The following is a 140,265-nucleotide window of genomic DNA, read 5'->3' on the forward strand; positions in this document are numbered from 1 at the left end:
TGTTTTCATGGGCGATTTTCTGATCAAGCAAATTGCCGCCTGATATAAGTATCTTCATGAACAAAAACAGGATCTTGAGAGCTCTGGGGCGGGAACTGAGGTTGTCCCATGGCTATGCCACCTTGATTAGGAACAGGTGCATTGCCCCAAGGACCAGTACTGTCCTTTGCCACGTTTAAAGTGAGATAATAGAAGATTCCAAGAGTGACACTTGCAAGAGCTAAGACAGCACCCCCAGCGAAGACCCCAGGTCTCACAACATAGCAATAGTAGTTGCCAAAGTACACACTCTCTTCACCATGTTGATCATTGAGTGCGGAACCAGTTAGTAAGAGAAGGAAAGCTATAACAAATGTGAACCTGCAAGAATAAGGAATCAATGCATACACCATTGACCAATATAAATATATAAATATTAAGAAATGTTGAAAAGAAATTTTATGTCAAGAAACTAGTTTTTATGTCAAGAGACAAGTTTTTTACTCCTGGATGAATAAGCATTTGAATTAAGTTTTAAAAAGGAAAGTTGGCACGCTGGAAGCAACAACCAATCTATAAACAAAACAGAAGCAAAGCCTACATCACTATTGAGCGTAAAACAAGGAATAACACAAGAAAAAACAGAAATGCAATTGTACAAAGTATTCTCTACTCTTTCACCACTAACCCTACATTGGACTACTAACATGGTATCATAAAGTTAAACGAGTCTGCTCTCTTTAATGTTCACATGAACATTCAGGCATTTCTTTTCAATCATAAGCTATAGATCATAGCTTCAGAGGCCAATTTAAGCAACAACAGGTGAAAACTCTTTCCCCTCAAGCTATTCACTAACCATTCTCTAACTAAAATAACCTGAAGCTTTTATAACAGTCTTGATATACCATATCCATCCTCTCACCATATCCCTGTAGATAGCCCATAATGAACTATCAATCAAAAGAAAAAATTAAGAAAGTCATAATTTTGGATCTCGAGAAGATTATACCAATTCAGTCCTTGAAGTTTATTTCTCAATGAATTCTCGGTTTGCGATAGCAAGAAAAAGACTCTAGAACATAAGTCACAATATCACAAACTTCAATAAACTACTTCAAGAAGTGCAATCTATATGCCTACATATCCCTCCCATTCAAAGTTCTTTCTCCAGCCAGATTGACAGTTCAAAAGCTGCTCATTCTCAGCATATGAACCTTCGCCCAAGAAACTGCAAGCAGGAAGAAACATGCTGGGCTGAAAAGCAACCAAAATACCCCTATAACTTTAGTTTTTTAGTCCTATGCTTCTCAAACTAAATCCTCCTCTTTCACCGTTGCATTCAACAACCAACTGAAGCATACACTGGTAGCTTGTTAAACATCCATCGTAAAACCAATAGACAATAGATGCCAAAACCCAATTTGAATCCAAGGACACAACAAAACTAAAACCAAACTCGTCTGAATATACCACTTAACAATACTCCTAATATGTAGGCCAAATTCCAACTGAAACTAATGGGCCTAACATGCAGACTACAAAGATAGAGCAGGATAGAACATGCAGGGAAACATATACCTCAGGCTTTGATATCATGTTAAGCACCTATAACCAATTGGCAATGGATGGAGAAGCCCAACCAGAGTTTAAGGTCACTATAAACTCCTAACCCATCTAATGTGAAAGCACCATTTGACATGGTGTCTTGATAGATATGAATCTATAGCTATGCATGAAATTTTGGTTCAATTTTCTGGGAATAAGTGTTGAGGTAAAGCAAAAATGCCACAGCCCATCATGCATATGAAAATGCCCAGCATTTCATCAATTAATTTCTTCCCAATACCTTATCAAGTACATTATTACCTAGTAAACGTTGTCTACATTATATGAACTTAGGCACAAGTTGCCAGAACAAATGTGTCTGAATTTCGAACTAACAAAGTCAGCTAATATATGCCCAAAAGCATGACATGTATATATGTGTACATCTTGAAATCATAGGCAATATGAACTCATTTATAAAAGCAATGAAATCTATTCAAATCCAAAAGTGATTTTTCATATAAATCAATATTAACTGCTATCCATCTCTATGTATACGTATGTGCATATGTGCATGCATTTAGCAATTAGAAATATATATATACGACGTATGGTAACCTAGGATAGCATAGAAATGCAAAAGTTTAAAACTCAGGCCATTCCAATTTTTGGTTCTTGAGCTATTGTGATATTAATAATGATTATTACAAATATGCCTGATTCCAGGCCAGCAACAGGCAACTGGAGGAAGCTTCTTTTGATTTAGAAAAGTAGACCTGTCTATCATCAAATCCTGATTTATTCTTTTCTCTCAGATTTAAAAACGAAAAACATCAAACTGAGCCACTTTGGTTTAATTCACATGATATGGGTGATTGAGTCATGGTGTGTCCTCTTATCTAAAATAATAATAAAAAAATCAAACTGATCTAAAATGGCCATTGCAGTCTAGTGCAGTGATAAACACTAAATATCCTAGGAAGGAAGGGCAAGATCAAGGGGCCATATTTTAGTCCCTACCAGAACAAAAAAAAAAAAGGAAAAAAAAATATGAATCAAAAAATCAGGAATAAAGTTTTGCTACAAGCTGTGTTTGAGAATTACCAAGAAACAACATAGAAGACAAGAGCTTTTGTCCAGTTAGAGTTCCAAGATTGACGGGTTCTTTTGCAACAAATACACCCAGTTGAACTATTTATAATTATTTGAGCTATCAGAAGCGCCACTGCTGCAGTTAAGCCAAGGCCAAGTGCAGGACTCCGGGGGTATTGACATTGTGTAGAGGAAACAAACTTAACTTGCGAAGCCTATAAGAGAGAAAAAGGAACAGTTGGAAGTCTAAAGAATTTCAAAAAACCATATTCAAGTAAGCTTACCCAATGCACAGAACAGTATTTGACAACATATCAAAATAAGTATTAGCATGTCATTCACATTTTCAGTTTCAATACTCCAATTGGAAATTGATTTAAGAGAATTTATCATGGCAGGCATTTTGGATTAAATAGATAAACCAAGTATATATTCACTACTTATACTTCTCTGAAGAAATTAAACCCTGCATTTAAAAATCCAAATTCTTTGATCTGTACTTATCTTTAGTAACATAATGGTGTCAACACGTTGGATGTCAGGCTTTTAACAGTTTAACTCAGATCTTAAAAATAGCATGGAAGCATGAGAGTAAGAAGCAGCACAAAAATTTTGGTGCAACAGGCATTTATGTGAATAAATTGTGATCCCAATGCAAATGGCAGAACACAGCAAGTCAGTGCCAATGGAGTCCAATAAATTGATTCTCAGGTGCAACAAGAAGGACCAAAGTCAACTAATCAAATGAACACTTGTTGTAAAATCAACTGAAAAGCAAAGCACAGAACCAAACTTACACCACTATTATATGAAATTGATTTGAACCAATACTCATTCTATTAGCTGGCATGACAAAAACTGATGAATTAAGAAAGAGAAACCTGGCAGAACATTGTTGGAAAATTTCCTTAATTGATGAGTCCAATGACTTCACATTCTAGACATCAAATCACACTAGTAGCCCAACCAATGAGGCACCAAATATTCCATATGCCACTCTGGTGTATAATAATTTGTCTCTCCCACAATACCTTTTAATAATGACTAACTCTTAAATACATTGAATTTCTACTTTATTGTGGTTAAGACTTAGATTTTTTTTTTTTTTTTTTTGGTTCTTTTCTTATACCTTCATCCATTTAGAAGAATTCTAGAGGAAAAACAGTAGCAAAAATATACTTAGAGCCAAACAAAATGTTGTATAAGTTGGAATCAATTAAATTGAAGCCCCTGCTTCCTTTAGGGTTCCAAAGCAGTAAAATCATTATATTTTTCAGTTTCCACAAAAAATACATAGAACAAAACAGAACAACAAAGTTAAGGAACTTGCCATAAGAACTTACAACTAAATTCTATCCAAAAGACTTAAGCTTTTCTACTTCAAAAAGACGATTAAACCAACTAAACCTATCTTTCTTGAGCTTAAATTTCCATTTTTCGACCCTACTACATACACTTGATGAATAAAACCAACAACAGCAATAGGAAAAGAAATTCAAAGTAACACGTTTTGTTCTTTTGCACAGTTTTTTAAACACCCAAAACACAGGGTAATTGTAAAGCAAAGCAAGAAACTGATAGGGAAAAAGAAAAGGAAAAAAAGACAAGAATCTAAAAGAAACGCAGTACAGAAGATCTAATTAAAAGCCCATAGTATTATTTTTACCTGAATCCTAGTAGCTTCAGCAGCAAAGCCAGTTACGGCCGATAATATCCCCAAAAAACCCACAACACTGCATAAAACTATAGCCTTCCTCTCCATCTCTTCTTCTCTTACTCTTCTTTTTCTCTTAGCTTTCGAAACTGAGACTGAGAGAGAAGTTACTTAGGATTATGGAAGCCTTTTGTTTCAAGGGGAAAACGTAAAGTTGGCACCAGAGTTGGTGTCCTCTTGTCTGGGCCTTGGGGAGGTCTTTTATATATTAATAATTATATTTTGGTCAAAATAACTACAAGTTTTTATATCACACATTTTATTTAATTTAATTCATATATTTAAAATTAAAATAATTTAATTTTTAATTTTAAAAATTATTTCAATTTAAAATCTCCCTAATAACATCCAATTTAATCATTAAAAATAATAATAATAATATTAACATAACATTAACATAACACACCATGCTAATGTGATAAGTGAAAGTGACTCAAATTGCTAACAAGGTAATTTACGTGTAAATTGTTGACATGGTATTATCATGTTAACATGTTATGAGTGATGTGACACTATTATATTATTATTTTTAACAATCCAATTAAGGAAAAAAATTAAATTAAAATAATTTTTAAAATAAAAAAATTAAATTATTTTGATTTTGAGTGTATGAATTAAATTAAAAAAAATACATAAATATAAAAACTTGATGAGAATTTTAACCATTATATTTTTCTTAGTGAAGGAATATGTTTTCTCTTTATACTGTTTTCTATTTTTTTAATAAAAACTCTTTAGTAATTTCTTAACTTATTAAATGAAGGAAAATTAGAAAAATATGAAAAAATAAACAATTATATTGAATTATAAAATAAATAATTTTTTTAAAATTTATATTATTTACACGTTGTCATATTTATTTTCCTGTTTTCTTTTTCTTTTTGGATTTTCAATCATTTAATACAGTCCAAAATCTTAAAGACAACTCAATAATAATTCCAAGTTGAAACTTTTAATTTTAAAATCTCAAGTTCAAATTTTTATTAAAAAGTAAAATTTTATAAGATAATTACATAATGAACCTTTAAAAGTTAAAAAAAAAAAAGAAGGGGGGGGGGGGGGGGAATATTTATAATATAGTCATCTGAAAAATGTTACATTATAATTGACTTTATGTTATGCTGACCCTGAAATTGTGATTAGTGGCAGCTCTACTATTATTATTATTATTTTCTAAACCCCTTGTATTGTATTATACACAGTCAAACTAGCATTATTAATAATAACATTACTAGTACATTATGTTAAATTTTAAACTTTATTTAAATATTCTTAAATAAAAGAATCACTTTTCTTTATTTTAAACTTTCGGTAAATTAAATTTTGATTTAATAATGAAAGAGAGAAAAAACTCTAAGACATCTAAGACTAGGTATTTTCCTAAAAAAAAATGATACTTGAAATTTAAATCTTAAAGTGACGTTAGTTATCTTATATATGTAAGGTGATTATTGAAAATGTAATTATTAACAAGATAACATTATAATTTTTGATATTTTGCAACATTTAATTAACAGTGAAAATGAAAAAAAAAACAAAAAAAATAATCTAAACATTTAATTATTAAATAGGAATGTGGTTATGATAATCAATCATTAAATTTCAAAAAAATTAATCATTAAATTTAAGAGTTTTTTTGTCATCTTTCTCTCTTTCTATTGTCTCAGTCATTGGATTAGAAATGGACTATTCAATTGATAATTCATTTTCAGTATAATTAGATTAAGCAATTTAAGCATTGCTTCATTGATAGAGACATTATTAAATAGACATAAACCCTTGTTACTAGGTTAATCATGCAAATTTATGTAAGGTCAATTTATTAAAGTTGTAATAGTGACAATTAATATATAAATAATAAAAAAAGTAATATCTAAATGTTAAAATAAAATCACTTTATTTTTCTCGATGAATTAGAGCTAAGGGTTTTAAAATATTTTTCCATAATTAAATTTAAAAGAAATGAACATTTCAGCCTTGGCAATCTACTCATGCAACATGGTTTCAATTCTCTCTGGTGGTTCAACGAACATATATTTTCTTGGGTAGACCTTGTTAATTTCTCCTTATAAAATATATAAATTATTTATATATTTTAAAAATATTTACTTAAATATACTAATTTTTGCGTTAAATAAAAGCAGAAGCGAGTAGTCAAACCTGTAATCTCTCGCCAATATTCTGACAATGACGCTAAAACCTTGTGATGAAGAGGAATATCTCTAATCTTGTTTAGCAACATTTGAAAACCTTGTTGACATCGATACTAAAAAACCATAGCCAACATACTCCAGCTTGTATGTGGCGGAGCGTACCTTTGTGATGGGGGGCCAAAATTTTTAAAATTTTTTATATATTATTATATTTTTAATAATTTTTAAAATAATTTTTTATTAAATAATTAATATAATTAAAAAATAATAAAATAATTTTACAAATTTTATCTAATTTTATTTAAATTTTTAAATTTCTCCACTCATCTTTCTCTCTTTGCTTCTTTATTTTTATATTGTGAAATTATAAAAAGGTAAAATTTTTATTTAATTTTTTTATTTATATTATTATTTTTTATATTTTTTAATTATATTCTATTTGTTCATATATTTTAAGTTTTTATACATTTTTTTTAAATTTATACGAATCATTAACTATATTTTTTTTGTTATATAGATTATATCTCCAATTTGTCATGATTTTTTTCTGTTATGTGGATTTTATTTTTAGTGATTTTAATTTTTAAAATTTAAAAAATTATTATATATTAATTCTCAAATATAAGTTCTAGTATTACATTATTGATTGTTATTTAAAATTTCACTAATATGTTATTTTTTATTAATCTTAATTATATAAGAAAAAATTATCTTGAGTATATATTTTTAATGCGTTTTATATTTTATACTTAATTAAAAAGAAATTATCTTGAATATAAGAAAAAATTATTAATTGCTGTATATCATATTTAACTATTTCTATTTTATGCATTATAGTTTAAAATTTAATATTATAAACTTAAATACAATAAATAAAAATATTGATGTTGACTACATTAATTTTTAGTTAATTATATTGAAAAAGACGATTTCGAAACAAAATAAATGATAAGTTTTTTACAAATAATTTAATTATTTATATTAAAAAAAATATTATCATCATCAAACAAAACTTTTCTAAAACACTATTGTCTTTTTGCTTCTTTTATTTACATGTTATATAAAATTATTGTTTATTATAAATTTTTTAATTATTAATGATTAAGTTTAATATATTAATTTTAAAAATTTTTAATTTTTAATTTTTTTAACTTTTGATTCCCTAATAAAAATTAGTTAGCTCCGTCGTCCCTGTACGTAGGGCAAGCTTCATCCAGAGGGAATCATTTTCATGAAAAGATACTCGGGTATTACCATGATTTTCGCCTGCGAAAGAGTCAACCTTAAACTGAAACAATAGAGTAGTTTCAAGTCAACATATATGCAGATGTTCTGTAGCAGTAGCAATTTATATGCATATACATATGTATGCAACTGTGTACAGAAAAGGTCAACACTCAACCCTGCATTTGATAACTCTGTTGGCTATGAAAGAAAAGGAGGAATGTTGAACAAACATCTGTGAACATGTTCTCCTTTTGATGATTTGATAGAGTTGACTTCTAAAAAGGAGCCCAAATTGATGGACAACAACTATATTCAATTGGTTTCTTCACCAACAGCAACATTAACAAGAAGCTTTCTGATATATTGATAGGTCTATTTCAGTTAATTGATTTAAGGTATGCACGTTCTATTAAGAATCAATCAATGGAATTTCCCGCTTTAATCTCACACTCTTCCATGTTAGTTTTGTTTTTAGTATTAATTAGAGAGCTGCAAAAGGATCAAAAATTATATATTGAGCCCAAAGGAATGGGAAGCAGTGTTGAAGGATCAAGGGCCCTCAAGGAATATACTCCGTGAAATGCTATCTTCCCTGAAGGGGAGCTGAAACCCAGGGTTGAAAAGACCGGATTACTGATGATTTTGAATGGCATTTTCCTCTTTGGATTGAACAAGAAAGGTTTCAATTTGAGATTGACAAGGACAAAACATCACTACATATATGTATCTAATTTATCCTGTTCTTAGTTGATTTATGTGTTTCCTATGCCATAGGAGTGATCCTCTCCCAATTATGAATTAAGAATTTGAGAGAGGATCACCCCTATGGCAAACCACTTTACATGCATTTTGCAGATAATAACCTTGTTCCTGGACATCCTTATATCCTTTTCTTCTGCTTAGGGCTGTTCATATTGATCACTACTTACGAGGCAACAGCTACTTAGAAAACCTATGCAACAAAATGATTTAACTTAAAATATGTAGGCTGCAAAAGAAGAAGAAAATAGACTGTGAAAATTGCATTGGTCAGTGTACTGTTGTTTATGAAGCAGCTTTAGGCAGATTTCACTTATCAACTCCTTACATTTGATATTGAAACCAAATATGAGTTACAAAACCATACTTGTACCACCAGTTCTTTGAATACAGGATTTCACTGAAGGCCATAAACAAGTAAAGCTCCAACAGCTCCAACACCAGCTACCAGCCCAATAATGACACCAATTGGGGGTAACCCTGCACCAATAGCTTTGCCAGTATTCACATCATATTTTGCAAATCTCTTCTTCGGTGCTCGACATTGAGGGCATGCATAAGTATCAGGCTGCAGCAAATTAAAGAAGACAAAATTTAAAAATCTCTTATTCACAAAATGGATCGTGAGAGGATGATTAATCTCCTAGAGCAGTTTTTGGCACAATATACATTACCCATACTTTGGACATTAATAAAAGTGGATGATATGAGGTGAAAAGCATGCATAACCCATTGCTTATGTAATTGGTTTCATCAAATTCTTTGGACATAAATATACATGGCATGATTGAAAGATTGCTTATTGCACATGAGTTCAGATGAATTAACCATATAAGACGTGTGATTATTGCTGAGAACCTGGATACAGACTTGCCTGCTCATCAAAAGGTTTCTGTGCAGTGTATATGTATCCACAATCAAGACAAATATGAGTTGCTCTTGCCTGCAAAATTCTGTATACCATTAGTTTTTGCATTTGCAAAGTGATCTCATTCAATACACATGCAGTTGGATCTGAGCATGTATATATTTATCAAAAAGTGAAGTAGAATCTTAGTTGGCCAAATCTATGTTTGCCTTCTGAGCCTCAGTCAATTTCCTTCCAAAGCGAGGTGGTGCTGGCCGCTTTATTAGTCGTCTAACATCTACTTCTGCACCTCTGCATCAAATGGATAGGAGAGCTATCAGATACAGATCAGAAGAAAGTGAATTGGCAGAATTTTTTTCTTTTCCATTACTTTCATACTAGTAAAGAAAAATAGTAAACACATTACAAAAAGGAGTTTGATTATAGATAAATTAATGTGAAAATGGGACCTTTAACTAAATGGCAACTGCATTAACTCATATTAACTGATGCATGATATTTTTCCATTTCAAATTCACTCCCCTCTTGATCTTTCCTCATTGTAGAGTTAGTATATAAAATTCTTAAGCAGGAAAAGACCAAGGGTAGCACACTGGAGCTTCTGTCAGAAGATTTAGATGACATAAACTTCAAAAGATAAATATGAGAAGATGCTGGAAAAACCTACATTTCGTCTTGCTGGCCTTTAAAAAAAGATCTATGTTTTTCTACATCATATCTGCAAAACTTTTTAGTTTTATTTATTTTTCTATATTACATCTTTGAAATGACATAGTTTTTGCTATCTCAAAACATAGCAGAAGCAACAATGATCAAACACCAGACAGAAGAAGTTGCAGACTTGCAGCTCAATTTAGTGAAACCATAACCTATTCACAGGGGTAGCACATGCAGTTTGGCATGTAACCATGCATAACCAGATAGATTTGTATATATAATTATGCAAATACATTTTACTAAAATAATTAGAGTTCAAATATACATAGAACTGAAACTATGGGTAAGAGGTTTTCAAATGGTACACTTATGGAAGAGAACATTAAGCGAAATACTGAATCTTTGATGCTAATTCTTAATGCAGACTTGACAAGCATCATAATAGGATATGTTATGAAAACTATTGCATTGCAATAGATCCATAGTTCTCAAATTGTTTTAAAATAATTTAGGGTGTTTTATTAACTTTTTGATAGAACAGCAGAAACATCATGTTCACTGCCTAAACTTGTTATGTTACACTGTTAACATCAATTTATTTCTTTTAATGCTCCGCAACGGTTTGGGCAATACAAGCTGGTTATAAAACATATTTTCAAAGGGTGGATGGCCATAGTAGAGTCATGGAGAATCACTACATACAAATTTAAGTATACAATATTTACATAATGTTCATCTGAGGCAGTCATGAAATCCACCAAAAAGACATCAGTACCATCAAGTTGAAGCCATTGCCAATATTAATGCTAATACATTATATCATTGTGTTCCAGTAACTAGATATAACCAGATGGCATATTTGTTGGCAAATCGTTACAGAAGTTCTTCTTTTATAATAAAAAAATGTTTGAAGTATAAGTTCAAACTTAAAAAATAAGCACAGGTTACTGATAAGCCAACATGTAATGAATATGAGCAATGTGACACATCTATCTGGAAAGGAGAAACATGTTCTATCACTCTAATATAAAGAAGGAAAAAAGCACAAAACTTCAAATTTGTTTCCTTTGATAGGCAAATGACTGGTCATTGTTTATCTTCTAGTTGCCAAACATTCATATTCTTCAAGGAAAAACAATGACAGAGCAGGTTTAGCAGTAATATTGCCACTGGGGAAAGGAAAGAAGAAACAGAAGAAAAGGACCCTTGTTTGTCTTAGCCGTTTGACAAGCTCCCCTCTTTTTCTTGATTATTAAGGAATTAATTGAATGGTCAAAAACTCAAAGTGCCACAATAAACTAATTCTCCTGCTATGTTCCTCCAGTCGGCATTTGAAATAACTGGTTCTAAAGCGGGAGCACAATTGTCTAAACTCCTTGTCCACAAATATGAGCTTTTGTTTTTGGTCCATGAACCCACAAGAAAGAAGAAATCTTGCAGTTTGCGTGCTATACCATGAATTTATAGAAAGTATCAATAACTTTTCTTCCTCCACCATACTAATCATCAAAATTTTGCAACTAATACAATAAAAGGAAAGTGAAAAATAAAAGCAAGGAAATTAGATTTAGATCAGAAGGCAAACCTGTTAACAACAAAATAGACAGAATCTGGCTTTGCTTGGATGGCAGTTTTAGTGAATCCAAGCTTATCCGCAGGCCAAAGTTCATCTCCAAAGAAACTACTGGTGTAAAGTACCTGGTCCCCTGCCTTAAGCCCTGCTTTTGCTGCATTCCCACCCCCATCTACAGCCTACATCAATTCCATTTCAAAAATTACTGTGAATCAATATCTATCAGCAAATTGAATTGACAAATAAATCTCCGATACATTCTCACATCGATGATAGAAGGAGAATCGAAACTTACAGTGATAACTACACCACCTCCTTGTTTTTGACCCAACGTCAGGCCAAGAGGCTTGTCAACCTCAACCTCTATAGCTCTTGAAGCACCAGCAGTTCTTGCAGTGATCTCAAGTCCTCTTCTCGCATGACTGGAACTGGAGCTGCTCTTTCTCTCAGCTAGGAAGAAGCCTGAGACACCCTTTTTGGCCTCTTGAAGAGACAGGCCTTGCAATGCGGTTTTCTATACATGCATGAACGAAAAGAGAGGTTTCTGTTAATTGGGGCCTTGAAATGAAAGTATTTCGAGAGAATCTGATTCTGTCACGTATTCCATTCATTACCTGACAAGTATAAGGTGTGAATGCCTTTGAAGATGGGGTTGGGGTAGCTTTGCTGGAGTGGTTCCTGCTGGTGAGGGCGGCAGAGCAAGAAGAAGAGGCACCTGCAACCACAGCTGATGACATGGTTGAACTTGGTGTAAGAACAAGTGGCAGGGAAAGAAAGATAGTGAAATAAAAGGGGAGGACTTACTGGGTTTCAGTCCGTTGCAGTTGAGTTGAGTGAGGTGGCGTGGCTTCCTCGGTGTTGTTCAAGTTGTGTGGATAGGAATGCATGACTAGATAAACTTTTAGTGGCAGTAGAAGGCTGGTACACGTTGAGAGCCACACGCCCCCGCCAGGCTACTGCCCGTCTGTCTCAAGTCCACCAATTAATCAGCTACATTGTTTTCTTTTCATCTTTTTTCCTCAAAGAAGTCTGTTAATTTGTGTGCGTCAAGACCATCCTCCAAGGTTCTTTGATCTTCCTTTCTATAAAAAGAGGCTTCAGACATCTCTCTTGAAGAGATTCAACACTATACACTAACAACAAAAACTTCAATGATCTAATAACTATTCACACTCCAATATGGATGCATAGTGAATCCAGATGGGATACTGTTAATAGTAACGGACAAGTGTTCCTTCGGTTTTTGTATTTAGGCTTAAGGCCCACTCATTCTATATCCAAGAGGCCCATCACAGATCTGGCAACTCAATGGCTAATCACCCATCTGGTTTTACAAATGAGGAACAGAACGCATGGAAGGTTCTTCCATGATGACCTGCCATGGGGGACGCTCCCAATATAAAAGGGAGGAACACGAGATATAAGGTAACCTCTCTCTCATTCTCTTCTTTCTTTACACTCAAGACTAACTTGACCTTCAAATAGAGATTCATAAAAAACTTTTTTATACTTTTTTATTTCGTAAATTTCTTATTTAATTTTACATAATTAATTATCTACGCGTTTCATCTTCAATACTTTCATATCTGACGAAAGAAGGAGGTTCACAATCACACTCTACTCATGCAGTTACTTAGAAACATGCTACCACTTTAATACTATTAGACAACGTCATCAAAATTGTTAGTAGGTACCATACTTTGAATGATCACATCAATATGAAACATATTTTTACAAACAAGCTGGTACCTGACTTAAACCTTGAAGATATAATGAACCAATGTTTATGAAACTAGATGTTGCTAACCAACGGACATTGGCATGTCCCTTTTCCAATTTTAACATTTCTTAGCTACATTTTCTCCGGCCTTTAATATGATTAAAGCAACATCACCATGCAATGTTACAAGGGGTTTTGCCATGGGCACCAGACTCATATTGTTGTAATAAGCTCTTTAATCTACTTTCTTACTTCTATATATTATTATTTCTCAAAGGTAAATGTTCATTGCGTTTTGGCCTAATATATATTGTTCAATTTTATTATCTTTCTTTGGTTCGGTTCAATTTTATCCTCACTTTTATTCAGTGGTTATCATCTTATTATTTGTGTTGTTATTATTTTATTATCAAAATAATAAAATATTATATTGTTTTAATATTTTAAAATTAAAAATCTAATATTTATTAATAAAAAATAACTTTTAAAAAATAGATATAGAGACAAGAGAGCTGTAGGTTGTAAGTAAAAGTAGAAAAATTAGAAAGAGGAGTTCCATTGTTTCAGCAACACGAAAGCTTGGAAAAGAAAGAGAAAAGAGAAATGGATCCACAGTTAACCGAAGTGTCGCAGCTATTCGAGCGATTCAAAGCTGCATTTATCAGAAATGATTACGACTCCTGCGCCAATCTCCTTTCTCAACTCAAGGTAGTTTAACCTGTTCAAAACCTAATATCTCTGTTCTTTTTTTTAAGAAAAATTATAGGTTTTCCTCTTTATTTCCTGTCGAAAAGATCGAGCCTGTGTCGTAAATCTTCAGTTTCTTTGGAGGTTTGATTATTTTAGGGTTTGGGAATTTAGGGTTTTATGTTGGATGTTTCAATTGTGAATTAGCTATCTTTGAGCTTGAAAATGGGATTGATGAAATTCATTGCGTTGCATCTAGAGGAAGTACAAAAAAAAATATTGTTTCTTTCGTTTTTTGCTCGGCAGTATTTTTCGTTAATTCGTAAAAGTTTTGATATTGAAGTGCTGCTCAGAGTGATTTGGGTTTTATTATTGCAGGTGTTGCTGACAAAGTTTAGGAGCCTTCCTCCGTTGTTCGAAAATACACCTAACGCGGTTAATGAATTGCTGTTAGCAAGTAATTCTTTTGACTCAACTGAATGGGTTTTTTTTTTTTTTTTTCATTTTGTATGTTGGTTCATCTTTAATTGAAGCACTAGCTTTCACATACTTCAAAGGATGCTATATATATTGTAACTTGTTAGTGGAAGCGTCATGCACAATAACTAAATGTAACCTGGTTTTAGAAAAAGGGCATTGGAGAACTTTGTGAGTGGTGAGAACTACTATGAAACCTTTACTAAATCTCAGATATGATGTGGAACATGCAAGTTTATTTGTTTATTTGAAGGGAGCATTAAGCCTCCTTTTTGGAGTATAGATGTGGAAAATAAAGTTTCTTTCAACTGCTACATGAAAGTTGTTTTAACTAATTGGAGTAGGCATGAGAATTTAAGTCTCTACATGTTTGAAGATTATAAATTTATCCATTGTTTACTTCTCTCTTTTTCCCTGACATTTTCAGGGGAAATTTATGAGCATGCTGTTGTCCTTAGTGTGAAGATTGAGGATCAAGATGCCTTTGAAAGGGATTTCTTCCAGTTGAAGCCCTATTATACTGATGCTGGGTTAGTTGCTTGTCTTTCAGAGCTATGATGAAAGTTTAGCTCTCTTTTTTGGGAATTTTGTCATGTCACCTTAGTATAGCTATTGTCCTGTATGTATAATTTTATATCTATGTTTAGTTTTCTTCTTCTTCTTGTTGATGTAATTTCCTCCCCTTTCTCTCTAGGTGTGTAGGATAGATGGATATATAAGAGATTACATTCTATAAAGCCCTGCATAACGATTTATAAAAGATGGATAACAATTTGTCTAAGTAGAAACATCGAGTTAGAAGGTTTAATAATTCAAAAGGACTTGTAGGTCTAAATTGTGGGATGATATCGATGACAGAAAAAATTGGAAAATTATTTTCCATATGTATGTCCAATGCTTTTTGAGTGAAATTTACCATAATGGCCTAAAAGTGTATATATTATAAAAGATATTGCTAATGGCTGGCGTCTTCTTTAATAGAAATAAGAATCTGTTGATTAAAATGTTAATATTAAGGTAGTATCTATGGATCAGATCTACATTGACTACCATGAGCATGGCCATTTTGGGTGGTCAATGAATCTGCATAGCAAAAGCTGCCAATAATGGTGCCAAGTGTCATGAAGAATAATAGTGTAACTTATCCTCTATTTTCTGAACTCGTCTGCGTGACCCTGATTAAGTTTGCTGTCCACTTGCCAAATTCTATGCTTCCAACTCTTGCACATTTATTAAAGTATGGGGAAACATGTGTAAAAGATGTCTTTCTACACTTCAGATCATCTACAATGTGCTGTAGAGGAATTCCATTTTGTACCCACTCCTAAACATTTCTCGGTTGTTGTATTTCCTTCATTAATTTTATCTTGTGCCACTTCTCTATATAATTAGTTATATCTCCTTTTTTCAGTTTTGTAAGAATTTAAATGGTTACAGAAATTAAATAGGTTGTTGTAGGATTATGTTGCTACATTGGATTTGTTAAACTTGTCCCATTTAAACAAATTTTCTGTATTTATATATTTTGTAATCAAGGTTGTAAGTACACTTCCACTTCTTACGATGTGCGTACTCGTATGTGCTTATTACGTTTTTATCTCGAAGACTATCCTTTAGTTTATGGAAGTGATGCTAATTATTATACTTTTCTTTTGATTGAGCAGTAGCCGCCTTCCGCCATCCCCTCAAGAGTACCCGATTTTAGGTCTTAATCTCTTGAGACTTCTTGTCCAGAATAGGATTGCTGAGTTCCATACTGAATTGGAGCTGCTTTCAGCCACTGCTTTAGAAAATCCTTGCATCAAGCATGCTGTGGAGCTGGAGCAATCGTTTATGGAAGGGGCTTACAACCGTGTGTTGAGTGCCAGACAGACTGCACCACATGAAACTTATGTTTATTTCATGGATCTCTTGGCAAAAACAGTGAGGTAAGCGATTATCTTTGATGGATGGTGATAGTTTTGGGGGACAAGAAAGTTGAAACATGACAAAGGGGGACAAGAAAATTGAAACGTGACAAAACTTTATTTAAATTTGGTTGTATCCACAATTTTTTTTTTTGAATAGCGGTTGTATCCACGATTATTTTGAACCTAAGTTCATTTAATGACTTTATAACATCAGTGCTGATGGTGCTGCCTGTTTTGACCACCTGAGAGTTTCTTGCTGGTGGCACTTCCATGTTCATATGCTACTTTTAAGTAGTAGAGTCTTCTCTACAATTTCTTCTAGTGCATTGCTCAATACTTGTTAGAATAACTATTCATAATTTGTCGTTTTCAGAGATGAAATAGCTGGATGCAGTGAGAAGGCATATGATTATCTTTCAATTGATGATGCCCGACAGATGTTGCTGTTCTCATCTGATCAAGAACTTTTGGAGTACATCAAAGAGGTTAGCATTTGTGTAAAGAGTAATTAAAAAATTATTGTCAAAGGCTTTGGCATACAAGCTTAGTTGGACCTGTCCCCTTAAGTTGCAGGAGCATCCTGACTGGGAGGTGAAGAATGGATTTGTCTTTTTCCAGAAGGCCAAAGAATCTGCGCCATGCAAGGAGATTCCATCCCTGCAACTGATCAACCAGACTCTTAGTTATGCAAGGGAGTTGGAGCGGATTGTCTAGGGAAGTTGCTGTAATGATTGCTTTCCCTCCTGCTTATGGCACTCAATATCACTTGACATCAATTCTGTGATTGTGGATTTTACTTTCTACATCCATTATGAAACTTAAAGTTGTTGAGATTTCATTTTTCAAATTCTTTACATTAGTGGCACCAAATTGCTAGGATTACAACAGGGAATGGACCTCCCCTTTCGTTTTCCTGCCTGGCAGGTTGTTTTGTGTAAACTTTTTAATCATCTTGTGATTTAAAGAGCAGTCTGATGATTGATATGTTAAAATGAATTAAACTTAGGGAAGAAATAATGAATCAGTCAATTTCAATAGGTGAAGAGGGAAAACACAGTGGCCATTAGATGTCAGTGATCAGTCAGTGTATGGAAATTCTAATCATGTGCTTAACGTGTGTGTGTGCATTTGATAATGATATATGTGTTTTGCAAAGCACTTGATGGCGATTGCTGCTTTGTTATTGGACTCAAGCATAGTGTAACGGACATTAGCGTCCCATGTCTTATTTGATTATGTTTTTGAAAAGGTTTGGTGGTTAACCATTATCCAAGTGGGAGCGGTTAATTGAAAGGTGATCCACTCCAATGGGTGTAATTGTGAATTATTATCAGTATTGAAGGGGAGTGTGAAGGTTTGAGTATTATATTTTACTTGGAAAAAAAGAAGGGCATGGTCAAGTGATTGTTGGGTGTGGTCATGAGATGTTATTGTTCCTCCTCAGATAATTGGTTATTAGCTTCTTGATAATGAGTACTAACAATAGCAATTCCACAGATTTGACACAATCTTCTTCTGCTCTGTCGAAAGCATTGTCCAATGGCCTTATCCCTTTGTAAGGCATGAAACAATGAAAACATTAGCAAACTAGATATTAGTAACACCTAGGCTAGGCTAGGATCTTATCAATCGTGATTTGTGAAGCTGTGGGTTGTATCATTAAGCTTGCGTGTACATGACAATGCATTTAGTAGCAAGTGGAGGAGGATATACCATGGTACCCCAAAAAATGAAAAACAATGTGGTGGTTGTCTAGAGTAGAGAGGAGTATTTGTATTTGAAGACAAATTAGAATAATTTAACAAGTAAAGCAAAAAAAATTCTCAAGGCTAATTTTAGACAAATCAATGAAAAAGTCTCAAACTATTAGGAAAGTGAGAAAGATGTGCTAGGCTTTGTAGGGACGTAAAGGGGACTGAAAGATTAAAAAGGAACACCACTCTACACAGGAGTGTAGATGCTTAAGTCCCAACTTTTGTCCTCAATTCAGTAGTCACCTTTTATCACTACATTAATTATCAGAGAAGTCACCGACGAAATTCAAGCAGAAGGTTCACGAGTTTTTTGATGTTTTAAATGGTATGTTAAATTTCGTTTATAATATATATATATATATATTTTTAAGGTAATGGTCAAAATATAATTCGTGATAATCATGTAAAATAAAGTAATTGTTTTCTAAATGTACGTAAATGGGGACTTGGTTCGGATAGTTGAACAAGGAGGTTAAAAATACATCAATATACAAGTCAACTGCATTTAAGTGGTGGACAAAGGCGGATGAATATATTGTTAGGATATCCAAGCATACGCGGTTGGAACGCGTTTCTCATTTTTCCTAAACCCCAAAATAATAATAATAATAATAATAAACAACCCATTTGGAGGAACATTGTTATTTTCAAAGGCTACAAACCTAATATTCCTATTACTCCCTCCTCTTTTAAATCTCTACATTCCATTCAACCTTTTTTTTTTTTTTTTTTACTTTACGTCTTTTTCACTCGACCGTGCTTTCTTTCTTTTTCTAATATCAAACCTAATATTCCCATTCCCATGCCCAGGTAAGAGGTTAAGGCCTTGAAGCATGCTTCTTTGCTCCACCTTTATCTTCTTTTTTTTTTATTTCATAACCGACGAGACTTCGTTCTCATGTAAGGTATCGGCTTTATTACATTCTTATAAAATAAACAAGAATAGAATATTGTTTAAATGAACTACCTCATACATAATATTTTTATTTCCCCTTTTTTTTTATCACCGGTAACTCTTACGTTTTTTTTGTTTTGTATTTTCAATATTTATTTTATTCTAATTTTAAAAATATTATAATATTAATATATATATATAATCATCTTATTATTAAATTAAATCTTGAATATTCAATTTAAGATAAAAAAAATCTAATTTCTTTTTTTAGGGAAAAAAAAAGAAGAATAATTACTGCAGCTTTATAATAAAACTTAAAAGCGCAAAAGTAAAGGTAATTGGGAGATGGAAATTCCTTTATCCAAATCTATACGGAATCGGTCCTTTGCTTTCACGATATTTTCACTAATATTTGAACGACGCCCAATTTCCAGTTTGGGCCGCAAAGTCGTAAGACCGTACCCGTCCAAGTACAAAAAACTCTCACCCGATTAAGGACAAAACCGTCATTTAGTAACAACCGTTTCGCTTCAACCAATGACTAACACCGTCACTTAACACCACGTTACCCCACAACTAACGGTCTACCAGAATATTCCATCCTCAATCCGTATAGAAAGGATAATTATTAAAACTAAAAAGGCATTTAAACTCCGTCCAATTACATCTACCTCCCCTATGTTCCTTTACAAAATAATAATAAATTGATATAATTATATTTAGATGAAGTGCACAATTTTCAAGTTATTATCAAAATTCGAAAGTGAAAATTCTCCAATTATTTTAAAAATTATTATTCATGAATTGAAAATAAATTTTTTAAATTTTATAAATAAATTTAAATATATGCCACATTCAACCGGTAATATAATTATAGCTAAGGAAATTATAATCTTGATGTAATTGATCTATAAACGTGTAAAACATTTTAGGGTCGATTTATAACATAAAATTTTCTAGAAAAAAACAAAGAACCGAAAGTCAGCGCTAGAGTTCCGTCATAACGGTTGCGAAAAAGAAAACGGTTCGTTGGCCTAAGGGGTGTTAGCGGTTAGGTGCGGTGTTAGGCGGGCAAAGAAGGAAAGAGAGAGAATGCGGTGAGTCTCGCATCGGCATGATTCTTCCACTTAACTCTTTTTTCTTTTTCTTATATAAAGACCACTTATCGGGGGGAAATAAATCTATCCATCATCACAGTTGTTTCTTTCCTTTCGTTTCTCCTCTCTTTATATATTTTCTCTGCGTTTTTGTAGTTCTTTGGTTTTTCGGTATATGGCAGCCAATTGGAAGAGTGGTGGAGGGATCGCCAGCTTGGGGAAGCGACTTCTTGACCACACCTCTACTCGACACCCAACTCACTTCAACGCCACCACCACTCCCTCTCAGCCTGCTGCTGCTGCTGCTGCTTTCACTACCAGGTTCTCTCTAGCTTGCCCTTTTTTCCCATCATTTCCTTAACACTTTTTTTGAATGTTTTTCTCGATAAGGCTATGGTTTGCGTTTGATTTGACTGTGCTTGCTGAATTCCTGACACACTACTACTTCTTTCCCCTCATTTTTCTTGCTTCTACTATGTTGTTTTCTATTTTTTTAAGAAAATTGTTAAAAAAAAACTGTTTTTCCTCAGTACCATGATTTCTATAGTATTTTTTCTTTTGGGAAAATTGTTCCCAATGATATTTTTTTTCATATGATTTTCTTATATATATTTGTTATGAAGATTGCATTCAAATCGAGTATCATTTTGGTTTGGTTAGATGAATTACTAAATTTGATGGATCTCCTTTGAGTATTTTGTCCCATCATTTTACTAGTTCTTAATTCTTAATTAATCTAAGTTATACTAATTATATAATTAATTTTGATTTTTTCCTCTTTTAATCCCAATTATTAACTTAATCGAAATTTGTTATTTTTTAATTTTGTTACTGTATATAGTATAACAGTTTTTTTCCAGAAAAATAAAAATAGGAAAAAAAAATTAAAAGCTACTTAATTAAAATAATAGCGGTGGACAGGTTATTGCAATAATCGATAATCTCGTACAGGATGGGAAAATGCCGTACTTGGTGCGGGTGGGTCTAAGGAAAGGATAACCGGATAAGGACACACTGCTCTTTTGTCTCCTATTGGACACCTGTCCTTTCCCGGGGCACTTAACCCTTTTTTTTTTTTGGACTTTAGTGAAAATTACGTTTCTTTTTTCCTTCTTTTTTTAATAAATAAAATTATTATTTTCGTTTTATTAAACTTATTGTATTCACATTTATGTCATCGAATTCATATTTATTATTTTTTTGAGGAATATAATAATTATATAAAATTAAATAGTACTACGTAATATCAATCATATTCTCTATAGTCAATATTGGCTATAATTGAGAATTTGTATATGAATAATTACATTAATTATTTTTGGCTACATAAGTTTTATGTTTAATGTAATAAGTTTTCTTAAAGTGAATTTTTAATCCTTCTTTGTTACGTGTTACTTTTAATTAATGATAATAAATTGTTTAAATAAAATTTAAGAAATATTGACTTCTTGTGTGGTTGGCGTGCAAATTACGTCGGGTGGATCTTTTATAAAACCAGACCTGGACTGGCCACAGCCGACATTGTAATTATTTATAATAATGTTAAAGATTTTCAAGGGAAATGTTTTTTAATTAATAAAACTTAATGCAAGAAAAAGAAGGAACAAGGAAAAAAAAAAAGAAGGTTTGGTCGGTTGGAGGTTGTTTTCTGATGGGAGTCATAAGCGCGTCACGTGTCTTGTCAAACACTATTTTTTGGTTGTTGGAATCGAATGGAATGGTATTATCTTGACTCTCTTGACTCTTGATGCTGTTACTAACCCTTCCACATGATACATCTACACCTAACCTCACACTCTTTTCTACTAGTATAATTTGGTCAAATTGTAATTATCAATTACATAATTTACTGTTCAAGTTAATCTAGAAGGCTAGTCTGGTTGCCCATGTTTCATGTAAATGATGATTATCCTATGCGCAGGAGTGCACACGCATCGGCATATGACAAGAACCTGGATGATCAGGTCCGTCCAACTGTGGTACCTGATGATCTGATTAAGCCTCAATCAGACAAGTACTGGGCTCCACACCCGCAGACTGGGGTGTTTGGCCCTGCTACCGACCTCAACGCATCCGCCGACGGGGACCGTGCCAACGTTGCCGTGAACTCGGTCCTGGAGGAGAAGGCCTGGTTCCGCCCCACAAGCATTGAGGACTTGGAGAAGCCACACCATACATAAAGAAAAGGCGTGCTTTTAGCAGTCTTGCTTCCGGTCTAATAAAGTGCAGTTGAAAAACCCTGGTTTAATGTTTTTATGGTTTGGCTGGTAGGAACATACATTTATATCTATATATATAGTTGGGGTATCTAGCTTTAATAGTAGTGTTATATGGGAATTTGAATATCTAGTTACTATCACCTTTGTAACAAACGAACGTGTGTTTGTAATGCCTGCTGCCTGGTATCTTACTACAATAAAAGGTTTGGTTATGATGTGTATGGTGTCAGCTGTTAATTGCTGCGACTTTGTTGCCTTAGCTGTTGAATTCCCAGCCAACCAGACAAATGGTGGTCAACTGGGTGATGCGGATGGTCAGACCTGGCAATGTTATGGCTTTGCTGTTCCTATTGGAACAAGTGCCATCAGATAGCATGTGCAAATTGTCTTTAAAAAGGAGTGGCGTCGGACCCAACTGGGGTAGGAGCGAGTTACTGACGGAGTATGAATTTTGTGTTTAGAGAGGAGAATAGTTGAAGATAATATAAAATAATTTAGATAAAAAAGATTTATATAAAAATATATAAATAGATTTTAAGACTTATTCAAAAAATCAATTTTAATAATTTATTTAAAAATTTAATTGATATAATCATAAATAATTATAATAATCTCAATTTTTAAATAAAATTAACAATAAATAAAAATTAACAAATAGAATAACAAAAATTTCAATGGAATTCATTCAAAAAAATTAAAAGTTATCAATAAACAATTCAATGAGAAATAATTTTTTAAAATTAATCACAATAATTAAATACAATATCAATAAACAATTTAAATAAAAAAGTAATCCAGAATAAAAAACTTAATTTTTCACGATAATATAACTAAATAAAAAGAACACAAATAATTTGTAGGAAAGCAATCAAATAATCCCTAGATAAATAAGTAATAACAAACATTAAGTGCTTAATCAAATTCTTGTTTTATTATTTTCAACAAAAAATGACTAAATCGGTAAATCTTAAATCAAAATCACTAAGTAAAAATTATTAAATAAAAAAATTTAAAATTTAAAATATCAAAAATAAAATAAGTAAATAAATCAAACTTACCAATTATGATGACATAAAAATTGGGTTATCGACTAAAAGTTTTTTGTACAAGAATGCTGGAAAGAAAAAAGGTGTAATTTTTTTTTGTTTCTTTAGTATTTGGCCAAAGGAAAAAAGAACAATAGAGGGTTGTCGTGAGATTTAGAGAAGTAGGGTTTAGAAATAATTCTATTGTAATAGGTTTTATTTTAATCATATTATAAATTTGTTGTTAACTAATTATTATGGGACATCTCACCAAATAAAAAATTATTGCATGCATAAAATTATAAAAAAAATAAAATATGTTAATTTTTTTTAAAATTTTGATAAAGATGAAATTATTAAATTTTAAAAAATAAAAATAAATTAGAAAAACTTTGAAATTTTTTGAAGGGTGGGGCCCTCGCTAACCCCACCTCCCCCCTTCACCTCTAGGGCGAGCAAAATCAAATCAGACTAATTATTTATCTAAATCAAATGCAATTTTGGTAAAACAATTCGATTTAATTGGTTCATTGGATCAATTGATCCAAAATATTTAATTTAATTAGTTTTTTTATCGGTTTTTCGTTTTAAAATTTTTAGACTAATTTATCCAAAAAACCAAACTCATTATATATATTAATATATATAATATTTTTTATATATATTAAGAAGAATTAATATTAAACTTAATTAATAATATACTTAAAATATATTTCTTTATTATATGTACATATACAAATCATAATCATAGTAATTTAATTATATATATATATATAAATCTATATTAATATGAAATTACAAGTTATATAGTTTAAACGATATAACTTATATGTTAATTTTATAATATATGATAACAAATATCATATATATTAAAGTAAAATACTTTTATTCCCTAAGTTTTGATCGTAATTATATAGAAGTCTATTAATTTTCAAAATAAATATTCCATCTAAAATTTTTTTTTACTATACACTTAAATTTAACCGTTAGTCAATTATTAATGTTTTCATCAATTTGATAACGTGATAAAAATAAAAAAATAATTTTATTCTTAATTACTTCTTAAAATTATTATTATATAATTTTATTAATTAAAAAAAATCCCTAAAGAGCACCGGAGCTTCTTTAGGGAGCCATGATCAAGCTCCCTAAATGAGCATTGGTGCTCCCTTGGCGAGCACTAAATCTAAGGGTGCACGGGCTCCCCGAGAGGAGCATTGGTGCTCCCCTTCTTTTGGGGAGGACTAGTCGATGCTCCCCTTTCTTAGGGAGTTTGGGAGCACCCATTTGTATTTTTTATTTATTTTTTAAAAATATAATAATAATTTTCAAAATTAATAAAGAAAGAAATAGTATTTTAATTTTTTCTTAATTTTTGTTAATAGTGTTTACATTTTTGAGATGGAGTATTTATTTTGAAAAATAATGGACTTATTTGAAATTTCAACTAAAATTTAAAAAGAGAGGGTATTTTACCCTATATATTAATATGTTAGAGTTATTACACCTTAGTAATGTTTCTTAATATATAATGTTATGAATATATATAATTGTATAAATATTATATATATAATTTATACATAAGCATCACTATAACTTATAATATTTATTTATATGATTACACTTAATAACCTTATTAATTATCACTCAAGTTTTTATAATATATTATTTATAATTAGTTATTATTTATACAAACTTTTATATAAAATATTATAACATATAAGTTATGTTATTAATTTCATATATACACAATAAAACAATATATTATATATATATTTAATTTATATATAAGCATTACCGTAATTCATAATAGACTTTATTTATATGATTATACTTAATAATTTTATTAGTTATCATTTTCATTTTTACAACATATTGTTACAATTAGTTATTATTTACACAAATTTTGTTATAAAAATTAAATATTATAACATATAAGTTGTGTCATTAATTTCATATATATAATGAAGTAATATTATATACATATACGTATATTTAATTTATAAATAATTTGTATATATGTTTTATAATTATAGATTAAATTTATAAATTTTAATATAATAATTTGTAAAAAAAGTGATAAAGTTTTGATTTATTGATCCAAAACTAAACCGATCAAACCAATTCTATATTTGATCGGTTTAATTTTTTTTTTATATGATCGATTTTGATCAATTTTCTACAAATGCTTGATCTATTTAGTTTTTAGGTATCATAGATCAAAACACCTAATTTATCCATTTACTCATTCCTAGGGTAGGGCTCTGGACAAATATGTGGTTTTTGAGTAGCGTAGGGAAGACGTGTCGGACCAAACTTTTGTGATTGCTTTCTCTAATTAATTTCGATGCTTTAATTAGATCACGTAATTTCATTCAACTTGTCTAGATAATGGATACGATTCAGCCTTTAACACCCATCTCAGAGAGAAATGCTATGATGCTTTTGTTCTAGTTGGGTAAACCTATGAGGGTACAATTTGCTGGATTCTGTTATTCATTTGAGGAAGATAATGTCACCTGAAATTATTTATAGATTTTCAAGTACCAAATAAGAGGATAATGTCACAACCAAATACAAAATTAAAATTAATACTATCTTTTAATTAAAAATTTATTTTCTTTTCCTAAGACAAGAAATCAGCCTAGCTGACAGCTTTGTCATCAGAAAGGACTATCTGTGGTTAGGGATTAACAGGGCATGTTGCCTAAATATCTCATACCTAGGAAAATTTTTGGAGGAAATTGACAAAGAGGACAAACAAAATTGAGATCAGGGTTTAGCCATGTTGCTTATTGCCTGCTACTGCTAGGGTCTGTTGTCCTGCTTCTACCCAACGGTGAAAGGAAGAAATGGGAGCCCATTTGGCTGTGGAAGGTTTAGACAATCAGCAATACAAGCAACATGCTAACATCTGGCCCCCTCTGCTTCCCTTTGTTGGGTAGAAGTCACTTTTCAACCCTTCTGGAAGATAGCCCTTCAATTAGGGTAGAAATATGACTTATGTAAGATATAGAAATAAACTATCCTTGAAGACATCCTTCAGTTAGGAAAGACCTGGACAAAAACTAAGAAGATATGCTGGAAGTTGCTATCCCTGATAAATGTAAGATAAGATCGACCATCCAAGTTGGCATAACACTTGTGATGAGGGACCATGTTTGATACAATTACTATTTTATAATTATGAAAATTTAACCCTCCATGAAGTAAGACATGACGTCCGATCTGCAAGAATTGACAGATGACAGCCATGAACGATCAACATAGAAATCCAGGTAATGCCTTATCTTAGAGGTATCATCTAAACAGAAGTGCAAAAAAGCATGTCAACAGGAATGTCATTATCACTAGCAATATCAGTAACAGCTGAGGCATAACATATAAAACTCACTTCTCAGGTTTAAATATCAGTAGTAGTTGGACAGTTGAATGTCTATCAACTATAAACACAACTCTCAAAGATCATATTCTTTGACAAAACATCATTTAATTTTCAATCTGGAGGTGTTTCCATTGTAGTACTATCTGTGGCAATCTTCACACTAAATGCTGATTCTTATACAAATTAATCGATTTAATAATAATAAAATTAATACTATACCATTTATAATTTTACCAGAGTGCCAAGTGCAACAAGCACCATCAACCTAGTACATTTGGTGAAGTGAAGCAAGTTTTTGAGGAGTCACATTGGTTGACATTGACAGGTATCCTAAGGAGGCTTCACTGCTCATAGCATCTCCTAATATAAAGATTTTTTTTAATATTATCCCCACACCCTGGTGAGAAAACAAAATTGAACTATCAAGAGTGAAGATATAAGAAATTAAGTGATGAAAACAAGGATGTTAAACAAAAAATAAGAAAAAAGAAGGGAGCAGTTAAGCAGCCCTACAGGTCTTTCCATTCTGCTGCCTTATTACTCTGATAATATTTGAGCGAAAGCAGTTGAATTAAGAACATCTGCTACAATCCAGGATGGGATAATTTCCCATAGTGACCATAAAGCAATGGCCCAGTTCTTGTCTCCACATACCAAGTAGACTTTGGCTCTAGTACAAAAATTAGTTCAGCATTCTTCAAAATTTCTTCCAGTCATTTTACAATACCTTCAACACCAACAAAGATGGGCTAATCTATTTTTTCATTCCTACTATGATCCTCTACCAACCAAAGTAATTTTGAAAGCCATTTATTCATCATACATTCTAAAGTACAGCATGTGCCAATAACCATTAAGCAGACTAAAAAAGGTTTTCCACACAGCCTGAAACTCGTATATCCCTCTCTGTCCAACAAGCAACAGAGAGTGATCTCAACTAACAAATAATCGCAACCTCATTACAGTATCACATAGTAACCCCCTGATGTTTTAGATGCAGAATCCATTATAATTGTCAGAGAACTCCTGATTTCTATTGAAGAAGAAGGAATCAATCTTAACAATTGCTCTTACAGGGATGAAGTGTAAAAATGCCCACAGTTCTCCAATAATCTAGATTGCTTCAACAAAAGCTTTCTTTTCATTTAAATCGGGTGAAACTCACTGATAAAATTAGTAAAGCCCAGTGGCATTACATGATAGCAGTTATATTAGCATAGGCTTTCTCTCCTCATCTGCAATAAAAAACCAGGGACCAAACAGTAGATCAACTCTTCACTATTTACAGTTAATTTTGTATCCTATGTAAGTGAATATATTATCCTACTGAACACCTTCATGTCACATTTCTACCTGCTTCCAACCAAAATTTTCTTCAGGAGTTTATAAAGTCTGCCATTAAACACTCTTTTCCCCATGTTTGTCCATTTCATCTTCTTTCTGTCACAGTTTCCAACTTTTTGTCAAGAATACCATCTTAATTTGTGCTAGGATTAATTTTGATGAAATCTCAACCTTGAAGACAAGGCAATGAATGGGGCATTCAGGAAATAGCTTTCAGAACCTTAATTTTCGCTGTCAGGCAGTAACTCCTGCAGGTTATGAACATACTGTTAGAAGAAAAAAAAGACCACTCCAACTAAGATGCCTACTTCCCAATGCATCATTACCTACTTAATCAATTTCCGATAGTTAATATATTTTAAGTCCATGTTTGAGCAAGGTGTTCCAATTCCCAAAGACAAATCTATATAGTTTACCTAATTAGACATCTTTGTTCTGAAATATTATGAAAGGACAAGTGTAGCTTAGCTAAAGCTGCAGCAATGCGAAATGAAAATAACATGAGCAGACAATATATCTTTAACATCAAACAGAGTCACCAAACACCAAGCTAGAATACTACAACAATAAAAAATTTAGAGAACTATTGGGTTCTGATCTGGGTTATTAGTTATTAGCTATTACCAGCTTCAAAATCATTTATGTACCTAAGATCAGTTTAATACTTACAATGCCTCCGTTCAAGTACCATCAAGGCAGTTTGTAACATTTGCCTAGCCTTCCTATCAGGAGTGCATCCAGAGGATTCCATTTCCCTATATATTTCAGGAACCTAGCCAGCAAAAGGCAACCATGCATTAGCAAAATGTCAGATGTGATATATTTGCAGCTAATTAAGTAACTTCAGAGAATTCAATTACAGTTACCACCTTATCAAATTTCTTCACTCGAATAAAAGCTTTCATGAGAGTACTATAAGTAATCACATCGGGACTAATACCCTTCAAAACAATAAGAAAATCAGAATAAAGATTAATTAATGGAGGAAATTAAGAGTCCTGCACTACGAATTATTATGCCTACCCTAAAAAAACACAGACAAAATTTATCAAATTCACCCATATCCATGCATAACATAAAGGGCTCACACTGTCTCTTATATGGTAGTAAATGGATAATGCCTCCTCATGTCTCCCAGCAATACCAAAGGCATTGATCAACACATTCAGCATCACAATGTTGGGTTCAATGCCTTCAGCCTCCATGATTTGAAGAACTTTAACTGTCTGTTCACAAAACCCCTGCAAAACAAAAAAGTTTATAGACCATTCATGGAAAACAAATTTCATCCTTTTGTCAAATAAATTTTACATTCACCAACTTAAACTTGAAAGTGGTGACCGACAAAGATGCCATCCAATGTATATTATTTCATCAGAAAGATATCATCAGTTATCCTTTAGCAAAGAAATAAAGAAATGGAAGGCTAGTTCTGTTAGCCTCTGAAGCCAAAAATCCTCTTAAGATTAGGACAACTTTACAGCCAGTAAAGTCTCTCAAGGTTCATTTTTTATCTAAAATTACACTTAATCCTCATCAGCAACTATAGAAAAAGAGCTATATTCTGATTGTAGGCTTCACATGAAAGCAGGATATTGTTTTGGGAGGTGTTGAAGCAGGTATATATCATGGGGAAAATTAAATTTGGTGTTCAGCGTAAGAACTGTTGCATATAATTCAAAATCATGCACGATGAAGAATTTAAAATAAAAAACCAATAAAGCATCATCTCTTGCAAAAGTGTATGAACATAAAAGACAAAGCCAGCAGCATGAAAAAAAATGAAAATGAATAAAGATTAAAAGATTGAAAATTCTGAAAAGACAGAAAGGGGACAGTGGACCTGCTGTGCATAAGCATTAGCCAAGACACAAAACATGCTAGCGGAAGGCAGGAGACCTTCTGATTTTAGAGCAGATATGCAAACCTCAGCATCTTGAAATCTCCCATATTGTCCATAAATATCAACTAAGATCGCATAAATGGCACCAACATCTTGATGTCCCCTAGATTTCATGTTCTCAAAGTTTTTCTTTATTATACCCCACTTCCCCAGCTCTCCCAATCTACTAATAAGACTCATGAAGATCTTTGGGTCAGGGTATAATCCTTGTTCCTGCATCTCAGTAAACAACTCAAGAGCCTTGGTGAGATCTCCAGCCTTACAGTGCCACAGAATCAAAGAATTCCATGTTGTAATGTCAGGCCTTATACTTTCTTGTTTCATTTTCTCAAAGACTTCTAAAGCTTCACTTAACTCTCCATATTTTCCAAAAGTATCAATAATGCTGTTATAGATCTGCCTGTCTAAAGATATACCTTTCTCCCTAATCTCCTCCACGATGCCTATTGCCTTCCTCCACATCCCGTTGTCTCTATAAAGACAAATAATCTTACTATACACAAACGAATTCAGATGAATCCCTTTTTCCTTCATTACATTAACTACCATCCATGTATCTTCCAACCGTCCGGCATTAACATAATAATCTAAAAGAATCTCATACGTTTCCTGATTTTTACAAACACCCATTTCATCCATTACCATCAGAACCTTAACTGCTAACCCCAACAACCCTTTCCTCAAAAACCCTTTAAGCAAAACATTAAACAACCTTATCCTTGGCTTAAGTCCAAGACATATCATTTCTTGAAACAAAGCATCAGCTTCCAATGTCCTACCAACACTTCCCAAACTCTCAATCAGAAAACCATAAGAAATAGAATTTGGATGAAAACCCATAGCCTCCATATGAGCGACGAGTTTCATAGCATTATCTACATCCCCTAATTTGCAATACCCCTGAATTGCGTGGTTGTGTAACCCAGAGGTAAGCTCTTGTCCACTATTAGACAGAAATGGGTACTTAAAAATGGGGTTTTTCTTGTTGAATTCTGTTAAAGCACCTTGCTTGAGTCTTTTATAATTGTCCATTCTGGAACAACATATAAATTTTAAGTGTCTGTGGTTTAGACAAAGTCTGAAACAGCTACCGTGAGTTAAAAGAGGAACTGATGAAGTAAGATGCATCTTACATGGCCATGTAAACTTCATATATCTTCAACGGCCACGTTCAAACTATGTAACCGAAAATAAAAAGGAAAAAAGGATAAGGAATAGTTGAAGAAATAAACAAGAAGAAAATAAAATAAAATTAAGTTAAAGTTCTTACCTTAAGTTTACCATTCCTTGTTCTTTCTTATGTTAGTCAAGAGAAGTAAGCGGAACCAGAAGCTGTCGTACTTCTTGTTTTTATTTTCCTCATATTTCCTTTTTATGTGGGTTGTGATGGAATTTACCCGGGTCGGGAGTCAAATAGACTCTTGATGGGCCACTGAACCCAAAAGCAAACTCAAAGCCATTTGCCACCCTACTTTTAAAAAAAAAAAGAGAAAGAAACCGAAAACAACTTGTTGATAAACGAGGAGTCAGTACACATCCACGGTCTACACCCCGCCAAAAGCAATGGAGAATTATCTTTTATCTTAGTCTTCCCCGGTGTTCCACTTAAATGTTTAGAAGACAAGAAGACATCGGCTATGGCCACGTCCTGCACTGGAGGACTTCTACCCTTTGCTTCTCCCTCTTCAAAGGTTTGCAAAAACACCTCTGTCTCTTGCTCTTCTTCCCGTCACTCAACTCCTCTACCAACTGAACAAGCAAATGATAGTAATAGTAATAACAGTAGTTCTAGCAACAAATTTAGCTACGGTAGAGCCTCCCCATCTGAGAGATGGCCTCACCTTCAACTTCAACTAGCTGAAACTTACCCTTTAAGCCAAACCCATTTTTCAGCTACCCCTCCTCAACTGACCCATGCAGTTAAAGAAGTTGAATTGTCTTTAGAATCCTCAACGTCTGAATCCATGGAAGTGAATGATGAGACCCAGGAAAAGTTGGGGAGAGTTAGTAAGACTAGAGTTAAGAAAATGACTAAATTGGCCTTGAAAAGGGCCAAAGATTGGAGAGAAAGAGTGAAGTTTTTGACCGACAGGATTTTGGATTTGGAACAAGACCAGTTTGTTGCTGATGTTTTGGATGATAGGAAAGTTCAGATGACACCAACTGATTTTTGCTTTGTAGTGAAATGGGTGGGTCAGGAGAACTGGCAACGTGCCCTGGAAGTTTATGAGTGGTTAAATTTGAGACATTGGTATTCTCCTAATGCCAGGATGCTAGCTACTATCTTGGCTGTGTTGGGGAAGGGCAATCAGGAGGTTTTAGCTGTTGAAATCTTTACCAGGGCTGAGCCTGCTGTTGGGAATACAGTCCAGGTTTATAATGCTATGATGGGTGTTTATGCGCGAAATGGGAGGTTTCAAAAGGTGCAGGAACTGCTTGACTTAATGCGCGAGAGAGGGTGTGAACCTGACCTCGTGAGTTTCAATACCTTAATAAATGCTAGATTGAAAGCAGGAGCTATGTTGCCTGATTTAGGGGTTGAGCTTTTGAATGAGGTGAGGAGGTCTGGTCTTAGGCCAGATATAATAACATATAATACTCTTATTAGTGCTTGTTCTAGGGAATTGAATTTGGAGGAGGCAATGAAGGTTTTTGATGATATGGACAGTCATAATTGTCAACCAGATATATGGACGTATAATGCTATGATTTCGGTTTATGGGAGATGTGGGATGGCATATAAAGCTGAGCAGCTTTTTAGAGATTTGGAGTCTAAAGGATTTTTCCCAGATGCAGTCACGTATAATTCATTGTTGTATGCTTTCGCAAGAGAAGGAAATGTGGACAAGGTGAAAGAGATTTGTGAAGAAATGGTTGAAATAGGGTTGGGTAAAGATGAGATGACCTATAATACAATTATACACATGTATGGGAAGCAGGGCCAGCATGATTTGGCATTGCAGCTTTACAGGGACATGAAATTGTCAGGGCGGAATCCAGATGTTGTTACATATACTCTCTTGATTGATTCCCTAGGGAAAGCAAATAAGATAAAAGAGGCTTCTAATGTGATGTCAGAGATGTTGGATGTAGGTGTTAAACCTACTGTGCGGACTTATAGTGCTTTGATTTGTGGGTATGCCAAGGTTGGAATGGCAGTGGAGGCTGAAGAGACATTCAATTGCATGCGGAGGTCTGGGATTAGACCTGATTTCCTGGCATACTCTGTCACGTTAAATATCCTTTTGAGATGTAATAAGACAACAAAGGCATTGTTGTTGTATCGGGAAATGGTCCGTGATGGCTTCACACCAGATCATACCCTTTATGAGGTAATGCTTCAGGCACTAAGAAAGGAAAACAAAGTGGAAGATATTGAAAAGATGGTTAGAGACATGGAAGAACTATGTGGTATGAATCGCCAGGCTATTTCTTCTTTTCTTGTCAAGGGTGAATGCTATGATCTTGCTGTGCAGATGCTGAGATTGGGCATCAGTAATGGCGATGAACTAGATGGCGAGAATTTGTTGTCTGTTTTGAGTTCATACAGTTCATCTGGCAGGCACAAAGAAGCATGTGAACTGCTTGAGTTCTTGAAAGAACATGCTGAAGGATACAATCAACTAATTACGGAAGCTCTAGTTGTCATGCTTTGTGAGGCTTGCCAGTTAGATGCTGCCTTGAAAGAGTACAGTAATGCTAAAGATTCTGTTTTTTTTAGTAGTTCTACCATGTTTGCATCCCTTATTCGGTGCTGTGAAGAAAATGAACTTCTAACTGAGGCTTCTCAGATATTTTCTGACTTGAGATTCTATGGTGTTGAACCTTCTGAATGTATCTTCAAAAGTATGGTAAAGGTATATTGCAAAATGGGCTTCCCTGAGACAGCACATTGTTTGATTAATCAGGCTGAAATGAAAGATATTCTGCTTGAAAATTCCTTTATTTATTTGGATGTTATTGAAGCTTATGGGATTCTGAAGCTATGGCAGAAAGCTGAAAGTGTGGTAGGCAATGTTAGACAAAAATATGTGACTGTGGATCGGAAGGTCTGGAATGCCTTGATACAAGCTTATGCTGCAAGTGGTTGCTATGAACGAGCAAGAGCTGTTTTTAATACTATGATGAGAGATGGTCCTTCACCAACAGTAGATTCCATTAATGGTCTCTTGGAAGCACTGATTGTCGATGGAAGATTGAATGAGCTTTATGTGGTAATTCAGGAGTTGCAAGATATGGGTTTTAAAATAAGCAAGAGTTCTATTCTTCTGATGCTTGATGCATTTGCACAAGCTGGAAACATCTTTGAGGTGAAGAAGATATACAATGGAATGAAAGCTGCAGGGTATTATCCTACAATGCATCTTTACAGGATTATGATTAGGCTGTTCTGCAAGGGAAAACGAGTGAAGGATGTTGAAGCAATGGTCTCTGAAATGGAAGAAGCAGGATTTAAGCCTGATCTTTCAATATGGAATTCTATGCTGAAGTTATACTCAGGAATTGAGGATTATAAAAGGACAGCTCGAATATATCAGCAGATTAAGGAAGCCGGACTTGAACCTGATGAGGACACTTACAACACTTTGATAACAATGTACTGCAGAGATCGTAGACCTGAAGAGGGGTTATCTCTGATGTATGAAATGAGGAAGGTGGGTTTAGAACCGAAATTGGACACCTATAAAAGCCTGATTTCAGCATTTGGCAAGCAGCAGCTCTTGGAACAGGCTGAGGAATTATTCAACGAGTTGCATTCAAAAGGCTACAAATTGGACCGCTCTTTCTATCATACAATGATGAAAATATTTAGAAATTCTGGAAACCATTCCAAAGCTGAAAGTCTGTTAAGCATGATGAAAGAAGCTGGAGTGGAACCCACTATTGCTACAATGCACTTGCTTATGGTTTCTTATGGAAGCTCTGGACAGCCACAGGAAGCAGAAAAAGTCCTTACTAGTTTGAAAGAATCAGGATTAAATCTTACTACACTACCATATAGTTCAGTCATTAACGCTTATCTTAGGAATGGAGATTATAATGTTGGAATTCAAAAGCTCATGGAGATGAAGAAAGAGGGTTTAGAAGTAGACCACAGAATATGGACATGCTTTATCAGGGCTGCAAGTTTGTCCAAGCACACAAGTGAAGCCATTATCCTCTTAAATGCACTTGGAGATGCTGGATTTGATCTTCCTATCAGGTAACTTTTTTCACTTTAGGAGTGAGACCGTGGTCTTGAAGACAGATTTTCTTAGTTTTTCCTTCTATATAATTATTAATAACTGTTGTTGTTATCTAGGCTTATGACAGAAAAATCTGAGTTACTACTTTCAGAGGTAGAAAGTTGTCTTGAGAAACTTGAACCAATAGGGGATGATGCAGCCTTCAACTTTGTCAATGCCTTGGAGGATCTGTTGTGGGCATTTGAACTTCGAGCCACCGCCTCATGGGTTTTCCAATTGGCAGTCAAGAAGAGCATTTATCACCATCATGTTTTCAGGTAGGTTCTGAGTAGTGGTAGGTTGAGCTTCTCATCACCTCTTTACCTAACTGTTTTGGAACTCTGTTCCCATGTCAAGGAAGTTCTTAAATCTAGTCCTAGAAAAAGAAGTTTTTGCGAACAATTCAGGTTTTAGTTTTGAGCCTGTTTTTACATTACTATGTCTACTTACTGCTATTTATTTTGTCTAGGTTTTCCTAAGTTTCTTTACTCAAGCATAGCTTGATGGTGTCAGATTAAGCTGGAAATGTGATGTAGTATCAAAATTTTTCTTATGCTATAACATATAGTTTTAATTTGTTTCCAGCTGTTTTAGTCAAATGAAGTTCTCTTTCTTGCCTAATTTGGAGATCTATTCTTTTACATGTTAGGATATGCTTGCACCTAGCATAAAATTTTGCTCGCAGTTAAGCTGTGATTGCCCTCTCCTTATGAGTTGAGTTGCTTGGGAAACCCTATAAGTGATTTCTAGGCTGCTCTATACTACAGTAGTGCTTCTTTGATTCCAGCAACCAAATACCCCTATACTCAGTATTTTGTGTTTACCAATATAGATTGTGAGCATAATTCAATCCTGAAAATTCAAAATCTCCAATTTATCTCAACGATAGTGCTGATCTGAAAGATCGTGCATCAAGCAAAAGTTGCCTTTGTGCATCAAAGCAATACCAGCCATAGGAAAGACTGAAACTGCAAGGAGCTTTGATGCATGTGTAGAACTCTGCAGTTTTTCATTGCTTTAAAGAGGACTATTTTATGCATTCATAATCATAGATAGGAACTGAATGCAAATCAGACTATGATTGTTTTTATACCGTATTTCTTTCCCTTATACCTGGTAGATCTCTGATTCAGGGTAGCTGATAAAGATTGGAGTGCTGATTTTAGAAAGTTATCAGCTGGTTCTGCTCTTGTTGCTCTTACTTTGTGGCTTGATCATATGCAGGCAAGTTCTCTTTCCCTTCTTTTGTTTCTTTTGAATTGTTCTGATGTTGGAAATGGCTAGGTGTAATCTTAATAAAATATAAACCACACCCATTTACAAAATAAAATAAAATAAAATGTAATACCTAACTTGTTCTTCCTAGTGGCATAATTGTTATTGCTGCTTCCAGGTTTTTCTGACAGATGCCAATGTATCTGTTGTAAATATATGATTTTCTAACTTCTGGGTATCACAAATATTTGTTAATATTTCACAATTTCTCTGGACTTGAAAATTTTATTGATTGCTGAAATTGAAGGCCTTTATGTACCTTACTATTTTTCTTATTGTGACTTTTAATTTCTGTAAACCTTTTACTTTGTATTTGCACCTGAATCTTGGTCTTTATTCTCCATCAAGTTCCAATTACCAGTTCTATCTCTCTTACCAGCTACTGTAACCCTGGTTTATATATAGCCTGTTAACTCAGGTAGTACTTATAAATCATTGGGTAGATAGATATACACCCATGACAGGAGGCAGACTGGGTTTCCGCCAAAATTAATGGAAAATCAGAAGCTATTGTACTGACTACAGAGGCAAGTAATTAGGGTTTGAAGATTTTATATTTGGTTGCTTTTAGAGCAAATGGAATGGAGAATCATGAGAAATAAGGCTTTATAAGTGCATCTAGTATGGTATCAAGTTGGGATAAGCACCCGGGCATTTGGCTCATTGGTTGGTGTATTATCTCCTGCTTAAAAAGCAGGGTTCGAATCCCTTCTCTCCCAATTATATAAAAAAATAAAAAAAATTAAAAAAAAGTGGGGATAAGAATCAAGAGTTTGTTGATTGATTTATGAGCTGGTCTATGTTTCTGAACACAACCAATGAACAGAAATTTAGTGCTAAGTTTGAAACTTGAGGTTTGTTCTGGTGCAAGTTTATAGAAGATGGATGGCATGTTTAGGCTTTAAGTAGATTGAGTTAGGACTGACGTTTCAATGTGAAACAAAGCTGGAAATTAAAGAAGAAGAACCACGTTTTAATGCATTTTGTTTTGTTTAGTTTCTTATGATTGCCTTTCAAAAACGTTTCTTATGATTCATATTTGGTTTGGGTGTGGTGTTTTGGGGGATAACCGGATAAGGATCTAAACTTGGAACTTTCTTGATCCCACTTATAATATGCATCCCTGTTGTTAACCAAGCTTTTGGGCTATGATTATTTTATCTCTAACGTAGCGATGCTTTTCGTTTCAAAGGATGCTGCACTGCAAGGGTATCCAGAATCGCCAAAATCAGTTGTTCTGATAACTGGGACCGCAGAGTACAACATGGTTTCACTTAACTACACATTGAAGGCATGCCTTTGGGAGATGGGCTCTCCTTTTCTTCCTTGCAAGACACGGAGTGGCCTCCTCGTTGCCAAGGCGCACTCCCTTAGGATGTGGTTGAAGGACTCACCGTTCTGCTTGGACCTTGAACTAAAGGATGCGCCGTGTCTCCCAGAACTAAACTCTATGCAACTAGTTGAAGGATGTTTCATGAGACGTGGTCTCGTTCCTGCATTCAAGGACATAACGGAGAGACTTGGATTGGTGAGGCCAAAGAAATTTGCAAGACTGGCATTGCTATCCCATGACAGACGAGAGAAAGCAATTCAGGCTGATATACAGGGAGGTAGAGAAAAGTTGGAAAAGTTGAAGACAAAAGTTGGGTACAAAGGGGCCAGGAACATCAAGAAACTAAGCAAGAGAAAGTTTATACGGAGACCCTTGTGAGATCCATAAGAGAATAGAGAAGAAAACCTGGTGTGAATTGGAGCTGCCTTACACAGAAGATGGCATAGCCATACTGTATGTTAGCAAATGTTACCTCTCCTCTATCTTGGGTCATATTCAATCAACATAATACTTCATGTTTCAACCACTTCCATGTCATTAATTGCTGCCTACGCAAATCCAAAGCCCTTACCCACCAACCTAGCCATTTGTCTGTCGCTCTTTTTTATTAATTCACTCTAAAATCACTAAATAGAATTATCTACATTTATGTTGCTCTTGTTATTTCCCTTAAAAAAAACAAATTAAAAATGAATAAAAAAAAAGCATAGAGTAAAAATATCAATGAAGCGAATTTGTTTTTTCAAAGGTTGCATTATGTTAGTAAGCCAGATGAATTTATTAAATAAGATGTTCATGTTATTAATTGAATCATAATAATTTTTAATTTTGAGGTTTATTAATCTAATTTTGTTTAATTTAATTTGAAATTCTCACAATGCCACACTTTATTTTTTACTTTTAATTTAATAAATATTTCAATCGCAATCAAACAACATTCAATATATATAAAAAGATATTATAATCAATAAAAAAATAATAATTAACCTAGCCAATACAATTTATTATAATATTTTAATATATTTGCGTTTTAATTTATTTTTTATAGACGTATTTAAGTTTTACATCATATCTTTTTTGAAAAAAAAACATTGCATAATATTTCATAAATACTTTCAAACATTCAATAAAAAAATTATGTCTTATTTATTTTAAAATATAACATTAATATTGTTTTAACATTTTTGTCAAAAAATAACTTTTACATTTTTTTCTACTACAACTACTAATAATAATAATAATAATAAAGGAACTGGAGATGGTTAGCTTAGCGGCAAACGGCCAGTGTTAAAAGAGGAAAAAGGAAAATAAAGAGGAAGGTGCGTAAAACAAAAGAAATATCACCTTTTGGGATTCTGGGTTATGGCCACAGCTCTGCCATCAACGGCATGGCATAAATTAAAGCTTCAGCCGCAATCTCCGATTCCTCAGCGGCGGCGTCCCTTATTAATCCAGTCCTTTAGGCGGAGCGACTTCGACACCTTTGCTCGCCGCATGGCTTCCGGTGAGGCCTGGAAGGACGCCTGGCGAACAGCCAACGACGGCTTCGAGCTACTCGTCTTCGAAGCTAAAAAGACGGCCGAACGCTTAGACCGTCGGTACTCCGTTTCCCGCCGAGTCTCCTCCGTCGTCCGATCCGCCACTGACCGTGCTCGTGAGATCGATCGGGAGCTCGAGATTGGACTCCGTTGGCGGACTTTTACTATGGATTTTAGTAGAAATTGGCCTACGGTTCGTCTTGTGTTTCATTTCTTACTCCAGTTTTAAGTTTTTTTTTTTTTTTTTTTAATTTGGACTTTTTATGCTAACTATTTAAGTTATTGGGTTTTATTGATATGGTTGCAGTACAGGAAGCAGCTAAATGATTTCTTGGATACTCCATTAGGAAGAAGTTTTGCTGTAAGTAATATCATGCTTAGTATCAGCTTTACTTCCTATCCTTCATAAATTTATAGGCTTTGCTTTTAAAAAGGAAAAATTGTCATAAAGCAAATGAAAGTAATAAAGTGCAAAACTATGTTTGATTTAAAATGCGTAATTGATATAAGATGCAACAGTAATTCAAAGGTTGTTTCATTTGAAAGTAAACTCTTGCATTTTACTATCTATGTATTTAAATTTTTTATTTTGTAACCAATTAGGTAGAGCATGCATCTCCCCCTTCTCTCTCTTGTTTTTAATGATTTCATGTCAAAGAAGGGAATTGTGAACATGGGTTGTTACAGGGTGGGAACGTGGGTTTTTGCAGGGTAGGGGTTGCCAAGTGATTGGTCAAGTCCAAAACTCCTTAAAATTAAAACCCTTGTGACCTGTACTTAATTTGCAATATGCGAAATCATGTTTTCATTGTCTGTAACTAATTAAAGAGGATGAACTACTTACTCTGTGCAGTAGCGTGTTGTTTTTGGGGTTTATAATTGCCTTGTCTACAAGTTGAGCTTCAACACCTATTGCCAAGTGGCTTTAGGTTGAAGATTTCAGATGCCCAATTGTTTGTTGCCTTCATTTTGGGAGTCCATGTGATAGGACTATTATTCTCAATTGTTCTATTAGGCCTACATGTAAGGGAGAGCATTAAGTGGTCTTACTTGTCATGTCAGTTGTATAGGGTTTTGTATAGCGGCCATATATTCAAGTTGGGTCACTTAACTTATTAATTGGTTACAGGTTGGATGCTTATGACTCTCATTCTTCAATATCTTTTGCCTAGAAATTTAGTCTTTTCAAGGTTTTTCTTCAATGCAGAGTAAATGAGTCCATGAATTTCTTTTGGAAGGGCTAGGATCCAGAAGCTTCTTCAAAGATTTCTTATGCATACACTGTGCGCTTAAAGAATTTCTTTTATCTGTTTGCAGACAATTTTCTTCCTTTGGTTTGCATTATCTGGATGGCTGTTTCGATTTTTAATATTTGCCACATGGATACTGCCATTTGCCGGACCTCTTCTCATTGGGGCTGTTGCCAATAATCTTGTTATTAAGGTATAACTTATTGCTCTAACATGGCACATATAATGTAGGGAAAAAGTGATGACTTGCACAACTTACGTGTTTATCTTTCTTCATAACATTTTGTTTAATTTTTATTCCTTTTTTTACCCTGTAAAAGGTGACACTAGGTAAGTTCTGTCCATAATATATGGAACCACAGGATAGAAATCAAAGTCTAGTCATGCATGTGATTCTTTAGTTCTACTTTATTAGTATCTGAACAAATAATACTTTCCATTCTGATGACTACAGTTTAAGTTGCCTTTACATGGTTGTTTAGGTGCAGAATGGTGACAATAAATGTTCATAACTTCTAACATCTCTTTTCCTTCTTGCTGTTGCATCTTTACGACATTGAGTATGTGGGAAGATCTTCCTTCTAATAACTTATATTATTAACTTGGTTTCACTGTAAGGAGTAAAATGAAAATAAAATGTAGAAACTAGAATTAGCCATACATTTGTGCTTGATTTCAATTAGAAAAATTATTTATTAATCAGGTTTTCTTCATAAAACTTTGTTTCCTGTCATCCTCTCTTTATCTTTCTGGTTTCTTGTCAGTGGATTAGATTGAAAAGTTCTTGAAAGTTATGCTGGTGAGTTTGTCAGTGATCAGATTTATTTAAGTAGAAATGTAGAGCTTTTGGGGCATATAATTGTTTCTGAGGAACTCTTCTGACCTTGTATATGGTTTGAGAAGGGATTAAAAAATATGGTTGCAGAAGCAAACTAGGGTCCATTTATTCACAACTTCATTCCAAATACATTTTAAAACTTCTTCATTGTGCTTGTGGCTTGGTGTATTACACTGTGCTCTGAGGGTTTATGTTCAGAAATCCACGTATCAGCTTCTATCAGTTTTTGTTTTAGTGGTAAAACATTGTGAAAATGGCTTATGCCTTTCTATGTTAAAATTGGTCAGGGTGCTTGTCCAGCTTGTAAGAGACAGTTTGTTGGTTACAAGAACCAAAAAATACGCTGTGCAAGCTGTGGAAACATTGTATGGCAACCAGAAGGGGACTTCTTCACTAGAGATAGTGGGGGCACGAATTCAAGAAAGTCAGAACCTGAAATTATCGATGTTGAGTTTGAGGAGAAATGACAAGATGTTGTCAAAATAGACAAATGATCTTTCGCTTTCTATGGAGTCAAACGAGACTAAAAAGGCATTTTTGCTCATTTCTTCTGATATTTAGTTGCTTTGAAACTCTCCTGTTGTCATTTGTGTCTGTACTGTATAGTATCATTCTCAGTTGTAGTCACTTATGTACAATGAAACTTAAAAGAAAGAAAATGCTAATCTTTTGTTTATAGAAAATGTTTCATTTCAGAGGGTCTAGCTTGTAAGTTTGAACTTTGATGTCTGAAGCCGTTGTTGACAAATGCTTTATATTTGTGTAAGAACTTTGCTTATACTGCTTGAAGGTGGCAAGAACAAGGAGGAATGGTCTATCAGTGACAGAAGGACTTAATGCCTGAATGAACTTCAATTGAAATTTTTTATTATACTGTTTTGTCTTATGAAAATAAATGTTCTCGTGCGTTTATTAAATTATTATAAATTTTTTTTTATTTTCACGAACATTATTAATAAAACACTGTTAAATTGGAGTGTGTATACCATTGTTCTTAAAGATACGTTCCAGTATCATTTCCTTCCCCTTTCAGAACGGAACTCTTCCTGTTACACTGAAGAAGGGAAGGATGTGCAAGAACCCAAAACAAAGACAAATACTACCCAAGCCATAGTCTGTGTCTGTGGAGAAGTGCCTCCTAATCCAATTATCAACTCCAACAGCGTCAAAAGTTTCATTCCATCTTTGCTTTATATTAATGTCAATCAGTTTCAGCATCACCCAAAATCATCAACTTTGGTTCTCAAATGTTCCCTGAGTGGAGCTGCAGGAAACAGCCAGCCTTCAGAATCAGAGGTAAAAGATACATAACTATGCACTTATTATCTTATTATTGCCTTGATTTCCTGAAATATGATATATGCATTCAATTTTGTTTAATGTGTAGATTCAGCAAAGAAGGGGTTATGGAGTAGATGGAAGATCAGCTTCTTGTCCTGAAGAAGAAAGGAACAAAAATGGCTTCTGAGATTTTAGGGAAGAAGAAGAAGAAGAAGAAGAGGTGGCCCAGTGAGATAGAATGCACTTTACCAGGCTTAAGAAGTAGACTACTAGTGAGCTTACGTCCGGTGGCTTGGATGGTTGGGTTTATCCTAGCTTAGCTTATCAAAGGGTATTTAACCTATACAATACTTATCTAATAACAAGTCTGTCACCAAAAATTTAACGTTGATTGTGTATATTTTGTCTGAAGCACAAAATGTGATTATCATTAATGTATCATCTCCAGAATAATTATCTCTTAACAGCTGTTCTTTCATTGACCATATAAATTTATCTTTAAACATGTATATTTAATTAGCTTTGATCCTAGTTCCAAGTCAATAAAAATATACACCTGCTTTAACCCAAATATGGGGAAACGAAGGGGTTCAACAATTATCAAAACCTTGCTATTGGATCTTGGGTCATTATCTGCTTTAATGTATAGCATTGCCGTCTTATCTTTGATATTGACACATAAGGCCACATTGTGCAAAATCAGCTCCCATGGTGATAACATATGCGTACACATCTCAGAAAGACAGATAGATACAAGTAAATACTAGATTCCCAACAGCTACAGGGTCTCTGTCCTGTAATAGGTAAGGCCCATAAAATGTCCACACTTGTACCGAAAATCTATTTACATTCATAAAACTAGACATCCATTTCCTAACTCCTACAAGAGTACAAAATCCAAAACTTTACTGTAGTATTCCAAATAATGGAGTAGGTTGGCCTGATAAACATATCTATGCAAATTCCAAACTGCCTACTTCTGGTATAATTTCTCATTACCTGTTTGCGACCTGAAAATACTTTTCTTCAATCGAGTACTCAGAAACAGGTGTCCTGTAAACGTGAAAGCCTAAAAAGCTACAAGCAATGAACATGCTGATTACCTGATTGATCTAAATTATTGGAAAGAATGCAGCCTACTCACCTTGACAATGCTGACAACGTAATGTTGGTGGGAATGCTTTTTGTCAAAAAGATGAAATTAGCAATGCTTATTTTGCTGACAATATTTAATGTTTCGTTGTATCAATGTACAATGTAATCTATGATGGATCTCTTACTACATCACTAGTGGAGAGAATCGCTTTACTAGCTGCCTTTGATGGTGGCCTATTGATCTTTTCAAGTAACCTACTGAATACTAGTTTGACAGGTATGCACGCCACTGTTGTGGGCCCAGATGACTCTGGTTTGATTAATCCATCCATTTCACAGTTACCGCTATCATGTGTAGCCTTCGAACTGACATTTTGTTCTATACCAATTGATGACAGAGTTCTTGTCTTCTGGCTAGAAGATAAGCTTACTTTCTTCGGGAACTTTCTTTGAAACTTCCTGTCTGTGGGAGAGCGGGGAACATGAGAGATGCTCTTTTTAACCAGACCTGCCTTATACTCTGAACTTCCCACATTGTATCTCTTGAAAGATGGTTTTCCTCCATGATCCAAGGAATGATATTCAGCTGCTTCATAACTACCCAATGCTAATGGTGGGTGAGGACGTGGGACCCTAAAATTGGTCCTCTTGGCGGTCCTCCATGCCGGTGGAAGTGAAGTATTTCCATCATGGTTAATTATTCCATTACTGAAATAACCATTAGTGGGGAGGAGGGTCTCAGTTGAACTGTCCTGTAGGGCTTCAATTTGAATGGGATGCCCTATAATTGCCTTCCCATCCAACTTGCTCATCAATGAAACAATAGGTACAGGTTCTTTTTGATAGCCTGCTTGGACTCTCAAATCTACATCTATCAACATAGATCTTTTCCTCGCACCAAAATTACGATGGCCAGCAAATACAGGATCAAAGTGCCACACTTTGTCCTCCCACTCTCTTTTCACAGCAGCATGGTTCTCCCAAGGCATGCCTTCCCAATCAATGACATTACGGTTAAAAGTATTTCTACTTCTGGATGAGTCCCTTGCTGTACGAGAATAACCTCTCCCATCAAACCCAACCATTTGGGTCCCGAAATCTTTTGCACTCAGACCAGCAACATCAACATCATCATCGAAGTCATGATTTCTACGAGAACTCTGACCTAACAACCTTTGTCTGAAAGTTCCCCTTTCTTCGTGATATATCCCATGAGCAGGTCCATCATAACCTCTTATCTCTGCTGCATCCATGGATCTTTTTGCCAGATTCCGTATGTTCCTTTTCCCTTTTAGCTGCCACTTGGACACAGCTTCGTGCACAGAGAGATGATCATGAGAATAAAAGTGAGGCATCTCACCAGAAAGAGATGACTCATCAGACTCCTCCAGGCCCACGCTTCCACTGCCTAACGTATCAGGTCTTTGAAAGGCACCCAATCGAGTATCCATTCGTACAGTAGCACCTGAATAGAGAGAATCAGAAAATAATAAGAAAAAATGATAAATCCATTACCACCAATTGTTCAACAGGTCATGATGCTTTCCTGACTAAACATCATATTATTATATTAGCCCCCCAAAATTGTAATCTTCTCTTAAAATACTGCGGTTTATATTATTTTCATTCATATTATTATATTAGCCCCCCACTTAATTAACCTTAGCTCAACCACTGCAAAAGGATATTTAAAACCTAAAAAGAAAGGAGAGATTATAATTCCATATATAGCCAATAAACCAACATTCAAAATTCATTCTAGATCTCCACTATTACTTAAGTCTCACGTTAGTTTTCAACTATGAAATTTGACTACTTTACACCATAACCCCTTGAGCAAATTTTGTAATAGTAAGTAAATTATTAATATAAAAGAGAATTTCAAATAGTTCTTAACAATCAACGATTACCAGTACCTAGTTTCTCTCCGTTATCTCTCTTTTCTGTCTTTCCCACTTTCATTAGTTTATTCACCTTTTTGTCATTCTTTTTTCACCCACGTGTGGGTGGCACTAAGCTAGTAGAACCCTTCCCAAAACAGTCACCCTGATATTACGAACATACTTCCTGAAGCAGATAACATAAGCATGTCAAAGTAAACAAGAACTCATATACACCTTCAAAGTAATTGACCAGAAAACAGAATTGCAGAGCATCTCTAATCCAGGTTGTTTATTTAAGAACATATAAATTCCCTTCCCCCAACCACAACCTACGACTCGAAGAACATAGCTGTAGTACTGCAAACAAGTCCAAAGTTGCCGCAGAATCAATAATTTCAGAGAGGGGGAAATCAAAGTTAAGGCAAGTATGTTTAGAACTAAATACCATTAATGGTGTTCAGAGAACAGTATGTGAAACATAAGGTTTTCAAGATAGATCGAAAGACAGCAAAAGCTGGATTGCATGGCTGCAGGATATGCTCTATCCTAAAGGAAACAAAACATTTAGCCAGGATGCAAGATAATCTTCCCAACACAATGCATGAAAATAGAGTTAAGACTAAAAAAGGTAAACCTGAGAGTGAAGTGATATCCTCATCCATATCTGGTTCAGTCTCAGAAGAATCAGACTCTGACTCAGATTCAGAGGAAGCTGATTCAGAAGAACCAGATTCAATATCTTCCAAGAACTCTCTAGTATTATCTTCAATCAAGTGACTAGGAAAAGGATAAGAATCACATTCCACAAAACGGGAAGGGGACATCTCAATCTGGTTTGCAGGAACTTCTTTATAATCTAGAGCATCAAAAGACTCAGCTGGCAAGTACATGCATCTGCTCCTTTTTGCTCGGGAAGCACCTCCCATCTGCTCTCCTCCTGAAATAGAAGAAGAAACAGCACCAAAGTCAGGTTGCAAAAAGTAAGGGAATCCTAATTTTGCACTAATCTGCAATACTTGAAGAAAAAAGGCTGCCTCCCGTCACATCTCTTGACCAAAAGCTCCTCAGCAAATCCCTCATGTAACCTTTTCCTTTCATCTAAAAAAGATTTACCATTAATGTGTGTGGTTCTTCCCATGCTAGAAACTCTGCTGGAAGGAGATAGAGTATCGTCAACATCCAAAGCACCAAAAGATGTAGGCTTTTGTTTCGCACATGCAGTCTTGAGCCCCAAGTCCTGCAATCCTCTCATCCGGGGTATGTTTTCAGAATGATCATTTTCCCAAATAGGATTTCCAACTTGGTCTTTTCTCAAATGTCTGGGGCTGCTCACTATTTCACCCTTGATGGAAGTATCTTGACTCCTGGATTGATTGGATTTTGAGTTCCCAGGTTTTCCATTACTAATATCTGAACCTCCAGAATCCTTTTTAGCAGAGCCAGATGATTTACTTCTTGCATCAGAAGGTCTATCCAATTTTCCTTGCTTTCTCAACAATTCCTTTTCAAGTTCAAGTGCATGAAGGATAGCATCTTCCCGTCGAGCATATTTCTCTCTTTTCTTGGGTGGCATACCTTGTGAGGATTCTGCCCTCTCAATGCAATCATCAAACTCCCCACATCGAAATGCCTTCACACGCTTAGACTTTTCTAAATTGTACCAATCACTGAGAAGACCAAAAAATGAAAGCATTCTTACAAGAATAAATAAATTGAAAAAGGAACAGCAGATTATACTTAATAAAAGAAAATGCTAATAAAAAATGGCTTTGGAACCAAAATTCAGCCATGACATCATAAAGACTATATCTTTAAAAATATGCACAAAATGAAGGCAATAAAGCAAAAGGAAGTCATATGAATTCTCACAATAGAATTACCACAGAAAAATAGTTGCACACCAACGGAAACAATGCAAGTTGATAAAGTTATCTGCCTACAAATCATTTGCACATTTTCCACATCAGTTTACCAGAATAAGATAACTTTAAAAAATTTGCAGACTAATGGGGAGAGTACTTGACTGGATAGGGAAGGTATCCGCATAAAAGAGAACAGGGGAAGGAAAGTTAGCAGTATTTCCATACAACAGAAGGATTTTCCAGGAAAAAGTGACGGGAATTGATTTACTAAACCAAACAGCATCTATTCTAAGATCACAAACAGACTAAGATTGCAACAAAGTACAGAAAACATTAATGAAACAAATGCGTGGCAGTCAATAGACTCTAAGTAAATTGACAATCAAATTAGTATACTAGAGGTCAAAGATGCATCACATATGCTATACTACCTTCTTATAAACTTAAATGCTAGTGGAAAGCAAAGCTGGTTTTGCTGGCCTAAAACTTGGAAAGAGCACCTGCTAACTTATTATCACGTAGAATATGATTCTAATGACAACATAAATACCATTTCTCCTAACTTCTAAAATCAGGTTTAATTTGTATCTTTAACAGAAATGTATGATATATTAATCTAGCATATCCTACCTAACATCGATAGTAAAGAAGCAATAAAATAACAAATATTTCTAGGTTCCATTGTTCAGAATATGGTTAAAAGGCAATAAAATTCAACAAGTAGAAGTATGTTACATAAGGGAGAAAATCCTATCCTTTGTGGCCTTCCTTGACTTACATAACAGTCTAAACATCATTCTAGGGACATTAATGATGTCAAAACATTACATTGCCTTTCATTGAATAATATAGCATATAATGTGCCATCAAGAAAATCTGTCTGTGGTGGTGCGGCTTACAAATAACTTTCAGTTTTTCTTTACAGGTCCAAAGTCCAAACAATAGATGAATAAAAGGTTTGAATGGAATGTTCTGATAAGTTTTCCTCCCTCTTCTCCACCCTCTCTTTAATTGGAAATCATAAAGAAATACAAATATATATATTCTAGCCATAGAAACCATACAAGATGGAGCTACAACTACCTATATTTAGATCTGCACAAAACTTTTTGCAGGGTACAAAGGACTAGACTCTGGAGTAAATCATTGATTGTCACAACATTCTAAGAAAACCATTAATGAATCAAACCCAGTTCCATATCATAACAAATCATTAAAATGCTTCATTTCTCCTTCACCTCTAATATTTGTAGACTTTTCTCTTCAAGATCAGTTAACCTTAACATATTCGTACATTAAGTACATAAGACTCAGAACATCCTAACTATATTTGCCCTAAACTCTCCTAACATTGACATAAATCACACTAAATATCTATTCTTCCACTAGTTCAACTCTATCCTAAATCCCTACTAGCCTAGGCTTCTAACGATCAAGATAAAAGCTCCCAATTTGTTTCCTTTTTTTATTTTTTTTGCATGCTAAAACAAATTAAGCCAATAAAATTCACAAATTATTAAAAAAAAAACAGAGAGCCAATTATAAGAGACTTACACGCTGGCATCCTCTCTGCCAAGAAGTTTGACCGGAGTCCCAGTCCTCGGAGACGTAAGGTGAGACGCCGGCAACTCTTCGGGCCCCAGTATCTTTCCCGGCCACCATGAACCGTTCCTCCTGCGTACCCACACGATCGACCCGACACCCCCTCCATCTGATCCTGCCCCACTCTCCATCTCTACCTCTCTAAACTCTCTTACTCTCTCTATCTTTATCCCTCTTTCTCTAATTTCGGTACAATTAACGATTTCCCATCTATACCTATAAAAAGAAACAGAAACGAAAGGAAAACCAACAAAAAAAATTAAAAATTTAATTAAATTCAAGGGGTTTCAGCCTCCGGCGAAGAAGAGGGAGAAACGGAGGATCCGAAAGCGGGATAAAGCGAGGGATCCGAAAAGGGGGATTCGGGTGAGGATGAGGGTTAGGGTTAGGGTTTCCATTCAGAAATTAGATTTGGGGATTTTTGTTCATTTCTAAATATTTTTTTTTTAAAAAAAAATGGTCAGTTGAAATTTGGAAAGGACTCTCCCTCTCGCCCTTTTTCCTTTCTGTGTGTCTAGAAGTTTCTTTTAATTTTCCGTTGCTGAACATTTTTTATTCTAAAAGCGTGCTAAACGTGTGTAGGATTTGGCCCGAGCCAGATGCGCACACGTCGAGGGCAGTCCAGTCCGGTTACAACTCTACCTACGACAAACTACAAGCTGCCGTTTTTGTAAGCGCAATTTTCTTTTTTAATCCACCCTAATTTCTTTTTAAATTTATTGTGTTTGTACTCCAAACTTGATAAATTTTATCATTATATTTTTCATTTCAATTGATTCTCAAATAAAACTAATAATAGAATTGCAATATTTTGCATACTACATATATTGTTACTCTACTTTTTAGTTCATTAGTTTTTGAATACGAAATAGTAAAATTAAAATATTTTACAAAATATTTTGTTAATATAAATGATACATTTTCATCAATTTTATTATTTTATATTTAAAAATTAAAAAAAATTGGGAATCATAGTGACAAAATTTGACTTAATTGAAGTACAATAACAAAATTTAATATTGACTCATATAATGTCAAATTTGATCTTAATTCCTTTTTTTTACTAATATTGCTAAATTTTGTGATTTTGTTTATTTTAATACAAAAAATATTGTTTTTGTGTGGTATTTCCACCTCTAATATTATTTTTTGTGGTATTGCCCCCAAATCTTAAAAACCCTTCCCATCTTTCTTTCTTTCTTCCATTCCTTCTTTCTCAATCATCGTAAATATATGATTTTGGATTATCTAATTAACATTTTTATTTGATTTATAGATGAATTTGAATTTGAAATTTTTTGAAATTTCAAGTTTTAATAATTCAATGTATTCTTCGAGAGTCTTTTTCTTTCTCGACCAATGATACTTGGACAAATAATACACATCGGGGGTCCTTGTCTCATTAATAAAATTATAATTTGACATCTAATCTTTTAATTTTTTTAAAAAAATTTAAAACATTTTAAATGATTACAATTTTAATCTTTTAATTAAAAACTTTCATTAAAATGGACAAAAAATGCTTATGTAAAGAATTAGGATATTTTTAGATAACTTGAATAATGTATTTTATTAAATTTATTTAAATATATATTTATTTTGTAACAAATATTTTTTATTAGATTTATTTAAATTTATGTGTACCTTGAAAATATAGGAATTAGATAATCAAAATCGTGCACTTTCCAAAAAAAAACGGTAAATTTAAAGATTCTTCACACCTTGCGGAAGTGTCAATGGGATTATGGAGTAACTGGCAAAAGATGAAGTACTTAATTTATATCTTGTGTTGGTGTTTTTTTCGAGGCATTGTTGATTATGCTTTGGTGATAGATGATTGTGAACTTTTTTTTAAAATGTGGGTTAGCTTCTTGACTAGGGATGTCATTTTTTTAGGGAAGTCGATGGGTAAAGTACTTATTAATTTTGAGATACTCAAATTTAATTTTTTTTTTCTTTTGAAATTGAGAGAAAGGAGATTCGAATTTTGCTATTCGAATTTGGATTATTTTTTTTTGAATTTGAAGAAAAGGATTCAAACTTTATTTTTTAAACAAGGAAATTATGTACCAACTAATGAACCAAATGTTTAGATAGTACTCGAATCCAAATTTAAGTAGTAAAGTGCCCAAACCCTACAACAATACAAATACTTTTAAAATCTACTATCCCAACCCAAACCTATTACCATCTCACTATCTGATAATTATTCAAACTTGTTTAAAAAACTCAATTATGTAAAACAAATAATTATACTCTTTATGCTACCCGATTACTCAAACCCGAATCTGTATACAATAATAAATTATATTTTACATGTATATAATTCACTAATAATTAAATTTATAAAAGTAAATAAATAATAAAATTTAAATTTAAATAACCAAAAACTAATATCTCAAACAACAATTTAAATAATCAAAAACAAATATCTCAAACAACTTTTAAGCTGTAATTATTATGTCTATTATGTTCTTATTTGTATATATAAATGAAAAGTTGTTAATAGTTATTATCACTTAATAGCAATACTTTAATATGTTCTATTGATGTAAGCATAAATGCAACACTAATAACATTATAAGTAATAATTTTTGTAAATTACAAGTTCTTTTATATAATAATGATAACTAACAAATTATTTTATCATAATAAGTATATAATAATATTTATGTATAAATTAAATATATTAATATTATAATCCATTCATATAACTTATTAATACGTAGGATATAGTCATAGTAATTATTATTAAATATAACCTATTTAATATGTTAATAAATATATAGTAGATAGTAATGTTTATATATAAATAAATATATTAATGTTTATAACCTATTAACATAATAGGACATAGGTTTACATAAACAATACAATACTATATACTATAAGTGTAATATTTATTAATGATATATTAATATTATATAACTTATATCTATTTAAAAACTTATAATTACATATTCCATGACTTTAACACATAATCATATTATTTATGTTCTAAATTTGACATGTAATACTTATTATATTTAATACAAGTATAACTAATTGCTATATTTAATCATAAGGCTTTGAAATATATATAATAGTACTTATACTCCTTGTAATGTGATGTTATTTGAACATAATTAATAATTTAAAGGTTTTATTATTTAAATATATTAATAATATATCATTAATAATTTGATTAACAATAATATACTATAAATGAAAATTTTCATTTCCGACATCAATAAAATTTTACATATTTAATTATCTATTATATACGATATAATATATAATTGGGTTCAGGTATCAGGAACTAAAAAGTATTATCCGACCTTTACCTAAATTCAATACTAGTAGTAAAATTATGACCTGAACCTATCCCAAACTTGAATATAAAATACCTTAATCCTATATAATCGGGTTAGGCATTCGCGGATACCTTATTATAAGGCAACCATTTTCACCCCTATAAGAATCTTGATGATGGCAATTTTCTAGACAAGCAGGAAATTTAAAATTTTCTTTGGTAGAGTTTTGTTTTTAATGAGGTTGTGTTTATTTTTTTGTAATGTAACATTTGATCGGAGTATATGATTTTAGCTTTATAATCGTAAGTTTCATGTTGAAAAGGATGATTCTTTATGTATATTAATAAATTTACTTGTAAAAAAAAAAAACAAAGACTCAAATAAAACAATAAAGAGACCTTGGAGTATGTCGCATAGTCTAAAGTTTAACTCAAATGTTGCTTTATTTGTAAGGGATGGTGAAGCCATGATGATGGCTGTGAGTTTTGTGGTTAGAAACTTTACTGGTGGTGTGGTACTCATGGGTGCAAAAAAGATGTTACACAACTCATGTGCTTATGAGGTGGAATTGAGGATTGTTACGTGGGTAGTGATGATGTGTTTAGAAAGTAATATCATGCTTGATGAAATGGAAGTCAACAACCCCTTAGTGGCTGGATGGATTTCGAGTAAAAGTTTCAAAGGAGCTTTGGGTTTATTAGTAGAGGATTGTGTTGTTTTAACGGAAGGGATGGCAACGCAGATTGCGAAGCATGTGCTTAGGAAAAGCAACATGATGGCTCATATGGTCGCAAAGTTTGCTAAGGATATGCCAACAAATCAATCTATATGGAGAGATGCTTCTCTCATACCAAACCTACTTAGAGATTTTGTGATTAAAGATGCATGGTTGACCAATTAATTAAAGGGTGTGTAGGTTTAGATTTGGTTATTTGTATTGCACGATTAGCTTGGGTACTCTTTTTTCCTTATTATGATTTTTATCCCATTAAATTTTTCCATAATAAAGTTTTTAATGAAGTTCATCTTTCATGTTTTATGCAATATTGTGAGTAATAATTATAATATATTATGTAAAGTCACTTACAGTGTATTGATGTTGATGAAGCAATGAAATATTCATCTTTCTTAAAAAAAAAATAAATAATAAAACAATAGAGAGGTAAGCATACAAAAAGTGGAAGTTGACTACAGTTATAGTGCATTTTTACCTATACTTAGATCTTGATAGAACCCAGAAACTTTTCCTTTGGTGTGAATATATTATGTTCTTAGAAGGGACATCTACATTGACCCAATAAAAGCCTGGCCCAAGTTTGGACTTTGGATCATTGCAATACACCATCAAACATATTTCTTTAATTGGAAAAAGAAAAAAAGATATATAATAAGGAACCAAATTAAAATTTCTAATTATTGGAAATTTTTTATGCAAAATGGTAAACCAATAATTTGTAATTAATTTTATACATGGAATTATTTTGGCAGTCATGTGACCAAAAATAGTAATAGTAATAGTAATAGTAATAGTAATAGTAATACAATAAACCCACAATACCGCAAATTCAAATTTCAAAATGCAGCCGCTCCAACGGTCAGATTGTCTAGGGTTTTCCGCAACGTCTCTTTCTTCCTTTACTCATTTAAATGCCGCATTTCTTCCCTCGCCTCTGCTACATCAAAACGAAGAAAAATCTTTCTCAGTAACCAAACAAGAAAAGCAAACTCTCTCCGTTTCTTTTCTTTTGTTGTCCATTGAAAAAAAAATGGATTTCCATTGCCTTACAAGGAAAGAGCTCCAGACTCTTTGCAAGAAGAACAAGATCCCAGCTAATATTACCAATGTTGCTATGGCTGATGCGCTCAAAGCTCTTGAGATTGTAAGCTTTATTTTTCTCTTTTTTGCAATCCTTAAATACCCAGTTTTTGTTTCTCTTTATATTTTGATTGGTTGCTAGGAAAGTCAAGGCAAAAAATTTCGCTGCAGTTGATGTTCATGTCTGAACTGTTTCATTTATATGATTGATAATATAAAATATCTCTTCAGTCAATCAATTTCTGGACTTTTATGTTTTTGAAGTTTCAAAAGTATTTAATTTTCAGTGAATTTACAGTACCCGTTGCTAGATTTTTTAATTATTGAAATGGTTCTGTTTGGTTGCCAAGGAAACATAGGGAAAAAGAATAATCTTGTTGAATAAAAAACCATGTTTCTTAAGAATCCATTTACCTGATAAAATATTCAGGGGAAAAGACTCATTTTCTTGAAACGAAAAACAAAAACCCAGTTTCCTAGGGACCAAGTTCATTCATTTCAACATTCATAGGAAAATAAAGGCTTATTTTCTTGAAAGCCCCAATTTTGTAGAAGAACTCAATTCCCTGATAGTAACATTCTTTGTAAATCATTATTTCAGGTTGAAGGACTTGATGAGCTCATGAATCAATCTCAATCCCCAGAAAAAACCATGAACAAATCATCCCAAGAAATCCCCTCTACCGTGACTAGGACGTCGACACGGAGAAAACCCACCAAGGAAGAACCTCCAAGCAGCCAAACAACGACCCGAACCCGGAGAATGACAAGAAGAACTATGGAATTGGACGAAGAAAACAAGAATGTGAATGTGTCTGAGACTCCTGTTGTGGCTACTACTACCAGGAGAAGGGCTCAAAGAACTGAGCCTGAAGTTGGGGAGCAGAAGAAGAGTGATCTGCTTGAAACTCCAGCTTCGCAGAGTAACAGGAGAAGGGCTGGAGTGGGATCTACTAGGAGGAAAGTGGAGGCTCAGAAAGGCGAAGGGTCAGTTCAACAGGGCTATGGTACGAGGCGGTCAGTAAGGTTGTTGGAGAAGAGCATGGAAGGGTTGAGTTTGAAGGAGAGTGGAAGAATGGAGCCTGTGAAGATTGACGAAATGGTGGAGGATGAAATTGAAGAGAACAAGAATCGTCAATCTGGTATTCGTTGTTTTAATGAATTTGAGATTTCAATTTTCAGATTTTTTACACACTATCTCATTACTGAAGTAGGATTGATGAGTCTGATCATGAATATACAGGACCTACATCAGAAGAAACTTTGGCTCGAAATTTAAGTGTGTCCCTTGAAGGTGAAAGGGACTTGAAAGATGATGTTCACAATGCAGAATATGATTGCACAGTGATATCAGAGGCTGGTTCTCAAAAACCTGATAATTTGTACTGTCTCTTAGCCTTAGATACAAATGATGCATACCCTGATGAGAAGACCAATGAGCCAGATGCTTATTTGGCTGAAAGTGCTGACAAGCTGGCAGATATGTCTGATGGAACCATGGATCCAAAGGGTATGATAGCTTTTGTATTCCCTCTTTGGAATTGTTCAATTTGTTAAAAAAGGTTTCTCTATCCATTTATGTTTTCCCTCAGTAAATGATGGTTGTCGCATTGCAGGATATGATTATGCTGTTCCTCAAGGCTCATATGAGATTGACAACTCAAGTGAGGAATTGGTAGCTGAAAACAATGGGGGCTCTCATGCTGATGAGAACACTGAGGTCTTGGATCATGCTTCATCTGCAGAATATATGGAGCCAATAGAAGCTGTGGTTGGAGAAGAATGCCAGAAGTTAGTTGCCAAAGATTGTGACATTAATGTAGTTAATGATGATCTAGCCAAACTTCCGGAAGCTGAAGAGTATGATGATGGCAAAGCATCTCAAAATGATTCAGCTATGCCTGAAGGCCTTATGGATTCCTTGGAAATGCTGGGAAATGAAGAATCTGAGGATGATCCAGATCAAATTGTTACTGGGTCAAATATTGTTGTTTCAGATGTTGATGATAATTCAGGTTCTGACAACAATACTTTAGTTGATGAACTACAAGAGGAAGTTCCATGTGAAACAGCCGCCTATTGCTCTGACGATCCAATGAGTAGTATGGTGAATGAAGAAGCATTGATGGATGTAAATGTAGTTGAAGCTGAAATAATCTACGTGGGAGAAACTTCATTCTACAATGCTCCACAGTCAGTTGCTGTTGATATCTCAGTTGACAAGATTCTGGATTCTGGTGATGCAGAAGCATTGGTTGATGTCTGTGTAAAGGCAGCAGAGGAATATGCAGAGACCACCCAGGAAGTCCCTTCACAGAAGAAAAGTCCCACTGCTGCAAAGCTAACGAGTCCTTGTGCTTCTCTTGTCTCCAACAGTGCAAGAACAAGCTCAATACCATTGTCACCATTGACAGCTCAATTTTCTCAGCCAACTCGTTCTACACCAAGGAAATCTTCAAGCAAGAAACAGCCAACAATTCCAAAGATGACGCAAGTTTCAGATAAAAATAAGGAGAACATTGACAATAACAGCGAGAAGGAAGTGGAGCCTAGCCTGGCAAAGGTGAAGAAAAACAAGAACATCATTGATGAGGAAACTATGCAGAAATTGGAAGATATGAGTCTAAGGAATCTAAAGAAGCTAACAAAGAAGTTTGACAAACTAAAGATCGCTGACCTTAAGAAGAACAAAGAAGACAAGAATGATAGTATGGTGAGGTCCATTTTTTTACTCCTTATCTTTGCCTTCAAAGTCATTATAAATAGTAATGCTTTCCATTGCTTCAGTGTTGTTAACTTGGATTCTCATTGATCTATGAGCAGTTATTTGGGAAGACCAGACCAGCCTTGCAAATACTGTCACAGAATTGTATACCTGCTGGAGAAGCGGAGGAGGAAAACTGAAACAAGTATAGAAGAAAAGCATGAGACACTACACATTGATAAAGGGATTCAAACCTTGGTTTGTTGCCTCCCTTGCTGGTTTTTTCTAGTCCAGCAACCAGAGTTTACTTTGATGGCTATGTTTGGATTTTACAATAATGTTTTTTTCCGTCCATTATTTTGCTAATAATGAGTCTAAGATGTGGAGACCAATTTTGCATATTAATTGTGACAAACGTTTTCAATTATCTTAATCTCAATTATATGTTTTGTTCATACATGCTTGACTACAGGCATTAAGGAATATTAAGGAAGTAAAGTATGCAGACGTCTAATTTTGATTGATGGTATATTAAGGGTTTGTTTGGCTATGTTGAAACTTTTGTAAGAAATATTATAAAGGAAGTTAAGATACTAATAAGTATTTTTAGGATATATACAAATTAATTGATAATATTTTCATTTATTTTTAATAAATAAAAAATAAATTATTTAGCTTCATTAATTTCATAAGTTTTAAATTAAAAGAAAAAAATAAAATAAATTGGAAATAGAAAAATGAAATCAAGTGGAAAAAAAATTAGACCAAATAAAAATGAAAGTGAAAAAAATATAATTCTCTTTACACTTTTTATGAATGTAAAAAAAATCTCATTAAATAGTTTTTTTTTTTAAAACCTCAATTGGTTTGAATTGGTTTTAAGATTTGATGAATCAATTTTTGGTTTAATGAAGTGGTTTAGGATTTTGTGCATCAATTTTAAGGTTTCTTGACTCGGGTTTAGGATTTAGTGAATCGTTTTTAGGGTTTGGTAAATTAGTTTTAGGATTTGGAGAATTGGGTTTAAGATTTTTTGAATCAGTCTAGAGTTTGGTGAATTGATTTTAAAGTTTTTTGAATTGAGTTTAGAGTTTGGTGAATTGATTTGAGGATTTAAATTAATTTTAGAGTTTTTTCAATTGAGTTTAGAGTTTAATGAAACAGTTTCAGGTTTGGTGAATCGATTTTAAGATTTAATAAATCGATTTTAAAATTTGATGAGTTTTCAATGAATCGCATTTCTAAACTTTTGTTTGAAAAAACTTTGATAATTTCTTTTATAAACTCAAATGAGCTTTGTGCATAAATTAAAATTTTTAAAAATGGGGCCTTTCTCAAAGAAGAATGTGCCATTTATCATAAAAGTTTAGTTGTATGATTGGCTACTATTAATTTATTGAAGACAACCATGAATCATGCCATTATATTCTTACCTAACAAACTAATAGTAACAAATATCAATTACCACATAATTAAGCTTAATGCAGTTTGGAAGGCCACAAATTTCAAAGAAATTGATATTTTGATAATATTATTTGATATAAAGCCAAATGTTTTTAAAGTTTTGCGTTAGAAGATACTGCTTTGCATAAGAACGTTATATAAATGGAAGAAAAAGAATGAATTTAATAAATTACAGCCAATTAGATTACGCTAATATATATTTTATGTGACTAATTAAACAAAAATTACACTATAAAATCATTACTCTCTCAATATAAAAGAGGAAGAATTTGTGTTAGTGTTTCTTAAAAAGATGTTCAAAAAAATATTGCTTGGTTGCTTGCTAGGAAATAGAAAAAAAAATATGATTTGGTAGGAGCAACAATATTGACAACTGATGAAGTAAACAATTGCAGATATGAACAACAAAGCATGCAAGTAATTGGTGTGTGCAGCTGATGCTGAAGGATTTTCTACAGTCAATGAAGGAAAAACTTGCTTGGCCCAAGATGCAAGATTATATGGTAATAATGAAAAAGCCTCTGTTGATAAATTGGTGCCAAAAATGGCAAAGGTGAAGGAAAAACATCAAAATTGTATTATACAGGATGCCATGCTGAGAGAAGAAGATATGAGTCTGCATGAGGAATCTAATGATGTTAGCCAACAAGTTTGGTAAATTAAACATTACCACTACTATTTGAGAGGCACTTTTCTCTTCACACTCCAAACTCATAATCTGAGAGCATCGAAGGGCCTTTACCAAGCCAACTTTGCCTTGCCTTTTCCTTCTGTATAACTCAATCCAACCATCCCAGAAATGTTTCATCTGAATTTTTTATGCACTACTTCCCTCCCCCAGCATTAATCAATGGCCATTTCGGATTCATCCAAATAATTTGTTTTTGCTATGAATCTAACTTATGGGTGCAGCCATGCAATGAACAATAAGGTTATTGTCAAGGGTAACCATAAAAAAACTTACATCAACAAAGATAGGAGTAGATCAAGCCTACATCTTTAACTCAAATATAAGGAAGTATTAAAAGTCTTTCTTTCCTGCCTTTAGCAAAATGGTCGTCGTAGAAAAGCTAAACCATAGAACATAGGGTTTCTATTAGCGAATGCACCACTATAAATTCTAGAAGACAATATATTCCTATGGTCTTTCTATAGAGAAAAAGAATTTTTATGAGAGAATTTCCAGAATTATGGCTGTTGTCTTGTGCAATCAAACTTCAGTGTGACTCTTGAGGAATTCTAGGTGAAGTCCTTGAACATTCTCTTTAAACCCTAGAAGAGTCATCTATCAAAAACCTAACTAAATCTACACCAAAGCAACTGCTTAGTTTCAATCCCAACCCTACATCACTATTCGCAGTACCAAACAGCCTCTAAACAAGCTGGTTATCTTCCATTTATAAAGGCAGGTTGAACCTACACTACACATAACACTTGCCATATTTACAGTACCCTGACTGCAGGCTTCTGTTATCAATGAAAGCATGGTAAATTCGAGTTTACTAGATTTACATAAACAATCCATCAGTACAAGTCCCTCAGTTGGAATAATGGATTAAAATTGCACACAAATGAGATAAATAAAGTTAACCTGTCATGTAGTATGATATGTAGGTTTTATGAAAGATTGATCTCCAAAATGTTATTGAACAACATAAGAAAAGCTAGTTTTACATTTAGTGAAATGGACCTTGCCTCCAATTTATATTATGCAAAACACTACAAAGACTTGTAGCCTTCCAATTAGCACACTTTACAAGGCCATCTTTTCACTATCATAATCTCTCATTGAATACTCATTCAACTATGAAAAAAAAAAAAAGAGAAAAAGAGTACACATAGAAAAAAGAAAAAGTATATTTCAATAGTCTTTAATTGAATATGGTCTACGAACAGGTATAAGTAATGGATCATCAGAAAGCAGGAGTTAATATTGCCAATATCTCCAAACATCAAATAGGGAGCCTCCCGTGATGATTGATTCAATAATACATGCATAACCAACTCACTTTGGGCCTAGGAAATAGCAGGTGTCTCCCCACCATAAGTCCAAGCAGAAAATCATGATAAGCAAACAGTAGTACAGCTTTTCAGTAGTAAAATGAATACCATTCAATAAAGAATAAAGAACCCTGCAATGCACATGATAGAAAACCAACACGTTAAAATAATAAACGATTGTCTACACTACAGTACTTCCAAAAATTCTTGGTCATACTTATTGCTAAACAGAAAAGAACCTTATATCAGTAGCATTCAGAATTATTCATTTGTTATGGAGACAGGGATCCAAATCCAAGAGAAAATGCATTAAATGACACTTCACTCAGGCTTCACCTCTCTTCGGTGGATCCAGCTGCAAATAGGTGTACGGTTCTGTTGGCTCCTCCCTGCACAGCAGCAAGCATTAATCAGATGTTACAGAAGGAACAAATTTTCATAATGTAAGCATTGCATTCCTACAAATATATATGAGAAATACTTCATTTAGTTTCAAATTGAAGAGCTAGCAATGTGTGACTGAGCTAGGACCCAGTTTTCAACATCCTGAGAGTTGAAGACTTTGGCAAATAGAACAACTTAGAGGACTACCATTCAGTCAATTGCATCACTTATAAGGTTGTATCTATTAAATAAACTAACCTGTGATTTAAATCAACAACCATAAACCTTTTTAATTCATTCCGATATATTCACTTATGCTAACTCACCCAGGTTTAGAGCGCATGCATTGCCAAAAGAGCTTGAAAGGTCCTGGAACTGTCTTAAATGGGTTTCCCTCAAAACAAGCCTGCACCAAACAAAAGCAAATTGAAACAAGAATTCTGATCCACCAAGCTAACTAGTCAGAGTTAAGCTCCATTTGATTGATGCGCCTTGCTTTTTGCTTTTTTTCACAAAAAAGGAATAGAAAGGAAAAAGAATAAAAAACCAAAACAAATAGCAAAATGTAAAAGCATCAACTAAACGAGCCTTAAAAATGTCAGCATAATGTTATTACACAAGTGCCATGAAAAAAGCTTTTAAGTCCTTTCTCACACTGCACATCCAAAGTCTATAGTTTAATGAACGAACTCGACATATTAAGCTGACACAATGACTCCCAAAACAACTTCAGCAAGAACCTTTTAAAGAGTGTCTCGAACTCTATAAATATAAGCTGTTCACTTAAAGGAATTTTGCAGGACTTGAAAAAATGTAATTCCATAATATGCTTCATAATGACAACATTATCTTCATGGCTCTAAACTATTAAAATAAAATGAAATAAAGTATAGCCATAGAAAAAGTTCCTTCCTTTCTCTTCAAAAATTGAAGATTGGCAAAAACCAAATTTCATTCAAAAAAGTGGGTAAAGATCTTTCGATTTATTTTTTTGTTCAATCAAATCCGACTTTAGAACTTCAGAAGTCAAAACTTACTAGTTCCCGTCTATATGTAAACATTTCGACCACAAAATACTATAAGTATGAAATATACGAGAGTTCTTCCCATTTTTCCACATAGCTGAAAATGGAAACTATCTTATTCTAATTAAAAAAAATTAAGAGCAACCACAGAGCCAGGAGGAGGAAAGGTAAAAGAGTGAGAAATTTACTTGGATAACATCTTCAGCTCGATCGTTGCAACGATGAGCCTTGGGTTGTCGATGCTCTCCTTCTGGCAATCCCCATGGACTCTCTCTCCTAGGGACTGGCCTTGTTTCACTCATCTTCCTTCTTCCTTCTTCTCTCTGCAACTCCTGTTGTTTTGTCTTTCTCAGCTCTGTCCCAGACCCAGTCTCTCCCACCCGAAACTCAAAGGAAACGAACCCTTTTCAATTCTAGCACACTTGGCACTTGGGATTGGGTTGGGCTCCGAGGGCCTGTGTATTTACGTTGTTTTGCATCAAAAACCAAAGAAAACATTGATCAATTTCATCAATTGTGACAAATCAAACCGAATACCATTATTTTCAACAAGTTCACAGCATTCCCAGCTTTTTTTTCCTTTCAATGCTTCCTCGATTTGTCTATAAACTTTTGATTTTCAAGACATTAATTTCCGTATTAAAATCTTCATTGCCATTGGAATGCAGATTGCCACCCAAATGTTTGGATGTCACCATTGGAAAAATCCAAATAAAATAGAACGCACACACAAATTTGCTAAAGAAAAAAAAAAGGTCATAAATTATTTTGACATGCAGATGTTTCACTTAATTAATAAACATTGGGTAAGTAATGCAGCTTCCTCATTCAATAATGAAATAGATAAACTCATCATTCACCAAGGTATCAAATGAGAAGGTGCAATTGCAAAAGGGTAGAGTGCAGGGGGAGGGGAGGGCCAATTTTGGCTGCAGATGTCTTGCAAGGTTGCTAGCACAGAGCAAACGTAAAATAACAAGGCAATAAAGCAAAACAGCCAAAATTAGTGGGAAAATGATTTACAAAGAATGTTAAATAACATCCAATTGATTACAAAGTAAAAGAGGATAATTCCTATCACTACAACTCATAAAGGAGCAGCTTAATGTCTCTCTCTATACTTTGTGGTAACATCTACTTATCTACACAGCTATCACCTAGAAGGTAGCTCTGTTGGTTGACCGCTTAAGGAAGGATTTGATGAACTAGAAGGAAGGGACCCATTATCTTGAGAGGGTGTACCCCATTTCAGTTCTACATCAGAGGGTTCCACTACATGTACTGCTCCATCACTCATGCCAAGCGCGATCTGGTTAGGCTCAGATGGATGAGCGGCTATCACCACAGCATACGCGCTGTTGCTGCTGCATAAAGTTTTGATCATTGATTTTAAAGTTATACCGCAGTTAACCAATAGAAATAATCAAACTTCTTTGGATAACAATTATCAAATGTTCATGCTATCACCTGACAGAGAACGAAGGTATGTAAGCAGAAGGTGCTATTCGACATCTGAGCCTCAAGTTATCTGAATCAAAAACTCCAACAGCACCATCACAAAAACCAGCATAAATCAGAGAGCCATCACAGGAATATATTGCACTTGAAATGGGAGCACTGAGAGAATCCTTTGGAGACCACTGCAAGAACGAGGATCAGCAAAACTGATTACAAAATCATACCATTGGAACAACTCTTAAGAATAGATATTCAATAAAATAAAATCAATCCCACCAAAAGAAAAACAAACTAAAAACACAAAATGAGTATAATAATTTGAAGTGCATAGTCAATGCTAATCTAGTAACCACTGGTGTTTTAGTCAAAACCTCTTTAAGGTTCTGCAGAATCTTCATTTAACTAAAAATTCCTCTAGCAAATAATCATTTGCTTGACAGATGTGCCGTAATGCCAGGATGATTTTTCCACAGAGCAATAGCCGATGCTGTCACCCAAGTTAGGAGAGAAATAGGTCATGCTCTGGCCACATTTAACTCAGATTGGGGAATTTTTTATCTATTGTTCCAAACTCTTAGATAGCTCACCACAAAGAAGAAATCCTCTACCAACAATTCAAGAACGATTTTGATACTGAAGAAAAGTTTATATCAATAAAACTAATGTTTAATTAGTTAATGTAGTTAGCACTTAACAACATTTATGCTAGGAAATTAACTGAGAAAACTATAATGTAAGGAGTCTATATGGTAAGCATCCAACCCAAAACCAAGCAACAGTTGGTAAAGAGGCCCAACCTAAATACAAGGCCACTACAAACACTACTTAATTGATGTTGGTCAACAGCACTTAACACTATCAGAGCTGCCCAGTTCACAAACTTCATCTGTTGCATCACATAAAAATCAGGCTACAATTTTATGATAACAGCATATTTTCAAATTCAATATTGGCTAAGCTAATGCCTTTGAATTATTATATATTCATTTCAAAATAGATAGACACAACTCTCCTGAAAAATTATACTAGGTCCTGTTTGTCAATGGTACCTGAAGTAATAGCGATCATATTATGGACCATTGTCTGTTGAGGCAGAAAATTATTTTATGATGATAATAACCTACTTTCTCAAAAGCGAGCATGACTATGAGAGGCTTACATAATATAGCCAATATTTCACAAATCAAGTTGGCAATTTCAGGCCAGATAGTCCCCAAAATAAGTAGTAAATAATATCTGCTGCTTGCTTTAACTGTATTCCCACATTAGTCGTGTCTCATAAAAGTGTTCCCAAAAAAAATGAGAAACTATAATACAAGAAAAATGATGCAAGGTAGACAACTTACAGAGCACAAACATTCAAGCTTGCTGTCATAGATGGCTATTTGGGTTTCATGGACAACCAATAGATGAGTTTGATCATTGTGAAACTGGACTTTGGTTTCTCCTGATAGTGGAGATTGACGACCAGATGGTGCCTGTATGAACCTTGATTTCTTTTTCTCCCAACCATCGATGCTCCAAACACATAACTGCAACAGAAAAATATCATAGAGAACAACACATTTTGTGGTCAAATTATGCATACAGAACATTATAAGAGATGCCAGTTCTGTCATTTGTTAACATGCCTTGCATCTTAAACCATGCCTTGTGTTCATAAAATATATTTTAAAAAAAATGGGTTGTGTTTGAAATGCATGTATCCCACTCTAGCAGAAAGTATCGGCTGAATTTATACTGTGTAAGTTTTAATCTTTAAGTGAAAATCCAACATAATAAGCTTTCAAAATCAAGAACACTATCAGATAAATCAACAGAATCTAGTGCTATTATTCAGTCTTGAATCTGCTGTAACAGTTCTTCACAACCCAAAACTTAGAGATCAATAATAATTTTGCTTCTTTATTTCTTGGCAACCTATATAAACATTCACACGGTCCCATAGTGGAACTCAAATCTATGAAGATGAAAATAAAAGGAACAGGATAGCTCTCTGACGATGAAATGATTTCACTTATCATCCGAATATAATTCAGGAATTTTCAAGGACAACTTTTACATTAGTAGGATAGCTCTTTCGACCCACATATTGATTTATGGAAACTCATTTCGGAAGCTTAACTAAAAGTGGCAGGCATCTAGGGAAACAAGAATAAGTGGTTTAGTGATATGGTAACAAGTTCAAGAGGGCATTCTATTTAAAACTAGTATGCTAAGCCAGAGACACAAAGATATTCAAAATCATTGAAAAGCAATCACAGCCAATGCAAACAACAGTTTCAGAACTTCAAAACTAGTGGTATAATTACTGCCTCTTAAGATATTGCTTTTAGAATCAGAGAAAGCCATGACTGGTCTTCAGATACAATCCCAAGGCTTGTTATGAAAGAACGTCTATTTGAAATTGAAGTTGGTGAGAAAGAAAAACCATGAAACTAGGTTTAAAAAGAATGATTACAGGTTATAGAGGAAATGCACAATGAAGTACCGGCTTATAGACAACAAAGTCAAGACAAAAGAGACGTCAACCTTAATATTTGGAATAAATAAGAAGATGAACCCTCCTATTGATAGCTCCACTTTCTATTTGCTTGCATAAATTATATGAATCAATTTACTAGCAGAGATATAGCCTTCCAAGTTCCAACCCTGGTAGACAACTTCAGAATATCTATAGCTTTATTTCATATGATTTAGCCAGAGAACTATCAAAGGTACTTCCCTAATATGATAACATGATATAAACAGGAAATATTCCTATAAGAAACCTAATTAATATTGTAATTAAAATTATTGAAGATGAATACTCCAAAATATTACTAAAACAAATAAAAGTACCTTCAAATTATCACTATAGGATACTGTCTAGCATCTCCAAGCCAATTTTCTTTGGTCTAAATTGAGTATCGCCTTAATCCAAAGTGTAACTGTATTGGACAGCCTAATGTTATCTTCTTAATCAAGAGAAGCAGATTTCAGAAAACATCCTCCTACATTTGAAAAATCTATCCTATTTAAAATGCAACTGTCACTTTTCACCTCCTTTGGGGCTTTCTCCTTTGCTTTAGTAGTTCACGACACTAATTTTGGTTTTGTACCTTGGAATATTCCTACTCTAAGAGCACAGCTCTCAATAAAATACACCAATACACTAATTGAACCAACCTAAATCAACATAATGAATCCTTTTTGAAGTAGTGAAACCACAAGTTATGCCCCAGAGAGTAGAGAGAGAGGAACAATAGACGAAGTTATGCTACTTTCTTTTTCTCTTTTAATTGAGAAAAGCACTACATGACAAGTGTTCATAACCTTAGATTCCCAACAGTTATCTCCAATTGGCAGAACAAAAAACAGATGATAAAATAGGTAGCCTGTGTTACACTGATTCAGTGGTTAAGGCAGAATACTCATCTATATTAAGCAACATGGGCAATGATGTGAAATATGCATCTGAAACACCTGAAAATTTTTCTCTGGCTCGTCAATACCAACTCAATTCCAAGTTTGAAACCAGTGACTTTTTATAATACATTGCAGAAGGGGATATTGAACAGAGGAGAGAAAAATGAAACTGTGCAGAGATCAGGGCTTTGAGAATCGACGGAGGAGGAGTGAAGTGGAATTAGGAAGGGGAAAAGAGAGGGACAGGGCATAGGGAAAGAAAGAAAGGAAGAGAAAACACCTTTTCTGGTGAACAATCACATTAAACAAAAACACAGAGCAATTAAGTGAAGAGAAAGATGGGAGTGAAAAAAAACAGATAAGGGAGGAGGGGGAGACTAGAGCAACATTTCCACATTTAAGGAAGAACCAGCCCAAACTTGAAATAAGTACCCCACTTTTAGACAAAAAATTTAGATTTTATTAATTAGTCTACTATATTGAAAGATTTGGGATCAAACATATACATCAGCCCTGATCCTGGTCCTAGTCTAACTAATTTAACAGCAAGTCCAATTATTTAAATATTAGATCTTCTGTTTGTGCTTATCAAGGACAACCTCCATAAATGGGAAAATATGATATACTTAGAAAAGAATCAAGGAACCACTTCAGTAATTTTCAAGATATGTGAATATTTACCCAAGATAGTACATTTGACAAATCTAATACACCAACATACAAAGGCAAAAAGGAGTTTGATAATAATACCAATAACATGCATTTTCCAAAGTCAAAACTTGACAATATCTCAAATTAGCGGGACTCCTTTTTCTTTTAAAAAAAAATTAGAGATTGCATTTATGTACATATTATGACCATAAATGACTCAAGTAGGTAGATGGAGCACTTAGAGATACAAGAATCTGTAACCCTAAACCCTTTTTAAACATAATTAATTTTGATTGTCAAGATATATTTTTTAAGCTACTTCATTACATATTTAACTATGCTTCAGTCAAAGTACCATGGTCAACAGCATAAGACACATAATCTTCAAGAAAAAAACAGCATAAGACACGAGTCTCATCAATGATTTTAAGTTGAATTTTTTTTATTTCTAGTTAAAATAGATCATAATTGGATTTATAGTGAAACGAAAGACATTCATTGATAAGAAAAGTCTATTTATAGCATTTTACGTCAATACATATCATAATTTGATGTTTTCATTTGTAATGTGAAGCAAAAGCTATCCATTAACAAGAAAAGTCCATTTTTAATCACTCATGCCGTCGACAACCTAATTACTTGCTTTAAATGGTTTTATAATCTTATAAAGGATTTTAACTTGAATTTTTTCTCGTTTTTGCATAAAACAAATCAGAAATTGGATGTTTGCATTGAGAAACATGAAGTGTAAGCCCTCCATTGACAAGAAAAATCTATTTATAGTCACTAATACCTTTGAACGCCTTGTTACTCGCTTTAAGTGGTTTTATAAATTTAAAAATTGTTATTGCATAAATGTGTAGAGAGGGATCCAGTTTTACATACATACATACATACATACATACATACATATAGGATCAAGTTACACCAGTTTAAGATTAATGAGTTTCACAGCATTCCATCATTTTTTTTGTACAGTTCATTATTAACCAAATTGACTGCTTCTTTAATAGTCTAATTATGCAGTCAAGCATGCAAATTTCCAGGTCAATCCAATATTTATGGTACTAATATCAGAATACTGTTTTTTATGTTAAAATTGTATTGATTCAGTGAAACAGTTAAAGACATTTAATACATGGATAACATAAAAATTACTACTATATCTACAAAAAATGCATCATAGGATATGCATTCAATCAATCACTAACCTGTGCATCAGCCCCTGAAGACACCAGAGAATTCAAAGTTTGGGAGAAGGCAAGTCCTGTTATTCGATTCTGGTGGCCCTTGAGTTTGGTTTTCACCTGGCAAAAACAAAAGCCTAAGTATGCTTCTAGAGCCAAATTTCATGCCAAAAGCTTAAAACTTTCAGGTTTGCATTCTAGAATGAGTTTTAGCTTCTTATGGAGAATGTTATCCTTTTCATTCCAGAAAAGGAAACTATAAGACTTTCCCTTGTCCACTTAAAGATCAACTGATTGAAACCCCTTTTCATCAAACCTCTTTTTCTTTCTATTTTCTTTCTTGCTTTCTTCGCATAGGCAATGAAGGAGGTAACAAGAAGCCACCAACTATGTGACGTGCCATACTGATTCCAGCATTCCAACTTCACTCACAATTCTGGTCATCGGGATGCATGTTAAAAATTATGGATACACTAATAATGTCGAATGGTGATAAGCTTAGACCTAGTTAGCCATACAATAATAAAATAGGGTTTGAAATTTAGTAATAAAATTCTAACAAAATAATTGGTTCAATAAATGTGAGAAATCAACATTCTCCTACTTCAACAAAGTAGTCCTAACGGACCACATATATAAACAAACTAGTTTCTAAATACTAAAAGTTGAAGCGAAAAATATGCTTTACCTCATCAACTCTGACATTGTAAATTTGAATCGTGGAATCTTCCATGCCAATTGCAATAATATTATTATCTTGGGGATGAAATGCCAAATATGTGGCTGCAGGAGGGGGGGACATAAACGTGGTCATCACCTGTGAAGAATTTACCCATGTGAGTGATGTGAATAACTACAAAGAACACAAATACAATTGAGACCAGTTCAAGAAACAAGTGAAAATTGCAATTGTAGACCTTGAATGTCATCATGTTGAACAAAGACACCTTCCCGCCCGATGCGGACATAACATAAGAATCATTTTTAGATAATGCAATGCATGTCGCTGACTCTTCAGCAGGTTTAGTGTCATTTATATCATTTGTCATAAGAGTACCACTAGGTGGCTGCCATAATTGTGGCGCAACATTTGCAGTAGCCTGAAGGATTAGAGATGTAGAACTATTAGAAAATATAATTTAGTAATTAAGACATACAAATTTTCTCATTTAAAGACACAAGACAAACCTTGCCCAATGGATTCCTGTCACTACGTTGCCATTTCCAAAGCTTGTGAACAGCATTTGAAGCAAGGGCCAAAAGAGAAAGACCAGAGTTAGTATACAGCAGCCTCACAACCTGCAATTAGAGATTGCTAACCCTCAATTATGGCCATAGAAAAGTCTTAAAATAGAACAAAAAATATACAACTAGATCTCTGCATGCGCCAAGTTTATGCATATGTAAAACTTATGGCTAGCGCACAAAAATATGAATGTACACATCTTAGATAGCTACATAACAATTTGACTTACTTTCTCAATAATGAGTTAAGTAGAGTATAACACAAAATAATGCATATATCAAAACAAATTAAAAATAAAAAAGAATTTTATGATACGTATGTCGCAATCCATATGCATCTGTGTTTTTGTAAGAGTCCAATGAATAGATAAGGCAGTACTCCATTATTCCTGCTATATTGAATTTACTAATTTCTTTTAAAATTATCTATATGTTCAGTAGTTACTTATGCTCCCATGATCACCCTTTTATCATTGTAAATATATTAGTTTACATTTTATTTCTTTTTGCCACTTTATCATCAATCAGTGATTGCATTCAAGTGATAATTAAAGCTTATTACTTTTTTCCACTTTATCATCAACAAGTGATTGCATTTCAAGTGATGATTAAAGTTGTGCAGTGCACAGTTCGTGACAACAGTGGGGATGCCCCAATTATGCTTTATGGTCCAAGGTAGTGTGTAACCATATTTTGGTAGCCCATAATTCATTAAAATTATATCACCATGCATGAACATCAACATTATACCACAGATCATACATAATAAGCAAGTGCCATACATATTCCACATTAGTGAATAAAGTTAGCTTACTGGAAAAAAATTACTAATATAATGCATTAGGTACAACGTTCAAATGCTGCAAAATATCTCATCCAAGCCAGACTCAAAAGGATAATCAACCACAAATAAATTTGAAATTAAATCACCAAGGAAGAAGACAACATTGCTATCATGCAATAACATTTGTTTCCAAAGCAATGATGCACAAAAACCAAGCAACAAATAACATTCTTCAAGTACCTACCTTTCCTGCTGTTATGGCATCAGGTAATCGCAAGGCTTTCAGGTGAGATGGATCCATAATGTCAGGTATTCTCCAGCCCTTAATCTTGTCTGCATCCTCTGAAATCCGTGGTTTAACATCAACAAGCCTGCTGGTATCCATCGTACTCTGCAGTGGACATCCATTATGAAATTAGGAGCCCCTCCAGCACCAACAATAACATGAAACTGGAAAAGCTGAACTTACAAGACCGCTTATAGATACAACAGAGGGGCCTCTGTCTGGGCGTTCAAGGGCTTGAGCAATGGCAGCATTCCCCATGGGACCTAGAGCATTGGCAATCAACGGCTGCAGAAAAGATTGTCCAGAAGAAGTGAAATACAGAACATTATCAGTAACATAGAAAGGATATGCAATAAATGATATGCAGAGAAAGCCATAAAAGATAGGAGAAACAAAAAATAAACCATCCAGGAACAGCTGTCCCATGTGACACTGAACAGTAATGCTAAGATAAAATTACAGAAAAATCTATATCCATTTGTATCTAAACGATTAAGAATTCCTTCCTTGAAGCTGCAACAACGGTAGCAATGAGTAAATTTTGCTATACTCCTGAGACTTGTACAATCAAACAAAGATAATATGTTACTCCTCATGAATACACTACAGCATAGCAGTAACATTAAATAATGCATCCTGAAATTTAGGATATATTAGCTCCATTGTAAAGCATTTTAAAAATGATGAATGGAAAACAGTCCTTGTTTAAGGTCATCATAGCATAAAAGAGGTATGCATAGCCAAAACTCAAACCACAAAAATAATGCAACATAAATATTTTCTATACAAAATTGATAAATAACCAAACAACAGATTCACCAAAAGCACATAACAAACATTTAGTCGTTTGAAAAACAGCCTATACTGATATTCTGACATTCGCCCTTATGGTCATTCCCCACTAGTTTTTCTTTTTTGCCCTTCTAAAGCAATGTCTCCTAGCAAGTTAATTACCAAGCAAACAGGGCATGCAGTTCTGGCAATAGTTTACTTACAAGGGTATGAACATATATGGCATTATTACGATATGCCAACTGCCAAATTTAAGGCATAATTAGAATCAAAGCACAAAACTACCTTAGAGTTGACAGGTTCAGAAGGGCCTCGAATTTTATCAACAGCCCTGCTCTCCAACATCCTTATCGAGCGTGAACCATCACTGTTGGCCAAGATTTTGATACCATTATCGCTAGTTGTCACTGCCAATAATGACCCTTCCTTGTTGAATCTAAGTCTGGGACTAGCCTGTAAAAGGATTAGAATGGATAATTGCAACATCTGCAACTTAAGTACTAATGAAAAGAAAATATAGCAATACTAACAGGCAAACCACCATCTGCATCAACAGCCGTCAACATGTTAGGATTATCCATGTCCCAAAACTTAATCTGGAATTCATCACCAGCTGCTAAGAACCTGTTCCTTGTTGTATCAAATTGGACAACGCCTAAAGAACGCTTCCTAAAACCAGTATATGTTCTTTTGATAGCTCCTTCACTTTCATTCCACTCAACTAAATGGGATTCACCCTCTTTACTTGTTCCACAAGAAAAAAGCCTGCCAGAATAAATCCAACTTTTTACGAATACATATACAGAATTCTTATACATGTGTATATATCAAGCTTGCACATAAATACCATCGAATTTAACCGTAAAAGAAAACCAAAGAGCATCTAAATTAGACTATTTCTGAGGGTGATATGAACCATGGGAAAATAAGCTACAATTTTCTTAATTCAAAGAGTTTTGATGCATCTAAAATGCCAGCATTTCAATGCATAATCATGTAAATATGATATGTGGAAACATACCAAGAGTTCCAAAGTAAATTCAATCAAACGGCCATCTCTCCCAAAAAGCATTTTTACCTAGTTCCATCAGCACTGTATGCCATTGTGGTGCACCATAGCCCAGGAGCATCATAGTCCACTCTAGATCCCAAGCAATCATATAACCAAGCTTTTATCTTCCCATCAATGGCAGTGGAAAAGATAAACTGTTCATATAGGCAGAGTGTGACTGTTAATATGAGAATGGAAAAGAAAATTTTCAAAAGAAAAAAACCAAAGTTACGCATCCCAACCACGACTCAACACCTAGAAGCAGAATACAGAATAGAAAGCTAATAAACAATTTCTAATTGAGTTTTACCTGAATATTTTCTTTATAATGAGGGCAAACAGAATACACAGGAGCTTCATGTCCTTCAAATGTATAGTGCCTACGTCCAGCTACTGTGTCCCATACCTGCCAAACAGGAAATTTCAATATAGACAACCCAAGGCTTCTTCAATTTACAGAAACTAAATCAAGCCAAAAGTTTATACCTTAATCAACTTATCATCACCACATGTAACAATACATAATTGCTTGTTGGGATAAGCAAACGCTATGTCATTAACACCTCCAACATGGGCATCAATCTGCAAAATATAATAGGTTATTAATGACCAGCAACATCGTGATTTTTAAGAGAATATTTTATATGTTGTGAGTTGGTTTACCTCCAAATGCTGCCTTAATTCTCCAGGTGGATTGTATTGGTATATCTGGACTATATGCTTTGAAAATGCAACACCTATAGAAGCCAAATTTAATTCAAGAACAAGTAATGCAACTTCAAGGTGGAAAAAGACACGGAGATCAAACTGTATTAAAGTTTAGAGCAACAAATATGAATATGAGTACCAAGCATAATTCCGTCAGGCGCCCAAACACATCGATTTACTGATATCCCTGCATCATTGACTAGTGCTGTCTGGTAGTAGAATAAAGAAAGAAAGATCAGTACTCAACCAAAGAGATTTTTATGTGTTTGGGTGGGGTATCAGTTGGCAAGGAAGAGGATGTTTACACTCAATTTCCAAGCCCATTGCTACCCATGATTTCAATGATTGCAAGGGATATTACTATCAACCAGATATTATCTCATCCACAAAGGACAAATTGGTAAGGGTCAACAAGAAAGATGAATTGCTGATGCCCACAGGAAGTTGATGCATTACCTGTAATGGCATAGAGGCAGTCGAGATATCCCAAACCTTGAAAGATTTATTGGCCAATCTTTCCCGAGATCCTACTTCCCAAAGGCTGATGTCACCAACATTCGTGCCAACTAAAAACAAGAAATGAGAAACTTCAATAACTAAGCAATAAATGTGTGCTAAACTTTTGCTAGAAATTTCATAGCAGAGTGCAATTAAGGAAAAAAAAAATCCATATCAACCTAGGAGAATAGTTTGGTGTTGAGGATGAAAGTCCATGCTCATGACATTAGTTCCTTGATTAAGGGTCCGCACGACAGTTTTTGGAAGGTCATCTTGTGAGCAGACATTGGGAGTATGTGCTATACCAGAAAAGGATACCTGCAGAAACCATATCTGAGCATCTTCTCTTTCATTTCATGAAGAAAAAAATTCCAAAAAATTAATCAGAACCACCTAGACCCAAAACAAGAAAATGCAGAGCACGTCCCAGCTAGAAAGTTCGAGAACTAATCTTTTGCAAAGAAAATAACTGAGGGAAATCAAGATAATAAACAACTAGTCCTATTTATCTGCACCTCATCAGATTGGCCAGTGCGAATACGCTTCAGCAAATGCTCTGAATCAGCCGACTGATAATCCATCCCTGGCATACCTGATGGCGTCCTTGGGTGCTTCAGGAATGCAGCTGAAACATCAGGGAGAAAAAGTGAAATTAAGCAAGTTTACTGAAACATCATGCCAACAGACACCAAATGCCAGTGACATTGTACCAACCTGCACTAGAAGGCTGGACAAGACCAGGGGGCCCAGCTGCCACAGCTGCTGCATGAGGTAATGAAGGATTACCACTTGACATCCACCCCGCAATGGCACCAGAAGATGGGGAAACAACAGGCTGAAATGGCTGCACATCATAGCCATCCAAGAATTATTTGAGTATGCTGCATACATTGTTTAGAGGCTAGATTAATGCAAAATACTTACACCATGGGCGCCAATAGGAGGGAATGCCCCAGCCTTGGGAATTGGGCCCACAAGGGGACTATTAGTAGGAGGAGGAGGACGAGCCCCATTAGTACTGGGAGAACAAGAATGATCCGTAAAGAGAGTTTTAATGTCAGGGTTTGGACGAGGATTCTTGCAAAGCTGATGCTGCCAATTTAGACTGCAAAATTCAACAGAGAAATGAGCTAACAGAATATAAATATATATATTATATATACACATATATAATATCATTATGAGGAATTAAGTTCAGCTACCAATCAAAATTTGATTGAGGCAATTGTCTTATATGCACATTATATAAGTATCCATTTATCACTTATCCAAATGCAGTTATTAACAGAGAGACATTGGCAAACCCAGCCTTTGTTTTCACATGGTATAGAAGAAGAAAATATTCAACCAAAGAATACTGACAAAAATTAGTAAACTAATCATAGAATAAGTATGAATAACCTCTGGTTTATTAAGGTCCTTAGCCGTGAACTTTTAAAGGCAGGGAATGTAAGCTTATCACGAAATAAAGGATTTGCTTCAATGAGCTTCTTAAGTTCTACAAGCATGATATTTCGAGCAGATTTTGTGTCTCCATATTTTGAAAGCTGCTCATTTTGCCTGATAACAGAATGCAACCAGCAAAATTTAGTGTAAATCAATCATGTAGCTGAAAAAGAACAATAAGAAAGCAAGAGTACACACCTAAAGTTATCAAGAGTGAGCAGCTGGGTAATCTCCTTGAAAAGTTCTTCATTAAAAGATGCAAAAACCTTCAGATCCTTGACAAGTATTTCAACAGCCTTTGCTCGATCCTGCCTGGTAGAAGATAACAGAGCATAAAATATAACAGACATGCATAGATTAATTCAACTTTAAGAACGCACCATGACAGAAACCAAGTAATGAAAGCCTAATCTGACTGAGAAGAATAGCTACATCCAACTCCATTATTCTATAAGGTGTTCTCTTGACATCATTCACGTAGGATTTAAGCTCAACAAAGGCAAAATGCACATAGTTCACAAATCCTAGGCATTTACAAGCAAGAGTATAACAGCATCAACAACTCACCTGTCAAGGGCTTCCAAATACTTCTGCTTCCTAATTTCAAAGAAAATCTTCATCGAGTAGCGGTTATCCTCAACCTTCGTGAACCCACATAGATAACGCTCAACTTCATCCCATTCACCAGCCTGGACTTGATCCTCAAAATGTTTCATATTGAAGAAAAAGCCAGACTCTTGCTCTAACCTTAAATTTGCACAAGCCATAGGAGAGCCACATGCAAAAGCAAACGTTAGAAAACTATAAGAAACACATGCAAAGGCAGGATTATTAATCTATTCAAAGTCAATTAACTTAAGCCAGCCAAAGAGGCTAAGAAAAAACAGAAAGCAGCAAAGGTACTAATGTGCTAAATAAAAGCATTGAAAGTTTATTTTCTTGCTTTCCAGAGGTATAACTTATCCAATTTTTGCTCTGGGACATACTAATAAAGCACATTTCTAAAATGCTAACCAAAACGTTATCATTGCTCATCATTTCCAACCCGAAAAGCATTAACTATCAGGTCTTATTAGATTACATAACATAGTTAAAATAAGTTTTTCCTCTTTCAGCCATAGGCTTAAAAACTCTAGTGCCATCATCCTTCTAAGTTTACTCAGCAGCCAAAAAGAACCTTAACATGAGCCAGTACAACAAAATAAGGTAAATTAACTTACTTATGAACAGTTTCCTTGAACTTTTCCTCATCCAGGAACTGTAAGATCAAAAACACCAGCTCCCTACTTAAGGAAGACATTGTCCCGGGTACTCCTAGTCGCTCCAGCGCAAAGATCAAATGTTAAACCAAGAAATTAAGTTTTCCACTAACCCAAAAATCTTCCTGCCAAAAACCTCACCACACCAACAAAACCCAACAATTCGTATAAACTCTAAAACAAAAACCCAGAAAATGCTTGTCCTTCAATTCCCTTCTGCAATTACATTAACCTTCAAAATCACCCATTAAACACTCTACTCTCATGTTCCACTAACAACCTTGAAACCATTCAAAGCTCCAAATCAGTACACCAAGCCTCTTTTGGCGAAAATAACAAAAACCCAGATTCTTAAAAAACCATAACAAACCAAAACAACCTTCAAAAAACCTCTTTTTCAAGCAAACCCCACCTTCACATAAACCCTAATTTCCCTTGAACTTAAAGAAGAGATCCAACAAAATGAAGCAACAAAATGTAAGAGTTAACTCAAGCTTGATTTTCACCTACAACAAAAAGTCTGAAACTTTAAGCTTACTTGTAAATCCTCTGAGCTAAAGAGAAAGAAAAAGTGAAAAGTGTTGGCCTTTACTGTATCACCATCAAAGAGAAGCAGAGTAAAAAACTAAAAACATTTTCTAGGGTTAGGGTTTTTTTTCTCCTTGTTTTTCTTCTCCAACAACCTTAACTTTTGTCTGAGAGGAAAAAAAAAACTCAACTTTGATTCTCTTTTTCTCTCTCTGTATCTTTATGTTTTTTTTTCTAAGATTAGGACGAAGGCTTTGTTGCTGTTTTGTGTTTGTTGGACTTTTTTTTTTTTCTTTTTCTTATTCTGTTTCTGTCTCCTACTCACTTAAATACAAAAACTTTCTCTCTCTCTCTGTCTATAGAAGTTTAAGCTTTCACTTTCCATTTCTTTCTTTCTTTTATATCTCTCTTTGGAGTGTAAATATAAAAAAGATTTCTCTCTCTACCTGATTTTCTCCATTTTGGGTTGTATGATAGTTGGATGCTCTTTCAAATAATACCATCCTAGAATCTAGACTTCAATGGTGAAAAGGATATGGTGTGACTGGCCCTTTTGTAAAGCCTCCAGTAACTCTCCCCTTTTCCCTCTCTCTCTCTACTTTTTTTTCACTTTTTTTTTACTATTTTTATTATATTCTACTTTTTTAATTGGGAGTTTGAAGTTTAAGTCTTTCTTGGCAACTTTATATTTATTTATCATAACAATAACAAGTGTGTTTATTTTATATTCTTACTGAAACCATAAAATAATTTTAATAATATTAAATATTAAGTGAAAAATGAACTCCAAAGACAAAATTTTAAGCCAAGTTAAATAATAGAATTTGAAAAATAACAAAATGGAATTAAGAGTTAGAACAGTTTAGGTTCTTCTAATGTCAAATTGGAGAATTAAAATAGAAAATATATTTTAAAACCCAACAATGTCCTAATCAAAAATTTTTTGCTATATATGTAAATGTCAAACAAACATTAAAACATATTTCACACTAAAGTGGAATAAAATGATATATATTATGGTTAATTATATATTTGATTCCAAATTATAATGAAATTGTCAATTTGATACTTATAAAAAAAATTTATAATTATTGTACTTTCACTCTATAAAGTTTGCACATTTGATTTGGTATCAGTTAAGCAAGACGTAACTAAATATAGTCAATAAGCATGTGTCATGCGTCTAAACAAGTCACATGATTTTTTTATTTAATTTTTTTAAAACATATATTTTAAAAATTAAAAAGTGAAAATATGAAAATTCAAAGTTAAAAAAATAGAATCAAAAACAAAAAATTTAACAAAAAAAGTTTTAAAAATTAAGAAAAAATAAAATAAAAAAATAACGTGACTATTTAAAGATATAACACATTCTGATTGGATGTTTTGAATACGTAACTAACAAGTTAGTGAAAATACAATTTGTTTAACAAAATTAAAAATAGGGGACCAAATTGAATATTTTATTTTCCAAATTGATGATCTAAATTTGTCTTTTATTAAATTATTAATAGATTTCTTTAAAGACGTAGATTTTAACTTAAATAGGAAACGGGTCAGATTAATATAGTTGATGGAAGGACCAAAATACCCCTTTACCATGAGGTCGATCACAGAAGAGCAACTTTGAATTGCGTTGAGGTGACGGTGGGACAATAGAGAGAGTCCCTCGTAGGCAAAAGTCTCTTTGCGTCGGCAGTCAGTTCAGTAGTTAGGACTGTGCGACGGTCGATTGGGATCGTCCAACCGACCGCAACCGTCGATTTTTGTAATCGACGATTGTTTTTGCAACCGTCGGTTGTTTCGATCAATCTCGTCTACCGATCGGCTCGGTCGTTGGGGGGACTCCTTCCCCTCGAAACATATCAAAAAATCGGTGGAGTTTTTTTTAAAAAAGATAAAATTACCCATGGGCCATTTCTGCCTAATTTCCCCCCCGCCTTGCGACCTAACTAATTCCCCCCCTGTGAGTCCCGACCTATCCCCCCCCCTCCCCCACCCGAGTCCGTCGACCTAATTTCCCCCCCCTCGCAAGCTGACGACCTAATTTCCCCCCCCTCCCCCCACGTCCTAATTTCTCCCCCTTCCTTTCCTGCTTTCTGCTCTCTCCCTAAACCCCTTTCTCTCTCTAACCCGTCGAAGCAGCCATTGATCTACCACCTTCACCCTTGTTAATAAGCTATGCGACGGTTGGTTGGGACTGACTGAAACCGATCCTCTAAAAAACTGACCGAAACCGACATTACATCATATGCGGTTTGGTCGGTTATATTGTAAAAATTTTTAATCAGTTTTTTGTAAAAATCGAACCGAAACTGATAAAACCGACCGCCGCACACCCCTATAGTCAGTACCATCTGAAGTCTGGACCATAATTTTTTTCTTTTTGCAATTCTACCCCTCTCTTCACCATGAAAATAATTTCAACCCACCTAATTCGTAATTATTAATTAGTAGTACTTCTACTTTAAAACTTAAACTTGTGTATATAATCTTCTAGGGGCAGAAACTTCTAAGTAGCTTCTTATTAATTGCTTTCTCTCTTTCAGCTAGGTCCTCGGCCCCTTTTTTAGTGTGGCAATGGCTTTAGCTGAGTCTAGATTCTAGACTTCCATATTCAATTCAAATTTTAATATATTATAAAAGATTTTTCATTTTTTTCTACTGTCTTAGATAAAATTCAATAATTAATACAATATTCAAAGTTTTTTCAAATGAAGTTGATTATCCTTTTTTTTTAAGTTTTATTTGCCAATCATTAATTAATAAAATATAAAAAAAATTGAAGTTAATGTAATAATATCTTATGGGGTTTTTTTTTTTTCTACTATTTATTAAGACGAAATTTTATGAAGTCTGTAAATAGATTTATGCATATATTTATTTTTAATTATAAAAATTTTAAAGCCTCATCGTTGCATAGATCATAATTTTCTTACTTTTAAAGGAATTTGAGTCATGCAAATTTGAAAAATCATAATATATAATTTCCCCTTTTTATCTTTGTTTGGTCTTTGGCTTTTTCTTCCACTAAGCCAAATGAATCTTGTGTAATGGGCAAGTGCCTAACTACATGGGGCCAGGTACTAATGAAGAAATTTGTTGTTCTTAGACAGTTGACTGAGTTAAAGATACTTGAATTTCTTTACCATAAATGGCAATAGTTGGTGCGTGGTACTTATATTATAAGGATGAAAAGATTTTTCTTTTCAAGGAAAAAAACATGTCTTTTCAATATTTGTTCTAATGAAATGACAAATTAATCTCAACAGCTAAACCATCAAAGGTCATTTCTTTTCCACTTTTGCTTGAGATCTAAGCATGAAAATGATTATATATATATATATATATATATATTTCATTGCATAACTTCACTCTCAGTAAATCTAAATTTATATAAAATAATTATAGTTAAATTTTAATCAAATTTCAAACCAAATTTTCAGTAAATCAAGTAACTCATTTGTAGACTTGACTGGACCTTTTCACACCCTCAATCGCAGATCCCAAAGTCATAAATATGTAAAATTTGTTGTCTGTTTTCTTCCATTAGATTAATAAAATTTAAAAAAAAAACAAAGACATAGGATATGGTGAATATACTTCAAGCATGCAAATTAAAAATATAAGAATTTCTTATGTTATCGCTTTTATTTATTACATTTTAAGGTAAAAATAAATAAATACATAGGAGTTAAATGGCAGTTTTAATTACATACATATAGTACCTTAGGAAGCAACCTCGTTGATTTTGGACTCTTGGGTGAGTTAAAATCAATTAACTAAATCAATATTGTATTTGCATTTAGAATTGTATCTTATTCTAAAAACAAAATTTATGAAATATGGAGTATTACTGTTATTACTATGAAGTTAGTTTGTTGAATGACAACCAACCATTAAAATTTGATATTTTAATTTAGAGATTTCTTATTGGAATTTTGAAACAATGGGAGTGAGTTTAATGAGATGAAATAACTATCCCTTATATTGTGTAGTTCAATATCGTATATACTAATATAAAAGTTTGGGGAACTTGAATTATAAGAATATGGTCAATAATATATCAATATATTGTAGAGAAAATATATATATTTAAAAAATAGAGTATAATATATAATATTAATATATATTTGAATATTTAACTTAGTGATTGGTTTATGATTCAATATTCAAATAGTAGAGTTTAAATCTCATATTTTTTAAATAAAAAATATTATATATAATATTTGTTGAGATAGGAATATATATTGAGAGAGAAGATATTTGAATTTAATTATTTAAATAGGGACACATGCACTTTATGATATATTGGGCCAGGTACGTTTAATGGATGGAACTTAAATAAATTTTTTTAGGTCAAATTTGTGAGTTTTTTATTGAAAACGTTTAAATAATAACTAAATCTAAAAATAAAAAATTATAAATTGATATAAATTTTAATAACAAGGTTAAGCATATGCAAAAATTAATTTTAAAATATCTAAACCGAAATTTTGTTGGTACGTGTTAAACAGTGAAAATTTTATCTTGATTTAATAAAAATGTCTATATAAAATAGGGTTAAATGCTCATTTTATGATTTAAAGTTTGTTAAATTTTTCATTACAAAATTTAATCTATTATTTATTTCAAATTAAGATATATAACGTTTTGGGTTTTATTCATTTAAGGAAAATGGATGACAAAAGTTACCAAATAAAGTTAACAGGACTAACGGTTGTAAGGTAAAACTAATTTTTAACAACTATAATTTGAATCCCTTAATTCTATTATGGTAATTTAGTAATTTTAATCATAAGTTTTTCTTAAATGGATAAAATTAAAAAGGATACATCATAATTTGAAAAAAAAAACAGATTTAATCCTAAAATAAAAAAATTTACAAATGCTAGATTCTAAAATGAGTATTTAGCTATAAAATAAATTATCAAAACTTATTAAAATATTTTCACATTTCATACAATTAATCCATATAACAAGATCTATTATAAGCTTGAATTAAAGAATCTTATTTAAATCTTATCTACACTAAAATAAATTTGATTTAAGACTGCATATCTATAACATATGCTATTAAAAATATTTTCAATAATAAGATTATGTTTGGCCTGACTTTTGCTTTTAAGAGATAGATAAGTTGAAAAAAAACTAAACCAAACAAGCACTTAATACAATATTTCTCTTTAAAAAATAATAAGATTCAAATCTCTCTTTCTAAAATATATAAAAAAAATACTAAATTACAAATTTAGACCAAGTGAATTTTGTTTTTACATTATCCCTTTACAGATACACTAAATGACATATATAATTTAAAATAGATACCAAATTTGTAAATCCATTTGATTTATGCATTATTATCCTGTATATTATTGATGGAGTTTTTAAATTTTATAAACGAGATTAAATGGTTGCCACTGGTATTAAGTTATTTATTAAAAATTAAACAATTAACATAAGCATTGAATAGAGGTACAATAATACTCTAGTGTGTGAAGTTTAAAGTCTCTATATATTTAAAATAATAATCCTTCAATTTACTAGCACTTCAAATCTCAATTGAACAGTACACCCTATGAATGGATGTATAAACATATGAATAAATGTCCTTAAGAGAGCGGACAACATTACTACTTTCACCTTTTTTAACCATAATTTTGATGGATTGATATCTTTTTCATTACTTTTCAATGCTTTTTTTTAATACACCAATAATCACCATTAATATATGAGACTCAGCCATTATTTGTAGTTATGGCCCTACTATGCATATAATAATAATTATTATTATTATATTAGAAAGTAATTCGAAAATAAACAATGGGAAAAAGATAAATCCAAAATTTGATATCTCAATTTAGTCAAGAGATTTTTTTTATTTACAAGAATGGGTCTAACTCACTTTTATTAGTTTCTTTTTTATTTTTTACTTTTTTATGATCATCGTGATGATTTAATCACTATAGCGATAAAATCCAAAAATGATTTGATCACTAATGATTTAAAATTATTATGTTTGGTGTTGCATAAAATAAAAAAATAATTTTAATTTTTACTAAATAAATAATTTATGAAATAAGAGTTCATTATTCTATAAGAAATTGTAAGGCATGAATTGGTTTTTGATAGTACAATGTCCTAAATAATCTAATTAAAGTTGATTTGTAATGGTAAAAAGTCAAAATCACATATATTGCTTTGTAATTGAATTAACAAATGTCACCTTGTAGCTCGTAGATGGTAGAATGTAGCCGTAGGTGTGGACCGTTGGTAGGTATTAATGTCATTTAATATTAATCGACAAAAGACATTGCCCGAAGTCGAAAAGAATTACTGTAAGGTAGGATAAAAAAACTGATTCTCATTTTGCCACGTCACATTACCTTGTTCTACACTTTCCCGCACGTTTTTCAATAAATAAAATAAAAATATAATTGTTTATTGATACAAATTTCAATTTTTTTAATTAATTAAATATTGTAATAATGTACTAGGAATCCGACTGCCAATCTGTCATCATCCGGCACCGTAATGTGCGATAGCAGTGCAACTATGTGATTGATAAGCAGAATAACTTATCATTTTTTCTTCCCTATGATCAAGTACTTATCAGTTTTTGTTCATCTTTCGCAGCATGACTTATCAGCTTTTCAATTTTTCTTTTTTTAAATATCATTTTAACATATATCAAATTGATAATATTTTTCTAAAATATATTATTGAATTTTTTAAAAGTGTCCCTAGATAATTGTAAAGATTATTATTAAAAATAACGTATTTCTTCTTTTTTGGCCAAAAGAATATTTAAATACATTTTTATAATGGAATCACTACATTTAATATAAAAGCATTTTCATAAATAATGTGTTGATAAATGTTTTTATGGTTAATTTACATTACATATAAATATGATAATTGGTGCAAAGTTATAGTTCAGTAACATTATATGAATATTGAGACGTGTAAGTTTTATCGATCATAATTAGTGAAATTTCAAGCAAAAAAAATTGTGAAATTTACTCTTAATTTTGAAAATTCTATCATTTTAGTAACTAGCTTAGAAAAAAAATGTTTTCCAATCAGGCTTATAAGAGAATTGTGTATCCATAAATTCTATCATTTTTTTTTTGTATTTGTAAATTTAATGTGTTAATTATTGGTACTTAGGTGAATAAGATTAACTGTTCAAACTCATTATAAAATTACTTAAAGAGAATAAATTAATTCTACATGCCGTTGAATAAAACCAATCAATATTTAATATGTTTGAAAGTTGTTAAAAATAGTTTACAAATAAAATAATTAAACCTTACGTGATTTTAACTTTTTTAACTTAATAAAAAGTAGTAAAAAAATTAAAATATTTAAAAAAAAACTTGGATTTTACTTCAAGAGCTAGCTTATAATATATCTTTGATACGCATACATAAAATCAAGTTATAACAAATTAATAAAAGACCTCGGGGGAACTTTGGGAGGGGGCGAGGGCTGACGCATGCCCTTTTGATCTGTCCTTGGATATAATAACTAATGGCTTATTTAGTTTACAATAGATTAAATAATTGTTTATGGATGATGACTGTCACAACACTAGATTCACTATGAAAACATTCTTCTTTGGACCTTCAATGAAGATTCCGTCACAGTGGTGAATTCATGTTTTTCAATCAAGTCCACATAGTTTCCTTCGAACGAGCAGCCCACTTGAACTTCCAAACCATGTTTGCCACGAAGTACTCCAAATGAAGCAATGCCAAACTATACCTTGGACACATTCTTCTCCCTACTTCAAATGGCATCATCTTAATCCCTCTACTTCTACTAAAACCAAAAGTTTCTCCATTTTGGCCGTTTAATTAAGAATCTCTCAAGCTTGAATTCCATTGGATTTTCCCATACCTTTGGATCTCTTCCTATTTCGGCCACCATAAAACTTGCTATGCTATTTTTAATTTGGAACCAAAAAGCCATCCAACTCAACATCCTTCGTCACAGCATGTGGGACTAGAAAATGGCTCGGGGGATGTCGCCTTAAGCCTTCCAAAACCATGGCTTTCAGATAGGGCATGTTTTGCAAGTCATCTTCTTTTATCTCTAGCTTTCCATCTCCTACGACCCCTTTGATCTCCATGATTAACTTATCTTGAATATGGGGATACTTCACCAAAAATCCCAGGATCCATTGCCAAGCCGTGGATGTAGTATCGGTGACTGCAGTAAAGAACTCAGAGCACAATGTTACGATTTCGGTTTCTTCAAGCTTACTTTTCTTCTCTGGAAGTTGTAAATCCAACAATGTATCAACGTAGGGAAGGAATGGCTCATTGCAATTACTTTGATCCTTTTTATATTTCTCTTCTTTGATTGCCTTCCGTGTTCTTATGAGAGGAACCATTACATTTTCTTGGTCCCTTCGAAGCTGACGAAGCTTCTCCCGACGCTTGTAAAAGAAAATTTTCCCTAAACTTGGAAACAAATTGAGTATTTTAAAATTGTCAAAACTCAATTGCAGGCGACGTTGAACGTCCTTAATGACTTGGATTTGCTTTTCCTAAAGCTTGTCTCCAAAGCACATGAAAGCTAACAAACAAAAAAATGCATGTTGGATGCGCTCTATCACTTCAATGTGATCATTAGAAAATGAATTAAACTTAAGGCGGTTGATGAGGATATCCGGGACCCATTTTCGTGCACATGCATCGGATTTTATCCGAGAAGACTAGAGGATATTAGACGTGAGATTACGGCGGAGAAAGAGCCATAAAATGCCCAATTGATGTTGTGTTGATCAGAAGTAAGGAATTTGTCGGTGGGAATTGCTGGAGGATAGTCAGCGAAGATGGCACCCTTAACAATCAAGGCTTGATGAGCAAGGGAGTTACTTGCAATAAAGATAAATGGTTTGGAGCCTATATGCAGGGTGTAAATGGGACCATATTTTGCACGGAGAGTTGGAACAACGGTCCTGACTTGGGGAAAAGACGTAAGGAGCCATAGAAAGTCGCCAATGAATGGAATTTTAGGGGGCCCTGGAGGGAGTTGGTGCTTTGCTTTTCGAGTTAGGTGGTTGTGGAGAGATTTTAAAAGGGTGGAGATGACGGGGGTGATCATGAGAATTGTGAAACATGTAATTCCTGTCTCTCACAGAATTAATATGACAAAAAGCGAAAAATTGTGTGGCTAGAGTGGATGGGATTTCATATATATATATATATAAGAAGGTGGTGATCTTGAGGTTTAGGATAAGTAAACGTATAAGAAACTAGTTTTTTTCACGTAAACTAGAAAACATTGACAAACAGCCTTACTCAGCAAATCATGTGCTCCATGTTCACATTAACTTAAACTGTATTTAGATTCTCAATTAAAGAATTGAAAAAAAAAAAGAAGAAGAAAACAGCTTCCAATCACTACTTTACTATCTCGGTGGCCAAAGTCTCTGGTCCTTTAGGAGGTCAGGTGTGTTGGTCATACATTGCTAATGAGTAAGGTTGATAAAGCTATCGAGTGATAGGACCAGCATATTTAGTACCATCGAGATGATCCTGCCTGAGGTCTCATTTCACATCATTGAGCTTAATTAAACCACTCGTTAAGGTTGAGTCCTTGCACTCTTAACCAAGCAAATTATTTAACGGGGTGCTTAATTCATGAGAAGAATAACTTTGTAACCCTGGTCAGACTGTACACTCCTTTCCCTGGGGGTTCTAGTAAAAAGGATCCTATCATAAATCATGCTCAATCAATCCCAAGGGAATGATATATTAATCCAATAAATCTTGGTCATACTAAGTCAATGTCAAGGGAATCATAAGAAGAGATTTTGGTGATGGACAACATTAATTGCTCCCAAAAAATCAATAGCTAGGAAGAAGCAAAAATTCGGAAGTCCTGCATATCCTTTCTTGCTGTTTAGCTTTAAATATAACATCATGGTATTTTTCCTATTTTGAAATTTTGATTGTGTTGTGTAATTACTTGTTATGGTGTTTGAAGCTTTTGGTTGAATTTTCTCTGTGTATCCTTATTTCATTAATGAATTATTAAATATTTTCTTTGACCGAGAAAAAAAAATTATGAAATTTGTTTTTAGTTAGATATAGCATTTTCTTAAAATTTTCTCCAAAGGATTGCACTTGATCTCCTTTTTCTTTTTTTGAAAAACATTTTCATGTGTTTGTGCATTGTTTGCTGATGAGGAAATGGCAATTCATAGTAAAGTTCCTGCATTGTCCCAATAGAAACTGAAAAACCTATTTCCATTAAGCCTTAATTCATAGTAAAGTTCCTGTAATGGCCAACAGGGGTGTTAAAGCGCATAGTTGCTTTTTCTCCAGTAGAATGATCTTGGTATAGACAATTGAGACAACAAACTTACAACTGAAAACCAGAGATATTCGACTAAATTCCATGTGACAAAATCTCTTTTGACTGCAAAACCGATCCCTTTGATTTTGCCACAATTAATCCCTTGACCAAGTCCTTTGATTTTGCTATATATAGCCAATCCATTAAATCCCGTTGTGGTCAGCTTCCCCCTTTTTGCACTCAAGTTAAAAGGGGCCCCTGGGAAACTCCATTGAAATTGCAGTTTCCTTTGAACAAAGACCAAATCAAATGTAATGGATGGCATGGCATGACATATCAATATTTCACCTCTACGGCATTCAACTTTATTCATTAATTATTGAAAATGGAAAAACCAACAAGTGCTCTGCCTAAGGATGTTAAATGGGTGGATGAGCGGGTTCTAAATTTATTATCCTTTTAATTTGTATTTCCTTTGTCAGTATCAAGGGCTAAATTTGCACACCAAATTTCTATCTTTTCAATTTTTTTTTAGTTTCTTTACAAAACCAACATTTTAAATCTTATAATATTTTCATGAAAGGTTTTTTTAATCCTTTATATTGTGAAAGTTAAAGGAAATGCAACTAAAAAAATAATTTTTTTCATGTGGATGGGGTTTCATAATCACGCATCCCTTTAACAAAAAATAGCAGAAGCTTCCCAGATAAGAATATACAAGCATGGACAGTATGGTGCACAAGAAGAGCAGAGATAAGATAGAGAGAAGTAGCAACACTCTCGTAGAGATGAAAACAAAAGCAGCCGCTACTCTAGTCCAGCAAACAAATCGAAGCAATAGAAAATCAAACCACTCCGTACAATAACAATGTCCAAAATCCACAAAAATTCTACACAATATTGAAATGGAAAGAACGAACGGCTCTCACACCGTTCCATTTCAACACACAATCACCTTGACATCCAAAATGTATACCACAATTATCTAAAACACAAAAGACATCTTTTGCATCAACAAAAAAATTAATAAGCTAACACAATCAAGCAAAATGTAAGTCCAACTCAGACAGATCATAAGACACATCATATTCAAATAAATCCACAATTGTGAATTTGTAATCTTAGTATATGATGCCTTCCTATTATTTGATCGAAGGTATAATGGTGCAAATTAGATATTTAAAATACATGACATAACATTTTCATTGTTTAATAATGGCATAATAGTGTTTATAGAAATAAAATACTTTAAGGTGTATGTATTTGATATTTTTATTATACATTAAGGTATAATGATGTCTATATATAAATATAAAATTTTAGCATACGATGCATTCTACTTGGAGTACTTGACATGGCACTCCTACTGTGTAATAATGGCATGATGGTGTTTTATTTTCACTTTTCAGAAATGGGAACCTATTTCGTCATCATCAGTCTCATGATCACCCTCATCATCTCCGTCCTTCTTAAGCCATCTTGCCAAGAAAACAACTCGCCAACATCCTCCAGGGCCCTCGCAATTCCATTCGTTGGCAACCTGTTTTGGCTACATAAGCCTTTTCCCCAAATCATGGCCCTGGCTCCCACCCTGCATTCAAAATATGGTCCAATTTACACTCTCCGAGCAGGTTCCAAACCAATCATCATTATTGGCAGCCACTCCCTCACCCATCAAGCCTTGATTGTTCAGGGTGCGGTCTTTTCTGACCGCCCTCCAGCACTTGCCAGTGAAAAATTATTTAGCTGCGATCAGCATAATATCACCTCGGCATTTCATGGCCCTACATGGCGCCTCTTCCGCCGTAATCTTGTTTCTAATATTCTCCATTCTTCGAAAATAAAATCCTATGCGTGTGCTCGTAAATGGGCACTCCAAATCTTAATCGACGGCCTAAAGTCCCAGTCGGATTTCGTCCATAATGGTATTCAAGTGATGGAACCAATCCAACATGCCATTTTTTGTTTGTTAGTTTACATGTGCTTTGGTCAAAAGCTTGAGCGAAAGCAAATCAAAGACATTAGGGACGTACAGCCAGGGGCGGAGCGTCCCCTTGTGACGTGGGGTCAAAATTTTTGAAATTTTTTATATATTATATATTTTTAATAATTTTTTAAAATAATTTTTTATTAAATAATTAATATAATTTAAAAAATATTTAAATGATTTTACAAATTTCATTCAATTTTATTAAAATTTTTAATTTTTTTAAATTTTAAAATTTTCCATCCATCTTTCCCTCTTTTCTTTTATGTTTTTGTATTATGAAATTATAAAAATGTAAAGTTTTTATTTAATTTATTTATTTATATTATTATTATTATTTAATTATATTCTATTTGCTCATATATTTTAAGTTTCTATATATATATTTTTAAATTTATACGAATCATTAATCATATTTTTTTATTATAAAGGTTATATCTCCTATTTGTCATGGTTTTTTTCTATCATGTGGATTTTATTTTTAATAATTTTAATTTTTAAAAATTAAAAAATGATTGTATATGTAATTCTCAAATATAAATTCTAATGTTGCATTATTAGTTGTTATTTAAAATTTTACTAATATATTATTTTTTATTAATCTTAATTATATAAGAAAAAATTATCTCAAGTATATATTTTTAATGTGCTTTATATTTTATATTTAATTGAAAAGAAATTATCTCGAATATTAAAAAAATTATTAATTTTGTATATCGTATTTAATGCATTATAGTTTAATATTTACTATTATAAACTTAAATATAATAAAATAAAAATATTGATGTTGACTAAATTAATTTTTTAATTGATTATATTGAGAAAGACAAGATTTTGAAACAAAATAAATGATAAGTTTCTTATAAATAATTTAATTATTCATATTAAAAAAGATATTACCATCGTCAAATAAACTTTTTCTAAAGTACTATTATAAGTTTTTTTTATTTTTTTATTTACATATTATATAAAATTATTATCTATTATAAATATTTTGATTATTAATGATTAAGTTCAATATATTAATTTTAAAAATTTTTAACTTTATTTTTTTTAACTTTTGCCTGTCGATAAAAATTGGTTAGCTCCGCCGCCCCTACGTACAGCTTGGTGTGCTGCTAAGTTTCAACAGATCCAAAATGATAAATATCTTTCTAGGTTTGGGAAAATTTTCTTTCATAAGAGTTGTAAGGAGCTCCTCACGTTTCGAAAAGACCAGGAAGAAACAGTGGTTCCTTTAATAAGAGCAAGAAGGGCATTAAAAGACAAAAATATTTGCCAGGAGTCTTTCCTTCGGTACGTTGATACATTGTTTGGTTTAAACTTTCCAGAGCAGAAGAGAAAGCCTGAAGAAATGGAAATTGTGACATTGTGCTCTGAGTTCTTTACTGGTGGTACCGATAATAAGGCCACATCTTTGCAATGGATCATGGCAAATTTAGTGAAGTACCAACATACCCAAGACAAGTTGTTCAAGGAGATTAAAGGGGTTATAGGAGATGGAGAAGTAGAGATAAAAGAAGATGATCTGCGAAATATGCCATATCTTAGAGCTGTGATTTTGGAAGGCTTAAGGCGTTATCCCCCGACCCTTTTTCTAGTCCCGTATGCTGTGACAAAAGATGTCTTGTTGCGTGGTTTTTTGGTGCCGAGGGATAGTGTTGTAACTCTTACGGTGGGAGAAATAGGAAGGGATCCAAAGGAATGGGAAAATCCAATGGAATTCAAGCCTGAGAGATTCTTAAATGGTGATGATGGAGAAGCTTTTGATTTTACTGGAAGAAAAGAGATCAAGATGATGCCATTTGGTGTAGGGAGGAGGATGTGCCCAGCATATAATTTGGCAATTCTTCACCTTGAGTACTTTGTGGCAAACTTGGTCTGGCATTTCAAGTGGTCTAATTTGAAAGGACATGATGTGGACTTGACTGAAAAACATGAATTTACTAGTGTAATGCAAAATTCACCGCAGGTGCACATTACTCCTAGATTGCATGAGAACTAATTAGTCTTGTTTATTCTTCCTACTCTTTACTCTATTTATGAAGAGTTGTGTATCCATTGCTAATAACTAAGAAAATCATGTCACAAACCAGACTTAAGTTTTGGTTATTATTCCTCTTTGAAATAGTTGAATTTTAAAGTTCTAATCCATTCACATCTATTACACTTTTAATATTTATTCTCCAAATTGCACCCATTAATTAACTCAAGTTGGCTTGGCACACCCATCTATAATTTTATTCAATATTTTAGAGAAGGTCATGAATGGTAGGAGCTTCTTTTTTTCCTTTTTTAAAAAAGGTAGTCAATGAATGCTTGATTAACAAAAAATATCATAATAAATACGTGCTCATGGGTATATATCTAATGGGTAATCATTACCTTAAGATTAAGGAGTAACTTATACAAATTTTTTTCATGCAAAAAAATATTTGAATTTTAGACTCAGGTCTGGCCTGGCTCAAGATTAATATAATATTAATAAACATTATATTTTCATTTAATTTTAGTTTTAAAATATTATTATAAGAATATATATTTTTTTAACATTTTAATAATAAAAATAACTTAAGAGGGTTTAAATAGACAAGCTGAGCCAAAGCCTCAGCGTGAGACTTTTAGGTGCCAAAGCATGGCTCGGGTTTATGGACCCCTTTGGACTTTAATTTTCTTTCTTCCTTCTTTAGTTTTTTTTTGTCTTTTAACTTTCATAAGAAAAAAAAAAGATAAAAATGGAAAAAAAATTCATACCCACCCATTTGATAGCATAGTTATCATAATCGGGTCGGACAATAATCCATTCAAGGCTCCATCTCGGGTCAATGGAGTCATTCACATTAATATTGGGTTAATAAAAATATTTTAAAATATTATATTGAATAAATATTCTGCATAATTATATAAATAAATACATTAACATTTAACAAAATTACAAATACAAACTCTTTTTTTTTTTTTGAGATTCTATATACAAGTAGAAATTTCATTAATACAACAAAGCATTACTCAACATAAATGTCATAAATGTTATTTTCAATAGGAAATCAGTAACAAACTAAATAAAGCAACAAATTTAATCCACATTCCTCCCAAGCCCAACACTTGGACACGACCTACAAATTTACCAATGGCTCACGCACGTCTTGGAAACCACCCCTCATCACCGACCGTTGGAGGATCCAAGCTCACCTCAAGGAGTTATGAAGCTTAATGTATCGATGGGTTGGCCACAAGGAAGCCAAGCTCGGCAGTTGTAGGTGGTGTCCTACAAGATCATTTAGGCGTTGTAAAAGAGATACGTTCGATCATGCCCTCTTGTTAACGAAAGTGATTCCAAAAATGTTATCTTATGAGCTAACAACAGTAGTAATGTTACTTGGAGAATGAAAATTATCTCCAACCTCGTGGAAAGCACCTCCATGTAAACACAGACCATGTAACTGGTCCCACCTTCCAAACAAATTTCCTGCAGCAAATGATCTTCCTTGAACATAGCAGTCTATACTTTCAGACACTTCTGTCAAAAGATGAGCTGTTTCAAGCAGCTGTTAATCATAGGGAACTGGAAGTGGTTAATCCAGAAAGTCAAGTATGTGATGCCAATTGCAAGTTGAGAAGTCAAATTTTTTTTTTAATTTGTTAGTAAAATGACAAAGGATTAATTCGAAATCCAAAAAGTCGGATTTCATACTGATAAAATCTCTTCAAGCTTTTTTGTTGAGGTTATTCCAAAGCCTCTTTTGAATGAGTGTTTGCTGTTGCCATCATTCAAGGAATTCCAACAGGATTTACTTGAGCGTTGGAGACCTAGTGAGTTTTGCAAGGTGCTGGTTCTCCACTACAAGTATGTTTATGGTTTGGTTTGGGATTCACTGGAATTGGATATTTGATTTGGCTAATTTTTGTGCTGAAGCGTAAGCTTCATGGCTGCAGCTGAAATGAGTTGAAGTGTGCACTTTTGATATTGATTGAATCAGATTTGGTATTGATGCGACACGATCTTTGATTGTAGGTTGAACTGATGCATAGGATTTGTCATGAACCCCCCCTTTTTTTTTGCGGAAAGGGTTTTTTGTATAGGGAATAGTTGGGATACTTTTGTTTTGTGTTCTTTTTGCAAAGCCTAGACTTCAAGTTGATATGGATTAAGATAGCAACTTAAAATCTAGAGCTGATCTTGTTTTCTCACAGGGAATTGTTTATTCTTAGTTAATGAATGAATTGCTTAATTTAAAAAAAAAACAAAAAAACTACCAGAATAAAAAAGGAATGAACATATTAATGGTTCAATAAATACCTCAATCAGTGTGAAGCCTAATGACAAATTACAGAGTAAACCTCAGCTAGATGAAGTGAAGACCTTTCAACTACAGAAATGGGAGTCAGCAATCACACTGTCTTAAAGATGCCTAGAATTTTAACAGTAAACTAATTGAATAACCACATATTCTGATGTTGTATCACCCATGATTTCTTTGTAATTCTTTGTACCAAATCACTAGCTACACCTAAGCCAAATAGCATTAGCTAAAGGGGAAGGGAAGAGGTGCTTGAACAAGGTAAAAAGCTCATTATATGAAAATAATTACTACAATATACACATAAATTTACAACAAAAAAATTGCAAAAAAGTAGGACAGATTTAGTGCCTCTATATATTTACATTTTGGGTTTCCGAGAGCACTTCATCTGTAATTCTAAATTTTACATTAAATAGACTGATATTTGTACAAGAGTCCAATAATACAAGTCTTTCGTAAAATTTTACAGCAATATCTCCTTGCTTTTTTTTTTTTATCATTTTCATTTTTTGATTAAATAATATTATTGTTTTCTTGCTTTTTGGTATTAAAATCGACTCAGCATCAATATTACAAAAAGTTTTCTAAATTTTAATATAAAATACTAAAATTAAATATTTTTTAAAAATTTAAATCCACATATAAAATAGTTAAAATTGTGTTAGTTAAACAAAAAAAAATGAAACAAAAAGAAACGAATTGAGAAAGAGGAAGTAATAACTTAGATAAAAGGTAAAGTTCAACAGTCCCAGGGATCATTTTTTTTTTTGAACATTTAATATTGTATGTAAACGACTTTGACCTCCAAAAGTGTATTGTATTATATGCTTAATGCTCTTTTTTTCTGTTTTTGGTAATTTTAATTTAATAATGGGTTACACATTAGGGATAGTTATCATCTCTAGTGATTGCAGCATTTAATTCCCAATAATTAATAATAATATAATTATAATCAAATTCCAAAAAATCATATGATTCTTTTTTTTTTTGTTTTGATATGGATCAAATGATTTTACGAATTAAAATTAATTGGCATAATCTAACAATTGTATTTTTGAATGGTAAACAATAATAATATATAAATTAATAGTAAGAATAATAATATACTAGTGAGACAATCTGTTTAAATTGATATAAAGTACCAATAAAAAGGGCACAAAAAGGAAACTAAAAATCATTATACCATAAAGGATGGGAGATGATTATCACTTATTGTGTAGTCTAAAACTTTATGTAAGGAAAGAAAAAAAAAATAGTACTCCTTGTTTGGTTAATGTTTGTTGATCATAGTTATTAATTTTTTTTGCCTCTCATTTTATTTTGAGGATAATAATTTTTCCAAAATATATCCAATTCATATTATAGAAACAGCAAAAGTCAGCAAAATCATAGTATATAATCTGTTCATCAAAACAATTAATTAGGTGTTTACAATAAGACATTAAGGTTAAAAAAATCTAGTGAAAGAGAAAATAACGGAAAAACTTTAATAAATACTAGGTTATACATGAAGAAATAAATAAGAAAACATCTATATAGAAAAAAAAATCCCGATAAAAATGGTAGTTATTTGGATCCTTTAACCCATTTTTTAAAAATGGTAATTATTTCGACAACTCTAATAATTCAAAAAATGATCACTTGCCCAACGGCATAGATTTAGGCTAACATATAGTTATTAACTTGTCTAAGATTGAGATTTAAGATTTAATTAAGTCCCTGCCAATGTTCGAGTACCACTTGACTCTAGTTTTCCATGCTTAATTCATGATTTCATTTTCTTTCACAGATTTATTAATTTGTTTTTTTTTTTGCTCATTTGTATGTTTCGGACTCTCTCAATTACTGTTTATTCAATTCTTTATCGTATTAAAATTGATGAATACGAATTATTTGATGAAAATTTTGTTAGAAATGTTTCTTGTAATATGTTAGATTGATGGAAACATATGAATGGTCTGGAAAATTGTATAGGAACATTCTTTTTAATGAGATCTTTATAACAATTATCGCAATTTTTGTTCGAATGAATTATTTAGTAGAATCCTTTAATAATTTTGATAAATTCTTGTGTCTCTAAAGCAATAAAGAGTTTAGTAGATGATAAAGATTTGAGATAAAGGAAGAAACATAACCAATTAGTTAAACTATTTTTTTTTATTTTTTTAAATAAAAAAAGTAAAATAGTCAAATTAAAATAAAATAGCACGTGAAAATGAAGCTTCCACACTTAATAGAATAGAAGATGGGAGGATCTTTGAGAAACATCGTGCTTATAGACTATCGAAAGGCTAAATTTGTAAGAAAATCTGTTAAACAATTAGGGTTTCAATATATATACGTGATCTTTACTTGTCATTTATTTTTCAAAAGATTTTTAATAATTTAGATCAAATCAGAATTGACTTTTTGATTCATTATTCTCCATTTGCATAGCTTGTACTACACTTTTATTGTCCATTGCTAGAATCACTTATTAGTCAATGTTTTAATTAAATAAAAAATTCATCAATTTAAAAAAAATAATTAATTTAATAAATTATGAAAAATATATACGTCGTTTACTATTTGTGCTTTTAAAATTTATATTTTTATATATAGAATAGATTTCTCATTTCAATATTAACATTTTTTTATCTATAAAGAAGACGTCAAATAAAAATACTATGAATTCACTTGTGAACTCTTTACATGCCTTGTTTTGTTTGGTCTAAGCAATGATGGTAATCGTAGGATATTTATTCTTCTTCTAATAATTAGAACCATATTTGTAGGACTTTGGGGGGGCGGGGTGTTCAAGGGATTCTTTTAAACCTTTGTCCACCGTTGCTGCTGCTTTCTGCTAGTCAGGCAAGTAGTGTAGGTTGTTAATAGTAATGCAAGTGCCTGTGTTGCGAGATATGAACTAGGAGCATGCAAATATCAACATGATTGAACGTATTAGATAATAACCCGTCAACATGATTGAACGTATTAGATAGTAACCCTCACTTACTAACAGCAGATATTGTTTTCGTTGTTGTTGTGGTGAATCTATTTACAACCGAGCCATCTCTTTTTATGATAAATAAAATAATTATACGTGGAAGCTTTGGAATCCAAAGTGTTTCAACAGCTGTCGGAAAGAAAGCTCCGTATGCAGTGTGAGTTGGCTAGCCTGGAACACTCTCAATGATGTTGTCGACTTTATGAATTATGATCATTTTGAATTAAAGAATTATGAAGCGATATGATTTTACTCCAACTTTTGCAAAACGTGAAGGGGCATGATTCATGAATCTGCGGCCAAATTCACCGTTGGAATGTGACACTGACACCGTTCAACTTCTAGCAAAAGGTACACATCTTTTGATTTTAGAAAACGACGACACCGGTCCCTCAGGAATCCTGATGAGATTTTGCTTTATTTTACGCACAGATAAGATCTGCAGAAGGCTGGACCCGGGCAATAGTTAATGCATTATTGATTTTTCTTGCTTCTTTTTGCCTATAAAAGAGGGGTGGTTTCAATGGTAATCAGTGCAATCTCCATTTTACTATAACTCAGGGATTCCCTTTGCTTAAAAAACCATGGAGGCTCAATCTGCTGTTACAGACAAGAAAAAAATGTTAGCAAACTATGTGCCAATCTATGTAATGCTCCCGGTAAGTCTCAGAAAATCTTCTGTCTTAGTGTAAGCAACATAAATAGCATAATATTACTGCTTATGATCCTATACTAACTAGTCTTTATTGCTTTTTTGCACTGTATCAGTTGGGAATCGTTTCAAATGACAATGTTCTTTTAGGCAAGGAAGGCCTGAAAAAGCAGCTCTTGAGGCTGAAAGAGGCAGGTATTGATGGGGTGATGTCAGATGTTTGGTGGGGAATTGTAGAATCCCAGGGTCCCCAGCAGTATGATTGGAGTGCTTACAGGAGCTTGGTCGAACTAGTTAAAGAATGTGGATTGAAACTGCAAGCGATAATGTCATTCCATCAATGTGGTGGCAATGTGGGAGATGAAGTCTATATCCCGATTCCGCAGTGGGTTCTTGACATTGGAGAAACAGACCCTGATATCTTCTACACCAACAGGGCTGGTAACCGAAACAAGGAGTACCTCACCCTTGGAGTGGATCACCAGGCTATTTTCAATGGAAGAACTGCTATCCAGGTTAGTTTCATGTGCTACATATTGCATGCTTTTGCCGGTGTCCCTTTTTCCTATGATTCATGTCTGAGTGTGATTTAATGTCACTCATATATATTACTGGTGCATTCCCGAAAGGGACAGAAGGAATAAGACGGATTTAAGTTGAATAGAAATGAAATGTCAATTGCAAAAATTTATTTGAATCACATAATTATAATATCCAGACACGTTAAAAAAACCTAGACCAAACTCCAGGACAATTATTCTCGAAAGCAACATGCACATGCAACTCTAGACTATAGTGCCAAACTAAAATGGACAAAGGTGACTAGCTAAGTCAAATAATTAAAAGAAGGTCGTTTTCTTATCTAGATTAAGTCATTATTATTCAATCTCACATGGTTGCAGGTAAGATGATGGCTGGGTAGGTACTGTTGTCTTTGATATTCAATAATTTTGATTCTCTTGCTTGCCTGAAATGTACAAGACATTCCTCATAATTAATTTAACCTCCACAGTACTTTGCAAACTTTTACCAAATATCAGTTACAAGTTCAATGAGTTTAACGTATTTGAAAAATCTTATATATATATATATATATTTGTACCCTAATATGTTATTTTGATTCGAACCATAATCCAACGGCTATAGGTAATCACCATTGTCTAGTTTTATTATCATTATTATTGATAAATAATATATAAAAAATTCACATAAAAAATAAAATATATTCATACAGATGGGTTTCAGTCTTCACTTCAATTTAGTGACTTATCTTTTTTATAAAGATAAACTCGACAATTTAACCATTTCGAGTTTAGTTTTAATTTATTATTTATTGTAAAACTTAAAATTTTACTATCTTTGTTTTTAAGCTATGAGTCACTGATTTAATGTTTTTGAGATAAAAATAAAAAATTTAAAATTTTGTACTACTGACTTGGAGTTCCACTATTCCATGATTATAGTTTCTTTTACTTTTCCTACTAATTAAGAAAGATTGTTGATTTAATTTAGATTTATAGCGACTACATGAAGAGCTTCAGGGAGGCAATGCAAGATCTTATTGAAGCTGGAGTGATTGAGATAAAAATAAAAAATTTAAAATTTTGTACTACTGACTTGGAGTTCCACTATTCCATGATTATGTTTCTTTTACTTTTCCTACTAATTAAGAAAGATTGTTGATTTAATTTAGATTTATAGCGACTACATGAAGAGCTTCAGGGAGGCAATGCAAGATCTTATTGAAGCTGGAGTGATTATAGATATTGAAGTAGGGCTTGGTGCTGCAGGGGAGCTTAGATACCCCTCTTATCCACAAAGCCAAGGATGGGTTTTCCCAGGCATCGGAGAATTTCAGGTGGCAGTGCTCCAACACTTTTCCATTAATTCTATGATCCCTTCATACATATATAAGATCCTGGCTATAACCTCTGATTTCCGTTCAGTAACACATTCCATAAAAATTATTGCAGTGCTACGACAAGTACCTCAAAGCAGCTTTCAAAGAGGCAGCCACAAAAGCAGGCCATCCTGAATGGGAATTGCCAGATAATGCAGGGGAATACAATGACACACCTGAATCAACAGAGTTTTTTGGACCAAATGGGACATACCTTTCTGTGAAAGGGAAGTTTTTCTTGACATGGTATTCCAACATGTTACTAATTCATGGGGATGATATCCTTGATGAAGCTAACAAAGCTTTCTTAGGCTGTAAGCTGAAGTTAGCAGCAAAAGTATGTCTCACAAACTAGAAAGTTCTCCGCTACTTAATGTAGTACTGATAGTTTAATAATGACTGTTTCAATGTCATGCAAGGTTTCTGGAATTCACTGGTGGTACAAATCTGATAACCATGCCGCAGAGCTGACTGCTGGATATTACAATCTGACTGATAGAGATGGGTATCGGCCCATTGCGAGGATGCTTTCAAGGCACGATCGTGCTATTCTGAATTTCACATGTCTCGAGATGAGGGACTCAGAGCAAGATGCAGATGCCAAAAGTGCACCTCAGGAACTTGTTCAACAGGTAAATAATTAAGCTATAAGATCTCACATCAACTATCAAAAAGAAAAAAAGGACAAAAATTCTGATTATATATATCTGCATTAATTGCTACAAAATCCAAAAATATTGTCGGTGCAACAGAAAGATGGAACATAGTCGGAAATTGTGCTATCTGAAAATCAGTAACAAGTAGCATGTTCCTCTGACTCAAAAAATTGTCGGATATTATTGATCATCAGAACAAGAGAGAATATCCTCTTCCCCTCACCCAAAAAATGCCACGTGTACGGCTTTATTGGTAGGTTTAGGTGGCGTTGGATAGAGATCACAATTATGAGACTGAATACTCTTCATTATTGCCCATGGTGTTGGAGAGAGAATATCCTGTTAATGAAAATATCCTTCATTACAGCCATGATTCATTATTTTTTTAAGGCTAGAGTTGTATCCTCTCTTCCTTTAATGAAATTTTTTGATAATTCAAAAAAAAAAAGTCTGAATACTTAAGCTTGTACTAAAAAAAATTCATATATGAATGGAGGTATTTATGAAAGATATATAAATCATTACGTTAAATGAATATCATAATTACTATACAGTTTTATGGGGAAAAATATTAAACTCTTATAATGGGGATAAGTCTATTATGTAGACATTTATAATATATTAATTTCATGGATGTAATAAGGTGGTCACATTTCTTGATAAGCTATAGGTGGATAAGTTTGATCTTGGTCTGCACCGATGTACAATGACACCCTCAATAAACATGGAAGCACTCCATTATGCTTGTCCAATTATATATACATATATCTTCTTGGCTATAAGCCATGGAATGTCAAATCTACTCAAATCAAACGTACAATTTCACCAAAAAAAAATGGTAAAATGCAATTGCAAGCAAATATTTTCACAAACAGTATTATGTCAGAATGGAAGAGTAATTGATCCATTTGCATAATAATGTGTGGTTGGCAGGTTTTGAGTGGAGGATGGAGAGAGGACATTGAAGTTGCAGGTGAGAATGCCTTATCAAGGTACGACAGCGATGCTTACAATCAAATGCTGCTAAATGCCAGACCCAATGGTGTGACTGAAGAGGGACGGCCAAAGATGCATACGGTGACATATCTCCGTTCATCCGATGATTTGTTTGAAGAAGAGAATTTCGAGCTATTCAAGAAATTTGTGAAGAAAATGCATGCTGACCAAGTAAGTATAGAATCGTTTTACATAATTCTTATGGATAAGAATTAAAATCCACTAGCACCTGATCAATTATGGTTTTCCTTTTTCCCCAAAAATATAACCTTTCAAATTATAATTTCTTCCTTTACAGGAGTACTGTTCAGACCCGAAAATGTATGGTCAGGAATTAGTTCCACTGCAACGTTCGAAGCCAAAGATTCCGATTGATGATCTCCTTGATGCAATAACGCCATTGGAGCCCTTCCCTTGGGATGAAGAAACAGACATGAAAGTTGATGGCTGATGAACGAAGTTTGTTTTCCAGAAATTTCAAGTGGTTTGGAAAATAATAATAAGAACAACAAACTTCGGAAAAAGCTTTTCAACTAAATAAAAGAATCTGCATTTGCCATTTCTGGAGCAAATGTATCTTTCAATAAAACAATAGTAATCAGCTTAATCACCCATGGTGGCACTGGCGGTAAATCCTGAAAATGTAGCCTGGTCCTGGACCTATGCTATATATAAGAGCAATAAGGCAATGGCTACTCTGTGTTGCTATTTCTTATACCGTGGCTTCTTCTCCTTCACATTTAAAATTGTCAGCCAATGATCATGAATCAAGGAGCCTTGCTAGCTAGATCGACGACGTTGATAAAGAGTCCTTTAACGAACTCCAGACATTAATTAATTTAGTTCCAAATTAATAATAATTTCAGATAAAATAAGAATTATCAAATAAAATTAAATACTATTAATTTTTACATATATATATAATTCTTTATGACGACTATAGATTCGGTGAATCTCTTGTTGATTGAATTGGAGAAAGGCCTGCGTTTTAAATTCAGTTCTTTAGGGCTGATAGTGACTCGATTTTCCATTGTTTTAGGTCATAGACAATGACTTTTTCTTACTAGGTTACAGATGATGACTTATTCATCTGCTGAGTAGGTTACAGATGATGACTGATTGAAACTAATCTCTTATAAGTTAATTACTGAAACTTCGTCGTTTTTGGCAAACGAAACTTTTGCCATCCGCTATTAAAAAGTAATAAATACATAGATGTCCCATTTGGATGTATTGAACATTTTATTTTAATTTTTATTGCAAAATATTTCTTTACCGGATTGCCTCTACTTGTTGGCTGTTGCTTTGGTCCATTTATCTGGCCGGTTGTTATTTAGTACTAATGATAAGAATTAACCAAATTTTGGCACAAAGTTTTTCCCTAAATATTTGCTAAATAACCTGTAATTTTCTGCATATATGGCTTCTAGGGATCTTTCTCTCAAGAAATGGCTACCACCAAGATATCTTTTCGCTCTAGCTCTTGTCTTGGATGTAATTCCATGCAATTATGCATATATTCTTAGCACTTGCAAGTTTGATGCCATATATCAGCTTGGGGATTCGATTGCAGATACCGGTAATTATATTCAAGAGGACCCTTCATCTGTATGTGCCAGGCTACCCTATGGCGAAACCTTCTTCAAGAAGGCAACTGGTAGATGCTCCAATGGCTTGTTAATGATTGATTATCTGGGTAAAAAGATGTTTTCGCTATGCTTATTGTTCTTTTTTCTTGTGCTCTATGATTGATTATCTGGCATTGCCAGTGAGCCATATAACAATAGAATTCATTATTATGGGCTGTGAAATTCAAAATTTGCTTGATTATTAATATGGAGATGAATGATTATATCCCATTATTTTTGTGGATTTAGTTATATTTTACCTGTGTGTTATTGTTTCCATATAAGCTGACATATGTTTTGTACATTCGAACAGCACTATCTGCTGAAATTCCTTTTCTTGACGCCTACTTAAACAAAGATGGGTTATTTGATCATGGAGTTAACTTCGCGTTTGCCGGAGCTACTGCCTTGTCTGTGGAAGTTCTATCAAAGAGAAATAGTTCCTATGTGCCCACCAACAAATCTCTGAGTAATCAACTTGACTGGATGTTTAGCTATTTCGATAGAACTTGTCGCTATGACAAAGGTTAGCATCTCCCCTTACAACAACATTCAAGCAATTATATCTATTTTGATCAAAAATGGAATTGACACCCACTTGAGTAGTGGTTTATAAACTAAAAAATGATTTATGTGTGTTATGTTTGATAGATTGTTTCAAGAAAAATGGAAGAGCTCTTTTCATGGTTGGGGAGATAGGAGGAAATGACTATAACTATGCCTTTCAGATTGGAAATTTATCCTTAGAGGAGGTTATGGCCATGGTGCCCGAGGTAGTTCAAGCCATAAAATACGCTGTCAAAGTAAGCTTCCTTTTAAGAAACATTTGACTCTTATCACTTCTCTCATTGTAACCTTGGTTTCTCATTGTTTCAATTCTCACTGTGCAGAGAGTTATAGGATATGGTGCTACTCGGCTAGTTGTCCCTGGAAACTTCCCCATTGGCTGCTTTCCTGTATATCTCACTAAATTTCAAACAAATGATACTACTGCTTATGATGACCTTCATTGCCTAAAGTATTTGAATAATTTTTCAATTTATCATAACGATCTTCTCCAACAAGCCATCGAGGAGCTAAAACAAGAACATCCCAATGTTATCATTGTCTATGGTAACTATTACAATGCGTTCCAGTGGCTTTTGAGCAAGGCTAATCTGCTTGGTAAGTCTAATTTCTTTTGAATTCATAAGTTTGAGATTGTACCATGAATTGTTCTAGTCATGTTTGGAGTTTGTGGAATTTCATCAGGTTTTGATCCGACGTCAGTACAAAAAGCTTGTTGTGGGATTGGAGGCAAATACAACTTTGACCCTTCAAGATGGTGTGCAAAATATCCTGAAGTAACAGCCTGTATAAACCCTGATGAACGACTGAGTTGGGATGGAGTTCATTTGACGCAAAGGGCCTACGAATTAATGGCAGCTTGGCTCATCCGCGACATCTATCCGAAACTGCAATGCGAACACGCTGTTTTGTACAGTTCTGCTGTCTAGTTTCAGACAAAGAACTTGTGGTGTGTAGGTTATGCTTCAAACTCTTTGTTATTGAAACATTCTTCTTATGGTCGGTCAAGATTTGATTTTCTGCTTCACTTCTTCAATCCTGTTAGCATTACTTTTTACAATGCGGTACAAAATCTATAGACTTGAGTTTTCTCATATATCGTTCTTCACCACAGAAAGCTATAGGCTTTCAAAATTCTAATCTAAATCCAAGAAGGTAATAACGCCAGTCTGTGTTCATTGGAATCATCTGTCATCTGTTCAGCTGTTACGAAAATTTCAAGCAACATGTACTGAATTTTCCTCATCCTCTCATGATGACTCATCTCATGGTTTTTCATTCAAGTTCATTGCAGTCTATTTGATCCAGATCCACTTTTAATTCCATTACAGAGAAGAGCAAATCGAAAAGAGAGAGAGAAAAAAAACCTATCTGGCTTCTTTAATTATAAAATACAACAAAAATAATGTGCTTTGAATGATGAAGACATCATACAGAGCAATGGAGTTTAGGTTTTTAGAAGGCAAAGTTGAAAAGCTCTGGCTGTCTCTGTTTTCCTTGCAAGGCTACTTTCAAACCAACGAGGGGGAAGAGGGGTAGACAGTGAAAGAAGTGTATGTCATGAATGTCACCAAACTGTTAACAGAAGAGGACAGAAGGAGAGAAAATTTCCCATTCATTCATGCTCAACAATTTTCAGTATTTACATTGAATGTCTATGGAATCCAATTACAGACCATCATGCCCTGCATACGTCAACCCCACTCACCCGCATGATCATTCAGATTTGACAAATTGAATTGCAATGATTTCTATTTTACCCTATGATATATACAAATCAGTTATGTTCTGATATTTACAATCTTACTTCTACAACGTCACCATCTTTGAGCTCTGTGCTAGGCAATACCAGTTGACCGTTAACTAGAACTAGCTTTCCCTCTAGTCCTGCTCTTCTTGCAGCATCTGCAGCAGTGCTGCCAGTTCTCAATCGCATTATGTCACCATGGGGCCAACATATAATGACAACCTCCCCAAGGACAACAGAATCAGGGTTAACACTACATTTTGCACCACCCTCTTGTCTTCCAAAACTTGATTCCAAACGTAGTTGCTCTTCCCACTGAAGCATTGTCCTCAACAAACGCACCTGCGTAATTTATAGTTAGAACTCAGTCAGTACATCTCATTCTAAATAGAGGTGAGCTGTTCAAAGAATAAAAAAAATCACTACTCGTGTGAAAAGCAGAAATGCACATTCAAATGAACATGAGGTATTCTGTGGATCAAAAAGGAGCAAATACAAATCAAGAGAGGACCTTGGAAACATGGAAGTAGTAAATGAATAAACATGTACGCATGGTTGAATACAGGTTGGCTAGATGAATGGTCTTAGGTTCAAGTCCCAAAAAATACAGTGTTCTTGGTCCTATAGCTCATGAATTAAATTAAAAGAAAAAACTAGGAACTGTCGTCAACACCATGTACAAATCTACAAAATCAATTCCATATTATTGATGCTGTAAAGGAAAAGGTTAACCAGGAAAGAGAAATAAATATTTGATCAAAGTAACAGGTTTATTGAATTGATTAAATATAAATTTAATAATTGTTGAAAGCAAAGTATCATAGATTTAAGAAACAAGGAAAAGCAGCTTTCTGCATATTGCATGCTAGGAAAGTTATACTCAGATGACCAAATCTTTCATGCTTCATACAAGTAGCAAAATGGACACCTCATATTTCCTATAGTTCTATGAAAGTTTTTTAGTTAATTTAAATACTTTTTCCCATCAATAAACAGGGAGCGATCTAAATAATCAACAAATTTTAATAATTTGACTCATGCAATGTTTGAATGAAAATATGAATCTAAGGAAGAATGAAATACTTCTAACAAGATCAAGTAAAATAAAATACTTCTAACAAGCCCAACTAATGCAGCCTACTTTAACAATGACATTAGATATGATAAGATAATTGCAACCAGACCTTGCGGTTGATGCTAGCTTCAAATGAATTTGAAGCAACATATTTTAGGTCGGGCCTAGATGCAACGGATTCAACTGGTTTGCCTTCAAAAACAGCAGACATAACAGCCCAATATTCAGATTCTTCTTGCTCTGTCAAATCGATCACTTGGATGAAAGTTGGCAAAAGGCGTTCAAATTGGTCTTGCTGCATGGAATAATTTAATGAGGTAAATGAAGAAGTTTTCTTACAGTTACCAACTATTATGATTACTTAAGGTTCACCAGCTAAGACCGGAAATGCTGGAAGTAGCAAAAGGTCACTGATGTGCAGAAGTTTTGAATAGCTTACTAAATACGCTTATTTTTTTACAAGACCGAGATACTCATAAGATATGGAAGTGCATTGATCTTTTACACGTCCAAATTTGGCAGCAAAGCAGAATTGGGTGAGAAGAAGATAAGAGAATGAAATCAAATAATAAAAGATGACTTGTTTTCTGGAGCAATAGATGCTAGTACTTCAATTTCTTAAACGGTTACCCAATGAACAGAATTTCTACATTCTTGGATTCTAAATTGCTCCATTTCTAATTATCCTCATTCCAACGTCTAAGAATTTTTCAAATACCTCATCTAAACACACCCTAAGTATCACCGAAAAGTTGGATACATTTAAATTCCACAATAAGTTCATGCTAAATATACCTTGTGATATATACCATCTCGACAAAGTGTATATTTCTCCAAACAAGTACACCAATCCCCATGTCCTGGTTCACACCACCACTCATCTGAAACCTGGAAAGCCGAGTTGATATCAGCAAAGCAAGTTAGTAGTTTTAAAGCTAACAGAACAAATTCACCTCAGTTATTATTGTAATACTTTCACAACATGGAAGCCTATTAAAGCTCCAGGCATGTTGAAGATTTAGAGTCCTAAAGTGCGATGATTTGTATTTAGTCTGAAATGTAGCTTCATCATTCAATCCCACATCATTTTGCAAATAGCAACTACCTTTTAAGTTTTTCTATTAAACAAAGGCAGCAAATGGAAAAATTAGATTCAACACAAGTAATCCTTACCTTCTAGGTATAAAAGTAACATTGAATAATTCTTTAAGAACTCCAAAAAGTTACTTCCTTTTACTTGTCCTTAATCTCCAGCCATCCATCTTTCGAACCCACACAGAGATACATGGGGCCCATCCAGTGACATATCGCTGGTGATTAGGGAGTAACTATAGGTAGTGCTTATAGCACTATCCATTGGACGTACTCGACTCAATTAGCAAGATATGAAGCAGAAAAAAAGCACCTTTTTGAATAACCTTGCATAAGCTTCCCATCTCTTTATTTGGAAGGAAGACCTTCTGTCAGCTACTGCTTCAGAAGCTGCCAATCCAAAGCTCACAGCAACGAGCAACTCTGTCCCCTCCTTATCTAGTCTGAAAAGGCATTTTTTTTAGCAGTTGTGAATATGAACATTATCAGGTAGAGTATGAAATTAGGCATAGAGTTACAACATACTTGATTATAACTGCAGCAAGTAGGTTACTTCCTTCTACTCGAAGGACTGGATGTCCCACTTTCAGGGATCTATACTTCAGAAACGAATCATCGTCCATGGAATTTTGATCATCCAGATCTTTGGGGAGATAGGATGATTCTTCTATTTCAGATTCATCCAAGCTGCTCAATGAGGGTAATTCATTTCCATTTTCTTTATAAAGCCAGTGGGCAGCAAGTCCATGCTCAGCATATTCATGCATTCTCTGAGAAAATTATTACCAGCACTATAGCTAAATTAGTCTCACCCTAAGTCAATTGTGACATCAAATAAACATGGAAGAAGCTTGGGACCTGTGTTCTAATCTGAACTTCCAAAGGTGAGGCATCAGGGCCTTGTACTGCAGTGTGCAGAGACTGCAAGGCAAAGGAAAGTTCATGTCTGAAATGTGACCCGAAACATAAGCAGGAAATATATGTTGCTTCATGCTTTGATCATTTGGAAATCGCTTGGTTGTAGTTATTCATTACAGATATTCAGCAAGCTGTATTTGTAACTTTGCTTTAGTGTATGATTATTGATTTAAAAAGGTTAGCTAGTCAGTATGATGAAGCATAAATTGAGGAACTTAATAGTCATTCTCAGCTAACATGTATGATAAATCAACTGAAAAGTTCTTAACCAGAAAATGAGAATACAAATTAATTTGTTTAGCTATCTAACTTTGTGGTCTTTACATGTAAAATCATGTGCAGTATTGTCACTTTTATACTGTTTTAATTTGATTTAAAAGGAATTTTCGAAAAAAAATAAAATTAAAAGGATGTCTTGAAAATCAATGTAATTATCTTAACATCCTTCTCAGATACTTGTGCAATATTTCTCCAACTTACATAGCACATCGATGTTGAATATTAGATTACCTGTCTTTAATGGTTCTGGGCTTAGGAAGTACTTTTACATATATATTGGACCAATAATCAAGCTCAAGGACATTTCATATTCAACTACCCAACCCCAGCGCTTACCCTTATGGAAGTCAGTGTCTGCCCAATCTAGCCTTCATGGATCATAATGCACGCTCATACATGACTTAAAATTCAGAAAAAACTACAGCATGGTACAGTCTATGAATCTGTGTTAAACTTTTGCATTGGATTAGTGGTACCAAATTTATGTTAGTCGACCAGCTGCATTTTAAGAGATTTAGTCAATAAAATTGGGTTAGTTGTCACTAGAGGGGAAGATACAAAGCAAGAAATTTAATACATATATTATTTGTGCAACATGTATGCTGGATGTCATATGCATGTATGACCTAATGTCTACATAAGGACTACTGTTGAGATATTCATTTTGCAAAGATCAATAAATTGCAAAATGTTACCTGATAGCCACTGGGCTTTGGATTAACAATGTAATCATCAAATTCACCATCAATGGGAGTCCAAAGCCTGCAGAGAAAGAAGGAAGACGTGAATTAGTAAAATCTTATCTGAAAAAAAAAAAAAAACTTCACAGTTGAGAAGTGCAGGTTATGGATTTTGGCAAAACATAGAAATTACATGTCCCTATTACTTATAGCTAACATAGGCATAGGGCCTATGAAATCATCCACATACATAAAACATTAAGGAAAGAAAGCAAATCCTATTTTGTTTCCTGTGCTATACATGCTTTTTTCTTAAAAAAGATCATACAACCCAGATAACTAAACGTAATTCCAAACAAACCGTTATTAATTGAAAAGACATTCTATTAAATAAAACAGAAGAAATACTTTGAAATACCTGTGTACAATGTTGAGAAGACTGTAGCAACATTGAACTGCAGGTCCGTGTAGGGTTCCATTCTTGTCTCCGACAACAACCCTCAATGCTCGTGCATCATATATCTTATTGATGCCAACATCTTTTCTTTTCATCTACAGCAAGAAAAGCATGAACTTCACTAATCTACAGAAGATTGAAATGCTTCCAAACCAAAGTTAGTGTCAGACTGCTAGCTCATTTCCGACTCGAAAATTTTAGAATCACATTAATTCTAGCTTGACTGCCAATACTTTCTTTTCAAAGGCCAAGTGAAACGCTACATGTTGATATCTGTTAAATAGCACCTAATTTTAGTTGATGGTGTATTCTCAGATGTCTCTTCAAACCTTTTAGTGAAATTAACTCTACTATGACATCAATAAAACCTGTAGCTGCCACCCACATCTACAAATTATCACAGCTGTACAACTTCAAGAATATTGATAATTATGTATGGAATTGGAGACCAAAACGACTTTGGAACTGCAGTAAAGAAAGGCGTTGACTGCATTAGGCTCTAACAACACAGAGACTTATTCTATTTACAGTTAAGAAGCAAAGCATCCAAAAGTTGATAAAGATACATTGATTGTTATCAATACCTTGCTGTAGATACTATACAAACTTTTTAATCGGCTAGATAAAGTAACCTCCATCCCTGGAACATAACTGCAAAGCAGAAGAGGAGAGTATAAGAAAGCACCCACAAGATATGACCAAATTGACAATAGTTGCTCTTACACACAGAACAAATAAAACCCAAATGTTTTTATTAGAAACACACAGTAGTAACTGATTACAAGAAGAGAAAAACATACGAAATTGATATAAACAACTCCCTCTCAAGTGCCTCCTCACAAACTACAAGAGATGCCAAAGCAATTCCTGCATCCCGCACAACCTTCGGTTTTGGTTTATCCTCTGAACTTTTTCGAAGATTATTAAGAAAGTTAGTCTGTTTTCTCCTATCCAATAAGATGTCAAAAGGCACCACTGCTTCCAAAAGATCCTGCATACACAAAGCAAATGGAACTAATTACTTAAAAATAAGCTTGCTCTTTTATATTACTTCTAAGACTTGTTATTATAACTGTCTTCCCACCAAACAATAACAGCCAACCCTTTTTTCTCTTCAGCATACAGATATTCAGACATTCACACACATGTGCACACATTATGCCAGAACTATTATCACGTACATTGAGAAAGCCACAATATACATAATGCTCATGAATGCATCCAATCATGGGAAATATAGCATCTGATCTTAGGAAAAAAAGACTGTCTGGTACTTGTTTTTAAAAGAAAATTCTGTCCAAGCTACAATTATAAAAGGTTTCCTCCTCTGTAACCACCTTTTTAACTTTGGATTTCTTTCATCGGTTGTTATATAAGTGTCATGACGGAAAAAGCAAGAAAGTCAATACTATAGTTGAGCAGAGCATGGATCTCTTCCAAAATATGCAGAAAACAACAAACAAAGCAATCTGGCAACAAAAAAAAGAAAGTAACTACTGATTATAACCATTACATTGCATTTGACATGCCCAATTTGGACAGCAATTCATGTCAACTGCAGGAAGCTCCTCCAATGAATTCATCCACTAAAAGTCTTTTACTAAAGAATTGAAGCTAACTCTGCTGTTGAGTGCTCAGTACGCACTCATATAGAATTAGAAGGTACCTCCGATGTCTTTCAAGACCATGTATAAAAGGTGCTCAATTATTAGGCATACTAAGTCTTTTTTGACTTGTTTCAAACGTTCACTTAAAGGAAAACAGGTTGTACTTAGTCTATCAAAGGAAGGGCTAAACAACCTCTGCACCTCAAAATTTTCATTTTTTCTTCAATTTTCTGAAAGAAAGATAGTATTTCTCAACATTATGTAACTAAAGATTTTCACCATTGGAAGGTAGTTGTTGAAGGTGGCAAAATTATAATGCACCAGAGCAAGCTTTCAACCAATCACAGAGAATATATGGCACATATAGATGCAGCACAGTTCTATTCTATATGCTTTTACCTTTATGCTAGTGATATCTTCATCATTCATGAAAGCTTCATCATCAAGAGCTGAATCATTTTCCTCCAAAGAGGACCAACTGGCTTTTGCAGATATTCTTCTAGGATATGCTCCTTTATTGCTGGTGCTCCACATTGAAGCCAGATCAGCCCGCAGCTTCCTAAAAATTTGAGGCTGCAGCACAGTGTCCACAAAATTCAAACAAATGTGGTTACTTCAACTTGATATGCAGCAGAAAGGCTTCAGATTAGGAGTTTGGAAGCTATAATATCTGCCAGACAAGAATTTAAGTCAAGACATTAATTATCAGAAGACTATTGTCTACAGGTTCCTGCAGATCAAAACTTGCTATTTTCTTTCTGATTCTTTATCATTGACCATCTTCATTATGCTGTAGGCAACATCCATATAGTTTATCTTGATCATGACACATTCATCCAAGATGTGCATACAGCGTGCACCTAAAAGTCAAAGCTATGGAGTCCAGCACCTTGTAGAATGCTAGTTTCAAGCAATAGGAATTGGAAGAATGCAAAAATATTGCTGTTCCTACATGAATCTAAAAGGCAATAAAGAGGCTATTTGACCGATGGCTGTCAGAAAACTTGTAGCCACAGTTCCCTAAAACTCTGTCCAATTATAAACATATAATCCATCAAACCATACTCTAACTGCCTGAAACTGTATAAGTGATAGGACCCAGATCTGTATTCACTGAACAAGTTCTTTTTCCTTTTTATTTTGCCACACTTGGCAAAAGAGAAATATATTTGTAATTGAAAAATCAAGTGAAAAGTTCATGATTGATGCCCCAATTTAACAAGGCATGCATATGATATGTCTCCCAATTTCTGATAAATTATTTGCTTTACAGAACAGTAGATTTCATTTTTTTAAGAAAAAGAAAGCTATGGTTTAGCAATTATAGATAACATACCAAGAGATGCTTTAATACCATGTTAAGCATCTCAAATAATGCTGGCAATAGGTGGAGAGGCCTAACTTGAATGGCCAAAATAAACCCTAAACTGTACCATTATAAAATAGTTCGCATAGCAATGACATTAGCAAACTCAATGGATGAAAAGTGCCTAGATCAAATATATGTCTCACTCAAAAAGAGATAATAATGCTCAAACAACATCATGAATAGAGTACAAGAAAAAGACCATATCTGCTACATAAAATCATCAAGTACGACTAATATTACAAATGATATTATGATAATATGCTATTTTCATCTTCCATAGACTCAAAATGCACTCCCTTACCTGAAGAACAGCAAAACATAGATCTTCCAGCTCTGCTTTCAGTGCCCACAGACCTAATCTGGAAGCTAGGGAACACCAAATAAGTAAGGTTTCTTGAGCGACAGCTTGAGCCTTTGCTAGTGGTAGGGCATAACTGTACAGAATAATGACACCTATGAGAACAGTTCATACAACAATACTATAAAAATCAACCTTCAGCTATGTCAACCATAAATTTCAAGAATTATAGTAACACAGATTTCATCTATGAATTTCTCAAACCTGCACATACTGTGGAGCAAACTCTCTTTATAAATATTCAAGACAAAGAAAATACAATTTTTCACAATGCAAGACTCTAAAGGGTTTAGAATTTTGAAATTCAAAAGATTCATGAAATGAATTAAACATTTTTTTTCCTGTTAATGAATTAGCTTTTTAAATACATATGAGGAAGTCCACAGTGGATGGGGGATTCAGACTTTGACCTTAACCCTCCAAAGGAGGGGTAACAACTACTAGGCCAAGACCATGCTGTTTGTTAAATGAATTAGTTCAAAGAAAAAGAAAAAAAAACTGTTTCCAGGATAATTGTATAATGGATAAAAGTTATGAGGTATTACATGGTTCTCATATTGTGAAGACGGTCTGCCAGCTTGATAAGTACCACGCGTGGATCATCAACCATTCCCAAGAGCATAACTCGCAGATTATTTGCCTTAGAAGATGAAGAAGAGAGTATGAGTATGGGAAACAATAGCTTCACAACTGGTGCTCACATGCTTAGTTTATACTTATCTATCAGCTATCACCCAACATTTAGGTTTTCTACCCAGCTAGTCCTTTCAGCAGATGCCATCCTCACCACCCATATGCATTGAGATAAATCATTGATGATAACCCCAAGAACAAGTAGAGTGCTTTGAACTACTGAACTTGACACTACCTTAGGGAAAGAGATCCATGCAATTGCTACTAAGACCCTTATATCATATCACAGTTAGTCGTACCTACTATGACTAGAATCCATGCAATATTTGTTTTCTACAATTTCCTTTCTATTTCCATTGTGTGTTAAAATTAGTTCTTGACCAATCCATTTCTAAGTTTGAAAACAGTAATGATTTGAAACTTCACAGCATGTCACAGAATGCACTCAAAATTTATAAAACCAACCTCCCAACAACAAGCACTAACAAGAAAAAAAAATTAACTCATAGATTAGATATACAATTTAATTATAGTAGAAGGAAACACTGAATTGGTATTTAGTTTATTGAAATTTGTAATCATGTAAATATGAAGTTTCACCTATGGTTCAAGCCTACAATTCATTTTCTAAATTCAATCATTCATGTTACATTATTTGTTGTATCAACAAGTCTGTAATATTCTACCTCTTCATGACCAAGGGTACCCTGGTTCACATTTATCCTGCGATGTCTCCGTAGAAGCTGCACAACAGTATACTAATTAAATAACATGAGAAAAAATATATATAGGGGGGATAAAATTTAAGAAAATCTTGTGATACATGGGCATTGTGGCGGTGGTAACACAGGATACAACACCAATGATGTCAAGAACGACACTGAGTCAGCAGGAGAAACAATTAGAAGAGAGGACAAGAATTTGTAATTTCAACTTTTTCCTTGAGCAGCAACACCGTTACAGCTTCCTATAATTGCAACACTTAGTGAGACATATGTTTGCATTAACACTTAACACACCAAAATAGATGTTGGAAGTAAACCACTTCCTGCTTTCTGGAATAGGGTAAATGAAATAATGGAGAACTAGCTTCGAAAAGCTATGCCATAAATAGTTTCTTGATAATTTCTCAGAATTTTCAAATTAAAAACACTAAAACCAGGAGGAAGATAAACATGGCTATATGATGCTTTTCATTTTATTATTTTTTCTTTTTGGGCTTTGATTAAGGTTGAAAGAGCTGAATTACACATCCTTGGAAGTTCTCATCAATATTATCTCAAACTCCAGACATGAAAATATTTTTCCACAATTCACTCTTCAATGCAAAATGACCTACAACTGCAGAGTTACTGGAACTTCCCATGTCAGTATAAGAACATATTATTTAACAAAAGATATGACAGAATACTACCGTCAATCTGCCACTTATTATTCTTTACTTCTTTACTGTAAGTTATTCCTTTAATTTTCAAAACATGCCCAAACAATAATGGACTACTGATCTGGGGTCAGCTCTTCCCATGAGCCAGCACCTACCACCATAGGAAAAGGTTGAACAATAAAACATTCTTATTAAAGGGATGAGATAATGACTGTGTAAAAAAGTTGGTAAGCTTTTCTGCTTATAGATTTTGATGAAAACAAAAACTAAAACAGATAAATGATAATAACTATACAGACACAACGAATCAAAATGATGCCTTTACCTGATTTATGTAACTTAGTCTAGACACACCAGCTACCAACCTTGCCACATCATCGCCAAACTCTGCTTCTATGCTGAGCAAACTTTCACGTGTGTCATCAACAACATCATGTAGTATCCCAGCCACAACAGTATCAACAGCCTGCAGCAAACTTTATTATCTTAGTTAAGGAGTCAACTGTTTAAAGCATGTTTCGAGCAGCCTGGCACTTTCAAAAGACTAGTTTTTTTAATGAGAAGAAATAATACAGTTAACTCAACTTAATATTATCAGGATATGAAAAAATGAACCAAGTTTAGAACATCAAGAATTGAGTTCAATTATCTGTTTACCCTTGTAATTGTTGTTATCAAACAGGCTAACAGTTAATCATTAACATTTAACAATCAAATGGCTATAGTTACCATCTAAAACATCAAAATGGTAATTTTTCACTCTAAGATGCTTTCCCCCCTACAACATAAGAGTGAAGCTTGTACCTGCATACTATCAAAGTGGCCCCTGAAAGAGAATAACAGTCGTAACATATTGGTCTACAACTTTAGAGATAGAGCAACAAAGTGGTACACTAGGCTGATATAGGAGTCAAAAAGCATGATATAGCTGAAGGAATAAAATAGTTTACCATACATGCAGTTTTCTCTTGACAGGATTCATTGAAAGTGGTAATATTTTGATCTCTTGTTACTACATATAACAAGAGCGATGCATAACTGATCTTTCATACATTAATTTAAACAGCAGCTGCCACTGGTTATTATACATACTGTTTTAAAAGAGAGACAGACAGATAAACAGATTAGGAATATATATATATATATATATATATATATATAGAGAGAGAGAGAGAAGAGAGAGAGAGAGAGAGATCTTGCACTCACACAGCAAAGAAAAGGGAAAAGCATAGTAATGAAAGTTTTTTGCGAGAACAAGGTAATAGAAATGCGCTGAACAATTGTCATAAACTTAATAGTAGTTGGGTATACAGTTTCATACCCGTGGCCACTTGATGGAACCAACATGGCTAATATTCTTCCTGTGTGAACACAATGTGATAGATAAGGGTCTCCTGTTTTCCGAAACTGCCCATTGTGAGCTCTTTTCGCAAATGCAATAGCCTTTTGCACCTGCCTTCACAAATTCAGTGTTTAGTGGCAGAAGAGGACTATATGGAAGTCATGAGGCAACTAGAGATGGCAAACCTTTGCCTTATTAAATATAGGATAGCCAGTCACATCAATTCCTTCCACTGTAAAAGAACCTGCACTATTGATTGATGCTGTTAATATGAATAATTGGGAGAAGAAAATACAAAAAAAAAAAGACTCAATGAGCAGACATCAAATGATTAGACATTTAGTAACAAAAAGAAAGCAAGCAGGAGGTTGCCATTATTAAAGTACATGGTTCAGTCATGCTCGTGCTAATGAAGCTAACATCAAGAATTTACAAATGATGCAATAACAGGAACACAAGGTTTTTCCCCAATAAAAACTAGTACATCCTTTATTCATAGGTATTATCCCATAATTTTGGGAAAGCAGCAAAAGCAACAGCATCTAGGCTCAAAATATGTGAATTCGCGTGTCTGAGAGAGAGCGCGCTTCTACTAAGAAAGACACTCAACATTTGGACCGAGATAAGCAACAACCAAATAATTGAATCACAGAGAAGTTATGGAGTAGCGAACATAAGGGAAGGCTACAAGACCTGAAGAAGAAAGCACATAATAAATGATTTTGATGTGTACACACAAACGTCAGAATTAGAAAACTGAAACTAGTGCTGCAGACTGAAATGTACATCCAAAAAACTATACTAGGCCTCTAGAATATAAAATATCTTGAGATTATAAGAAGCTCCTTAAATTCCAAATTTGAGCAAAGTAGGCCTCTAGAATTTCCCTAATCTAGCACAAGCAATATACCTTCTAGAGGATTGCCCACAATTTCAAAAAGCACTAAATGAAGAAAAATTTCCAAATCCAGAAACTTGCAAACAATTCCAATCATAAACCCCCACAAAAAGGAATGGGTACCTGGCTGCTCCTCCACTTTGGGCCATAAAAAGTCCACCTTGGTGGAGAGACAAGCCCCAGAGGCAATAGCAACGGCAGTAACAGCCACTTGGGTGATGGCAGAAGTGACAGCCCCATGGACAGTGGCACCAGAGCCCGAGGCAGCAGCAGCAGCAGCAGCTATGGCGTTAAGGGAAGCAGAAACAGTGATTTCTTGGAATACACCTGAACTTAGTAGCAGTTTTGGATGGAATTTGTGGAGGAAAGAGGGGAGGTTTTCTGGCAAGAAACATTTTGTTGGAAGGGTTTGGGATTGGCATGAAGAAGAAGAAAGAAAGGGCATGCTAAGGTTAAAACAAAAAAATCACAATGTTACACATGATTCTGTTGGTTGCTTGTTGTCGTTGGAGAGTAAGTTTGTGATTGTTATTGTTGTTTTTTATTTGTGTGGTTGGGACCTATGACATGGTGGGAGGAGTGGGTCAGGAGTGTGGTTGTGTGATTTTGTTGGAAGTTAGTTTTTACAGTTATATGAACAGAAAGGAATAAAGCAAAAACAATAGCCGCTGCTCTCGTTGACGACTTGAACTCAAGACCTCCCGCTTACTAAACGGGTGCTCTAACCAACTGAGCTACGAGAGCTCCCCCCGTCCTTCTTTAGTTATCTTTATATAACAAATGAGTTTTTAAAACAAATACTTTTCTTCTCCATGATCTAAGAGATGGATAGTTCACTTACAGGATAGACCAGATGCATATGTACCAATACAAAGAAAGGTAAAGCTCCAAAGAACTTCATAATCTATTTTTAAAATTATAATGGACATTTCAAAACATATTATATTTTGTTTTTTAGAGATATGATAGCCATGGATGTATTAGAACAAAAGGCACCCCAGCTATCCCGTTTGCTCCAATTAAATCTTTCTAGTAATTACTGTCTAACTAAACTCTGCATCTGATACAAGTTTTTTTGGGATTTAAACAAAAGACATATAGAAAAGTCCCAAAAACAAAAGTTAATATAGTTATTTCGAAAACTCAATAGTTCGACTTAAGAGGAGCCGTCATCAATTTTTTTTGTTTAGGTGCGATTGATCATCCAAGTGGATTTATTTTTTCTCCAATGTAGTCCTAGGCTTGACTTTGGTTGTTCTAGTCTATGAAATAGATTTGGGATTCAGAAGTTAACATACGTGTGAGGAAGGTATTAGCACTCGCACAACGCCCATTTAATTGGTACCTTATCAATTACGAGTCCTTCAAGCCTTATTAAATAAAAGCTAGTTCAATATTTGATTCTATTTCCTATTCCTATTTTTTATTTTATTAATTTTGTGACATAAATAAATAAAAATTCTTGATATTGAATATTTAAAAAAAAAATTTCATCTAGAAATTCGAAGAAGCTAATTTTTGCATTCTTGAGATTTCATCAGTAGAGAAGTTATTTATTTAATTCTATAATTTTATCTTTTTTATATTTAAATATTTATGTGAATCCTTGCATATCAAAAATTTTTCAAAACCTCCAAATGCTCATGGCATAATTTTGGAGAATTTTCTCATCTAGAAATTCTCAAGAAGCCACTCTTGGCATTCTTGAGATTTAATCATTAGAGAATTTGCATAAATTATGTGAACTTCTAATTCTTAAATGTCTCAAAAAAAGTAAATTAAAATTAAAATTAAAATCATATGAAAAAAGAACTTACCTAATTGGGCTGAGAAACCCTAAAACAAGGCTAAACTACAAATCTATATACCAAGTGTGAATTGTTAAGAATGAGGAGCAGTTCTCTAAACCCTATTCAAGAGACTAGGACTCTTTTTCTACTTTTTTTTTATGTCTCTTTTATCAAAATACTTTCCTTAAAAACTAAATTGATTTTCTTAGATCTAAAAAAATTGAAATCCAATAACCCAAGAACTCAAGAACTATTTTCTTTTTTTTTTCTCTTTATGTTCATTCTTCACCTTGTGCTGGTTTTTGACATTGATGCTTGAGTATATTTATAACCAATGTGTTTTATTTTTTCTTGAATTGGTTTCTTAAGTTTTAATTCAACAATCTATTTCAGATTTTTCAATTCATCTAAGATTAGGATCGGTGCACACATATCTTTATCCTTTTCATATTTATCTCTTTTTTATTTTTATTATTTTTTATTTTTTGACAATTCAATAAACAACTCATACAAAATGATGTGTATAGCACTAAAGTACCCTTTTATATTAATAACACTATGAAGGTTTGGGGAACTAAAAATCATTGTGTCATTCACATATTGAAGCTGAGAAATTGAAAAACCACTATTTCTGACCTCAATGCCTTTACACAACCCACAAATTATAGCTTTATTCAAAAGGCCACTAAAAGCTTTTGCGATAAGGTTGAAAAGATAAAGTGACAAAAGGTAGCCCTGTTTCAACCCACACCTCATTTTCACCTACCTTATTGAGGAAGCGTTGACTAGAACCTAAACAGTAGCTGTTGATACACATGATTCAATCCAAGTCCTCTAACTCTCACTAAAACCAAGTTTTCTCATCACAAATTGCAAAAAAATCCAATTAACACTGTTATATGCCTTCTCAAAGTCCACTTCGAAGAAAACGCCATCTTCCTTACTCTTTTGCATATAATCTACTAGCTCGTTTGCAATAAGGGCACAATCAATAATTTATCTTTCTTTAATAAATGTAAATTGGTTTGGCCTCACCACTTCCTCGATTACCATTCGAAGTCTACTAGCCAAAACCTTAGTAACCACTTTGTAGATATAACTCACAAGACTTATCGGACTATACTCATTTAGAGCTATTAGATTATGGTTTTTTGAGATAAGGCTTATGAAAAGAGCATTAATCCATTCATTGAAGACCTCTGCATCATAGAAATTCTACAGAAAAGACATGACTTCATCCTCGATTGTTGTCCTCTGAGCTCTCAAAAAGCTAAAGTTAAAGCCATTCGAACTCGATGCTTTATTCCAATCGCCATTGAAAATAGCCTCTTTGACCTCTTTTTATAAAAAAATCTCTAAAGCCTTATAAAAGAACTATTAAATAGTGTCAAAGCCTCCATATCTCAATCCCTGAGCTCAATAACCTTTTGGTTACCATAGAGATTCTTGAAAAACCTTGCCTCCTCCTCCCTAATTCCTTGAGGATTTTCAATAATAGAATCATTAACCTTTAAACTAATCAATCAAATTCCTTCTCCTCTTTACCGAAGCTACTGCATGGGAGAATTTAGTATTTCGATGCCTTCCAAAAACCATCTCATCCTCGATTTCAGTTGCCTAGAGCGTTCCTCTTCTCTGTAAAGAGCCACAATTTAGATCTCATCATCTTTATATCCTCCCTAAAGGAATCATCTCCTTATCGATTTTGCCAATCTCTTAACTTTGTTTGTATACCCTTCTTAAGAACAACATTATTTTTCTGTGAGCTATCACATTTGGTCGTTTACCAGGTTTGAATAGCCAGTTTGGCGAGGCTCTACCTTTGCCATATGTTTCTTTCCCCTCCCACTCTACTGCCGCTATATTCCCATGCTTTAAAGAACACTTCTTGGAAACTATTGTCTTTCAACCAGTGGTTAAAGAATAAAAAGGTTTTGTCCCTGTTGAACATTTTTCTCTCCTAAGACCACTAGATTATGATTCGAAAGTGAAGATGGTAAGCACTATTGTCTCAACGACTTAAACCTCTTTAACACAAATTCATCTACAAGGAAACGGTTGAGCCTACTAAAAACCAGTTTTTGCTGACTATTAGCCCAAGTGAAGTTATTGCCCCACATATAAAGATCCACAAATCACATTATATTAACAAAATTTTGGAAAAGTTCCATCTCCCTATAATCTGAATTAGCCCTCTGTCTCTCATTTTGCCTAAGGATTGTATCAAAGTCCCTTCTTGAACACCAAAGGATCTCAAACTCTCTCATTTTCTCTATAAGTGCTTCTCAGAATTCACTCTTAAGCCTTTCAACAAATGGTACATGCACATTACCAATGCCAATTTTCCAATTTCTTTTCCTAATAGAACCAATAAGCAATATGAAGTTCCTATTAATTAATGACTAAACATTCAACCTCCAAAAAATCCTCCTGCCATAAAGATAAAAGACCACCTGACGCTCCATTAGGCTCCACCCATACCGTTTTATACATACCCCTACCTCTTACCGCATACACAATTCTGTTATTAATGGGAGGTCAAGTTAGTCTTGATTGATTGAGAAGACATGGTGAGAAAGGGATTTTTCCATTGACATAGCCTTGAAGATCTTGTCTCCACAAGCTAGGAGGTAGATTGTCATGTAAAAGCCTGATATGGAATGGATGATTGAAGCTTGAGGAAAAAGGAAGACTTGACAAAGATGCAATGAGTAATATACAAGTGGTTGTAGTTGTGGATGTAGTGGAAGAAGACGAGGACATGCTTAAGGAAATTGGTCAAAATGGTATATTCCAAGATAAAACATGTAAAGAATGGGGACGTTTTCACGTATTAATTTGAGAGCTTGATATGTATATTTATATTGTGTAAATTGATAAAATTGTTACACGAGATTAAATAATTTATAAATAAAATTGAAGACAAAGATATAATAAGGGATAGGAAAGAAACAAGATCAGATAAGGAAATATTGTCATGTTGCTAAGGCGTTATGCTCAACAGTAGTTGATGACTTAAATAACGGGTTCTTACTTTTTAATTTATTTGAAATTTTGAAATTTTTTAAAAAAAATGGGCTTAGTTGTAAGATCTTGAAATAGAATAAGAAACCATAATTTACTTTGATTTTCATTATAATATGATTTGGTTTGATTTAAAAAAATATATAAAAACCAAAATCTTTGATTTGATTTAGATTTACCCTTGAAACCGACCATAACCAAAACATGCTTGCCCTTTTTTATTTTGGCTTGTCAATTTGGGTAGGCCATATATATATAAGACTAGGTTTTCAAGGTATTGAAATAGATAAGACCATAAGAGAGGAGAAAGATAGAGAAATTAGAGCATGAAGGTGATATTAAATTTAAAAGAAAAAAAAATACATTGCTTCAACGGCTATTATTGCATTGATACGTCAAAAACCGTACGAGGGGATGAATCTTTTAATTAAACAAGAGGCAGATGAATTGTCCTATTTGCTCCAACTAAATCCTATATATAAATATTACTCTCATTTGTCTAAACATTGAATCCTATAAAGACTCCTTTGAGACATAAACAAAAGGTATACAAAAACTGGAAAAAGCCATCTAAAAATTGCACTTGTAGCTGGCGAATGTTCATAAGTAGAGTTGCATTTATGCAGAAGGTTGTCATCTGATTCATATATGAGATCAATGACACATTCTTTTACGTATAAATCAGAAAACACTGTAAAGCTCACTCGATCACCATCTTCACCCATAAATCTCCAAGAACTTAACCAATAAAGGGCGTTTTTGGCTTTAGGAATTCCAGTGAAACGTCTATGATAAGTCCATGTAGTAGATTTGGTCTCATTGACAATCTCAATACGTGATAAAAAATCAAATATTTGATCGTCTTCAGCAACAAGAGCCACCATAAAGTTTATCCAACAAATTTGTTGACTAGAGCTTCGAGCCACTGTAAATGAAACCTTATTCCCGATAACATGATGGCTGTACCTACCCCAACATGCAAAGTCATATGGAACAAACATGCTAATTATCCCACAATCATATAGCACCTGTAACAATATTGAATTAATTATAAGTTACAAAAACAGAGAAATATAATATACCAAAAAGCTTAGATGGGAGATCAAGGAAACCTGAGGGGAAGCAACTATTATTGGTTCCTCGAAATAGTTGTAAATTTGCACTTTAACATTCCCACTAGAGCCCAAATTGAGTAACTCTTCATTTACTTTCACCTTAATCTTTCTCCAAATATCTTCATTTCCTGAAAGATGTTAGAAATAGATATGCCATTATTATACAGTTTTAATCATCGAATACTATGTTTCCATGAGAATATGTGTATAAGTAAATATAATTTAGAAATACAATAAAATAAGACCTTATACATACAACATAGTGATTAGGGAAAAAATTAGTTAATTTTAAAATTAGCATTCGACGTAAGATAATATCTAAATGGTTAAGAATTTGAAACCTCAATTAAGTTGGAAGTCTCATGTTTAAATTATAGGGAAAAAGTTGACAACGGATGAGTGAAGAGGTCTTTGTTGACGGGGGAAAGATCTCACATCTTTAAGAGCCAAGTATTGGAAGGTGGCTTATAAGTAAGGGCATGCCCCTTTTCCTATGAGATGATTTTCCTCAAAATGAAAAATCATGAGGATAGATCCCAAAGTCAACAATAACTCATAACCAAGCGCAATTCAAAAATCTAAGCACCAACTGTTGGCACTGCATATGGGGATCTTATATTGGCCCTTAGAGAAAACACAACTTTGTCTGAAAAAAGTCACAGTACGCCCTTGAGTTGAGGGGGGAAGACAACACATCCTTAAGAGCCTAGCAATAATGGACTGTGACATATAAGTAAGGGCATGCCTCTTCCCTTATGAGATGCCTTTTCTTAAAACTCTAAAACTATGAGGGCAAATCCAAAATGGACAATACCTTATAACCAAGTGTAGTTCAACAATCCTGGCATTAATAATATATTTATGGCCATAGTTAACCTAAAGTGACCAAACCTAAATATTTATTTTTTTATTTATTATTATAATATTAAAAAAATTATATATTAAAAATTAAAATTAAACAAAATATATGTTATTTTTTAAAATAATAATTGCTTCAGATTGAGCTTGAGCTTAAAAATTAAGGCCTAAGCTTAACCCCAATCAAGCCTAGCCTTCGAGCCTAGACCAACAGCGGGGTCCTTGTACATAATATTTTGGGCTTATTTGGCAAGCCTTGTGTGGACCACGAGGATTATCTTTTGAATTTTCATGGACCAATGTGTCAAAGACAAAATAGGCAAGTCTTGTATGAACATAGTAATATATGGCTACAAAAAATATATGGCTATAAAAAATACACCAGAAGAAACTATGACCCAAAATTTTGAATTATCAAATCAATTAGAATTTAAGATAGAATTAGTTTTTTTTTCCCTCAAACATTCGTAGGTTAATATTAAAAATTTCCATAAAGAAAACAAGTTATAAATAAAACTATTGATATATAAAGTAAAGCAAAAAAAAAGTTGTTGTTATAAATACTATCACTTGCAATCGTACCTTGATAGTAAAGTCGGGAGTCATCTTCATGTGTATCCTTCTTTTCTGCTACATATGTAACACCAAATTCTTTTATCTCTAAACCAGAAGATATTAATTTGCAGCTCACCAAATCGCCATTTTCCAACTGGTAATCCTTTACTGGCCAGTGGATTACCCACAGGATTGTGTCACTTTTGGTTTCAGGAATTCCAATGAAACTTGAGAAATAAGCCCAAACCAGCTCCTTGGTCTCATTAACAATATACACAGATGGTAGAAATTCAAATATCTCATCACTCACGAGAGAATATTTGATGCATAGATTCAACCAACTAACTTTTTCACCAGGATTTTGTGGCAATGAAAAAGAAATTTTAGGCCCTTTACAGCGATGCTCAAACGAGATTGGAACCTCACTTTCAGAAACGAAACAGCTAGTTATGCCACCCTCATGAAATACCTGGGTCATTGAAACCATTATTTATGAACCAATGGAATAAAACAAAATAAGAAAATAAAAACTAATATTAGATTGAGAAAAAACCTGTGGGGTAGTGATCATTTTTGTGTCCGTAAGATAGTTATAAACTTGCAATTGAATGCTGCTGATTGAGTCCATATTGAATAAGCATTTGATCTCCTCCACTTCAAAGTTTTCAAATGGTTCAAACTTGAACACACCTTCAATCTCGGTTAGCTTTTCACAACCAAAGAGAATAAACCTTTTCAAAGACAATAAGAGTGATAGACTTGCATAGCTGTACATCGATTGATACATTTTCATGCGCAAGCCACTCAAATTTATTGGAAGCTTTGGAAGCCATTGGAGATCTTTGCAACAAGTTAGCAAAAGTTCGTCAAGCTTTCTAAGCCGGCTAATACTCTTAGGAAGGCTACGAATTGGGTTTCTACTTAAATTTAAGGATTTCAAGGAAGGTAAGTAGCTCAAATCAGCGGGCATAGCATCATCAGATAGTCTGCAACTTTCAAGACTCAACTTTACCAAAGAACATGGCAAAGATGCCCAAAAGAAACCCAACTCTTTGCTTCTTTTAAGTGATAGCCAAGACAACCATGAATTTGATTCACAAATAGCAGTTCCATCTAAGTTAAGCACCCTCAATGATTTCATATTCTGCAAATCCCTAGGCATATCATCAAGTGTTGAGCAGCCAGATAAAATAAGCTCTTCCAAACATTCTAACGAACCAATTGTCTTTGGAAGTTTCCTAAGACTTTTGCAACCTTTAAGGTTTAAAATAGTAAGAGTCTTTATCTCACCAATGGATTGATCGACCTCAATCAACTTTGTGCAATCTTTCAACATCAACCTCTCAAGACTATGAAGACATGATAAGTTAAGGATTTTGAGAAGGTCATGGGAGTGACTGAGATTAAGGATCTTCAGATTTGGAAGAAAGTACTGTAGAAAAAAAAAACACTTAGCCATATAATTTTGTTTTTGCTTCTCAAAAAGTAAAGAGAAATTAAGCAGTATCACACCTTTGTATCATTCCAAACACGTTTGAGGCTACTGTTGAGCATCTCAAGAACAACTAGCTTGGAAATATCTAAATTTGTAGGAAGATATTCTTGAGGAAATCCATGCCAACTCAACCATATTAAGCTTCTCGGGAAGTCTCTGTAGTCTCCTTTAAGTTTTACATAATCTAGCTGAAGTAGTTTAAGTCTCTGCATCTTTGCAAATGCATCGATTTCAATATCTACCTCATTTGACATGAGAAATGAATTTTTTGAATGATTTGCAACTATCTTTCCATACTTCTCCTCTAGCAATCTTTGTAGGTCAATGGTGAGGCACTTGATTGTTTTTGTACCCTATTGAAGAAAGAATTTTTTAATTAAAAAAGAGTATGACATAAGAAAATATATTGCATAAAAGAAAGTAGAAGAAAATGAAATCTCTCTTACAATTTTTTCTTTCAATGCATCAAATGCGTCTTTATGCCACAACCTGCTTCGTTTCCCAAGGTTAGGAGATTCTTGACGAATAATGTTCCTTCCTACATCTCTAATCATTTGATGCATCATCAGCTTGTTTTTTTCATTAACAACCAGAAGAGACCTATTTATGAGATTTTCGATACCAATTGCTGTATAATAATCACAACCATCCAGAATTGTAGTTGTGTAATCTTTATCCTTCCCGGCGAATACACAAGCTATGTCAAGGAATAGATTTTTATCATGATCATCTTCTAAGGAATCATAGCTTATTCTTAGAATCTTTTGAATTTTGCTATCAGGGATTGCTTTCAATTTCTCTAATGCACTTTTCCACACATTTATACTTTTACCAGACAGAGAAGAACCTAAAACTTGAAGAGCTAATGGAAGCCCACCACAGTGGTTTACTATACTCTTTGCGTATTCCATATAACTGTCAATTGGATCATTCTGTCCGAAGGCATACCAATCAAAAAGTTGAAGTGATTCATTGAAAGCTAATTCTTTTACCTCAAATACCTTGCATAAGTCTCCATAACTTGATGATGCTTCAAGATCAAACATGTGCCTAATAAAAGGATCACTCAGTAGACATCGATGCCTGCTAGTTATAATGATTTTACTTCCTGGATGAAAAGGAATTTTCGCTCCAATTATTTCAGTTATTTTTTCTGAATCATCCACATCGTCTAGGACAAGAAGCACACGTCTACGACGTATGGCTTCTTTAATCTTAATGATTCCATCGTCTGAATTGTATATTTTTTTTGCTTTCCCTTTCAAGATATCTGAAATAAGTTGTCTTTGCAAATGAACCAGGCCATTGCGTTCTTCAGTAGTCTCTCTAACATTAGCAAGGAAACTGCAACTTTCAAATCTTTGGACGTTAAGATTGTAAACAACTTTGGCAATGGTTGTCTTCCCAATCCCTCCAATTCCGCAAATTGTTGCTATGCCAACCTTATTTGATTCATCTCCTAACCACCAACTAATGCGTGTCACGAGAAAATCTATTCCAACTAAATACGGAGGGACATGTAAAGTAGTCCGATGGAGTTTATTTTCAACTTGTGTAATAATATCTTGAATGAACTGTGATTCATGCCTACAAATTTTAAAATATATAAGTTATGATATAAATAAATAAATATACATATATACAAAATATAATTGAGCAGGTGACATCTTAAAAATTGTGTAAAAATTTTTGACCTGTTTGTTTGTTTAAACTTGATTGGTATTTTGAAAGGTACCACTCCATACTAAGGATCACAGCGGAATTCCTTGTTCCAAACTCGACCCAACTCTATATTTTTACATTCTAAACCTATTCCGCTTAGACATGGGCTTATCAACTTAATACCCAACCTCAAACCAAAAAAACTTTATAAGTTCCACTAGTCTTGTCTCGAATTATTTTTTTATATTATTTTAATTAAATTTTCATGTAAATTTTTATATTTTTAATGTAAATTACATCTTAATTACTTTTAAATATATTTTTATGCTAATATCTCTGATTAATGCTAAATCATATATTTATTAATATACTTCACATATATCAATACATATAAAATTAGATATAATATAAAATATTCTATTTATTCCTTGAAGCGGGCAAGCTAAACCTAATGCAAAGGTCAATCTGATTTTTTTTAATTGTAAAACCCAACCCATCAGCCTCAGCTCTTGATTTTCAAACCAAAAAAACCCCGCCCCTATTGGGTCGGGCAAGACAAAACACATCAAGTATGGGTTATTTTGCCATCCCTATTATTTTCTACTTCTTTTTGTTGATCTCAGGGGTGGAATTAGCTAATTTTTATTAAAGGGGCCAAAGGTTAAGAAGAATAAAAGTTAAAAATTGTTAAAATTAATATATCGAACTTAAACATTAATAATCAAAATATTTATAATAGATAATAATTTTATAACATGTAAATAAAAAAAAGAAAAAAAACTTATAATAGTTCTCTAGGAAAATTTTATTCGACAATGGCAATATCCTTTTTAATATAAACAACTAAATTATTTGTAAAAAACTTATTATCCATTTTGTTTCAAAGTTTTACCTTTTTCAATATAAACGACTAACAAATTAATGTAGTCAACATCCAATATTCTTATTTTATTATATTTAAGTTTATGATACTAAATATTAAACTATAATGCAGAAAATATAAATAGTTAAATACGATATACATAATTAATAATTTCTTCTTATACTCAAGATAATTTCCTTTCAACTAAATATAAAACGTAAAGCACATTAAAAACATATACTCAAAATAATTTTTTCTTATATAATTAAGATTAATAAAAATAATATATTAATGAAATTTTAAACAATAACCAATAATGCAACACTAGAATCTATATTTGAGAATTACATATGTAATAATTTTTAATTTTTAAAAATTAAAATCATTAAAAATAAAATCCACATAATAGAAAATAAAAATCATAACAAGTAGGAGATATAACTTATATAACAAAAAAAAAAGAATATGGTTGATGATTCATAGAAATTTAAAAGAAAAAATCTATAGAAACTTAAAATATATGAGCAAATAGAATAGAGTTGAAAAAAATAAATAATCATAATAATATTAATTAATTAATTAATTAAATAAAAATTTTACCTCTTTATAATTTCACAATATAAAGATAGAAAAGAAAAGAGAGAAATATGGATGAAAAAATTTAAAAAATTAAAAAAATTAAAAAAATTAAAAAATTTGAATAAAATTGAATGATATTTATAAAATTATTTTATTATTTTATATTATATTAATTATTTAATAAAAAATTATTTTTAAAAATTATTAAAAAATATATAATATATAAAAAAATTTTAAAACTTTGAAAAATATATAATCTATGAATGATATTTATAAAAAATTTTAAAAACCATCATAAAGGGGCGCTCCAGCCCTGGTTGGTCCCTACTTTAATAGTATAAAATTCAAGAAAAGTGCATTGGATTTAATAAAATAAAATTAGATCTTTATCTCTTGTCATTATAACTTTTTGATCATTGTGAAATTTACTGTAATATAGAACACACTAAAAGGAGTGTCAACTTAGAAGTCAATGGACTTTTAGATATGAAAAAAACAATTTGAGAAATTAAAAAAAAATTGGGCCAATCATTTCATGACCCCATGAGGTAGATGGAGTAATTATTTTTCACTAGATCGATGCTTTTACTTATATCCGATAGCCCTACATATCAAAATCAAGAATAAAATTAATGTTTTGTACTACATCCGTACGAGGCTAAGGAAGAGAACATTTTTACTTTGAACTTAAACCTCAATTGGGAGAATAATAATCCCTTATCAACTCTGAGTCTGACTTGTCATAAGTATCACAAATGAGCCAAAGAAATATTAAAATATTCAATCACGTGGTGAAAAGACTATCATGAAAGTATGGGCATATATAAGATTGCAATTTCTAAGAAGGGATCGAATAGTTTAAAGCTTGCTTACCTATCTTCCAGAAGCATGCCTCCCAAATCCGCAACTTCTCTTAAAGCAGCCCTCCATCTTTGTACCATGTCCATCTCAGACTTGAAGCTCTCTTCATGTGTAGCAAACGCTTCTGCAAAACTCCCTGTCTGCTTCTTCACTTGAGATGGATTCACGTCATAGAAAATTGGCAAAACAATGTGTTTGGAGAATTTCCTATGCTCCATTATCTTTACAAGTTCGTTAAGGCACCATGTTGATGAGGCATAATTCTTTGAGAAGACAATGATAAATATTTTTGACTCTTGCAGTGCTCTTTCAATCTTATCTCTTATGTTCTCTCCTCTCTCAATTTCATCATCATCTCTAAATGTGTGAATCCCTGCTTGCACCAAAGCCATGTAAAGGTGATCTGTAAAGTTCTTACGCGTATCTGCACCTCTAAAACTCAAGAATACATGATAAGTGTATCGAGAAATTGAGGACTCTTGATGGTGGACCGTTGAAACAGCCATTGAAAAACACAAGAGAATCTGGATTGGCTGATGAGGCACCTAATATAATGTAGAACAACTTAATTATCTCATCAAAAGAAAGAATTTAATAAAAAAATGAGGGCCTTATACCAGGATCAAAGAATTAAAAATAAGTAGTTACATAAGTTAAAGCTAGAGCTAGGAATATTAAAGACGATAACGAAGCTGGTAAATGAATTTAGACCAGACAGCACCTTACTAACAGCTTTTCGTTGCACTTGTACCCTCTATGAAGAGAAAGTGGACTGCAAAACCAGAATAATGATGAAGAAATAGATAGCTTTTGCTTGTTATATAGATATTAGAAGGGATGGGTTGTTATGAACTGGGAACACTATGATAAAATACCAGCACTAAAACCCCTTTTTATACTTCAAGCTCACATGACAAAGCCCTTCCTGTTGTATCTTATTGTTATGTGTTGTCATTTTCAGCTGACTTTTCACACCATTGAACAAAGGAATAGAACCATTGAACAAAGGAATTGAACTCAAGGCAGACAACCATGACTCATTATTTATTCAAAACTAAGATTGCTGGATTGAAATTTCCCAACATTTCACTCAATGAAAATTGTATATAGCTCTTATTTAAAAATTTGTTTAAAATTCTTCTTTTCTTAAAAAATAAAATAAAACTAGACTGTTAACAATTTTCATATATGTTAATCATAATTAGGACTTTTTTTTTTGTAAAAGAAAAACCTTAGAAAAAGTTAAGTACAATATTACTTTTTTATTAACTGACTATTGTAATTAAATTCGCGACTGACATATATCTTTTGTATATATAATTTGGAATACATATGAAGGAACTAAAAAGAGAAAAGTTAACTATAAGAAAAAAAATTAGATTAGCAAAAATTTTCATTTACGTTATTCATAACTAGGAAATTCTTTTTTGTTAGAAAATAACATTAAGTAAAAAATAATGGTAAGTACATAGGCAGAGGTTTGACGTATATATATTTTGAATATATAATTATATATATATCACGTATTACAATTATCACTTCAACAAAATTAATATTTGTCAACAAAATATTTAAAAACATATATAAATAATATCATAAAAGTTTCAAGAGACAATTTGAAATTGAAATCTTGTGGAACTTATTAATTTATTTCCTATGTTCACTCATTCAAGAGAAATTGTTTTTGATTCGTATATACTTATTTGAGGGTTAATAGTACTTTATTAAAAAAAATAAGACTATGTTTGATAAACTAAAAAAAAAAATCAACACGGAAAAATTAATTACCAAATTTATAGTTGTAAAGCATTTAATTAAGTAATGAATTTTTACAATAAAAATTGTTTAGTATTCTACAAAAAAAAATAAAAAATGATTTATCTATTTTAATTATTTTACATTAATAAAAGTTAAAAAAAGAAAGAATATAAAGTTAATGTAATTAAATGATAAAATTTTCTTTAAATAAGGTTTGATTGGATACATTAATGCTTTTGACTACTAAGGTTTTCCACAGTTTTTCATTGAAAATATTTTATTTAAGTGGTTTGCGAAAGTGAGTTATCAAACACATTAAAAAATTAAATCATTGAAAACAAAATAGAAATATTTGGATAAAATTATTTTTTTTCTTTTTGAAAAAATGAGTATAATTAGTATGATTTTGTTTTCAAATCCTTACTTTTATCTCATAATAATCTTTAAGGAACAAACTCACAAGTATGAAATCAAAGAAAAAAAAAATTCAATCTCACACAAGATTTTTGTCTTTTGTTTTTTCTTTTGGTTTTCTCAATAGTCCAATATTGAACAGAACTGACCCGCTGCCAGTCCAATCTCCCGACTCATCCGAGTGAGTTGAAATCCAATAATTGCTGCCTTTAATCTCTGACCACATAATTTGCCAGTCTCCTGAGTATTTTGCAAGTTGAAAGTGAGTGGAGATCCAAAGATTTTTACCCGCCATTTCAGGAAACCAATTTATGCGAAATGGTCAATTCAAGCAATTGCATTTCCAATCCAAATATATTTACGAGTCATTCACTCCAAAGACCACACCAGGTCATAAGACGGAATGAAGAAAATTCAAGAAAAATTCATTTTCCATCATCTCTACTTTTTCCAATTCATACTTCGGATGAAGAAAGTTGAAGAAATATTCATTTTTTGTCGTGTTTAATTTTTTTGATTTCTACTTTTTTCCCTCTCATACTAGAGCGACTCTTTTTCCGTTTCCCAATTATACCAACTATATTTTTCTAATTCTTTTGTCTTTTTTTTTTTCTCTTTATCATTGTTTAACTTACATTGATAATATTTTCTTTGATATTCAAATTTTGATCCCACATGGTCAAATTATTTTTTTACCTCAATAGTTAGCAATAAAAATTAAAATATTATTACTTCAATAATTAAAAATAAAGAAGAAAACCAATGGCACATATAAGATACATCCAAAATCAACCAAACTATAATAACTCAAATCTTTGAATTTTTCTAAGACAACCAAAAAGCCCCAAACACGTAAAAACCAAATGTAAGAAAAAGTCCAAACAAAACCCTATTTACCGTGTCTTGTGAATAATTAGATTGAAACAAAGTCGAGCATGGAGATGACTCTATTTTGTGTCAACGTGGTGTTCAAAGTCAAATTAAATAGCCCACTCATGTGGACAAAAGTCACAAAACGTTCAATCAGGTCTACCCCTTCGCGATTCTAAATTCCTGTTTGCAAATGCATGTGTAGATTAAAACAATTGATCTGGTCATAAAGATATGATGGCAAAGAAAAAGTAATCTAAGACCCCTTAAACCAACGCTCGTGCGATCTTCTAAGCTCGCTTCTCAAAACAAATGTTCGACTTATGCTACATTCATCCAATACCTAAGCCATTGAAATCGTTAGTTAATTATGAATGATTAGATTACTGTGGAATAAGGAGAAACAAGATCATATAAAACCTTGAGACTGAGTAAAAATATGGTAGCAACCATGTTTGTGTGTGTAAGATAGTAATAAAAACTTTATTGCTTCCAATGTAGTTTATAGTGAATAAGCTTTGGATGTGCATCTGCTCCATTTCAAAGTTTACCATATGTTCTATTACAAAAACTGCTAAAGAAATAACAAAGATAAAATTACGAGAAATCAAGTACATAGGAAAATATATAAATTTATGTAATCCGGTCTCTTACCTACATCTATGAACTGGAATAATTCATCTACTATTGAAAAATTAAAGTATTCTAAAATTTCTCTTAGTAGTTTTTCAAATCAACTCAAAGATTCATTGTACAACCTTTCTCAATAGCCTCACTGGGAAGACTCACCCACACTCACTTTAGCTCCACCAAGACAAAGTAGAAGGTGTTTCTTTTTTTGGGTTCCCAAAAGCACTATTCACTCTTCTAAAGTCTAATTCAAGATCAAGAATCTCACTTGACAAATACATAATAAACTCGATGATAGAGCCTCTTCAAGGGGATAAACGTGTCCTCCTGAATACTCAAGGTGAGGAGGATTTTGAAAACCTCTACCAGAGTGTTGGAGGAGTTTAAGAAAAATCTCCAATACCAAACAAAATAAGAAATGAAATATAACAAGTAAATAATAATTAAGAGAAAATGAGAATTAAATTATGAATCAAGAATTAAGGCAAACATAAGGATAACAAATAATTAATTAGTACTGTTCTTTGAAGGAGCGTCACGGGGTGCTAATACCATCCTTGTGCGTAACAATTCTCTTGAACTCGAAAACTATTTTGTAAACCAGAGCCTATTTTTATAAGGTAGCATTTTAAAGAAATAGACTTAAATAGGTCACGAATCACACCTTATAAAAAAATATTGGTGGCGACTTTCAAATTTTCACGTCGAGGTTGATGGGTTCCCAGACCCACACATAGTGACAGTTTGATGATTCTACTAGAGATTTCGAGAGTCGAGCTAGTAAGTAATCATAAGTTATCCTAAGCCTTAAACAATTAATATTTCATTCACTTTTCCTTAATAGTAAATAGTATTATTTTATTCATTTTTTTATTTATGTGTTGGTTACATTTGCTTATTATCATTTATTTGTTGCTTTTAATAATTGTGGGGCACTTTGAATTGGGGTGTGTACTAAGAGGTTAAAGCTTGGTATGTTCCTCCACACACATGACACATTGCATTCATGCATGGGCCTTCTACTTGGACTCAGTCTTTAGTAGGAGGGGGTTAAGTAGGCACACTCTCGTGAGGTGATAACTCTTCCATGGGCTAATGAAATACTCCTATTTAGATTGAAACTAGTTTGTTTGAAACTTGTAATGGGTGAGGACCGGGGTGCCTTGCTAGGCCATGTGAACAATAATGAGGAATAATTTGAGAACTTTTAGCTTTGAGGGAAATTGAACTCAGCATACAGTAGGCCACGAGGAGCCATCCCATAAGTAAAGTCATATTAAACTTGCCATGAAGAGTACATCTTAATTTAGGACACGTAAAGGAACAATTTTGTCTTAGCAACCTTTTTCTGATAAAACAAAAATAACATGTGTCAAAGTGACCTTTAAAAAAAACAAAAAGTATTTTCTTTTCTTTTTTTTCTCTTATTAAAAAAAAGAACAAGATTTTCAAAATTCATTGTTTATTTATCCATGGTTTTAGAAGATTTTTCTCTTTACTTTTTCTTTAAAAGTTTCAAAAAAATAGTTGTTTTCTCTTTTTACCTTAAAAATGAAAAAAAAAGGAAATATGAAAAAGGAGGAAGAGGATTCTTTTCCATCTTTCATCAGAAGAAACAAGAAATATAAAAAGGTTAGAAACAAAAAGAGAGGTTTTTTCAAAAAATAAAGAAAAAAAGGCAAGAAAAAGCAAAATCTTTTGTTTTAGTATATTTTGTCTAAATAAAAAGAGAGAAAGGATTTTAGTTTTGAGTAAATATCTACATCTTCCTTTTTATTATTTTTATTAATGCACTCGCATAACGTGTATAAAGTTTTACTTTCTTTTAAACTTTAGGAGTAGTCATTCCATATCACTTCATTCATTCATAAAAGCATCATTGCATTTTTTGCATCCATGCATATATTATGTATGCATTTGTATGCATTTCCTCAATGTACAAAATTTTGAGGTTTGTTCAAATTTCTTCTAAATTTTAATTGGTCTAAGAAATAATTATGTCAAATAGTCTAGAATTTGTTTTCAACTAAAAAAAAAAAACAACAAACCACAAAAATTGTAAATAAATAAAATCTCTGTCTCTTTAACATTTGATCATATTGTGCACCTGTTAATAATTTTTTTTCATTATACTCCCACCATGTTTCATTGTTTATTCATGATTTTTTTGTGTTTCAAGTGGTTCATTCATTTATACATACATTTAATTATCCCATCATACATTCATCCATCAATTCATCCGTCAATTTTGATACACATGCATTCATCATTCATTCACATTTTTTGTTAATCATCAATTGACTTACTAAATTCTTTGAAGGAGGAGGCAAGAGTATTGTTGATTCTAGACAATAAAAGATATCTTTTGAAAGTAATGAGGAAGCTAGAAAGATTTTTGGTAGGATATAATTTGTCTCTCAATCTAATTTGCTTCCATATTATGAAATAAAAAAAAAAGCTCAAGGAAACCTACTCATCGTGTGTGCAAAATGCGGGCTCGAGTTAGAATCATGGGAGGCGAACAATTTAATCGAATGGATAAGATAGAGAGAGCTCAAGAAGAGATAAGGGAACAATTGGCAAAACTAGTGGTAATGATGATTGCTTATAAAGGGAAAGGGACTATCGAAGGATCTGTAACTTCGTAGGGTTTGACCCAATCACCAAAAGAGGGGCAAGCTATGCCAATTTTAGGGCCAGACCTTTTTGAACCAATTCCTACACCTAATTTGGGTGACCCCAAAGAGTAAGGGAAATTGAAAGTGAACTCGGTAGGGTTGAAACAAGAATCGAAAGTGCAATAAGTGTGATCTTTCAGAAGAGTGCTTTAAAGCCATTAAAAGGATGATGTCTATGGTTCCATTGATACAATGGAATTGTGTTTGGTACTTGATGTGGTTATCCCACACAAATTTAGGATATCAGATTTTGAAAAGTATGATAGAACAAAATGCTCGATGGCCCATATCACTATGCATCGTCGAAAGATGGCTGCATGTACAAACGATGATAAACTCTTAGTTCATTGTTTCCAAGACAACGTAACAGGGTGTATATTGAAGTGGTATGTTCAATTGGACAAGAATCATATTCGTTCGTTGAAAGATCTTGTGAGAGCCTTCATAGCTCAGTACAAGCACATCAAAGATATGGCTCTAAATAAACTCTCTTTACAAAACATGGAGAAAAGAGATACTAAGAGTTTTAAGAAATACACTTAAAGATAGAGAGATATTGTTGCACAAGTCAAGCCATCTCTTATTAAAAAGAAAAAACAATAGTTTTGTTTTTCAGTACTTTGCAAGCACCATATTATGAAAGGCTGATTGGTAATGGTACAAAAAATTTTGCCAACCTAGTGATTTAATGAAAGATAATTGAAAATGAAATTAAGCAAGGTAGAATTGAAGGGGATAGTGTTACTAGCAAGGAAAAAGGTAGTGTATCAAAGAAAAGAAAAAGGGAGGCACAAATTATTATGTGCAAGGGGCAATAGCCATAGGGCTTCATCCCATACCTTCGTTATCCCACTCACCAACCCTCTTACCCATAACTTATATACCTATCAGCTAGTTACGCAACTACCTTTTCATCCAATCGTATGCATAACTCCAATTATACCTCGGTCATCTCCAAGATCCAAGACTCACCAAATCTCAATGCCAATCCCTGATCTTTTGCCTTTACTAATTGAGAATCAATATCTTAGTCTTGTGCCACTAAAGATAATCCCCAACCCATGGCTAAGGAATTATAATCCAAATGCTCAATGTGACTAGCACATTGGGATAACTAGACACTCAATTGAAAAATGTATGTAGTTGAGAGAGAAAATTGAAAATCTCATCAAGGATGACACCTTCACTCTTGAGCTTATGGAACAGTGGAAATTAACTTTACCATAGATTAAACTTTTTTGGTAATGAAAGAAAATGCCAAGTATCAAACAACTTCTCCGAAAGAAAAGATCATAGTTTTTGAACTTTTGAGCTTTTATTTTGTGCACATGTGCACGGCATGTTTGGGATTTTGTTAAGATATACAAACTTCAAGATTTGTAATGCAAGCTTTAATGATTTCATTGGAATGTAAAAAAATATTTTACAATTTTTTTGAAATAGTTATTTGAGAATAAAGCCCCACATAACTTTTTTCCAAAATTATACAAAAAAAAGAAAAAGGCATAAAGGTTTCTTAAAATAAATTGTGGAATTAATCTTAAAAGAATTCAATGACTAAACCACTTGAGTATAGGCCACTCAAGAGCTTGGATTTGGAAGGAATCAAGAGTTCTGAACTTTCATCAACCTTATCATGTGATGTCAAAGAACTATGATCTTTGTCTAAGAGATGATTGATATTATAACTAGTTGATTTGCAAAACTTTTTCTTCTGCATTATTTGAAAATCAAGCAATCAGACACTTTTATAAAGAAATTGAATTTGATAAGTGTTAAGACTAAGCTAAGCTTCAAAGCTTCAAATATGCCATAGCCACTCGAATTCTTTTAGTTGGGTACCAAATTTGAACCTTTCAATCCATCGTCTGAAGCTATCCTTCACTCATATTTAAAGGCAAGATGACAAAAAAAAAAAGATTACCAAATACCTCTAAAATTCCTTGGCTCGTAAGGTACTTTTTGTTTCTCTCTCATTTGGAAAAGATAACATGAGCAGTTCGCACTAAGAAAAATTGATTGATGATAAAACGTTTTAAAGTGAGATCTTCGAATGCTTCGAAAGAGGCATTATTGCTCAAAATTGTTACATAAGTCTTCATTTGAGTGATTGATTGAGATGAGGCATTCTTGATAAATTCTTCATTTGGGAAAGTTTGATTCAAGCTTAAGTTGTGAAGACATGAAACCAAAAAAAGAAAGAAAAAAGAAAAAATATAAGAGAATGGTTAGAAAAGTTGATAATGACATCATATACTTGAAAGATTCAAATGATGCCAAAAAGAAAAACAAACAAACAAAACAAAAAAGAAAAAAAACAAAGAAAAATCAACCTGCACTCCAAAATCTTTCTATTTTAGGAATTGCTTTTCAATAAAATCATTTATACTTGAGATAAGAAATGACCATGTTTCATTTTCCCTTTACCAATGAGAAATTATTCATCTGCTATGCCTTTGAGTCTCTTGAACCTTTTCTAAAATGCATCTTAACCAAGGATCACCTCCTATATTGAGGGGCAAATTAATATGTAGGAGAATATTTTCCAAAAGCATGAATGATGGAAGTCTGATTTTGATAGGAAAAGGAACACCTTACAATAAGAAGGCAAATGCGAAATAATTTGAGTTCTAAATGTTTCTTGAATTCAATTCACCAAAAAGAAAAATGTGAAAAGAAAAGATGATCAAAAAGTGATGAAAAATTAGCAAAAGAGTAAAATGATGAAAAGGCATGCTTTTAAAAATCGAAAGGACGAATGTCTCAAAAGATATTCACATGATCAGAATTTATTAAACACATGTTTTGGGCTTTTTTATCCATTATTTCAGAATCTCTAACCTTAGCCTATATTATGTGCTTTAAAAAATCCATTTTGATCAAGTGTAGATGTTGAAATTGAAGAGCTTTCTTCTAAGAAAAATTCATCATATAATCCATGAGGCCTTGGCCTTTTTTCTTTTCCAAGATTACACTTTTGAATCCATTGATCCATTTTGGGTAGAGTTTGAATTTTTTTTCAAGTGCATGATGGAACAATAAATGAAATTAGAAAAGAAAAGGAAAAAAAATGGAGTTTTAGGGTGAAAACCAAAAAAGGTAATCTAGAGCAGAGATGAGAACTAATGAAGCCACTCATTGTTTTGACCAAAGTTGCAATAAGAAAGTACATGATAAATGTCATTTGAAAGCAACTAGAGTGCATTAGAGACACTCAAAATGTCCAAGAATGTCGAACAGCATTCGACATTATTTAAGACATGCTAGAAAATCAATATTGGACTTTGAACCTTTCCCTTCCAAAATACTTTAACAAAATCTCTAGTCTCTAATAGTTGGTCTTGACATCCATCAAAATTTCACATATAATGAGACTAAGAGTGTAAAAATTGATTGTGATTTGAAATGAATCATTTTGTTTAAAGTGTGATTTTCAAAAAATACAAGTTTTAGAAAAGTGTTACATTTGTGAGCTCAGAGGAAGAAACATCAATTCCTCTTTTTCCCATCAAATGGTGAAACCTTTTTGTTACCCAAGACCTTGATGTATTGAAGTTTTCAATCCATTCGAAAAGATCAAATTGTGATTTGATCCACTAAAGGTCATTTCAAATAGTAATCACTGATTTTCAAGGGATTCAAATATCACAAGTTGTTTGAAACTTGGATATTTCACTACTTTAACAAGGAAGTGTAGAATTGATACATTTCTATTCCAAGATTCAACTATCTTTGAATATGAAAATAATTGTGTGGGGTAATTTTGTCCAAACTGTCTCTATGTATGAATTTAGGAACTCGTATTCCTTGACGTGGAAATTTTAAGAGTCGCCACTTATTTGAGTCTATTTCTTTAAAATGCTACATTAAGTTTAACCTAAGTTCATTTTGAAAAAATAGACTCCAATCTACCTAAACATTTTTCGAGTTTGAGAGTAAGGTTATGTGCAGGGAATGTATTAACATTCTGCAACCCCCGATAAAGAAACAGTACCAATTAATCATTTGTTATCCTTATGTTAGCCTTAATTCTTATTTTTTATTTTTTATAATTAGGAGAGGGGGGATTCAAACTTTACTCTTTAGGTAAGGGGATAATGCATCAATTAATGAGCCAAATGCTTGGGTGCAT

At 33.2% G+C, this 140,265-nt stretch overlaps 16 protein-coding genes, 1 non-coding gene and 4 pseudogenes across 25 annotated transcripts in view; 9 read left to right on the top strand and 12 right to left on the bottom strand.

The window, feature by feature from the left end:
* The window catches only part of LOC110415120 (transmembrane protein, putative (DUF1218)), a 4,748-nt gene extending 246 nt beyond the window's left edge, over nt 1-4,502 (bottom strand). Inside the window, exons 1-3 of the mRNA XM_021426627.1 lie at nt 4,286-4,502; nt 2,632-2,834; nt 1-360 (exon numbers count right to left, since the gene is read on the bottom strand). The exon at nt 1-360 is cut by the window's left edge and continues 246 nt beyond it. Of these exons, the coding sequence (XP_021282302.1) occupies nt 24-360; nt 2,632-2,834; nt 4,286-4,381 (636 nt within the window). The 5' untranslated portion in view covers nt 4,382-4,502 and the 3' untranslated portion in view covers nt 1-23. The remainder of the gene's footprint in view (nt 361-2,631; nt 2,835-4,285) is intronic.
* A 4,208-nt stretch (nt 4,503-8,710) lies between these two features.
* ENH1 (rubredoxin family protein) lies at nt 8,711-12,384 on the bottom strand. The gene is made up of 6 exons (XM_021427285.1): nt 12,185-12,384; nt 11,866-12,084; nt 11,583-11,749; nt 9,550-9,631; nt 9,347-9,415; nt 8,711-9,040 (listed from the first exon to the last, which is right to left on the bottom strand). The coding sequence occupies exons 1-6, from the start codon at nt 12,305-12,307 to the stop codon at nt 8,870-8,872; spliced, it is 831 nt and encodes a 276-aa protein (XP_021282960.1). The 5' UTR covers nt 12,308-12,384; the 3' UTR covers nt 8,711-8,869.
* A 1,413-nt stretch (nt 12,385-13,797) lies between these two features.
* On the top strand, nt 13,798-17,365 carry RPN12A (regulatory particle non-ATPase 12A). Of its 2 annotated transcripts, none has more exons than XM_021426913.2 (6): nt 13,798-13,998; nt 14,356-14,434; nt 14,882-14,984; nt 16,119-16,382; nt 16,738-16,849; nt 16,932-17,365. In XM_021426913.2, exons 1-6 carry the CDS (start codon nt 13,894-13,896, stop codon nt 17,076-17,078), a joined length of 810 nt encoding a protein of 269 aa, XP_021282588.1. In that variant the 5' UTR covers nt 13,798-13,893; the 3' UTR covers nt 17,079-17,365. The 2 variants fall into 2 exon arrangements, with proteins under 2 accessions (XP_021282588.1, XP_021282589.1); XM_021426914.2 differs by having other exon boundaries at nt 13,799-13,998; nt 16,938-17,365.
* Nucleotides 17,366-20,162: 2,797 nt separating this feature from the next.
* On the top strand, nt 20,163-22,546 carry LOC110415117 (late embryogenesis abundant protein At5g17165). The gene is made up of 2 exons (XM_021426623.2): nt 20,163-20,431; nt 22,032-22,546. Exons 1-2 carry the CDS (start codon nt 20,286-20,288, stop codon nt 22,288-22,290), a joined length of 405 nt encoding a protein of 134 aa, XP_021282298.1. The 5' UTR covers nt 20,163-20,285; the 3' UTR covers nt 22,291-22,546.
* Nucleotides 22,547-27,116: 4,570 nt separating this feature from the next.
* Nucleotides 27,117-31,406, bottom strand: LOC110414695 (Tetratricopeptide repeat (TPR)-like superfamily protein). Of its 2 annotated transcripts, XM_021426064.2 has the most exons (6): nt 31,257-31,405; nt 29,927-31,162; nt 29,172-29,324; nt 28,953-29,024; nt 28,753-28,855; nt 27,117-28,331 (listed from the first exon to the last, which is right to left on the bottom strand). In XM_021426064.2, coding segments are annotated over exons 2-6 (1,542 nt in total). In that variant the 5' UTR covers nt 31,139-31,162; nt 31,257-31,405; the 3' UTR covers nt 27,117-28,329. The 2 variants fall into 2 exon arrangements, with proteins under 2 accessions (XP_021281739.1, XP_021281737.1); XM_021426062.2 differs by lacking the exon at nt 27,117-28,331 and having other exon boundaries at nt 28,742-28,855; nt 31,257-31,406.
* Nucleotides 31,407-31,505: 99 nt separating this feature from the next.
* On the top strand, nt 31,506-38,537 carry EMB1270 (Pentatricopeptide repeat (PPR) superfamily protein). Its single transcript, XM_021426061.2, has 4 exons — nt 31,506-35,189; nt 35,289-35,489; nt 36,345-36,435; nt 37,679-38,537. The coding sequence occupies exons 1-4, from the start codon at nt 31,624-31,626 to the stop codon at nt 38,195-38,197; spliced, it is 4,377 nt and encodes a 1,458-aa protein (XP_021281736.1). The 5' UTR covers nt 31,506-31,623; the 3' UTR covers nt 38,198-38,537.
* A 549-nt stretch (nt 38,538-39,086) lies between these two features.
* On the top strand, nt 39,087-42,142 carry LOC110414671 (replicase polyprotein 1ab protein). The gene is made up of 4 exons (XM_021426012.2): nt 39,087-39,550; nt 39,665-39,718; nt 40,675-40,800; nt 41,733-42,142. Exons 1-4 carry the CDS (start codon nt 39,182-39,184, stop codon nt 41,910-41,912), a joined length of 729 nt encoding a protein of 242 aa, XP_021281687.1. The 5' UTR covers nt 39,087-39,181; the 3' UTR covers nt 41,913-42,142.
* A 1,765-nt stretch (nt 42,143-43,907) lies between these two features.
* On the bottom strand, nt 43,908-49,690 carry LOC110414670 (Tudor/PWWP/MBT superfamily protein). The gene is made up of 4 exons (XM_021426011.2): nt 49,121-49,690; nt 46,818-47,371; nt 46,339-46,641; nt 43,908-45,286 (listed from the first exon to the last, which is right to left on the bottom strand). The coding sequence occupies exons 1-4, from the start codon at nt 49,297-49,299 to the stop codon at nt 43,989-43,991; spliced, it is 2,334 nt and encodes a 777-aa protein (XP_021281686.1). The 5' UTR covers nt 49,300-49,690; the 3' UTR covers nt 43,908-43,988.
* A 4,454-nt stretch (nt 49,691-54,144) lies between these two features.
* LOC110415186 (uncharacterized) lies at nt 54,145-59,027 on the top strand. 2 transcript variants are annotated; one of them, XR_002445081.2, is made up of 6 exons: nt 54,145-54,341; nt 54,879-55,419; nt 55,521-55,787; nt 55,894-56,990; nt 57,101-57,239; nt 58,841-59,027. XR_002445081.2 is itself a non-coding variant. In XM_021426751.2 (5 exons), exons 1-5 carry the CDS (start codon nt 54,228-54,230, stop codon nt 57,179-57,181), a joined length of 2,100 nt encoding a protein of 699 aa, XP_021282426.1. In that variant the 5' UTR covers nt 54,145-54,227; the 3' UTR covers nt 57,182-57,711. The 2 variants fall into 2 exon arrangements, 1 of the variants encoding a protein (XP_021282426.1); XM_021426751.2 differs by lacking the exon at nt 58,841-59,027 and having other exon boundaries at nt 57,101-57,711.
* A 1,257-nt stretch (nt 59,028-60,284) lies between these two features.
* On the bottom strand, nt 60,285-62,437 carry LOC110416051 (hexokinase-1 protein). Of its 2 annotated transcripts, none has more exons than XR_002445140.1 (4): nt 62,044-62,425; nt 61,157-61,236; nt 60,686-60,835; nt 60,285-60,577 (listed from the first exon to the last, which is right to left on the bottom strand). XR_002445140.1 is itself a non-coding variant. In XM_021427887.2 (4 exons), exons 1-4 carry the CDS (start codon nt 62,155-62,157, stop codon nt 60,558-60,560), a joined length of 267 nt encoding a protein of 88 aa, XP_021283562.1. In that variant the 5' UTR covers nt 62,158-62,437; the 3' UTR covers nt 60,285-60,557. The 2 variants fall into 2 exon arrangements, 1 of the variants encoding a protein (XP_021283562.1); XM_021427887.2 differs by having other exon boundaries at nt 60,783-60,835; nt 62,044-62,437.
* A 245-nt stretch (nt 62,438-62,682) lies between these two features.
* Nucleotides 62,683-77,564, bottom strand: LOC110416050 (protein TOPLESS-RELATED PROTEIN 2-like). Of its 2 annotated transcripts, none has more exons than XM_021427886.2 (25): nt 76,590-77,564; nt 75,937-76,116; nt 75,568-75,681; nt 75,325-75,483; nt 74,848-75,028; nt 74,638-74,767; nt 74,439-74,548; nt 74,103-74,241; nt 73,882-73,991; nt 73,565-73,634; nt 73,381-73,454; nt 73,204-73,299; nt 73,028-73,123; nt 72,745-72,872; nt 72,197-72,431; nt 71,952-72,119; nt 71,058-71,159; nt 70,833-70,979; nt 69,748-69,858; nt 69,477-69,659; nt 69,248-69,376; nt 68,584-68,679; nt 64,660-64,845; nt 63,323-63,495; nt 62,683-63,216 (listed from the first exon to the last, which is right to left on the bottom strand). In XM_021427886.2, the coding sequence occupies exons 1-25, from the start codon at nt 76,667-76,669 to the stop codon at nt 63,009-63,011; spliced, it is 3,405 nt and encodes a 1,134-aa protein (XP_021283561.1). In that variant the 5' UTR covers nt 76,670-77,564; the 3' UTR covers nt 62,683-63,008. The 2 variants fall into 2 exon arrangements, with proteins under 2 accessions (XP_021283561.1, XP_021283560.1); XM_021427885.2 differs by having other exon boundaries at nt 62,683-63,219; nt 76,590-77,550.
* A 7,194-nt stretch (nt 77,565-84,758) lies between these two features.
* On the bottom strand, nt 84,759-86,270 carry LOC110414850 (cytochrome P450 89A9 pseudogene; annotated as a pseudogene).
* Nucleotides 86,271-88,878: 2,608 nt separating this feature from the next.
* Nucleotides 88,879-89,547, top strand: LOC110415851 (cytochrome P450 89A9-like). The gene has a single exon (XM_021427603.2). The coding sequence runs from the start codon at nt 88,879-88,881 to the stop codon at nt 89,545-89,547; it is 669 nt and encodes a 222-aa protein (XP_021283278.2).
* A 1,321-nt stretch (nt 89,548-90,868) lies between these two features.
* Nucleotides 90,869-91,459, top strand: LOC149527263 (cytochrome P450 89A2 pseudogene; annotated as a pseudogene).
* Nucleotides 91,460-97,268: 5,809 nt separating this feature from the next.
* On the top strand, nt 97,269-101,663 carry LOC110415554 (beta-amylase-like). The gene is made up of 7 exons (XM_021427235.2): nt 97,269-97,403; nt 97,513-97,911; nt 99,090-99,254; nt 99,370-99,633; nt 99,716-99,928; nt 100,886-101,119; nt 101,247-101,663. The coding sequence occupies exons 1-7, from the start codon at nt 97,329-97,331 to the stop codon at nt 101,397-101,399; spliced, it is 1,503 nt and encodes a 500-aa protein (XP_021282910.1). The 5' UTR covers nt 97,269-97,328; the 3' UTR covers nt 101,400-101,663.
* Nucleotides 101,664-101,805: 142 nt separating this feature from the next.
* Nucleotides 101,806-104,170, top strand: LOC110415555 (acetylajmalan esterase 1-like). 2 transcript variants are annotated; one of them, XM_021427236.2, is made up of 5 exons: nt 101,806-102,644; nt 102,890-103,102; nt 103,228-103,379; nt 103,467-103,740; nt 103,828-104,170. In XM_021427236.2, exons 1-5 carry the CDS (start codon nt 102,368-102,370, stop codon nt 104,070-104,072), a joined length of 1,161 nt encoding a protein of 386 aa, XP_021282911.1. In that variant the 5' UTR covers nt 101,806-102,367; the 3' UTR covers nt 104,073-104,170. The 2 variants fall into 2 exon arrangements, with proteins under 2 accessions (XP_021282911.1, XP_021282914.1); XM_021427239.2 differs by having other exon boundaries at nt 101,806-102,605.
* A 567-nt stretch (nt 104,171-104,737) lies between these two features.
* LOC110415539 (uncharacterized) lies at nt 104,738-115,609 on the bottom strand. Of its 2 annotated transcripts, none has more exons than XM_089783473.1 (16): nt 115,547-115,609; nt 115,068-115,208; nt 114,045-114,101; nt 113,271-113,365; nt 112,669-112,801; nt 111,398-111,571; nt 110,192-110,382; nt 109,976-110,042; nt 109,353-109,486; nt 108,950-109,016; nt 107,916-107,978; nt 107,583-107,827; nt 107,371-107,500; nt 106,761-106,853; nt 106,075-106,260; nt 104,738-105,232 (listed from the first exon to the last, which is right to left on the bottom strand). In XM_089783473.1, exons 1-16 carry the CDS (start codon nt 115,592-115,594, stop codon nt 104,939-104,941), a joined length of 2,118 nt encoding a protein of 705 aa, XP_089639599.1. In that variant the 5' UTR covers nt 115,595-115,609; the 3' UTR covers nt 104,738-104,938. The 2 variants fall into 2 exon arrangements, with proteins under 2 accessions (XP_089639599.1, XP_089639600.1); XM_089783474.1 differs by having other exon boundaries at nt 115,472-115,547.
* Nucleotides 115,610-116,198: 589 nt separating this feature from the next.
* On the bottom strand, nt 116,199-117,377 carry LOC149527264 (uncharacterized; annotated as a pseudogene). Its single transcript, XR_016351173.1, has 2 exons — nt 117,106-117,377; nt 116,199-116,328 (listed from the first exon to the last, which is right to left on the bottom strand). The product of XR_016351173.1 is annotated as an uncharacterized LOC149527264 (transcript).
* A 274-nt stretch (nt 117,378-117,651) lies between these two features.
* Nucleotides 117,652-117,726, bottom strand: TRNAT-AGU (transfer RNA threonine (anticodon AGU)). Its single transcript has one exon. It is a non-coding gene; the product is annotated as a tRNA-Thr (tRNA).
* Nucleotides 117,727-122,287: 4,561 nt separating this feature from the next.
* LOC110414678 (disease resistance protein RPV1-like) lies at nt 122,288-130,289 on the bottom strand. Its single transcript, XM_089783315.1, has 7 exons — nt 129,796-130,289; nt 126,266-127,406; nt 125,837-126,172; nt 124,878-125,774; nt 124,352-124,793; nt 122,909-123,039; nt 122,288-122,824 (listed from the first exon to the last, which is right to left on the bottom strand). Exons 1-7 carry the CDS (start codon nt 130,287-130,289, stop codon nt 122,288-122,290), a joined length of 3,978 nt encoding a protein of 1,325 aa, XP_089639441.1.
* Nucleotides 130,290-132,075: 1,786 nt separating this feature from the next.
* Nucleotides 132,076-140,265, bottom strand: part of LOC110414680 (uncharacterized) — a 24,855-nt pseudogene continuing 16,665 nt past the window's right edge.

Source organism: Theobroma umbraticum, unplaced genomic scaffold (genome assembly GCF_002168275.2).
Source record: "Theobroma umbraticum cultivar Fairchild unplaced genomic scaffold, ASM216827v3 scaffold_147.0, whole genome shotgun sequence".
Classification (NCBI taxonomy): domain Eukaryota; kingdom Viridiplantae; phylum Streptophyta; class Magnoliopsida; order Malvales; family Malvaceae; genus Theobroma; species Theobroma umbraticum.

Coding starts and splice junctions, on each gene's coding strand:
- ENH1 (XM_021427285.1), bottom strand. CDS start 12,307: ATGTCATCAGCTGTGGTTGCAGGTGCCTCTTCTTCTTGCTCTGCCGCC. Junction 12,085..12,184: donor TCACACCTTATACTTGTCAG/GTAATGAATGGA, acceptor ATGCATGTATAG/AAAACCGCATTGCAAGGCCT. Junction 9,632..11,582: donor GTCTATTTTGTTGTTAACAG/GTTTGCCTTCTG, acceptor CATTTGATGCAG/AGGTGCAGAAGTAGATGTTA.
- RPN12A (XM_021426913.2), top strand. CDS start 13,894: ATGGATCCACAGTTAACCGAAGTGTCGCAGCTATTCGAGCGATTCAAA. Junction 13,999..14,355: donor ATCTCCTTTCTCAACTCAAG/GTAGTTTAACCT, acceptor TTATTATTGCAG/GTGTTGCTGACAAAGTTTAG. Junction 14,985..16,118: donor CCCTATTATACTGATGCTGG/GTTAGTTGCTTG, acceptor TTGATTGAGCAG/TAGCCGCCTTCCGCCATCCC.
- LOC110415117 (XM_021426623.2), top strand. CDS start 20,286: ATGGCAGCCAATTGGAAGAGTGGTGGAGGGATCGCCAGCTTGGGGAAG. Junction 20,432..22,031: donor GCTGCTGCTTTCACTACCAG/GTTCTCTCTAGC, acceptor TCCTATGCGCAG/GAGTGCACACGCATCGGCAT.
- LOC110414695 (XM_021426062.2), bottom strand. CDS start 31,138: ATGAAGTTTACATGGCCATGTAAGATGCATCTTACTTCATCAGTTCCT. Junction 29,025..29,171: donor ACTACCATATAAGAGACAGT/GTGAGCCCTTTA, acceptor ATTGTTTTGAAG/GGTATTAGTCCCGATGTGAT. Junction 28,856..28,952: donor GAGTGAAGAAATTTGATAAG/GTGGTAACTGTA, acceptor TTTGCTGGCTAG/GTTCCTGAAATATATAGGGA.
- EMB1270 (XM_021426061.2), top strand. CDS start 31,624: ATGGCCACGTCCTGCACTGGAGGACTTCTACCCTTTGCTTCTCCCTCT. Junction 35,190..35,288: donor GGATTTGATCTTCCTATCAG/GTAACTTTTTTC, acceptor GTTGTTATCTAG/GCTTATGACAGAAAAATCTG. Junction 35,490..36,344: donor TATCACCATCATGTTTTCAG/GTAGGTTCTGAG, acceptor TCTCTGATTCAG/GGTAGCTGATAAAGATTGGA.
- LOC110414671 (XM_021426012.2), top strand. CDS start 39,182: ATGGCCACAGCTCTGCCATCAACGGCATGGCATAAATTAAAGCTTCAG. Junction 39,719..40,674: donor CATTAGGAAGAAGTTTTGCT/GTAAGTAATATC, acceptor ATCTGTTTGCAG/ACAATTTTCTTCCTTTGGTT. Junction 40,801..41,732: donor CCAATAATCTTGTTATTAAG/GTATAACTTATT, acceptor AAAATTGGTCAG/GGTGCTTGTCCAGCTTGTAA.
- LOC110414670 (XM_021426011.2), bottom strand. CDS start 49,299: ATGGAGAGTGGGGCAGGATCAGATGGAGGGGGTGTCGGGTCGATCGTG. Junction 47,372..49,120: donor GGCAGAGAGGATGCCAGCGT/GTAAGTCTCTTA, acceptor TGGTCTTCTCAG/TGATTGGTACAATTTAGAAA. Junction 45,287..46,338: donor GGATATCACTTCACTCTCAG/GTTTACCTTTTT, acceptor CTCTCTATTCAG/GTGCTACTGTACGAATGGAT.
- LOC110415186 (XM_021426751.2), top strand. CDS start 54,228: ATGGATTTCCATTGCCTTACAAGGAAAGAGCTCCAGACTCTTTGCAAG. Junction 54,342..54,878: donor CGCTCAAAGCTCTTGAGATT/GTAAGCTTTATT, acceptor TCATTATTTCAG/GTTGAAGGACTTGATGAGCT. Junction 56,991..57,100: donor AAGACAAGAATGATAGTATG/GTGAGGTCCATT, acceptor ATCTATGAGCAG/TTATTTGGGAAGACCAGACC.
- LOC110416051 (XM_021427887.2), bottom strand. CDS start 62,157: ATGAGTGAAACAAGGCCAGTCCCTAGGAGAGAGAGTCCATGGGGATTG. Junction 61,237..62,043: donor GAGCTGAAGATGTTATCCAA/GTAAATTTCTCA, acceptor TGTTTGGTGCAG/GCTTGTTTTGAGGGAAACCC. Junction 60,578..60,782: donor GCTGGATCCACCGAAGAGAG/GTGAAGCCTGAG, acceptor TGTGCATTGCAG/GGTTCTTTATTCTTTATTGA.
- LOC110416050 (XM_021427885.2), bottom strand. CDS start 76,669: ATGTCTTCCTTAAGTAGGGAGCTGGTGTTTTTGATCTTACAGTTCCTG. Junction 73,635..73,881: donor CTGCCTCTATGCCATTACAG/GTAATGCATCAA, acceptor TTCTACTACCAG/ACAGCACTAGTCAATGATGC. Junction 72,432..72,744: donor TACAGTGCTGATGGAACTAG/GTAAAAATGCTT, acceptor TTATTCTGGCAG/GCTTTTTTCTTGTGGAACAA.
- LOC110415851 (XM_021427603.2), top strand. CDS start 88,879: ATGGGAACCTATTTCGTCATCATCAGTCTCATGATCACCCTCATCATC.
- LOC110415554 (XM_021427235.2), top strand. CDS start 97,329: ATGGAGGCTCAATCTGCTGTTACAGACAAGAAAAAAATGTTAGCAAAC. Junction 99,255..99,369: donor CAGGCATCGGAGAATTTCAG/GTGGCAGTGCTC, acceptor AAATTATTGCAG/TGCTACGACAAGTACCTCAA. Junction 99,634..99,715: donor AGCTGAAGTTAGCAGCAAAA/GTATGTCTCACA, acceptor ATGTCATGCAAG/GTTTCTGGAATTCACTGGTG.
- LOC110415555 (XM_021427236.2), top strand. CDS start 102,368: ATGGCTTCTAGGGATCTTTCTCTCAAGAAATGGCTACCACCAAGATAT. Junction 103,103..103,227: donor AACTTGTCGCTATGACAAAG/GTTAGCATCTCC, acceptor TATGTTTGATAG/ATTGTTTCAAGAAAAATGGA. Junction 103,741..103,827: donor GAGCAAGGCTAATCTGCTTG/GTAAGTCTAATT, acceptor GAATTTCATCAG/GTTTTGATCCGACGTCAGTA.
- LOC110415539 (XM_089783473.1), bottom strand. CDS start 115,594: ATGTTACGACTGTTATTCTCTTTCAGGGGCCACTTTGATAGTATGCAG. Junction 109,487..109,975: donor TGTATAGTATCTACAGCAAG/GTATTGATAACA, acceptor TTCTTGCTGTAG/ATGAAAAGAAAAGATGTTGG. Junction 105,233..106,074: donor AAGCTAGCATCAACCGCAAG/GTCTGGTTGCAA, acceptor TAAATTACGCAG/GTGCGTTTGTTGAGGACAAT.
- LOC110414678 (XM_089783315.1), bottom strand. CDS start 130,289: ATGGCTGTTTCAACGGTCCACCATCAAGAGTCCTCAATTTCTCGATAC. Junction 126,173..126,265: donor ATGCATTGAAAGAAAAAATT/GTAAGAGAGATT, acceptor TTTCTTCAATAG/GGTACAAAAACAATCAAGTG. Junction 124,794..124,877: donor AAATGATCACTACCCCACAG/GTTTTTTCTCAA, acceptor TCAATGACCCAG/GTATTTCATGAGGGTGGCAT.